Raw genomic sequence first — 104,143 nt, 5'->3', positions numbered from 1 at the left:
TAAACATCTTATAGTCCTTTAAGATTTCATAGTTCATTGTTTCTGTAGAACAATTTTTTGTTTTCTATTTTTTTAGATTTTTATTGGAAAGGCAGATTTACAGAGAGGAGAGAAAGATCTTCCATCTTCCAGTTCACTCCCCAAGTGCCTGCAATGGCTGATCAGGGGCCAGAGAAAGCTCAGCTCTGGCAGTTGTGGCCATTTGGGGAGTGAAACAAAAGATAGAAAATCTTTGTGTCTCCTCTCTGTAAATTTACCTTTCCAATAAAAATAAATATTTTTTAAAAATAACTTCTAACTGCCAGGCAAGTGCTAGACAAGAGAACTCTGGGGTGCTGGCTGAGACCGTCATCAGGCCTGAATTGTTTAATTTCTCCCTGTGCCTTCTCACCTTTCACGGTGCTAAGCCCATAGGCACACCAGAATCTGCTTTCTAAAACAAAAAAATCTAACTTACTGACTCCCTTGAAGCAGAAAAGACATGAGGCAGGGATGTCTGGGGCAACAAGAGGTTACACAACACCACGTGTTCGTATGTACACAGGAGGCAGTGTAGCCCTGACTTGAGTGTCATGTTGGGTTTGAATCTGTGCCACCCATTAGCTGTGTGACTTTGGGCATGTCTGTCTTTGGACCTCAGTTTTCTATCTGTGAAATGGGAATAGGAATAGTATGAATATTTGTCTACATGGTTGTAATGAATGAGGGAGAAATGAAACTGTGGACAAAGATATGCAGCACTTACTAAAGGTATGCACTCACTCACGAGGCCGATCCCACATGGTCAGGACAAGAGGGCTAGAACTCCTTCCCAGGCTTCAGGCATAGACATGACATAGGGCAGGGCATGTTGAAGCAGGAGTGTTAGCAGAGCAAGCAAGGCGAGCCCTGATGATGTCACGGGTATGTGTCTTGTGTGGGTGCAAGGCTGTGCCTCACAGACAGTGCAGCTGCAGGCAATGGCAGTAACACCCACACACCCAGATACAGGCCGAGCTGGGGGAAGCCCACACCAGCCACACCCTGTGTGTGTCCTGCTTTTCCTGAACTGCCTTTGATGGGAGGAGGCACCTGAGGCCTGGGATGCTGGCCCAGAAGTCCCCGGAGGAAATGGAGCCCTAGTCAGACTAAAAGCCTGGCAACAAACTGAAAATCCAAGCTCGTGTTGGCAGGGATTTCTCTGAGGCACAAGTAAAAGCACGGAAGCTCGGGGCCACAAGTTGGGAAACTCCCCAGAAAACAGACTTGAAAGCTGTGTCACAGCCTGTAGGGCACTGCAGTTGGCACAGGAAGCTCAACAAGAGCTACAGCACCTACGTGCTTCCTGGAAACACGGACAAGACCAGGCAGGCAGGGAGGGGCTCCAGTCAGCACCTGCCTACTTGGCTTCATCACCCCTCGCCCACATTCTCCACTGAAAAATCTCTAGCATTTACTGAACAACTTCTTGGCCCCCAAGCCTTTGTGAATGCCATTACCCGCACCTGGAAAGTAATTCTCTCCAACACCCTGAAACAACTCACCTGGTCTCGGCTAGCCACAGGGATGTCTCCTTACTGTTCTCACCCTGCTGAGAACTGGCACAGAGCAGCTCGGGGGCTGCAGACAGGGCAGGAGCACAATCAGCTTAGGCCAATGCAAGCCATACTCTAACCACTCGTGTTATGCCAGCTTTCCAATGCCAGTAGCCATCTAGCTTCATGCCCACTGAATGCTGACCACCAGGACTCATTTAAGGCAGTGGCCCTCTGGTGAGGCAGCAAACAGCCGGATGGGTTCAAATCCCCATTTGTGAGTCATGTGGCTTCTGAGTAAGCTATAGAACCACTCAACTATCTCATTAGTAAGCTGGAGGTCAGCGTCCCTGATTACAGGATAATTATGACGATCAGGTGCGAACATCCGAAGCCTTTCAGCACAGGGCCAGGCTCCACTTCAAAGACCAGTCACTAGGTGGCAGTCCATCTCAGTTACCCACTTCCCCTTAAGTAACAAGGCGATTAGCAATGGCACGCTGAATTCTGAGCTCCTTAGGGGCCACACTTGAGGGTCCTCCCACCCCCACACGTTACCTCCCTAGCAAGACAATGTCAGAGGCAGCCCCAGGTCACTGGTCACTGTCCACCTGGGTGGATTGTCTGAGCACACGTTCTTCTACACTCACCAACCCCAGCTCACCTGGATCCTTTTTGGGATGGGCTAGATGCTCTCTGGAGTTCTCATCTCTGAAATGCAGTAAGTGGTCCCGTACCCAGCAGCAGCCAACCAAACGCCGTGGCTCAACCGGTGTCAGACGTGGCGTGACCGCAGGTGTCCTCAATTTTGACAGCACTCAGGAAGACGAACAAGGTAAGTTATTCAAGACAGAGGCCTCCTGCTTGGAGATGGGAGGTGCAGTAAGGGAGCCAGGAGACAGGCAGGGGCCAGCTCAAACAGAGCCTGCTGTGCCACCCAGGGAGTGAGGACTGTGGGGCACAGGTAGGTGATGGTGGTCTAACTTCCTTTAAAAGATTAAAGCATAAAGAACAGATGCAGGCCAGACCACTGCGGGGAGACCGGCCAGGTGAAGGGAGGTGGGGCCTGATGGCCTTGCAGGGCGAGTGGACAGGCCTCAGTGGATTGACTTGGGGGCTGCCCCAGAAGAATCAAGGTTACCTGCCAGATTTTTGGCTCGTGCCATCTCGAGAATTTTGGTGCCACGTTCTGAGAGAACGAATGAGGGGTCGTGTGGGGTGAGACAGGCGTGTTAGGTGGTACCTGGTGCGGACAGTCGGATGTAAAGGCAGAGGGGAGAAGTCAAGTCGCCTTGGGCACTGGCCCAGGATCCAGTTCAGGGGAAGAGAAGCTTTGGCGGCCACAGAGCGGGGCCGGAGAGCACCTGCAGGCGGAGGTGGTCAGTGAGGCCGGCCTCTCGGGGGATCTGACCCTGCTCGTCCTGCTTGTCTCGTGGGGAACGAGCGCAAGACGGAGTGCGCAGCGCAGAAGCCAGGGACAGGGATAGAGCTGCGGGGGGCCGCACGCAGCCCAGGCCTCCAGACAATGCGGGCGCGGCTCCAACGGGGCCTGCGCCGGGATGCTCACGTCTGCAAGGCTTCTCTGAGAGAAGGGACCTACGCAGGGGCGACGATCGCGGGCTCCGTCTTCGCAAGAGGGGCCTGCGGGCCGGCCCTGCGCGGGCGGGGGACGGGGGGAAGGGATAGATATGCTGTCCATCAGATCCCGCCGGCCAATCCTCGGGAGGGCCCGCCCCCAGCCCGCCCCCAGCCCGCCCCCAGGCCTCCCCCGAGAGGGTGCGCCGAGGACCCGCCGCCGCCGCCGCGGGTGTGAGGCGGCCCGGCCTGGCTCGGTTCCCTCCGCCGGGCAATTCGCCCAGGTAATTGGGTTGGACTGCGCGGCCCCGAGGGGCGCGGCGCACCCCCCTCCAGCGCCGAGCCGATGCGCTGGAGGCGCTCGGGGCGTGGAGGCTGCGGCCGGGCCTGTGCGGGACAGCGGGCGCGCGATCGCCCGTGCGTGAGCGCCCGACTGACCGGCCGGTCGGCCGCGGGCCTGCAGCCTGTGGGCGGGGCCGCCGGAGGTCCCGCACCGTGCCGGGGGCCGCGTGAGGAGGCTCTGCGGGGCCGAGCGACGCGCCGACGGGCTGGCCGGGTGCGGGGCGTGCCACGGCGCCCCGCGCCCCCGCCTGCGGCCTGGCAGGGGGTCTCGGGGCGCAGGCGCGGCGGGCCGGGCGCGGGGGTCCTCCCCACGGGTGCGCGGGCGCCTTTGTTCCTGGCGCGCGGGCGGGGCGGGTCCTCGGGCCGGCCCGCCCCCGGTGCTGAGAGCCCGCCCCGTGTCCGCCCGCAGGAGCCACCGCCGGGTCCCGCTCGCCGGCCGCCTCAGCCGCCGCCTCCTGCTCCCGGTCTGCGCCGCCGTCGCCCCCGGCGTCGGAGCCATGGCGGGCGCCGGGTCCCCCTGCGCCAACGGCTGCGGTCCCGGCGCGCCCTCGGACGCCGAGGTGCTGCACCTCTGCCGCAGCCTCGAGGTGGGCACCGTCATGACTTTGTTCTACTCCAAGAAGTCGCAGCGGCCCGAGCGGAAGACCTTCCAGGTCAAGCTGGAGACGCGCCAGATCACGTGGAGCCGCGGCGCCGACAAGATCGAGGGGGCCAGTAAGTGCCGCCCCCCGGCCCCGCCGAGTGCGCGAGGCTGGCGGGGCTCCCGCGGCCCGCCCCGGCCACTTGGGCAAACTTCGGGCTCTCCCTGCCCCCCGCGGACCCGCCTCCGCTCGGGTGGTCACTGCGAGCGGGGGCATCCGGATCCTCGGTCACCTGACGGGACCCCCCCCCCCCGGGCTGCGAGGAGTGCCCCGGGCGCCTTGCCCTGAGGCCTAAAGCATCCCGGCAGGATCCTGGCGTCTTGGGGGAGGTGGAGAGCGAGGGGGGAGCCCAGGCAGCTGCACCCACCCAAGCCGCGAACCTGGAGCTGGACCCGAGGGTCGCCGCCTGCCCCCTCCGTGCAGGACGCCCTGGGCTCCGAGGCCGGGCTCTGCCTTGCCAGGGGACCTTTGAATCCCCTAAGTAAAAAACTTAGGCAGATGTTGGGGGCCGCTTTGGGAGCGGGGCTGGGCCTGCTGCACTCCTTGGGGGAGGAAGAAGAAGGGGGCACTGTCTGGTTTCAAGAAGCCTGAGACAAGGCCGCGTTTCCTTGCTGCTGCTTTTGTCCCAAAGCTGAGTTTTTGGAGGCCTGAGTGGGTGGGAAGGCGCCCTGGGCCGGCGCAGGGGCTCCTTGCTCGCCCAGGCACCCGCCTCAATTTGGGCTCTTGACAGGCCAGCCCCAGTGCCCAGGCGCCAGGGTCTCTGCCCAGCGCCTAGCCCGTTTGGGCTCCAGCCTTTTGTGTCCTGTGTCCGGTGGCTGCTCCCCCCTTGGTTTCCTGCCTCAGTGCCTTGGCTGCTTTGGCGCAGGTCTCTAGCGGGAGGAGGGAGTTTGGGGGATTTTGAAAAACCCCAGACCTTTCAGAGTGTTAGCGCAGCGCGTGCCCGAGTGTGGCCGGATGGGCACTGGGCTCTGCCCCCTGATCTGGGGCCTCCGGTGTGTGAACAGATGATGGTTCCACAGCCCCAGTTGGTGGGGTTGTTTCCTGCAGGGACCCCACAGAGACTGACGTTAGAACCCAGGCCACGTGGAGGAGGGGGGTCAGGAAGTGACACCCCAGGAGAGGGTCCCTCAGATCTTCTCGAGTCTGGTGTGCATGTGTGCAGATGAGCGAGGAGATGGGGAGGAAGGAAGGTTTTGTGGTGAGGCAGCCATTCTCACTACAAACTGCAGATCTGCTGCAGCTGCCATCCTAGTGCCCTGGCAGCGCCCCGGAGACCCTCCTGGTGACTCGAGAGATGCTGAATTACGAAGTGGGGCAAGGACAGACGGCAGAGAGCCGAGGCAGCCCTGGGAACATCGTGCAGACCTGCCGGCCCAGCCTCCCGTGGAGCTCCCTGAGTTGGTGGTGCTGACTGGAGGCTCCCAGATAGAAATCTCTTAGTAACAGGCAGCATTTTAAGCCACGCTCCTGCCCAGGGGGCAATAACTGTAGCACAGTGCTTGAAGACAAGTTTGGATTTGAAGCCTGTGTGTTGGCCTGTGGTCCTGGACTAGTCAGTTTTTTCTGAACCTTGTTTAGCCCATCTGTAAAATGAGGGTGATAATGCAGCAACCTGGTAGGGTTGCTCAAATCAAGTAATTGGTGTAAAACAACAACACCTAACACATTGTAAATGTGTCTGATACATTGTAGCTGTTCACTAAATGACCTGTTGTTAATTGTAACAATAATAGACTAAGGCTGCTCGACCTTGAACTGGGAATGCTGAGGAAGGCGAGTGTGAGTGGCTGTAGGAGAGGGTGAGGGTACACTGGAAGGGAGGAGGTTGGGGGGTCAAGTTCATGTTTCTCTTAGCTTGCTACTGGGAAAAAGAGAGGAAATGGTTTTTGTGTTGTTTTGGTTTTGGTCCCAGCCCGTCTTTCCACCTATCAGTCCGTCATGTTGAACAGCGTCGGGGCTGGAGTGTTGCACATTTGACTCCTGGCTGTGTTTTTCTTGTTTGTGAGTTGGAGCCTGAACGGAAGGAAGAATTGTGGAGAGGGCATGATCCAATCTTACAGGAGGTGAAGGCAGAGATAGGGGACCCCTAGGGCAGGTCACCTGCAAGTATTCAGACTTAGTAATTTCCTTGGTTAGCTTGGATTTGAGACACCTGGATGGAGGCAGAGGCTACTGAGGCATCCTGGTGCTTTCCTTTGTGAGCCCAGAGTGAAGGGGCCTGGGGCAGAAATGCTACTGGACACCTGTGTGGCGTTCAGACCCTGAAAACGGAGCCTCCCTCTGGAGGCCTGCCTTACTGCTGTCCGACACAGGCTCACTTTGTTGGTGGGTTCTGATCCTTGCAGCCACCTCCTGCACACTCCTGAGTTGCTCTGCCAGCTCAGTCTCCTGTCACTAGGCCTCTTGCCTGGGTGCCTGGCTTTGCCTACTGATCCTGCAAAGGTACGATACAGTGCCTGAAGCCTGCCCAAGAGGTGTTCTGCTATGCTCAAGGTGTCCACAGGCCTACGGGAGCGACTGTGACCTCCTAAAAGCGCAGTGTGATCTTGGGTAAGGCCTGGTTGTGTTCATTGTAACCCCTCTCGCTACCACGTGAAATGGGGCGTTTGGCTCAAAGAGGAAAGGAGGTGGGAAGTGCTTGGGTGCTGTCTGATTGTCTTGGTGGTGTGACAGAAACCAGATTGGTGTTCAGCTTTTTATGTTGCAGATACTGACATAAATATATAAAAAGCTATTAGAGACTTCCTGTTGAGTGCTATAAGAGCTTTTCATCCTATTTTATTGGCTAATGTGCACAAAGGCCTTGAAGGGGTGGGTGGTGGTCAGGAGTACCACTCCAGCTTATAAATGAGGAAATGAAAGTCTGTGCCGGGCTGGTCTGCAAGCATGTGAAGAGAAGCCCTCATGTTCTGTGACATTACAGGAAGGACCTCTTTCGCTTCTGCATCCCAGGACCACCTCGTCCTGTCTAAGCCTTGGCTCCACGCTTTTTCATTTAATTCTCCTCCAGGGTGCGACAGTTCAGCCTGTGTTTGGTGACGTTGTATGGTCAAGGGTCACTGTGGCCATGTGCCCACAGGTGGAGACAGTATGACCATGCTCTAAATGCTGGCTGAGCACACCTGTGCGGACTTGGAGTCTCTGGTTGGCTTGTCAGTAGGAAGCTTCTTAATGCCAGGGCATCTGAGAGATGGGAAGATCCTTGACTCCAAAGAAACTGAAACACAATGACAGTTCTGGGTGATGGTTTGATGAAGGGCAGGTAACCAACGACAAACAGGTGGCAGCGGCATTGGGACAAGCTGCCTGGAGCTCGACGCCTGCTGCTGTGCTGTTGGGCTGTTCTGAGGAGTAGACTAGGAAGCCCGTGGCAGGCTGGGCCAGGCAGGTGCCCTCAAGGCTTTCTTTGTCCAGGCTGGTTGGTCCTGGTGGGAGAGGGCAGGAGCACGTGTCCGGATCTCCAGAGCCAGCCATCCCTCCTGTGTGTTTCCTGTCTGACTGTAGTTTTTCCAGGGAAGTCGGGCCTCTCGGTGCTTCCTCAGCACCCTACACTTGCCCCAATGTGGGAGTTTCCAGACCAGCTGTGTCAGGTCCCCTGTCCAGCTGGGGCTGTTTCCTGTGAACCTAGGAGGAGGGTCTGCTTCAATAGATAATTGAGAGAAGCTAGACCTGCCCAGCGGCGGGAGAGAGAGAGAGTGTGTTGTGTTTGTGTGTGTGTTGTGTGTGTGTACACAGATGCACAGACTTTGAATCGGAGCTTAGGGATGTTGGCCACTGATTTTGCTTTAATTTCATTCATTTTGGAATGAAGGGTAATTTAGTCAATGAGTTTTTTTTTTTTTTTTTTTTTTTAATGCTGTCTGCCCAGTACTAGGGAGTAAAGGTTGAAAAGATGAGTGAGACATGGTTTGCACTGTAAGGAATTTTGGATAAGACAGACTTGGAAGTGTGTAATATGGGTGCCTTAATAAGTTCTATACATTAAAAAAAAAAAGTAAAAAAAAAAAAAGTTCTATACAGCGAGCTCTGTGAGTGCCTAGGAGAATGCCAAGCCAAGGATCTCACGGGAGAGAAGTCCTTTGGCGGGGCTCCAGGAGCCGGGTGGTTGCCGGTACTGTGTCTGAGGGACTGGGCACATGTTTGGCATGGTGGGGGTGAGGGTAGGAAATGCTGCCGTGCATTGTCCAGCGTGCTTTGTGGGCCACCCCCATCTTGTAGGCCAGGGGAGCCAGCTACAGTGGGACTGACGTGTAGCAGCGATCCGTCAGGGAGGTGCTGGGAGGGAGGCGAGCAGTGAGTGACTGATGCAGGACCAGGCCTCCTCCCCGAGACGGGCCGGGACAGCGGTGGTCACGGCAGACACTCAAGTTTAGCAGTTTTGTGTTGTGGCTCTGAACTTGGACGGTTGGGGTCATAATCCTGTCGTGCAGCTTGCTTGTTGTGACCTTGAGTGTGTCACTACCTCTCTGGTATTCTCATCTGTAAGAGGGAGATGATAATAATAATAAATAGGACTGACATGTTTCACTTGATCTTAGCCAAAAGGCCGAGAAGCGATAGATAGGACTGACATATTTCATAATGTTTTTGTGAAGATTCGGCGAGAATCTGGAGAGTGCTTGGCAAGGAGTTGGGCACAGCATACCTGATCAGTGAATGGGCGCTCTGACTACAGGGAGACAGGAGTCCCCAGCAAGACCTGCTAAGGAGGAACTAGGAGACAGGAGTCCCCAGGAAGTCCTGGAAGGAGGAACTAGGACGGATCTGTTGTGTTGAGGGCTGATGCCTCACCGTCAGGCTCTCTGAGGGCAGACAAGGAGACCTGCCCATCGCCCCATGCCCTCGTGCAGCCCTGGGCAGGGCCTCTCTTGAGGCTTTTATCTGGTGACAGGGTCATGGCTGGAAGCAGCTGTGTCACCCTGAGGGGTGAAAATGTCACATCAGCATCATCCCGAGGGTCCACCCCAGAGAAGTGCCATCTTCCGGGGGACTGTGACGGGGCTGCCTCTGCCACCGCTGTCTGCCAGCCTCTGTTAACTCCATCTCACTCTGGGGGACGTGGCTTCCTAGAGACCACAGACCTGAAGTCAGAGGAAGTGAAACCTGAGGTCGCAAAGCCTGGGACGCTGTTTGGTACTAAGACACTGTTTTGTTCTCCCCTAACCCCGTTCTGCATTTCCTCCCACCAAACTGGAAAAATCGGTGGCAGGTTTTGAGAGGAGTTATAGGAGAGCTGAGTGTGAGATAGGAGCTGGGGAGTCTTGTGGTGCTGCTTGGGCCAAGCTGTTCAGAGTCATGTGGCGCCCTGCTTCCCTGGGGGCGCTCTCAACGGGCGGCAGAGCCAAGGTCCCAGAGTGGCCATGGGCAGCTACCGTCCACCGAATGGTACCCATCAGATGGAAACAGTTGTAGGGACTGGAGGTTTGTCCTTAGAGCTACTCAGACTTGGGTTTGCGTCTCAGCCCCTCCTGTAACTTAGGTAATGTTGCTTGAATTTATCTGAAACTGATCTTAGCTGTTAAAAATAAATTCTTCACAGAATTATATATTAGTAATGAAATGAAATGAGATTGTGGAAACTTGAATTAAAAAATAAGTTTCTTTTTGATGCAAAAATTTCAGTTCCATGCCTGGTTTTCCATACTCTGTTTCCTACTTGTTTTCTTTTTTCCTTCCTTGATGTCTGTAGACAGAAGAATGGGGCATCAAAAAAAAAAATTTTTTTTTTAAGTAAAGCATTGGGAGTTACTGGAATATTTCCTCATCTATTTTATTGTTGAGTTTCGCAGCCATCCCGGAAGCCGAGAGAGGGTAGGAATTATTATCAGCCTTCCCCACCTCCCCCAGAGGCCACCAGAGGCCCCAAGGTGCTCACACAGTAAACTGATGGCCGAGACTAGAGTTTCTGAGACCTGCTACAGGCCGTGATGCTAGAGGAATTAGTACTCTGTGTCAGTTTATTCCTCCACTGTGGATAGAAGATGGACCACTCTGCAGAACCAAAAGCATTTCAGTTTTGTTTCAGTAGAGACACTGCGACATTTGACTCTGTTGTGCCTTGCAGCTACGTGTTTGAGTAGCACTGGCTTTCCTCCCTGAACTAGCTGGACTCATTGCCTCCATTTTAGAGCCTCGTCTGCCCTGATGCTTGCCGCACCTCACTGTGGATATGCTCGGCTTACCCAGATCCTTTCCACATAAGGTACGGCTGACTTGATGGTATGGTCAGAGGAACCTTCTCCTCCTGGTATGCTCTTCCCAGTTCATGGTGACAGTTCTGTTAACTCCTCTGCAGGAGATTTTTGGGAAACTGGGACTCTGTGCCCCGAATGCTGCAAGCTGAGCTCTTCCAGGATCCTCTCATGATAGACGCATGCACGCCTCCTTTCCAGTTCTCCCGGATTCACTACGGGCTCAGATGACGTGTCAGGCGCACCAAGATGGACAGGATGGCTGAAGCCTCTGGCTGGTGGGAAATCTTCAGCCTGGTTCACTTTCCATCTCGACAAAAGCCACTCTTTTCCTTAAAAACAACAATACCAGGGTTGGGTGGTGTAGTTGGGATGTGGGTACCTGCATCTCTCACTGAGTGATGGATTCAAGTACTGGCTCTATTTCTGTTTCAGCTTTTGGGAGACAGCAAGTAATGTTTGGGTCTCTGTCACCTACGCTGGAGACCTGGATTGGGTTCTTGGCTCCCAGCTGTGACCTGGCTCGCGCCCAACCAGTTGTGGGCATTTGGGAAAATGAACCAGTGGATGAGTGCACTCTGTCTCTCTCAAAAGTGAAAACAAAACCCAAAGAGACAAACCAGCTTCCTGGGGCCTAGTGGCTCACCGAAACAAGTGACATACTTCCCTGGCATTAGACTCTGGCACTTGCTAGTAGCTGTGCCAACCACTGTGTCGTCTAATAATGAAAAAATAGTAAATGCATGTGGCAAGGGCCATGAAGGAAATGAGCAAGAGACCTTATCAGGCAGGACAGGGGGAGTATGAACATCTGTCTCTAGACAGCAAAGGTTCACGGCCCCTGCGTGCATCATGTGCCACACCACTGTCGCTGCCCAGTGGCCACAGTGGCTCTGCGCAGGGCCCAGATGAGCTGTGCGGCTTGGGCTGCGGAGAGGGAGATGGGGAGATTACTTTCTGTGAAAGGGGGATGGGAGTGGCAGGAGTGACTGCTGTCGTGATGGAATAGGTGCAGCCCTGGCTTGGTTGTCATTTCCCTGCCTCGGCCCTAAATCCTTGCCCTGGTTTGAGCCGGCCCTGAGCCTTGTCTGTCGTGGCTGTAATATCCTGCCCTGACCCTCTGGAGAACGTCTCTGCCTCTCCTCACGCCTTCTCCCCAGAGTGCTTTTTCTGGCTATGCTGGAGCCTCCAGATCGAGTCGGAAGTCCAGATGCACGAGGCCTCCCAAGAGTAAGAGCAGAGTGAGAAGGCGGTGACTGCTCCCGCTGGGGGAAGAAGCAGTGGGGACAGTGGAGTTGGTGGCTTTGCTGGAGGGGAGGGGTTCAGAGGGACTCATCTCTGCTTGCATTCTAGTTTAGCTTGAATGTTCTCTCACCCTCCCCTCACAAGACTAGTCTTTTGAGGTGATGCTTGGCTTGCTCTTAGAGGCTGTAATGGCTCCGCGCCAGACACAAGCACTAACTCTCCCCACTCCTCACCTCCGAGGAGCCACGCCCATCCTGGAGGAAACGGGGAGGGGCTCCTTTTTATAGCGCACATGTAGGCTTTGTGTATGGGCTCTGCTGCTTCCTTCCGGCCCTGGCCCTTCCCGGTATTGGCTGGTGGCCCTGGCTTCAGCAATACTCAGGATGCAGAGTAAATGGGGTGGGGCCTTCTCTACAGAAGGTCGGCATTGCCTTACTGAGCCGAGGCCTGCCACAAAGGAGGACGGAATTAGGAAGCAAGAAAGGAGGCCGCCCAATCTTTCATCCTGGGAAGTTTGCACTCTGGAATGTGGAAGTGTGTGCGCACACACATACACACCAGAAACGTGAAAACCCAGGACTGGCAGGAGACCGAGGTGCCCAAAGTGCTGCAGGCGAAGCCTGAGGGGCCTGAGAAGGGAGAGCACAGTGGGCCCTGCAGAAGCAGGTAAAGGGGTGAGCGGACCTTCCATCTGATGATTCTGCTTTGGCAGTTAGAACATCTCCAACCTTATAGTTAAGGTTTGCTCTGTATTGGGAGTTGAAGAACTTGCTTGCACATGCCGCTGCCGGAGGAGGCAGTAACGGCGGCCGGAGAGGCGATGGGCTTTGGGCCACGTGGGACACTCTTCTCCCGTCTTTCTCACCGTGTTACCGCTAATCTGACACTCAGTCCCAGGTCCCTGTTATTTCCGTGTGGGAGGGAGACCTTGTGTTTTTCTTCTTTTTCCTAACCCGTTCTATTTCCTCTGCCCTGAGGGAAGGCTCTACAGGGACAGTGCAGCAAGAGTCCTGGCTTGTTAGAGCCTCCCTAGCTAGTGAGCACAAGACTGGGCACCATCAGCTGCATCATATTTTTCTCTCTCCACAAATACTTAACTGTGCTCCTGTGAGACACGGTGCAGCGAAGATGGCAGACGTGGCTCGTGCCTTCAGGTGGTTTGCCCTCTAGTGAACAAGATGGCCTCAAAAATCCCTGCGCAAACGACCGCTGTGATGAGTGCGGTAAAGCAGCAGCGCGGGCGGGACGCAGCCTGGAACCTGTCCCACTCTGCCCTCTTCTCTTGGCTGTACTTGGCTGCTTCCAACAGAACCCAAGGCAGTCCAGGGGACAGGCCTAGGGCACAGTCCTGGCTCTGAGATAATGGCTTTGGCACTTAATCCATTGCCTTAAAAAAAAAAAAAAAAAACAAAAAGCTTTTTATTTATTTGAAAGAACTACAGAGAGATGTCTTCCATTCACTGGTTCACTCTTCAAATGGCTGCAACATCTTGGGACTGTGCCATGCTGAAGCCAGGGACCAGGAGCTTGTTTCAGGTCTTCACGTGGGTGCAAGAGCCCAAACACTTGGGCCTTTAGCTGCTTTCCCAGGCATGTTAGTAGGGAGCTAGACTGGGAGTGGGGCAGCCAGAACTCAAACCGGCACCTTTATGGGATCCCAGTGCCGCGGGCAGTGGTTTACCCTGCTATGCCATAGCACTGACTTCTCCACTGTCGTTCTGAGTGCATTAATTATCCAGCCCGTGCTCATTTTTGTCCCTTGGGAAATGGGTCTGCTGCTACATATTTCGTGGTGTAAGGATGACATGAGGCAGTCTTGTCAGGAGCTTTACACTGTGCCTGAGCGAAGTGCACATGCAAGCAGTGAGTGACAGGGTGCCAGGTGCCCTCCCTTGCCAGCCAGCAGTTGACGGCTTCGTCGTCCGTGTATCTCGGCTTCTCACAGTGTTTGTCCACGGACTTCCATTTTACAGAATCTGTCTAACAGGAGGTGCATGTCTGATTCTTTCCGCCACATTCAAGCTCCATGAGATATTTGTATTCCAATTTTTAGCTTAGCAGAATACTTTCATAGAGGTCCCTAATCAACATGGTTAATTGTGAATGGTAAAGACACCAGGACTTTTTTGATAATTGGATTTGGGAAAGTAGTAATGGCAAAACAGGAAACGGTAAGGATGATTTAGAAATTCGTAGTTTATTCAGCTTTTTGAATAGAGATTCTGTTAGCTAACCTAAGAGGCATTGCAGCAAGCAATGATGAGAGAAGACAGTGTTTGATTTTGAAATGTTTTGAATGATGAATAGATATGAACGGCAAGTACCCAGTTGATTTAAGGGTTCTGAAGCTTAGTGGCTAGGATTAGGCTGGAAATGCGTGCTTGCTGCTTTCCAGTGGGCGTTTCCAGAGGCCATTAAAGCTGTGGGCATGGCTGTCATTGATTAGGCAGAAGGCCAGGCACCAGAGGGGACACCTTGGCCTGAGTCTTGTCTAACGGACTTACTTAATGGGGCCTAGACCCATAGCAGATAAAGAGGCAGGGAAGCCAGACAAGGTTGTCAGGAGAACCGGGGGCAGAGCTGCACGTGAGAGGGAGACATGGTCAGGAACGAGGGTAGTAGAAGTGATTTCTATCCAGAGCTCTGGTTCTAAAAGGGACCCAAATATCCTACAGAGGGCATCTTTGATGGGCCTTTTGAAATTTAGACAGTCCTGGGGGATCCAGCCCCGGGTGCTCCAGTGTCTCCTACAGCCATGTGACTAGGAGTCATCTTGGCTTGGGCAGCAAAGTTGGGGAAAGGCACCTTTCTCGGCTGCAGCTTCCTTAATGTGTCAGCCATGATGCTGTAACATGTTCTTGGTGCGTCAGACTCTCCTGTTGGCCTCCATGATCCCTTTGTGCAGCGTGTGCAGATTAGCACTGAGCCCTGACTTTGGCAGAGCTCGTGAGGCTTCCCCTGTACTCAGCACCACCGACCACCTCCCCAGGGCCCCCTCTTTTTGCTGACCTCACAGTTATCTACTTACCCATATGTTTCCCCAGGACCCAGCCCAGGGCCAAGCATGCAGTAGATAGAAGCCTAATAAATGATCAGATGATAGAATGAGAGAATAAAATGAACAGATGACTGCTGGGCTCTCTTCCAGCGTTGAGTTCTCTGGGTGGGGCCTCCTCTCCCTTCCTTCCTTCCTTTGGGGCCTTGCCATGCTGTTCCTACAGGTCCTAGCAAGAGGACATCTGCCTGTCTGGATGGTGGGAAGGCTTGCTCACTGTGACTGCCCCACGTTTTCTCTTGCATGCCCAATATCAGGGGTGGCAGCTGTTGTGGGACCCTGCAGAGGGCACCATTACAAGCCCATTTAGATTCCCCGTTTGCTCATTGTTCCAGAGAGAAGATTTGTCTAGAATTTATCATGTATGTGATTTATATATTGTCCAAGATACTGTACAGCTGGGACCTGAAATGACTCGTTTGTGGCAGTACAAGGTCCTGTGTAGGGGGATCCCATGGACCTCCATCCTGCTGTCTAAATGGGCTCCTCCTGTTGACCATGGTGGGAGAAGGCCAGGTGCCAGGCCAGGTCCAGCTGCTCATGGCCAGATGTTTTGGGGAACAGACTCTGAGCTCTTCTCTTATGGGTTAACTTGGACTCCTGGTGCATATTCCTGACAGGTACAGAGAGCCATGTATGTCTGGTTCCCTGTGAAGGGCGACCTGCAGTGCCTTGCCTGCCTATCCTGCCCCGACAGGGACTTGTAAAGGAAACTGGGGAAAGAGTAGCAGAGATACGGGGCCAAGAATGGTCCAGGAGAGTGCCATTAGCTGTTGCTTCCTCTTGGAACTGTCCATGTCCATATCTCAGCTCCCCTCATCCTTCCCTGTGCCCTAGCTCCATAGTTTTCTTTGCATGGGAAGTGGCATGTTAGGAAGGAAGGCCCATTGGTCTGAAGGTGATGGATCAAAGGTCTTTTTGCCTCCAAATCTTAACCCAGGAAGGTGTGGGTGCTCAGGAAGCCATGCTTCTCTTATAGTTCTGTGGTGGGTTTTTTGTTTGTTTGTTTCCCCCGAGGTCTTACTAGCATTTCATGGTTCCCAATGGCTGCAGAAACCTTTTTGTAGGAACTTGCTAGTGTTTTCCTCAGGGGTCACATTCTGTCCAAAATGTGATCCTTTTTCTGTCCTTGTAGCCCATCAACAACTGCACTGTGTCTTTGTGGTGGTTACTCAGCTTTTGTGGCCCTGCTGCACCACCTCTTCCAGGAAGTCATCCCTGATAACATCTTTGAACATCTGTAGCCTTTGGTGCCTTTTTAGAGAATTAGCTCTAAGTGCTCTGTGAACCCTGTTTTGTTTGTTTTTAAAGATTTATTTATTCATTTGAAAAAGCAGAGGGATTAATGGTGTGTGTCTGTGTGATCTTCCATTTGCTGGTTCACTCCCCAAATCTGTAGCAGCCAGATCTGCTAGAACAGGCCCAAGCCAGGCGCTAGGAACTCCACCGTGGTCCCCCACACGGGTGCCAGGGTCCAAGTACTCAATACTCTTCTACCTTCCCAGGCTCTTTAGCGGGAAGTGAGGTTGGAAACAGAGTAGCTGGGACTCAGCCAGCATTCTGATAGGGATGCTGGGGTCATAAGCTATGACATAACCTACAGCCTGTTAAACCTTTTAAGTCCTCTTTGGTGCCTGCATTTGTGTTTGATTGACAGTCAACGGAGAGAAGAGTCAAATTTGGTGTCTTCACTGAGGAAGTTGATGAGTCAGTGGCTTCGACACTGGAGGTACCAGCAGGTATGACATGCTGATGGACAAGAGGGGGTGTGCAGTGAGCCACTGGACTGGACCAGCTGGGGCCGAAGTGAGAAGAGCAGAGTGGCAGGTACTCTACCAGACATGATCCCTCCAGCCTTTTCTGTCAGAGCTATGAAGACCCTGCAGAACTGTGTAGTCCTGACAGGTGCAGAACCCCCTATGCATCTGGCTGCCCGTGAAAGGAGGTCTGCACTACAGTGCCTGCCTACCCTGCCCACCCCACTGGACTTGGACCTTCGTGAGGGCTGGGCTTCCCCCCACCTTCCTCCAGGAACACCAGTGGGCTGAGGAGATTTGGGTCCACAGCCCCTAGCCCACAGTCAAAGCCCCTAGGAAGGAAAGGATCTGATCAGATAATATTCACTTACCTCTTTCAAGCTCTTTGGAACTTAAAAGGTTTTTCATATTTATCATGGGTTGTAGTTTTTAAAAATTACAACAATTCTTTTATAAGTGCATTTTTAAGTGGATAGCTTTTACTGTAACTGACAGCAATCAACTAATGCACTTTATGAAGGGAAAGCCCTTTCGGAAAAGGTGTAGTTCATGCCCAGAAATGTGTGGAATGTGTCATTTCCTTCTGTTTTTATTGTGGTTTTCGTGGTCATCTTATTTTGGAGACATACTGTTGCATATGTCATCTTGGTCCTTTCTGATAAAATCGCTTTTGTGTCTCATTCTTGTCTGGCATCTCACTGTAGTCCAACAAAGGAGTGGGGGAAAGGAGTGAGAGCCCATTTTGCAGATGAAAAAAATGAGATTCTGAGCTTCTTGTCCACCTGCCAGGACCTTTGCCCATGGTACATCACACCCTTCCTAGCTGTTGGGTGATTGATGGGCCAGTAAACTTGGGGGACCTATCCCTGACCCTAACATATTGGGCTGTTGGGTAAGCTTTGTTGATGGCGGCGATACAATTTACATAATTCCCCACCAAGAAGATACTTGGATCTGATTTAGGGCCTTAGATTTGATGGGTTCCCCTACCTCTTTCTAGCACTCTTGTAATTCGGCCTCCTGGGATGGGATTATTGGCTATCAGAGACTGTACTCTGAGGAGCCCTGAAGAGAGCTAGCATCTACTGTTGCTGTCCTCTTTGTCCTTGCTGGGATTCTTGCGGTCCTGGAACCTGTTTGGGCTTCGGGAATACTGTTCTTTTTCACATCCTTACCGTGGTTGAATGAGATAGTTGTCTGTCCTGCACTGGACAGCAGGAGAGCTGACAGCAGTCCTGCAGCTTGGCCTGATGGGGTAGGGAGCAGAAGGAAGCCCTGCCTTCAGAAGAGCTAGATACATAGATGTTTCCTCATGGACATTATCTCCTTTCCCCAGCTCTAGACTGGCTGCTGCCATTTAGTTGACCCCCTGATAGCCCTGCCTGCTGTCCTGGGAGTGGGGGCTGCTCTTCTGCTGAGGCAGGTTCTCAGCCAGCCTTGAGAACTGCCTGGCTTCACAGCTCCCAAAGTGCTTGGGATGCATTTCTGTGGGGGCGGGAAGTAGCACAGGATGTGGCTTTCGAGAATCTAGTAAAAGTGGCTCAGCTTTTGCCAGATCCTCGTTGGCTTGACGGGGTTGGAGGACAACAGGACTAGGCTCATGCCTCCCTCCTGGAGGAAGTACAGGGACCAGATCTGGCAGGTGTGTGAGCTTGGGAGCATGGAGTGGTTGTCCTCAACCCTGCCGTGCCTACCTGGTTCCTGTCTCAGGCAGGTGCCTGTGTTGCTCTCGGTCTCAGTGGAAATGAGCACAGGGCAGGCTGGAAGTTCAGCCTAGGACTTGATGGCTGGCTCTTACAGATGTGTATTGCTTAGCAGTTGCCCCTGGACTGGCTGTCCGGCTGCCTGCCAAGTGAGGCCCACATCACTGGATTACTTCTAAAGCCTGGCAGGCAGCTGAGAGGAAGGGCTCCTGCTCTGGGCCACCCAGGCCCTGGCCTGTATGCGTTGCTGCGCATGTGTGGGCACGCACACGCCTTCGTGAAAAGGTGTAGGAGGGGGTGACAGTGACCTGCACCGGAAGCATGCTGGTTTCTGTTGCAAAGGACAGAGTTTGTGATTCTGCAGTGTTTGATCTGGGTATTTCCCTTGATGGAAGTTCTTCCTTCCACTCCTGGAACTGTGTCTTGGGCTGGTCTCTATGATCCAATTTGCCTCCCTTCTTTCTACCACAGCATAATGTGTCTTTTATTGGATAGGCAGATTTGCAGAGAAAAGGGGAGACAGAGAAAGTTTTTCCATCTGTTGGCTCACCCCCCAAATGGCCACAGCGGCTAGATCTGAAGCCAGGAGCTTCTTCTGGGTCTCCTACATTCTTGCAGGGTCCCAGGGCCTTGGGCCATCCTCCACTGCTTTCCCAGGCCACAAGCAGGGAGCTGGATGGGAAGTGGAGCAGCTGGGACAAGAAGCTGCACCCATATGGGATGTCAGTACTTATTGGAAGATGATTAACCTGTTGAGCCATCACTCCAGCCCCATAATGTGTCGTTTTAACTCCATCTCATTTCATTGCCCTTTCCCATACCGGTGTACTTGCTCTTTTCATTTGTTCATTGAATCACTCAGCAATCACTGGAGATGATCTGTCTGGCCTGGGAGAAGCGAGCAGCATGCATTCATGTAGTAGTCATCAAGAATGGGTTGACTACGCAAAGGAGCTTCTCGGTTGGCTCTTTGAGGGGAGAGGATGCCCCCTGGTAGGCATTCTTAGGCCAGGGACCAGGGTGAAATGGGGACAGGAAGGCTGTGTTTGTCGTTGCCCTAGGTCTGGCTTAGTATGGATGAAGCAGAGAAGATGGGAGGGTAAACGCTGGGGAGCCACCATTAGAAAGAACCGTAAAGAGCAGAAAAGGAGCATGTTCTCTTGAAGTTGGCATCGGGCAGTCTGGGGAGGTGGGAAGAGTGTGGAGGAATAAGAACAATGTTTCCTGAGGAGGATGGCTGGTTAGTGAGAATGCAGGGGCAGGAAAGGTGGGGCTCTCGGCAACAGCGGGTGGAGGTAGGCTGGATGCTCAGGGGATGCAGATTGGGCCTGAGTAGAACCAGGAATGCCATGGCAAGGGATCTGCCCTGCCCAGTGTTCCAGTTGGGATAGACAAGGCCTGTGCAACTGAGGCTAGAGGAACAGCACAGGAGGATAAAGAGCCTAGGAGGTTTGGACCCACAGGGCAGTTGACACAGGCTGGGTGTAGTTTGACCTGAGAGCTGCTGGGATTGGGACTGGCCAACTGGTGTTCCACATCTTCCAGACTAATCTGAGTTTACGGCACCGGAAGAGGCCCCAGAGCTGAGGCAGTGCCCAAGTGTGATGTCTGTTGGCCAAGCCGGGGATCCTCCGGTGCTGTTCTGTCTGTCGTCTTTTCTAGGGTCCCAGCCAGCCCTCCTCGGTGTTGGGTTTCTGCAGGTGTTCCGACACTGGGTCCCGGGCCACATGCAGTGCTGGTGCTTCTAGCTATGGTGACTGTGAGCTCACCCGCATTTCCTGAGGCTCTTGCCACACATGTGGCTGGGGGAGGGGAGGGCGGTGGCATGGCAGAAGCGTTATGCCCCTGCTGAGATCCCACACTGTGGACCTGAGTTAGCGTCAGGGTTCTGGTCCTGCTGGTCTCACCCTGGAGTTCACGCCTGTGTTTTCCCCTACCAAGCCTTCTAAAGAAATTCATTCAAGCGCTTTGCATTACACAAGACAGTAAAACTGAGACTGAATAAATTAGTTCCTTGGTATTATCTCTGGTTCTCTCTCCACTTAGTGGCTGTGGTACAACAGGTGGTGTGCTGCCCGGGGCTGGGGGAGTGCAGGGGCGGCAAGGAGTGCCCCCTGATAGCCGGTAGGGAAGTTTGAGCCCAGGACTTGCCGCACTTTTGAACAGTGTTGCCCCGGGAGTGGTTAAGCCTCTTGCTGATATTGTGTGAGGCTGTCCTTAGGAGGTGGGCCATCTCAGGAGTGTGCCAGTTCCCTGAGCCTGGGCCTGCTTTCTCCCTGGGATCCTGAGACCCATGTGGACTTGTCCATTGCAGCCCTGCCCCTGGTGGGGTGTGCTGTGTGTCAGGAAGTGATCCTCACAGAACAGCTCTGGTTCTGTTGTTCCTCTGGAGTCTAGTTCCTTTCCAGGTCACAGCGTCCACCTGTTCCCGGTGAGAGAGCACAGATGGGGGAGGTCTCCACAGGGAGCGCCCTACCCCCCAGGTGGCCTGCTCTGACCTGTCGGTCCTTAGCCAAGGCCTGTGCTTGGACTCGGCCCAGCTGTCTCTTCTCACCTAGGGTGACTGAGCGCTCTTGGCTCTATGCCTGGAGGTTGAGAACAGGACAGCGTCTTTGTGATCCTTTTCCTGAGGGAGAATATGCTAGAAAGTGAGGATGCTGGGCTGCCCTTGGTGGTGACCCTGGGCGATTCCAGCCTGACGTCAGCCTCCTCACTACCTTCCTAGTTGATATTCGTGAAATCAAGGAGATCCGTCCAGGCAAGACCTCACGGGACTTTGATCGCTATCAAGAGGACCCTGCTTTTCGACCAGACCAGTCGCACTGCTTTGTCATCCTCTATGGGATGGAATTCCGCCTGAAGACCCTGAGCTTGCAAGGTGGGGATCTGAGGGCTGGAGGAGGTGGGGTGGTTAAGAAGAGCACCTGCTGGTCCCTGGCCCTGTGCCAGATGTGCCCTCTGTTCAGCTGTTCTGTCTTGCTTATAGCAACGTCTGAAGATGAAGTGAACATGTGGATCAAGGGCTTAACTTGGCTGATGGAGGACACGTTGCAGGCGGCTACACCTCTGCAGATCGAGAGGTGAGAATCACTCCTGACAAGGTTGGGGACCTCGGGGCAGGACACAGACTGCAACCTTTGGATGCCCAGACACTGCATGCCCCTCTCCTTCCAGGCCTGGCCCTAGGTAGAGAAGTGGTCCTCACCCTGGCCTTCTCTCCCTCCAGGTGGCTTCGGAAGCAGTTCTATTCAGTGGATCGGAATCGTGAGGATCGGTAGGTACTGTGAATGGGGCAGCGGAGCAATAGCCATGCCTCTGAGCAGCTACCTGGAGAGCCAGGGCCCCCAAACCTGCTGGAATTGGGAGAGAGGAGGGCAGGGGGCTCTGGCACAGGTCAAGGCCTCTGATTGTCCAGAGGGACACAGGAAGCCAAGGGAGGCTCTGAGGAGAGGGGTGTGCTCTGCGCTATGGGGTGTCTGGGGTGGGGGAGCTTCTCCAGCACTCCAGGGAAAGATGAACAGGCTGGGATCAGGGGGTGACGGCAGGAAGTGGCTGAATCTGGCTGTGTTGTGGCTCAAAGATAGAGCCATAAAGATTTTCCTCGCAGATTGGTTTTAGGGTATGAGAGAGAATGGCGTCAAGGGTTAACAGTGCACTTTTGGCTTGAGGGCTAGAAAACAGTGTTGGCAATTCTGTGAGTGGAGCATGTTTAGGGGAAAACCTCAGGGATTTGGTTTGGGGTGTGTGCAGTTTTCTGATGTCCAGAGGTGCTGAGAAGGTAAGAGGGTGGAAAACAGGGGAGAAGTTGGGACCAGGCAGATGCTGTGGAAAGCCATGGTGCGGCTGCTGAGATCGTCTGGGGCAAGTGTGGAAGGGGGAAGCCAGCCACTCCGAGGTGGGAGTCGGGCGAGAAGTTGAGTTTTGGGGGAAGGCTGTGGTGTGACCCCTAGATTTCACCGTGGGAGAGCTGCAGCGGCAGAAGTGTGAGGCTCCGGGACGTGGCAGGGGGCTTCTCAGACTCGCTCCTGGAGTTTTGCGTCAGAAGGAGCAGGGAGAGGCAAGCAGAGCCAGGCCTGTCTTCGGGTGGGAGAAACAGCAAAATGTTGGTGTGCTGATTGAAGGAGCTTACAGGAAAGGCTGGTGATCCAGGCCTTAGATCTTACTGGAAACTGGGAACCCTCACGGCACCTTCCTCCTGGGTGGTTGAGTGAGTAAGGATCCTCGGGGAGAAGCCGAGTCCCCGAGAGGTTTTGGTGCTGCCTGCCAGGCTTTGGGGCTCTCTCCACCTTTCAGGGGAAAAATCCTTTCTCATCCCATCTCGTCTGTCCTGTTGCCAGCTCCAGCAGTCTTGCCTGCCTCTCCCCACGCTGCACAGGGCGTCCCCTGCCCTCTGAGTTCCCTTCCGGGAGAGCGCCCAGGCAGTTTGTCTGGGTCTGCCTGTCTCCTCCTCCCACATTCCTTGTGGCGCTGGTACCTGACAGGGACTGGGGATAACAGGTTCCAAGAAGCGAACTCCCAGCAAGTGAGGCATCCGTTGTCCCCTGCAGGGGCAGCGACCACTCGGAGGGCCTGGAGCGCAGGCTTTAGCAGTGCTGCAAGGAGGGGGGAGGCCTGGAATTTGATTTTTTCTTCTCTCAGGCCTGTCCTGTTTTTACTGAGCCTGGCCACTTCCTGTAAGAAACATGGCCTTCTCTTGGGTCAAATGAGGAAACTGAGGCCCAGAGAAGGAAAAGATTTCCCTGGACCGCCTTATGTTCTGAACCAGTCTCATGTTCAGGTTTCCTTGACAGTACTGTTGACCTGTCCAGCCCAGGTGGGCTTAGTCAGAGGCCATGGAAAGGGGAGGTGGCCGAGGGTGGTAAACCTGTTTCCTCAGAATATCAGCCAAAGATCTGAAGAACATGCTGTCCCAGGTCAACTACCGGGTCCCCAACATGCGCTTCCTCCGAGAGCGGCTGACGGTGAGGACCTCCCGGGGCTGTCTGCAAGTCGGGGGGCCGGGGCAGCCAGGAGCCTCTTGGCCGGGGGTCTGACTGGCCATCCTGCTCTCGGCTGCAGGACCTGGAGCAACGCAGCGGGGACATCACCTACGGGCAGTTTGCTCAGCTGTACCGCAGCCTCATGTACAGCGCCCAGAAGACGGTGCATGAGCCACCCGCCCTCCCCTGCCCTGCCCCGCCTCTCCTCCATCCTCAGCCCTGCTTGCCTCAGCCCTGCTGCCCTGCTTGGGGGCTTTTGGGTGCCATTTCTCTAGCCTTTCTTCTCCTGAGGTCTGTCCCTTGCTGCCCCCACCTCTTCCTGAGAGGCCCTTTCCTGCGTGGCCTCCAAGGACATGCACCTGACCAGGTTCTGTTTCCTGCAGATGGACCTCCCCTTCTTGGAAGCCAGTGCTGTGAGGTTTGTTTTGGAGCAGGGAGGCGGGGTTCTCCTGACCCATGGGGAGCCAGGGGGCCCCTTTCTGTTAGCAGTGCTGCCCAACTGGCTGCCAGGCACTTACCCTTTCTCTCTCTGCAGGACAGGGGAGCGACCAGATCTTTGCCGAGTGACCCTTCCTGAGTTTCAGCAGTTCCTTCTCGAGTTCCAGGGGGTATGGTGGGGCAGGAGCTGGGGCAGGGTCCAGGCTGAGCAGCGGTCCATCCCTGACCTGCGTCCTTCCCCTCCCCATCAGGAGCTCTGGGCCGTCGACCGGCTCCAGGTGCAGGAGTTCATGCTCAGCTTCCTCCGGGATCCCTTGCGAGAGATCGAGGAACCATACTTTTTCCTGGATGAGGTGAGTCCCACGCTTCTCCCCTTCAGTTAGAGAGGAGATGAGAGTGACCAGAATCTATAGTCAGAGGTACCTCCGTGTTACACCTGCTGTCTGCCTTGAGCACCCTCTTTCCCACTCCCGTCTGTCACCCCAGGGCCATGCAGGGGCTCACTTCTGCTTCCCTTCCACTTTGTTCTCAACAGTTTGTCACCTTCCTGTTCTCTAAAGAGAACAGCGTGTGGAACTCTCAGCTGGATGCAGTGTGTCCAGACACCATGAACAACCCTCTCTCCCACTACTGGATCTCATCCTCGCACAACACGTGAGTGTGGCTCCCTCAGCCCTACCTGGCCTGTTAGGAGGGAGAGGGGCTCCCCTGACCACACCTGCTTCTCCTCCCCTGTTCAGGTACCTGACTGGGGATCAGTTCTCCAGCGAGTCCTCCCTGGAAGCCTATGCTCGCTGCCTGCGGATGGGCTGCCGCTGCATTGAGTGTGCGTGGGGGCCGGGAACTGGGGGAGGGGAGGTGGGAGGCCTGCCGCCTTGACTGTAACCATGTTGCTCGCCAGTGGACTGCTGGGATGGCCCAGATGGGATGCCAGTCATTTACCATGGACACACCCTTACCACCAAGATCAAGTTCTCAGACGTCCTGCATACCATCAAGGAACATGCCTTTGTGGCCTCAGAGTGAGTGGAGAGGGAGAACCTCTGGGTGAACTTGGCCAAGATCTCACTCCTGGGGCCAAGGGACTCGCCCCCCACGCCCCTCTCCTTTCATCTTTGCCCTTCCTCCTGGCCTGTCCTCTCTCCTTCTCTGGTCTCCTAAGTGCTCCCTGTTTTCCTGCATCCTTGGCCCACACACTCTCTGGGTCCTTCTGTTTGACCTGCTGAACACATATTGGCTCTTCTCAATCTTAACCCTGGTGTCTTTCAGACACCGACCTGCCAGTTTCTCTCCTTCACCACCTAAACAATTGTCTACATTGACTGCATTTTTCCCTTGATTCCTAATGCCCAACCTGTGATCACTTGTCTTTGTCATCTTCCTTAGGGAATCACCCCAGTAGCTAAATGTGGAGGTTCTTCTCATCCTAAGTGACCTGCTCAGTGTGGCATATTTCTTGTGCTGCTGGGCTAACTAATGACTCCTTCCACAGCAATGGCTGTCCATTAGTTTTTGCTTCCCCCTGGAGAACCCCTCCACTCGGAAGTGGTCATGGCCTGCCTCTTCCATAGACCAGGTCTCCAGGCCCTTGGCGCCAGGATCTTAGTCTGCAAGGCGCTACTGGTGAGCCTTGGACCAGCAGAACTTCAGGGTCTGCGTCACTGTGCTAGTCACCTATCCTGCAGGTACCCGGTCATCCTGTCCATTGAGGACCACTGCAGCATTGCCCAGCAGAGGAACATGGCCCAGTACTTTAAGAAGGTGCTTGGGGACACACTCCTAACCAAGCCTGTGGACATTGCAGCCGATGGGCTGCCCTCACCCAACCAACTCAAGAGGAAGATCCTCATTAAGGTACGGTTGTGGGTGGTGGGGAGGCAGCTGGAGCCCCTCACTCGCAGCCCCTCTTCTAGACCGGGTTTCCAGCTTATGGTCTAGTTCTGGGTAGGGAGATGGCCAGGACTGGGACTGGCATTGCCTTGAGCTCATCTGTACCCCACAGCACAAGAAGCTGGCTGAGGGCAGCGCTTATGAGGAGGTGCCCACCTCTGCGGTGTACTCTGAGAATGACATCAGCAACTCCATCAAGAATGGCATCCTCTACTTGGAGGACCCTGTGAACCATGTGAGAGCCACATGGGCTGTGGATGGCGGGCCGTAGGGGATGAAGGGACCCTGGTTCACAATTTCCCCTTTGGTCTCTTTCAGGAATGGTATCCCCACTACTTTGTTCTGACCAGCAGCAAGATCTATTACTCTGAGGAAACCAGCAGCGACCAGGGCAACGAGGATGAGGAGGAACCCAAGGAGGTAAGGGGTTGGTCCAGGACTTGGGACTAGTGGACTGAGTCCGAATCACTGAGGGTTTTTGCCCTTCCCTTGCTCCTTGCAGGCCAGTGGCAGCACAGAGCTGCACTCCAATGAGAAATGGTTCCACGGAAAGCTCGGAGCAGGGCGGGACGGGAGGCACATCGCCGAGCGCCTGCTCACAGAGTACTGCATCGAGACTGGGGCCCCTGACGGCTCCTTCCTGGTTCGGGAGAGCGAGACCTTTGTGGGCGACTACACGTTGTCTTTCTGGTAATCTGTTGTTGGGGCAGAAGCGTGGGCTGAGTTGGTGTGTGTGTGCAGACTTGGAGTGCCGGAGATAACCACAGCAAACCCCTTGAGCCTGGTTGTCTAGGCTCTGGTGGAGATTTTCTGTGTGTGCGTGTGTGCACAGACACGATGCACGTTTTCCTGTAGGTCTACACCACTCCTGAACTCAGGAAACTACCCTCCTTGCGTGGGACTTGATGCCTCACTCAGGGAGTCACTTGGCTGTGGGATTCTGGTTTCTCACCACCTCCGCCCACTCTCCGTCTTCCTCCAGGCGGAATGGGAAAGTCCAGCACTGCCGTATCCACTCGAGACAGGACGCCGGGACCCCCAAGTTCTTCTTGACAGACAATCTTGTCTTCGATTCCCTCTATGATCTTATCACACACTACCAGCAAGTTCCCCTGCGTTGCAATGAGTTTGAGATGCGTCTGTCAGAGCCAGTTCCACAGACCAATGCCCACGAGAGCAAAGAGTAAGGGGAGGCGGGGGAGGCAGGGAGGGCTGAGGCTGTGGCTGGAGCTGCTGGGCCTGACTCTGCTTGCCCTCAGGTGGTACCACGCAAGTCTGACCAGGGCACAGGCTGAACATATGCTGATGCGCGTGCCCCGTGATGGAGCCTTCCTGGTGCGGAAACGGAGTGAGCCCAACTCCTATGCCATCTCCTTTCGGTGAGGGCATAGCCTGGGGTGCCAGAGGCAGGGCAGGGCCTCTCCTAGGGGCCTAAGCTGTGGGTACCCTGTGTGACTCTACTGTCTTCTGAAGGGCTGAGGGCAAGATCAAGCATTGCCGCGTCCAGCAGGAAGGCCAGACAGTGATGCTGGGGAACTCGGAGTTCGACAGCCTTGTGGACCTCATCAGCTATTATGAGAAGCACCCACTGTACCGTAAGATGAAGCTCCGCTATCCCATCAACGAGGAGGCACTGGAGAAGATTGGCACAGCTGTGAGCAGGGGTCGGGGTAGGGGGGGACGTGGCCAGGGTGCCAGGAGAGACTCAGAATCTGACTACGGGCGACCATCCAGGTGGGCCCTGTGTATGACTAGGGGCCACAGTTGAGTGTCAGGGGTGGCCTGGAGAGAGAGACTTCCAGGCCATGTCAGCGGGGAGTGGTGGACACTCAGCAGAAGGATCCCGTGAGCCACGGCTTGGGGTGAGGTGGTCCTGGTGCTCACAAGCACGGGAAGCTTACTCAGCCAGTCCTGGCTTAAGCTCTGTCCCAGGGCAGAGAACAGCAGGTTACACGGGCATGGTTGAACAGTCTGTCTCGGGCTGGTGTACAGGGTGTGGGGGAGGGAAAGGTGAGGGCCCTGGACTAAGGTCACGTCTTGGATAGGAGGAAGGCACCTAGCACAGGAGATGAGTGGAGTGTTGTCATCAGTGGACTTGGAGTGATGTGTCCACTGCTTAAGTCCACTGGTTCCATGGGCACTCAGGTTGTTTGTGAGGGGAGAGGCAGGAGGAATATGCTAGAATGGGGAAAGTTCTGTGTGACTGGACTCGGCAAAGAAAAGGCTGAGTTAAGTGGGGCCTGCTGGGGACCCACCTACAGAATCCAACCACAGAAGCAGTTGACATTTGGACCTTCAGGGGCCCATCGACAGGTTTTGCGGTCAGGGTAGGCATCGATGAGAATGTGGTGTTGGCCATCTTCCCTGAGGCTGGGGGACCATAGCGGGTCAGGTGCCACTGAGAGGGGCAGACTTAGTGACCTGGTGAGGGCTACATGGGGAGGTGGGCAGTGAGAACGTACAGCTGCTTTTCCTGTCGGGCCTGTCAGACACTAACGGGTACCATTGGTTTCCAGGAGCCCGACTACGGGGCCCTGTATGAGGGCCGGAACCCTGGCTTTTACGTGGAGGCAAACCCTATGCCGACTTTTAAGGTACAGGTCAGGCCTGTGGGCACAGGAAGCTGGGGGTGGGGTCCCCAGCTGCCTGGGGTTTGCATTTGTGTGTTCCGGGTCCATCTGTGGTCTTGGTAGGGAACTGGTGGTTGTGGTTTTCCGAGGCTCAAGAGGTTGTGAGAGACATGTGGTTGGTGAAGAACCGCAGTGCTCTCAGGCCCGCCCTACCCCTCAGCCCCCGTCTCTTGGTCAAACTGACCCTTCCAGTCGGCAAGGCCCCAGTTCCCCGGGAGTAGCGGGAGGTGGGAGGCACGCCAGCCGGTCATTCCCTGGCCTCATGGAACCCAGCAGGCGGAGTCCTCCTTTCTGCCCTGGGGTGAGGGAGCCTGTGCCCTGTTCTTCGGGGTTCTCAGAAGGGTCTTCCTCTTCTCAGAGGTGAGGAATGTAGAGTCCCAACTAACCTAAACTCTGTTTAGGTCTTAGGGAGGTGCCCAGGGCGGCCACAGAATCCCTCACATCCATTCAGGTTCCTCCAGTGGCCTGGGGTCGAGCTTGCAGGTTTTTGGTGGGCCCTGGAGCTTTCTTGGCAGAGGCCTTGCCTCTCCCAGGCCATATCTGCCTGCCTCCTTAGAGGGCAGTGGTGATAGCTCTGTCTAGGGCTCCTGACAGTGGCAGGAGCTGAACATACGTGTACCTGCCTGCGAGGCCCAGGGTCAGAAGCTGCTGGGCTCTCACATGGGGCTTCTCACTTTGCAGTGTGCAGTCAAAGCCCTCTTTGACTACAAGGCGCAGAGAGAGGATGAGCTGACTTTCACCAAGAGTGCAATCATCCAGAATGTAGAAAAGCAAGAGGGAGGCTGGTGAGTTTGGGCCTAGGATCGAGAGTTCTGGCAGGGCTGGCTTGGCTGGCACTAAGGGGTGGGGATGTCTGATGACATGCTTTGGGGAAACATCTGTCTCCTGTGGGCACCAGCAGCCTGGCTTAGGAGTGGGGTCACCCTGGTAAAGTATACGCTCCGTGTGGGGGCTGGGGGTGAGTGCTGGGGTTCAGCTCCGTGTGGCGGCTGGAGGTGAGTGCTGGGGTTCAGCTCCGTGTGGGGGCTGGGGGTGAGTGCTGGGGTTCAGCTCCGTGTGGCGGCTGGAGGTGAGTGCTGGGGTTCAGCTCCGTGTGGCGGCTGGAGGTGAGTGCTGGGGTTCAGCTCCGTGTGGGGGCTGGGGGTGAGTGCTGGGGTTCAGCTCCCTGTGGGAGCTGGGGGTGAGTGCTGGGGTTCAGCTCCGTGTGGGGACTGGAGGTGGGTGCTGGGGTTCAGCTCCCTGTGGCTCCCACAGGTGGCGAGGGGACTATGGCGGGAAGAAGCAACTATGGTTCCCTTCAAACTACGTGGAAGAGATGGTCAGTCCAGCAGCCCTGGAACCTGAAAGGGAGGTGAGGCCAGAGCCTTGTGGGATGGATTGTCTGCCTGCACCTGTCACAGTCCCAGGCATGCCTTCACGCAATCACAGCCTGTGTGGCCACGCTCATACTCTGCAGTAGGACCTGTCCGCACTTGGCTGATCCCAGGCTTAATCTAAGATGTAACTGTCACGTATACACAGTGCCTCGGGCGGGACACAGCAGCCACACTGACCATCCCGTGGGTTTTGCTTCCCACAGCACCTGGACGAGAACAGTCCCCTGGGGGACTTGCTGCGGGGGGTCTTGGATGTGCCAGCTTGTCAGATTGGTGAGCCCTGTCCCTGTGTGTGGCTTCCTGCTTGTCGATCCCCTGTGGTTCTTCCTGGTTGCTAAGGAGGGGGGCTGATGGCTAAACCCCCAGAGGCTGCCTGTTGAGCTCTTACCATGCTTTGGATACCACCTTGATGCCTAGGCCCCCTTGGTACCTCCAGACTTGATCCTTGCATGTCCACCCTGTGCCAGGCATCAGAGAGCAGAGCTTCTGGTGGTGGCTGGCATCCATCCCCACGGGCTGGGCCACAGGGGAGGGGCTACTCAGGAGGTGCTCAGGGGTCACGGCCAAGGAATTGGCCTGAATTAGGCAGAGCTGGGTTGGAGCACAGGCCTTCTCCATGCCTGGCAGTGACTGGTCTTGAGCTGCAGTGTCCCTGTTTATGAAATGAGTCTGTACCATGTCCCCCCTCCTCATGAGCCGGTGCCTAGGATGGGGTAGCAGTGGTAGATTCTCTCACTACCTTGTGTCTCCTCCCTCTCCCTCCCAGCCATCCGTCCTGAAGGCAAGAACAACCGGCTCTTCGTGTTCTCCATCAGCATGGCCTCGGTGGCCCACTGGTCTCTGGATGTTGCTGCTGATTCACAGGAAGAACTACAGGACTGGGTGAAAAAGATCCGTGAGGTGGCCCAGACTGCAGATGCCAGGGTGAGAATCATCTGGTGGGTGGCCACAGCCTCTAGCTCTCAGAACCAGCCCCTCGCAGGAGGTGGGGCAGCATTGCCACATTTCTGTATGAGATGTGGATCTAGAATAAATGGGCATTGTGTGGCCTACTCGGGAGGGCTTAATTAAAATCCCACAGGTGTCTGAGGGTTTGCTCAGTGGCCAGTTGCATAGGATGTGCAAGGCCAGAGCTACCCTGGGCTAGAAGCATGGACAGCCTCAGGAACCCTGCGCTGTGAGGGTGTGAGCCTAGGAAGGGCAGGCCAGAGATGCTGGAGGGTGTAGAGAGGACGGGCTGAGGGCTGTGCAGGTATAACCAGCTATAGTAAGAATCTGGAAGTGCCCACTAGATTTAATGGGAGCAAATAACCCTGGTGATGACACTGACATTCCACAGCCTGTGCAGGGCCTCCCTGTGAGAGACCGTGGGTTAGAGAGGGGGCCAGCTGTGGTTTGGAGGAAAGCCCCTTCCATTGAGAAGTTCTATCACAGGTAAGGAGACCCCTGTTGGCACCTGCTCCCCCAGCACATTAGTGACATACCCAGGAACCTAGCAGAGAAGGGATGCGTGCTTCCCTTTGCCAGGGTTGGTGTACCATGGAAGGACAAGCGATTGAAAGACTGGATTCCTGGGTCTGTGCAGGCAAGGAGGAGGGGCTGAGTCACTGGGAGAGAAAGACAGGCATGGGGCAACCTGCAGGAGTGAGGGCAGGGAACGAGGCATTGTGCGTGGGGGAATCTGGAGTGATGAGGATGATCCTTCCTGTGCAGATGAGGTCAAGCCAGGGGGCTGAATGCCCAGCAGTCCCGGGAAGCCAGGAGGTAGCACTTTGGCCCAGCAAAGAGGCTCGGAGTAAATGATCACAAAGCATTTGGGGAGTGCAGCCAACCTGGGTTCTCCAGAGGTCACTGGGACCTGGGTGGTGGTGAGGACTCTGCCCTGCAAGAGGGTTGGAGGGCAGGTGTATTCTCAGGGACAGAAAGAGGGTGGGTGGTTCAGGGCTGAGGATAGTGGAGAGTGAAGGGGCCCAGAGCACCTGCAGCAAGGCTGTGCCCGAAGCTGGCAGGGGCTTCCTTCTCCCGGGCAGGGCCCTGGCCTAGGGCTACAGGACCTCTTGTGTGTCCCTAGCTCACTGAGGGGAAGATGATGGAACGGAGGAAGAAGATTGCTCTGGAACTCTCTGAGCTCGTCGTCTACTGCCGACCCGTTCCCTTCGATGAAGAGAGTAAGGGTTGGGCCTGGGGTGGGCGGGCTTGTTTCCCAGGGTGCCTCTACAGGGCAACAAGAGGGTGTTTAGTGGTTGGGCAGGCCCTGTAAGTATTCTTCCTGTTTGACCCAGAGATTGGCACAGAGCGAGCTTGTTACCGGGACATGTCATCCTTCCCGGAAACCAAGGCTGAGAAGTATGTGAACAAGGCCAAAGGTAAGAAGTTCCTCCAGTACAATCGCCTGCAGCTCTCCCGCATCTACCCCAAGGGCCAGAGGCTGGACTCCTCCAATTATGACCCTTTGCCCATGTGGATCTGTGGCAGTCAGCTGGTGGCCCTCAACTTCCAGACCCCAGGTGAGGAAGCCCTGCGGGAGGATGGAGCCGGTGTTGGGGGGCAGCTGGGCTGCCAGGCACTGAGCCCCAATCCGGTTCTTGCAGATAAGCCTATGCAGATGAACCAGGCCCTCTTCATGGCAGGCGGGCACTGTGGCTACGTGCTGCAGCCCAGCACCATGCGGGATGAGGCCTTTGATCCATTTGACAAGAGCAGTCTCCGGGGGCTGGAGCCCTGTGCCATCTGCATCGAGGTGAGTGTGGCTTCCCAGATGTGTCTGTGCTGAGCTTGGGATGAATGAGGAAGAGCAGAGAGCCGACAGGGCACAGCACTGTCTTGTGTCGGGAGGGACACTGGAGCTGGGCTGGGCTTGCGCTGGAGCAAGACATGCCTGTCCCTTGAGGGGCAGTGTCAGCGACAGGCCCCTGCCAGTACTGGCTCTCCAGTGGCACAGGGCAGCAGAGGTTGGGTTAACTGGTCCCTTTAGGGCACCAAGAAAGTGTGTTGTACAGAGGCCCAGGCTAGCTAACAGAAAACTGGCAGGAACGGGGGCCACTGTTGAGCCGGAAATCTTTGTGTGGGAATAAGCTAGATCAGCAGCTCTCACTACCTCCTTGCTCGTTGGGAGCCAGCCCAGTCCTGAGGGGGCGAGGTCTGAGCCCAGTCTTACAGGAGCAACAGGGCTAACATGGGCTGTGTGTCCTGCTGCTGCTGAGATTTTTCCTTTGCTGAGAACGCATTTGAATTTCCATGTTCTAACATTACAAAACTCACATGAAATATTTGGCTAAAGCTAGGACAGCTTAGAATGAATTTCATGGGTAGCAGCTGCCCAGACCTCTTAGGGTGCTGATGCAGAGGGGCCTAACAGGCAACGCTTGTGGGGCCCAGCAGAGGGCGCACTACCTCCACTTCACAGATGAGCTCCCTGTGCCCGCCTCTGAGGACTTGGGGTAAAAGGAAGGACAAACCTGGCCTGAGTTTTGGCTGCCTCACAGGTGCTGGGGGCCCGGCATCTGCCGAAGAATGGCCGAGGCATCGTGTGTCCTTTTGTGGAGATTGAGGTGGCTGGAGCAGAGTATGACAGCACCAAGCAGAAGACAGAGTTTGTGGGTAGGTCTGCCTTCTCTGGGCACAGCCTCGTCCCCCTGGAGGCACTGAAGACCCTTCTTGCCATCTGCCCCATCCCCTCAGGGTAGGACTGAAGCCTTCTGCTTTGGTTTTGCAGTGGACAATGGACTGAACCCAATGTGGCCCTCCAAGCCCTTCCACTTCCAGATCAGCAACCCTGAGTTTGCCTTCCTGCGCTTTGTGGTGTATGAAGAAGACATGTTTAGTGACCAGAACTTCCTGGCTCAGGCCACCTTCCCGGTGAAAGGCCTGAAGACAGGTGAGGCCCCTCAGACACTGCTGCAGTGGGCGGGCAGCTGTGGTGGCCCTTGCTTTCTCGAAACCTCCTGGGCTGAGGACTGGGTGTTCCCCTCCCCAGGATACAGAGCCGTGCCTTTGAAGAACAACTACAGTGAGGACCTGGAGTTGGCGTCTCTGCTGATCAAGATCGATATTTTTCCTGCTAAGGTAGCGGCTGCAGGGGTGGCTGGCCTGGGCAACACCGCCCGAGGGCAGAGGGGGCGCTAATTTCTGTGCACTGGCCCTTGTTGAAGCAGGAGAATGGTGACCTCAGCCCCTTCGGTAGCACATCCCTGCGAGAACGGGGTTCAGAGGCCTCGGGCCAGCTGTTCCACAGCCGAGCCCGCGAAGGTTCCTTTGAAGCCCGCTACCAGCAGCCTTTTGAGGACTTCCGCATTTCCCAGGAGCATCTCGCAGACCACTTTGACAGTCGAGAACGAAGGTGAGGGAGGCAGAGGGGAAGCAGGCATTGGGCAGTGCACACGACAGGCACTGGAGCCAGGAAGACTACCCAGTTTGTTGTCTTGGGGTAGAAAAGCTGTCGCTGCAGTTGGGGCTGCAAATCCCCACTGCCAACAGGACATTCTCCCCTTCTGTCCAGGGCAAGGAGGACTCGGGTCAATGGAGACAACCGCCTCTAGTTGTTCTCTGCGTCGTTGGAGAGTGACAGGGGCTGTGCGCCGCACGGAGTGCCGTCAGCTGGTTCCATGGGAGCGGCCCGCTCTGGCAGCCTTTCTGGTCTTGCAGCCTGGAGCCTGGATTCCAGCAGGGAATGCTAGACAACCAAGCCATTAATGAGATGTACTGTTTGGGGCCTCCATGCCCAGCTCTGGGTGAAGGGGCTCACATTAAGCACACACACCTGGCCCTGACTTCTGGAGGTGGACCCTCCCTTGCGTGGGGCCAGGACCATGGCCAAAGCCCCATGGCGAGAGGGGCTGCTTCGGCTCGGGCACGGAGGCTCGGAGGAGCTACTGACGTTACTGAGGAACGGAGGAGGAGCAGCCTTGCTGGGCCAAGGAAACAAAGTTTACATTGTCCTGTAGCTTTAAAACCACAGCTGGGCAGGGGAGAAGGCAGCTGCCCCTGCAGTTGGGCCCTGGAGTCAGGACAGAGGAACGCAGGGCCCATGTGGAGGAAGGCTCTGCCCTGCCTGAGGAGGAGGACACAGCACAAGGGCACATTGCCCACGGCTGGGGATGCCACCTAGCCTGAAACAGGGGATCATGATAAAAATAGCAGTATTATTTTTTTCTTCTCAGTGGTATTGTAACTAAGTTATTCCTCCTTCTACTCCTCAGCCTTTTAAGGAAGCCTGATTCTTTGAGAGTGGCAGGTGGGCCCTGCCAGGCTGGGCGGGCTCAGGAGTGGAGGAACTGGTGGGAGGAGAGGACATAGCAAAGCCTCTTCTGGTGGGTATTTTTTAAGGCAGAAATGACTATGTACTCTCCCTGAGGGATGAGAAAAGGGTCTCAGGGGAGGTGTGGCGGCTGACAGGCAGGCCCGTGCAGAAGGGAGCTGCACATCACTGCAGCTTCGAACTGGCCACCAACATGGAGATGGAGAGGTTTAGAAAGGCAGCCCCACCTGAGGGCAGAAACTGGGGTCCAGGCCCGTGGGCGCCAAGGTGCCTCGTAGTGTAGCCAGCATCCAGCACACGCAAACCCACTGCCCATGTGTGGGCTCCGGGTTGGCCATTTGCTAATTCTCCTGCCCTGTTAAAATCTGACTGCCAAATAAATCATCCTCATGTCCCTTTTTCCTCTAACTTGTATTCTTTGGCAAGAACTCGGGTAAGAAGTTTCTGAACTTTTCGGATAGCAGATCTTCCGTCTTCTGGGCAACGCGAGGCCGCTCTTCTGCAGCATGTCTTCTGTTAGTCTGGCTGGGCAGTGAGCCCTTCCTAAGGCAGCCAGCTTTGGATGGTGAGCAGCAAGCAACCAGGGCACCTTTCTGGTTCCACAGCCACCTCTCGTCTGGAACCAGCGGCCTTCAGGGGTCAGTGGCCAGGTGCCACTCTCGTTGCCTCTGTCCAGAATACGGCTGGGAAGGCCTGCTTTCCTCAGCGTTCTGTTTGGTAGTGGTATCAACCAGGGTTGAACAGAAAGGATGCCACACCATTTCAGACATACATGACGCACTCAACCCGCCCTCATGGCCACAGCACGCTGCTTCTGGCTGGCCTGGGGCTTTTTCTCCTGCAGCTTCCAAGTCCCTGCTCAGACCGGGGGTGGGAGGGAACCTACTTTGGTTGCATTAATCTGTTTTCCTACCCCAGATTCTCCTGGGAGGGAAAGTGTTCCTAATGAGGAAGTCTGAGCCAGCCCATTGGGTGGGGCCCCTACCTGCGCTGTTACAGAGTATCTTTGGCATATTGGTGTTGATCCCATTGATTGATCAGTTACTGAGTAAGTGCCTGGATCATGGCCTGAGGAATCACAGCCTCGTCTTTCCTGAAGTGATTTCTCAGACCCCCAGCACACCTATCTTGGTCTTTTTACAATGCTGCCTTTGCCTCTTGATGGAAATGTTTGATCTTTCCTAGTGGAAAATAAGCCCATCCCCAGTCACACAAATTACAAGATCACTTCCTGTGGAGTGACACCTGCAGACTGCCCTAGCAGGTGAGCAGGCTACACTGTGTGCTGGTGGGCTTAGACCCTTTCCGGGCTCAAAGACTGTGGCATCCAGCACTTTTTCCACACATGCAGACAGTGCAGAGACTGGATAGGACTGCTGTCCATCCACAAGGCTGTGACCCGGGAGTCTGCCTTGGCAGCCCCATAAAACCACCTGGAGAACTTCAGAAAAATAGTACCTGGAGCTTTAGCTCCAAGGTAATATTGTCAAAGGAAACTAAAAGAACAGGGTTTGAGAGGCAAAATCAGTGATCCGAAGGGTGCTGCCAAAATGTGCTGGTTTCCTTGCAGGATCCGTGGCCTCCTGTCTGTACCGCTAAGATCTGTTCCTGATTGAAGACAGGAACAAGGAGCCTGCCAGACTCAGGGCAGTAGATCTTTGTCCCAAGGAGTGCGTGGGTGCACAGCACATCACCTTCAGGATCGGCAGGATCCTGCTTCCTGCCACAGGACCAAAGGCAGAGGCGGTTTGTAACCTCAGTTGAGGAAACTGCCACTGCCAAGTGCCTGTGGTCATGAGCAGAAAGGACAGGGGCCTTGCTCCTGACCAGACATCCTAGTCATCACTGGGCTAGCCCGCAGGTCAGAAACTCGCTTTTTTGTCTAACTTGAGACCATTATCTCTCACGGTGTGACTTCTCTTGGAGGGTTGGGGTGCGCACACACACACGTACCATCATGTTATACCACCAGACTAGCTTGGTGAGCAAATGAAGGCATGTCTACCTCACCCTTGTGGATCAGGCTCCGTGGACTTGTCCGTGTGGGCATGCCGCTCCCTGTCTTGAGGCCACATCGACTTCTTCGGGGGCCTGCCCCATGTGGAGTTCAGCAGTGGGGTGAAGGGGGTCACAACAGTCAGCTGTGGCTCCTAAGGACCTGGCTGGTCAGCCTCAACACATAGCTGCTTCCCCAAGACTGGCTGGCCAGTGAGGAGCAGAGCAGAGTCTGCCCAGGTGTTTATCTCGGGGCCACCTCCTTGGCTCTCCTGCACGCCCTTGGGACCACCCCAACAAAGCTTGTTTCAGTCACCTTCCTTTAGGAGGCCTCGGTGGTAGTCGGCACTTCTCTCAAAGGGAAAACCACCTTACCTACATCTCAGGAGCTCTCTTGGGACTCCAGCCTGCCTTTCTTAGCAGAGTTTCTGAAACAAAAGTTCATAGAGAAATCATGACAAAAACTTGAGCAATAGAAGCAGTGAACTGGAACTTCGATGAAGTGAGCGGAGGGGAACTGGCACACTTGTCCATCAGTTTAAGGTCAGTTTCGCCTGCATAGCAAGTCAGAACGTTTTAGCTTGTTTCCCGTAACTCCCACACAGAATAAGGCAGCAGATATAAAATTATCTACATTTTTATTCAGGAACAGTCAAAAAGATTTGAAGTACCATTGAGGCCCATCATAAACTATACAAGCAATTTGTCCCTGTTCCCTCCCTCATCCAAATCCACAGATACAAAATCTAGGAAATGTGCAATTTGCATCTTAGAAATAGCAGCATCCCCACAGGGGACCTTGTGAGCCTGGGGACTGAGCCCAAGGAGGGCAACCCCACTCGACACAGCCAGAGTCCGAACCAAAGGCACACTGCATCCTTCCTGTTAAACACTGACCCCGTGGCCAGAATCCCCTCCTCCACCAATCTAAATGTTAGGAGTGTGCCATTTGCTTGGTTTGGTCTCAGGCTTGGCCACAGCAGGGGATGGGGCCCTCGCACTGTCAGTTAAAGTTTCAATTTGCTTTTCACTTAGCACCAAGATGATCACGTCTTCAGCAACCCGTGGGAGGTGAGACCGACCTATCCGCAGTCTGCCCACGGGGAACAAATGCATTTGTGTAGACCAGAATGCAGTAGGGGCTAGAGCACAGGGATCGGGACTCTGTAGGGAGGGATTCTGCAAGCCTTTGCAACCTCCCTGACTGCCAGACAGGCCATGCTCTGTGAAACGCAATGACCAGTGGTCAGCAAAGGGGACACGTGGTACGATCCTTTACTAATTACGGCCACAGTCTGACCTCCCTGCCGTACATGAGTACAGTGGCTGCTCAGGGGTGTGACCACTTCTGCCCTCACCTGGTTTTGTGAGGAGCAGATGCATGGTTGTGCCAGGTCCCTGCCATGGGAGAGTGACATCAAGACCCGACCCCATGCCAAGCAGGCAACGGGACAGCAGGGTGGCCGCACATCAGGCATGAATGAGAAGCACAAGTCACAAGACTAATGGGTACCACGTGGTGGATTTTAACTCACAGTGATTCTACTCTGGGATTCACTCCCAGGAAAGACTAAGCACTAGGAGCTCCCAGATTCAGTGACCGAAAACCTGTGTCCTAGATAATTCAATCTTCCACTCCAGTCACAATGAGTAATTCTTAATTGTCCCTGTGTAAACAAACAAGACAGTAATAACCACGAAACCCACATATGCCATTGCTCCCACGTGCATACACATCACCACCACCTGTGCCCTGGGCCAGTCTTCTGAAAGAGGCATAACAGCAGGTGAACTTGCAGTCCCTTCCACACTCCCTGGCCCCCCATTTGCCCACAGGATAACAGAAGGAGAGCACCAGGTATCCCCTCCAGAACATTACCCGGCCACTACTGGAGCCAGGTGCTGATAGTTCCAACAAGCCAGTGGCTGTGCATCCACTCGAGTAACTCCTTGCACTCCTGCCAACTGAGACGAGTGAAGTGGGTGCTTGCTTGTGACCTTGTCAACGTAAGCAGATCCTGCCTAGTGTTGCCCCTAGGCTCCAGAGGGTCCTCCCCTGCTCCAGACTACAGGCACATCCCTGCAGGAGCCAGGACTAAGTGCTCTGTCCTGCCTCTGATATAGTGGGGAACTAGGCCCCAGATCTGTGGCCAGGCCAGCTGGCTTGCCTTGAAAAGTGAGCTCAGGACTGCTAAGCCAGTCGCAGGATCTCAGGTGTGTTAGAGCTGCACACTTGGGGTCTGCCCCTTTCACTTCACAACAGCTAGATGGCCAGTCAGAGAATGCGGACGGGTTTCCCCATCACAACCTTTCCAGGCTGAGTTGCCATTGGGAGCACACAGACTCCAGCAGCAAGGACTTCCTAGACCTGTCTGTTCCATTGGGACTGAGAACTCGGCTACGTAGGAAACCAAGGAGACCTCTTGGTCTCCACTTCTACCTGATCACAGCCAAAGTCGACGCTGAGGTGGCCCATAGCCTGTACAGCCCTGCTGCTGCCTGGCTCAGTCTTTCTCCCCCATATTAAGTGACCAGAGTGAATCACACAGTGAGCACCTCAGCTTGATCCCAGGTTCAGATGGGCACCTGCGTTCAGGAGAGACCTGAGCCCACAACTTCCTGCTTGTTCAAGTGCTGGAACTTTTCTGGGAAAGGGCAGGAGGACTAGGGAAGGCCCGTGCTTATGTGCAAAGGGAGAGGAGGGAGTCAGGAGACCCTGAAGAGAAGCTCCGTGTCTGGAAAGAGGAGAACAAGCTCTGGCAAGCCTTTGGCCTTGAACAGGTGACTGTGTAGATCTTCATGTGTCTAGCAGGTTCTCCGGCTTTGAAAATGATTGATACGTGTAAATAACAAGAGATGTGTTCAACTCCTCCAGATAAACTGAGCAAGCAAAGGAAGGCAGTGATGGCTTTAGGAAGATCTCAAACTCCATGTTTGGTTTTGCCTAAAGATTTTCTTTGCCAGTTCTCTCCTGCAAATGCCTTTTCCCAAGTGAGCTGTGATGTCTCAGCTGACAAACCTCCAATCTGAGGGTTTTGGTCCAAGGAAAGACAAGTAAGAGGCAGCAGGATCTACGACAGGGAGAGCAGAGGCAAGGAGCGGCAGGACAGAAGGTGCATAGACATGCCAACGCCCACGCTCCACACAAGGCAGTCATAGCACAGATGTCCCAGAGCAGAAGGGAGGGGACACAGGACCTGCCACTGGGTGCCAAGCAGGGCAAAGCTTACAGGAGCTGCATATCAGCCTAGAAAACAGAAACTTCCTAGAGGGACAGCCTCCCAAAGCCAGCTGGGGATGAAGCCAGTAGTACAAGCTCACAGGGTGCCACTTAACTCTGTCCAGCTCCCATCTTTTCTGGCAGGGTGCAGGGTCCTTGAGTTGTGGCGCTTTGGTCCACCAGAATAGCCACCCATCAACTTGGCCAAGAAAAAGGAGCTCAACATACAGTCACTACTACACCCAGAGTGCTGGCACACCACAGGCCAAAGCATTCTTATTCAGGAACCCAACTCCCCCAAATGATACTCCTCTCTCCTCCCAAAATAAAAGTTCTACTACTGTCAAAAATTAAAACAAGTACTCAAAATATGCAAAGTATATGTATCATAAATTCAAAGTTCCTTGATCAGAATGGTGATCTGGTTTCACCTATTAAAACTAGATCTACAACCCCATGTAAAAAAAAAAAAGCATAATATAAAACAGCTACAAGACATTGAGACAAGAAGCATTACAAGATGATTGTACTGCCTCTGATGAGTCCAAGTGCACAGAAGAGACTCATTAGTCACCTCAGAAAGTGCTTTTTCTTCTTGAGAGTAACCGCACTCCACCTCTCAACTCTGGAGCCTGCAGACCACACCTCTTCTGAAGACCATAACAGAATTCAGCCCCTTAGCAGTGTGCAAAATCACAGCAGTCTGTGCTGTGGTGGGCTCACAGGCCTGGCTGCGGCCATCCATGATTCCACCAGTCAGTGCAGTTAGCTCAGGGTGGGGGAAGGCAGGGATATGTGTCTGTATCTGTCTAGCTGGCCACATGCAGGGCTTCCTGCCCAAGCCCTGGGCACCCACTGCCACATCTGCTTAAGTACCTGCTTGGTAGTGTCTCCCTGATCATGCTCTTTCAAGAATAAGATTCAAACCATACTTGGTCACCCCTTCCAGAAGCACAGGGAGGAGGGCCTGTGCAGCCTACGGACTCCTTACTGGGTGCTCCTGCCTCTGTGGCTGTGGCTACTGGGCAGAGCCAACACCTGCAAGAAAAAGGGGCCAGGACAGGCAGCACAAGAACCCTTTCAGCTAAAGATGATCTGCAAGTTGCTCTGTGTATCCTCCATGGCCTTCTCCATCATGCAACCTTTGCTGGAGTTGTAAATGTCAGTACTAACAAAATAACCAAGAAAATCCTTGTAGACACGCAGCCCTTCCACCAGTACATGCAGGGCTCTGGAGGTAAAGCGCTGGGTGGTTTCTCAGATGCTTAGATGGCTTCATATGGGGTCACCCTGGCTGCCCTGTGCATCCACATCCTTCCAGTACGTTTCCTTCAACACCCACATGCCATGAAGTTCCTTGATCACACACAGCAGGTGGACGTTAATGAGAAAGTCTTGCCTGTGTGCATGTATATAAATCAAGCTGCATGTATATGAATACAAAAGGGAAAGTTTCACATGTCTGTTCCCTAACGGAAGGTAATCCCTCAAAGGCTTTTGAAAGCAACAGTCTTTAGACCCCAGATGGGAAGGGCACAAAACTAAGCTGGAATATCCCAGATACCCACAAGTCCCCCTGTTTGGGACACATGTGCCTTGTTGGAACAGGGAGGGCAGGAGAGTATTTTAGAAGAGCAATGGTTTCCATGGGAAACTCCTTCCAGGGAGGCAAAGATGCTGCCCCTGTAGGTACCCTGGGTGGGCTGGGAAATTGGACAATGCTGCTGGTGGGTGTGTTCCCAAGGCCCTGCTGTCTCTGCTGGGTGTCGCTAAGAGATGACTGAGGCTGCAGGGGACAGAGCTGAGGCAGACCTTCTACCTGATGCTGTCAGAGCAGCCAGTCTTGAAGAAATGGAAGCTTGCCACGTAGTACTCCTCCGTAGGCAAGTTCAATATCTCGAAGGCACCTTTTCTGATTTTTCTGCATTCACAAAAAGGGTAGGAAAGTTAGGCTACAGTGAAAAAACTTGTTTGCAATTTGGGAGATATATAAGACACTTTACACGGAACTCTCCAGTGGTGTCCACCACCCAGTGGGGGTCAGCTAGGAGCCTGCCACACCCTTGGGTGGCAGGGCATTTTGGGTTGTCCATTCAGGATCCCTTATGCAGGTCTTTGTGCAGAAAATCAGCCCAGCTCCACTAGTTCCAGAAAGTCTCCAAATTCTTTCAGCTTGCACTTCTGCTACGGGGCCAGTGCGCTCTACCCTGGGTTGCAGAAGGGCCCTAAGGACCTCAGGGCCAGAGCTACAGGCCAACCCAACCCCTTCCTTCACTTTCCTCTCTAAACGTGGCTGGGTCGGCTGAACAACAGATGCTTAAGTTGACAAGTGGGAAGCTATAGTCCATGACGAAGCTGGAAAATGGCAGGACTGTGGAAACAGCTGACGAGAAGAGAAGCATCCAGCACTGATCCCAGAGCCAGGCCAGCTCTAGAACTAAAGGTGGTAGTGGGTCCTGCCCTGGTGGATCTAGCAGGTCTGGCTGCCCCAGGCTGGTTGGTGCTAATATGGCAGAGATCACCTCAGAGTTCTTGCTTCCCTGGGGAACGCAAAGGTGGCACCAGGGCACTCTGGCCCCTGCTCGGTGGGGACCGGTGAGGGGCAGCCACAGCCCCACACGTCCCAGAGAACGGGCACAGGTAACGGACTGCTTTGCTAACCAAAGCTGCTATGTAATGACAGTATTTGTAATCCGACGTTTTATTAACTATATATAAGCGGATGTGTATGTTAAAAACTTGATTCTATGCATATAAAATCTAAATGATTTTATCCACTGGAAGGCAAAGGGAAGGTCCTACATTATGGGAGAAAGAGCTGTCGAGAACCCCATTTCCTCCACTGGCTCGGTGGTGGGCAGGGCAGGGCGGTGGCGGCGGGCTCTGGGCTGTCTGCAAGGCCTTCAGAGGCTCTCTGGAACAGCGTGTGGCAGCAGAGAGTCGGGTCTGGCCCTTCCTTGTGGCAGGCAGCATCCAGACTGGCCAGTCTTTCACAGTGCTCCAATCAGTCAGTCTGTTTCTGAGGAGAGAGCACAAGTGTGTCACCCACAGCAGCTCCACACACATCACGCCCACAGGAACCGAGTGCTCAGCAGGCTGGTGGCATTGCTGCCTCTGGAGACCTCAGTTCCACGTGCAGTACCTTTCTGTCAGCCAGTCCCCCTCTCTCCAGCTAGAGAAATGCAGAGTAGAGCTTGTGGGTTAAGCACAGGATGCTGGCTGAAGCTGGCAAGCCCTGCAGATGCCCTCGGGGACTAGTGCCAACCCCAGCCTAGCAGCTGGAGCAGCTGTGCGGCCTCTCCAGGGTGGCTAGCCCTGGCTCCCCTCAGCCCATTGGGCCATGGCCACCACCTCGCGAATCCTGTCCTGGAAGCTCCATCCTGCCCACTGTTGCCTGGCTCACCAGCACACTGTTCTGATAGAACAGCAGCCCGGTCTCATTTTTTACTGATGTCTTTCAGCCCTGTAGTCAAGCAGGCTGACTAGAGCAGTCTGTTCTGTGGCAGAACTCCAGTACGTGGGTCGCCATCTCCTGTTCCAAGGTGTGTTAGTAGGGAGGTGGATCTGAAGTCCAGCAGTCCAAAGACCTGAAGCAGCTCTCTGATTTGGGGTGTGGATATCCCATGTGGTGGCTTAATGTGCTGTGCCATATCTACTCCATGATTTTAATTTTTCATGTAGTGTTAACTATTTTGTGCTTTTGTTGCCAGCATTTTTATTATCATATTTAAGAAACAATCGCCTAGCCCAAGGTCTGGGAAGTTTTCCTCTGTGTTTTCTTCTAAATATTTTGTAGTCTTATCCCTTTTTTTCCTAGAACTTTGATCCACTCTGAGTAACTCTGGTATCTGGTAAGAGGGACTATCTTCATTCTTTTGCATGGGCAGATCCAGTTTTATAAGCACTTCTGTTGAGAAGGTTGTCTGAAGTTCCCCCACTGAAGAGTCTTTGCTCTCATGTTGAAAATCAACTGACCATCAAAGCGAGCATCTGGTTGCTCCGAATTCCTTTTCATTGGTCTAAATGTCCTTCCTCCTCCAGGGCCACATTGTTTTGATTATCATAACTTTGTAGTAAATTTGGAAGTCAGGAAGTTAGTGGGAATCCTCCAACTTTGTATATTTTTCTTAATTTGTTTCAGCTACTTGGGGGTTCCCAGGAATTTTGGGAATGATTTTCTCTATTCCTGCAGAAATACCACTATGATTGTGGTATGTCTGATAGTGAATCTGTCGACAACTCTGAGTGGCGTTGTCATCCTAATAATTTCAGATCTTCCCCCATAAACAGTTTTGGAGTGATCCTTTTTTTTTTTTTGAGCAATGTTTCAGAGTTTTCATTGTACACATATTTTACTTCCTTGGCTAAATTTGTTCCCAAGCATATATATTTTTAAAATGTTTATTTTTAAGCCTGAGAGAGGGGAAGTGATCTTCCATCCACTAGTTCAGTCCTCAAGTGGCTGCTGGGCCAGGCTAAAGCGAGGAACCTGGAACTCCATGTGCGTGGCAAGGGCTCAAAGATTCAGGCCATCGTTGGTTGCTTTCCCAGGTACATCAGGCAGGCAGCTAAATCAGAATTGGCCCTTCAATATGAGGTGCCAGCAGCACAGGCAATGCCTTAACTTGCTATGCCAAAACACTAGGTCCTTAAGCATTTATTTTTTTTTAATGCTATTATAATTAAATTTTTTCTTCAGTTTTCCCTTTCAAGACAGCTTGCTGCAAAAATACAGCATTACAACTGATTTTGTATCCTGAAGCTTTTTTTCAAAATTATCAGCTCTACAAATATTTTTGTGGATTTCAGGAGTTTTCTCCGTCTAAGATCATGTCAGTTGTGAAGGGATCATTTTACTTCTTCATTACCAGTTCAGATGCTTTCACAAGTTTCTTTTTTATTGTCTGATTGCTTTGACTAGAACATCCAATACTATGTTGAATAGAAGTGGCAAAAGTGGGCATCTTGCTTTTGTGCCTGATCTTACAAGAAAAGCTTTCAGTCTTTCAACATTGAGTCTGATGTTAGTTGTGGCTTTTTAAGATTATTTATTTGAAAGGCAGAATGAGAGAGGGAAAAAAATGAGAGGGAAAACGAGGGAAGGAAGGAGGGAAGGGGGTAAAGAGAAAGCTCTTCATCTCATTCTGTTTCTTTTGGAGTCATTTTTGGTTCTGTGTTTCCAGGAACATACCTGTTTCATCTAAATCATCCCACTTATTGACATATAACTGCTGATAACATTCTTCTATAATCCTTTATTGTTACTCAAGAATGGTAGTAATATCACCACTTTCACTTCTGATTTAATTGAATGTATTCCTTTCCTTGGGAGGGGAGGGTGGTGGGGAAAGCCGGGGGCCAGTGCAGCAGGACCCCGCGGACGACAGTCAGTGAGCGCAGCATCTTCACCAGTGTTCCCAGTGCTGGCCACAGTCTCTGATCTCAATATTTTAAGTTTTTTTTTCCCCTTTTGCTTAGTCAGTCTAGCTAAAGGTGCGCCAACTTTTGTGATCTTTTAAAAAGCAACTTTCTGCTAGTTTTGGGCTTAGTTCTTACTTCTCAGTTCCTTAAATTGTATAGTTAAGCTACTGATTTTGAGCTTTTTAAAAATATTTGCATTTATAGTTATATATTTCTCTTTAGAGTATTTTCACTGCAGCCCATAAGATCACTTAATACTTCATAGCAGCAGAGCTGGCCCAGGCTGAAGTCAGGAGCCAAGAACTCCATTTGGTTCTTCCACATGGGAGACAGGAATTCAAGTTCTTGAGCTTTTGTGTGTGTGTGTGGTTTTTTTTTTTTTTTTCCTTTGAGAATTTTTAAATATTTATCTGAAAGAGATTTTTAAAAAGGGAGAGACAGAGATCAAGAGACTTATTTTATCCACTGGTTCACTCTCAAATGGCCACAAGCGCAGGGGCGGGCCAGTCCAAAGGCAGAACCCCATCTGCATCTCCCACACGGGTGACACGGGTGGCAAGGCCCAAGCACTCAGGCCATTTCCTGCTGCTTCCCCAGGCATATTTAAGGGAGCTAGATTAGGAGTGGAGCATCTGGAACTGGAACCAGTGCCCATATGAGATGCTGGCTTCGCAGGTGGCAGCTTAACATGCTGCACCATAATTCTGGCCGGGGATTATAATTAACTTCTTAAATTTACAACACGCTAGTCTGAGTAACACCAACTTAGCTGACCAGTCCGAAGACAGGAGCCTGGAGCTTCGTCTGTGTCTCCCATGCGGGTACAGGGCCCCAAGCACTTGGGCCATCTTTTGTTGCTTTTCCAGGTGCATTAGCAGGGAACTGTAGCAGAAGTGGAGCAGGTGGAAGCTCAATCTACTACACCTTGGGACCAGCTCTAATTCTGCCTTTCAAGTAAAAAATCTTAATTCTTTCAGGCCTGGAACTAAATCCTCACCTTGCACGCTCCAGGATCCCACCTGGGCACTGGTTTCAGTCCCAGTTGCTCCATTTCCCATTCAGCTCCCTGCTTGTGGCCTGGAAAAGCAGTTGAGGATGGCCCAAAGCCTAGGGACCCTGCACTTGCATGGGAGAACTGGAAGAGGCTCAAGGATCCTGGCTCCTGGCTTAACGTACGCTCAGCTCCAGCTGATGTGGCCATTTGGGGAGTGAAACAGCAGACAGAAGATTCCTCTAATATCTCCTTCTCTTTGCAAATTTGCCTTCTCAATGAAAAAAACATAAATCTCTAAAATATTTTTAAAGATTTATTTTTTTATTTTTATCGCAAAGTCAGATACAGAGAGGAGGAGAAACAGAGAGGAAGAGCTTCCATTCAATGATTCACTCCCCCAGTGAGTGCAACGGCCAGAGCTGTGCCGATCCGAAGCTAGGAGCCAGGAACTTCTTCCAGGTCTCCCACGTGGGTGCAGGGTCCCAAAGCTTTGGGCCGTCCTCAACTGCTTTCCCAGGCCACAAGCAGGGAGCTGGATGGGAAGCAGGGCTGCCAGAATTAGAACCGGCACCAATATGGGATTCCAGTGTGCTCAAGGCGAGGACTTTAGTCGCTAGGCCACCACTCTGGGCCCTAAAATATTTTTTTAATTTTTAATCTTATTGCTACTTTTTAATTTTATGGTGCAGTTGCATAGGGTCTGAGATTTCCTTCTCCCCAACTGTTTTTCCCCGTGCTGTTACAATAGTGTAGTCCTTCATAAGCAGTCACAAGTCCATCAGTCTGTCGTTTAACTGTGCCCTGACACTGCTGGTACAGACAATGGCAGAAAGTCCAGCATCCTATTGTCAAGATATATCCAACAGTTTCATTTGCAGTCCATCTTTGATTTGAAGTAGAGATGCATACTGCATTGTGTCTTCACACCTGGCTATGATCGTCTCCATTATGCCGTCATCATGCTTTCCCTCAAACAAGAAGCCATGAAACAAATTCAACAATAGGAATGAAGTTAAAAGAAAAAATGTACAACACATGAAGTTAAACAACATGCTACTGAATAACCAACACATTGATGAAGAAATGAAAAGAAAAGCACACACACAAAGGCTTCTTGGGCAAAACTACATTCCTGTGTTATCTGTTAGTCACTGAAGAATTTGTTAAGAGAAAAGAAACTATTTGGAAGAAATGATAAAAATATAAAAACACCTGGGTTGCAGCAAAAACAGTATGGAAAGGGTCACTGATCTTACAATTTGCATGAACGCTGCCTTATATCAGAGAGAACACGTGGTATTTGTCCTTTGGGGATTGACTTATTTCCCTGAGCTTATTACAATGGTCTCTTTGGGACCATCTAGTTGCAAATGGTATGCTCTCACTCTTTTTCTGGCTGAGCAGCATCCCATGGACCCTTGCTCTTTTATGAAATTTGCAAAAAAATAGTTTTAAATATATCTACTTACATTCATTTAAGAGGCAGACAGGTAGGAAGAAATCTTCCATATCTCTCATTTCTTCCCCAAATGCTTGTAATAACCAGGGATGGGCCAGGAGCCAGCGGGGAACTGGAACCCCCTCCGAGTATCCCACAGAGAGGACAGGGGCTAGTGGCTGCTGTAGAGGTTATGGACTAGTAGCAGGACCCGGACTCAGATCCGGGCACTGTAACAGGGGATGTAGGTTTCCCAAGCAGCACTGCTGAAACTGCGAAGCCAAACACCTGCTCTCCTTAGAGTCTTAGAATCATACGTGAGTATGTCTGATGGTGTGAAATGGGCCCCTCAGACTCTACTGCTTTTCCTTTTTTTTTTTCTACTTTGGAAATTTCTACTGTCTTCAAATTCATTGATTCCGTCTTAGATTTTTTTATTCCAATGATTATAATTTTCAGCTCTATAATTTGGTTCTTTTAACTAAATTTGGTTTCATTTTATTCAAAAGGCATAGAGTCGGAGACAAAGAGAGATCTTCCCTCTGCTGGTTCTCTCCTGAAATGCTCACAAGACTCAGGGCTGCAGCCCGGCGCGGTGGCGTAGTGGTTAAGGTCCTCGCCTTGCACACCCGGGATCCCATATGGGCGCCGGTTCCCTTCCAGCTCCCTGCCTGTGGCCCGGGAAAGCAGTCGACGGTAGCCCAAAGCTTTGGGACCCTGCACCTGCGTGGGAGACCCGGAAAAGGCTCCTGGCTTCAGATCGGCATAGTATCGGCCGTTGCGCTCACTTGAGGAGTGAATCATCGTACAGAAGATCTTCCTCTCTGTCTCTCCTCTCTGTATATCTGCCTTTCCAATAAAAAAAAAATAAAAATAAATCTTTAAAAAAAATTTTAAAAAGAGACTCAGGGCAAGGTCAGACTGACGTCAGGAGCCCATCACGCAACCCAGGTCTCCTGGACAAGCTGTGGGGGTCTAAGCACGTCACACGCACCTTGTAAGGTGCCATCCGTCGGAAGCTGGATCAGAAGCAGAGATACTGAAAGCTAATGTTGATACAGGATGTGGGCCTTCCAAGCAGTGTCTTAAGCACTGCACAAATCCCCCTTTATATAATTTCCACGTTTATATTAACATTCTCATTTTGTTTATACATAGCTTCCCTGATTTCCTTTCAGTCCTTTGTTCATGGTTTTCTTTGGCTTACTGAATATACTTCATCAGTGAATTAATGTCTTTGAACAATATTGCTAATGCCTGAACTTCCTCAAGGATGATGTCTGTGAAATTCTTTTCTTCCTGTGAAAAGGACAAAGTTTCCTGTTTCAATTATAATTCTTTGCTGAAAACTCAACGTTCTGAGTATTAGGATGTGGTATCTGGAAACCTAATTTTCTCAGGCCTTGCTGACCATGTCATCCACTTGTGACTTTCCAAAACTCCCTGTGCAAAGTACACATTCCTCGTGATGTGCAGTCCCTGGAGTGTCTAGCCTCGTCTCTGTGGTCAGCCTGTCACCTAGGACTTCCTGAAACGTTACCGAAAAGGTGGGCAGGAGGGTAGCAGAGAAAAGGGTCCGTGTCTATCCTGGTGACAGGCAGTTCCCTCACCACAGAGGGGCTGAAATACTGCCAGCCCCTGTGTCGCCTCCCCAGTGACCAGCAATCTAAACACAAGACCCTGGTTTTCATTTAAGCACCCAGGACCTCAAAAGGCAACACCAGAAGCCTGGGCCTTAGTCAGTGCAGCTGTCCGTTGCAGCTCTAGGGAGAGGGATATTACCACATTAAACACAGAAATTCACCAAAATGTATCAGCCCCTTCATCAAGTCTCCTGTGAATGTTACAAGTGGCCAGTTAGGGCCCAGCGCCATAGCATAGTGTTAAGGTCCTCGCCTTGAACACGCCACGATCCCATATGGGTGCCGGTTCTAATCCCAGAAGCTCCACTTCCCATCCAGCTCCCTGCTTGTGGTCTGGGAAAGCAGTCGAGGACGGCCCAAAGCCTTGGGACCCTGCACCTGCGTGGGAGACTCAGAAAGAAGTTCCTGGCTCCTTGGCTTCAGATTGGTTCAGCTCCAGTCATTGCGGCCACTTGGGGAGTGAACCATCGGATGGAAGCTCTTCCTCTCTGGCTCTCCTCTCTGTACATCTGCCTTTCCAGTCAAACAAATAAATCTTAAAAAAAAAAGTTTCAGTTCATCTCCAGAGTTCCACAAATAGTTGCTCCTGGCAGCAGCTCTCTGTTCAGCAGCTGCTTTGGTGAAGGAATGGATTCTTGGTACTTGCTGCTCTACTGTCCTCTGTGCCACATCACTCCCGCTAGTGTAACTTTTGGGACAAATGTATTCACATATGCTCACATATCTAGGGCCTGATACCTTGGCCTACTATTACAAGAAGAGCGAGATGTGTGCAAGACTAGGACAGTTGCAGCGACCTGGACAAAGCCTCCCAGGACCGAGGGAGGGAGGACACGCTCCACACTGACCCAGTATCACCCCACCCACCGCCCGCGGGATGGGCCACCAGCCACTTGAGAAGCAGTCAGTGAGCTGTGAGATGTGAGGGGGTGTCTTCCCTCTCCACCAGCCTCAGCGAAAATAGTTGGAGAAGCCAGTGAGAGGCCAAGGGTCCTGTGTGCTCCCCCTAGCTGCCGACCAGTGACTGTGGGTTCTATCCAGTGTTTGCTCCTCGTAGATCTGAGTTTCGTCTTAGTACACAAGCACAAAAAGAACAGGGTTTCTGCAAATGCTAAACAGATGGAAAACATGGCAACCCCCACTGAAGAATATGGGTGAATCTGGAAGTCTCCCTTTCCATAGTTGTGAAGAAACAATGGCATAACCATGTCTCAAAATGATGGTGTCCAATGAATTTAAATCAGAAAATAACATTTTGTCCTTTTTAGCTGTCTTAAGTAGAAAGCAGCTGGGCAGAGGAGCTGGGATTTGCTAGGCCCAAACCAGCCAGCAGTACTGCTCACTACTGTATGAAAACCATGTCCCTCGGGAGACACTGCAGGTCTCCAAGGGGCAGAACATGCGGCCTGGCCCTGTGTCGGGGGTAAAATATGTGGTTCCTCACTGAAGTGGATCATGAACAAATCCCCAGAGGCCGTCCAGTCCCAAAGCCGGTTCCGCTGCCAGAGCCACCATTCTGGAGCCCCCATCCCTTCAGCTTTTTACTGCGGCTTTCAGCTTTCCCAAGATGGAACCTCTCAGGGTGGTGAGCAAAGGAAGATGCTGGGACCTGAGACACCAAGGACCCAGAACAATACAACAATGTGACTTTTCTGTGGCTTTAAAATTGTGTCAGGAGAGATCCTCAAACATTTACTTTTAAGTACTAAAATACTCAATCTGGAGGGACTGAGAAGCATGAATCAGCATGTGGTCTATGAGACCCACATGCGAGGGTGAGGTTCCTCTAGCGTGAACGCTTGACATCAGCAAGAACACCAGGAACACACGCGGGGATTTCTATCCCAGAACAGAGAGATCTCCCGTTTTGCATGATAATCAAGTGGTCTCTTTCCTCTCCTTCACCAGCCTGTGACAATTCCTCCTCTCACACCCAGGGTCTGCAGAGCCACCGGAGATAACCTGAAGTCATTCTCCCAGTGATTAACACGTAGCTGGGAAAACTCTCATCACTTCAGGTACATCATGATCTTTCCCCTCCACAGATTTTACAAAAAACATGAGCCGAAACACCACCGCTCTTACCACCGCTTTACCAAACAGTGCTACCGGGGCGCCTGCTGCCAGAGGTCCCAAAACAGCCAAGTAGCTCTCCTGTGCAGCATCCTTCAAGGTGGCAGAGGCACTTTCTGCAATCAACACAGTGCCCACCCGGGAAGATGCCCTCCTCTCACCCAGCGCTCCCATGGACTCCTTACCTAGCTGAGGCCCAGGTCGGGGACTCGAGGCGTCAAAGGGCTCCGAGCTGGCCTCAGGGACGCGCGGCTCCCACAGCTCACTGCTCTCTGTTGCTTCTGAGCAGGTGTCACCAATCCCTTTGTGAATGGCTGCAGGCTCACCCGTGCCAGGGCCCTGGTCCTCGGTGCCTGTATCCACCACAGCCCGGGTCTCCTCACCCATCTTCTCAGCAAACCACTGCTTCACTTGTTGGGAGCTCATCTGGGTCTTGTCACAGAGGTCCTGCAGGTCCTCCTCACGCAGCATCTTGTGTGTCACGTAGTAGTCTTGCAGCAAATCCCGGTTGCCAGGAGCGATGACCAGCAGCCCTGGGGGGAAGTTGCCGCGCTTGTAGTCTTCGTACCACTTGAGTTGGCCATTCTTCAGGGCGTACCTGCTGTCCCCAAACCAGCGCACCACCTCTGGCCGAGGCAGACCCGTCTGGGCCATGATGGAGTCGTAGTCCTGGTTGCTCGGCCACTGTGTTTGCACAAAGAGTTGCCGCAGCAAGTGCCTCTGCTGGGCCGTCTTTTTGTAGCTCACCCTGCCGAGGGGCTGCTCCACCAGCTTGCTGGCTCCGTCTTCCTCGGGCTCACAGGCACCCAGGCCCGGAAGCGCACTCCTGCTGTTGGCTTCTGTGACCCGCAAGTTCTTGAGGTTGATTTTGATGGGACTGACTTTGCGCTCTGCTGAGGAGTGGCCGCTGGGCACTTCTGGGGAGCCGTCTTCACCAAGCACCCTCAGCTCACTGGCCAATTCTTCTCCCCCCTCATCCTCGGCAGCCTCCACTTCCTCCTGGCAAGCACTCTCATCAGTCTTCCTGGGCTCCTCGGCGTTCACCTTTCTCCGCCTCTCGGAAAACCAGCTGTCAATTTCCCTTCGGGTCATTTTAGTTTCACTTCTCAGGCGGTCCAGTTCTTCATCCAGAGGAAGAGGGTTCTGTGCAAAACTGCTCTCCAGGGCTCTGAGCTGCTCAGGGGCTCGCTCCTTGTATTTGGTAGGTGTGAAGTCAGGAGTCTGGTGCCAGGACTGTCGCTTGGTGGCAGGGTGGCCTGCCAGTGTGGCTGCCGAGGGGACACAGGTTACCTCTGGGACCTTGGCCGATGGGGGGAAGGGCACGTCGGGCACCGAGTCCAGGAGGACAGACCCTGGCTCCCCGGGCATCGTGGCCCTGGAGCCCTTCAGGTTGCGGCAGTGATACCTCCGGTCACTGAACCACTTCCGTACTTCCCTGGTACTCAGGCCGGTCACCTTGGTCAGATGCTCAACTTCACTCTGCCCAGGGAACTGGTTCCGACAAAAGCTCCCTTTCAGGGCTGACAGCTGCTCATGAGATTTCTTATTTTTGTAGATGCTAGCATCCAGGAGGGCTTGGGAAGTTATGCTGGGGCATGCCGTGAGGAGCGTCTGGGCTGCATTGACCACCTTCACGGCCGAGGCTGCACTGGAGCACACGGTGTTAATGGGTGCCACCGCTGGCTGCTTAGGGACAGATGTTGCAGCCAAGGGGAGAGATGAGCTTGGTGCTTGCAGTCCATTGGCCATCAGTGGCTGAGTGACCAGAAGTCCCCCCGCCGTGCCCTCTGGCTGCCCCACCACATGGCCTGGGAGAGCGGCCTGGACGAGATGCTGGACGTTACCAGCACTGGCGACCAGAGGGGTGTTGAGGACCGTGATTGTGGGCTGGGGTACAGACTGGATCACTGTGTTGAACATCTTTTTCCGGGCATCCTCGATCTCCTCGGGAGACCAGCTGATGCCTTGTTTCAGCCTCTGGGCTGTGAACCAGATCTTGAGCTGTTCTTCCGGGTACTTGGTCACCACAGTCAGATAGCAGAGCTCAGCTTTGGTTGGGTAGGGGAACTTGTGGAAGGAGTTCTTCAGGAAGCTGTTGGAGTCCATGGCCGCGTTGTACGTTGGAATGCTGCTCAGGGGAATCATCACTTTGGGAAGGGCCTTGGACGTGGGCAAGGGCTGGTGGGTGTGGTGCTGAGCATGCAGTGGGGGCTGCTGCTGGAGGGAGAGGAACTGGGCTATCCCAGCTGGCAAAACTGGCACTGTTCCAATCAGGGGCCCATTAGTGGCATGGGGGGGCTTAGTGGAGCTGGCAGATGGCTGGCTGACTGGAGTTGCTCCATTGACAAAGGAGTGGTCCCCCTCTTTCACCTCTGGTTCTCCAGCCAATGGCCTGGGCAAGGCCTCAGCCACAGGTTGGCCGGGGGTGTTCTCCTTGAGTGTATGAATTTTTTTGGCTTCAACTTTACCTTTCATTATCTTCATGATTGGGGTTTTGGTAATAATGATTTCTGCCTGTCCATCAGTCCCTTCAACACTGGGCTCACCTACTAGGTCAGAAGTACCTGTGCTCTCGGGGATGCTCTGCTCCACGACTACATGATTGTCTGGCTTGGCCACATTCCACACAAAGCTGGCTTCCCCCAAGTGACACTTGGCATTGTGCAGGGAAAGCCCCTCGGGGGTTTTTGCCAAAAAACTGCACTTGGTGCATACAAAAGTTGGGTCTTTGTTGAAGTCTGTGTGCTCTGAGTTCATGTGTCCCACAAATTGGGCCATATCCTGGGATCTGAAGTCACAGTATTTACAGGAATATAAATAGCCATCCAAAGTGCTGCGATGCCCATTGGCCAGTGCAGAGCTGTCGGGGCCGCTGGAGCTCTGGGCTGCCTCACTGCTGGGGGCAGGTGCTTCTGGAGGCAGGTCCTGCTGGGGTCCGTCAGGCCCGGGCTCCACGGGTTGGGGCTCCACGCCAGCATCCTGCAGCACCACGGTCTTCACTGGGATCATGCATGGGGTGGTGGATTTCCTCTTGCTGGCCATGGTGACAGTCACCCTGGAGGATCAGCAGGCAAGAGCTCGTCCCATCAAGGGCCTCACAGTACAAGTTCCAGCCACTTCATGGAGACCCAGAGGGCAGCCTTTTCAGGTATTTGCAGAAGACGGGTTTACTTTATCAAACCTAAGGATGAAGAGGGGAAAAATGATTGAGCCCTCTTAAGTTCGGTACAGTTGTTATTTCCCAGACACCTAGTCACACTTCACTGCTCGTCTTCCAGCACATGGCTCATCTAACAAGACACTCATCACAAAGTTGGGCAGTACCCTGAAAAATGACCTGGGGTGGTGTTCCAATACCACTGGGTAAGACTTAAACCATATTTTCTTTCTTTTTTTCCCCCCATTTATCCCTGCATTAAGTAACTCAGATTAAAAACAAAAAATGAAAACACGCTCTTTTAGACTGCCAAATTAATTCTGACTCTGCCAGGATGAGAACAAATGATCCCAGTGTAATTCTTGTTTAAATGTTTGGGCCAAGAAGGGTTTTTCTTTTCTTAGCCTTCCCACACATGAGAACAAGATGATGCCTCTGTCTTGCCCATGCCAGGCTTAGCTCGAGTCAGCAGCAGTCTGTGACTCGCAGGGGTGGGTGGGAATGCTGGCTGCTGGAAGAGCCAGACTCCCTCCGTGGCCTTTCTCTGCTTGCTGCCTGGCCATACTGCTTTAGGGGTCCAGAAAGCAATCACGGCGCAGTTACTGGCCACGGCCTGGACAGTTACCCAGGCGAGGCCAGAGGCTGCAGCATGATGGGATCCACAGAGCAGTGTGTGGCCCTGCAGGCCTAACGCTTCTCCCTGGGGGCACTGCCCTGCTTCAGGTGCGCATGCCACACATGATCTTGTTTTGCTCTGCTTTTTTCCTTTAAAATTTTCTTCTAATGTCTCTATTGCTTTAAAAAAAATAAATCTTTTGTTTAAAACTTGTTTCAAAGGTTGAGTGACTGATTTACTTATATATATACTTGTAATGATATCATGAGAAAAGTGATTCTGTGATCCATGATATCAATGTGTTACCATAATCAACATTATCTTTTTCAACCAAACTGTGCTATAATAACTAAAGTAACAGTAATTTTAATACTGAAACCAAATTATAATCAGTGTTTGGATTTGATCTAAAAATGGAGAAAACTAAAATATATCTAAATTCTTAGCAAGTAAATATAACAATGTTATTTTGTTTGTCTATAAACCAAATCCAGATGTGAACATGATGATGATAAAAATAATTACTATGGGGCATGCATTTGGCCTAGTGGGTAAGATACTGCTTGGGCAAATGACCCAATTTAAAAATAGGCAAAGGATTTTAACAATCAGTCCTCCGAAAATGACACACCAATGGTTAATACACACATTACCAAATATTCAATGTGGCCAGTCTTTAGTGTAGCTGTCAGGTTATCACTTGGGACTCCCCATACCTGAATACCTAGATTTGAGTCACGGTTGTGTTTCTGATTCTGGATTCCTGCCAGTGTGTAGCCTGGGAAACAGAGGCAGTAGCTCAAATCCTCGGGTCCCTGCGACTACCAGCGAGTCCCGGATCGAGTTCCGGGCCCCCCGCTTTGGCCTGGTCCACAGTACCGCTGGCTGTGGTAGGCATCTGGGGAGCGAAGCCGTAGATGGGAGTTTTTTGTCTCCCTGATTCTCAAATAAGCAGGATAACTATTTTTTTTTAGAAATCTGCTTAACATTATTAGTTAGATAAAAATCACAACGAGATAACACTTCACATCCATCAGGATGCTAGAATTTAAATGACATAATAACAAGAGTAGGTGAAGATGCAGAGTAGTTGGAGCCTCCACACATCGCTGAGGGGAACATAAAACAGTTTTTAAAAATAGTTTGAGGGGCTGACATGATGGCTCTGCTCACTAATCCTCTGCCTACAAACACTGGCATCCCATTTGGGTGCCAGTTCGTGTCCTGGCTGTTCCACTTCCCATCCAACTCTCTGCTTGTGGCCTGGGAGGGCAGCAGAGGATGGCCCAAAGCCTTGGGACCCTGCACCTACGTGGAAGGTCCAGAGGAAGCTCCTGACTTTAACTCTGTCCATTGAAGTTGTTTGGGGAGTGAACCAATAGATGAAAGAGCTTTCTTTTTGTCTCCCCTCTCTGTAAATGCCTTTCCAATAAATATAAGTTTTTTTAAAAAATAAAAATGAAAAAAGAATTTGAAAACCACTTAAAGTGGTGAATACTGAGTTGCCATAAGACCTAACAATCCTATAAAGAAAAATCACGGGCCCGGCGCGGTGGCGCAAGTGGTTAAAGGTCCTCGCCTTGCATGCCCGGGATCCCATATGGGCGCCAGTTCTAATCCCGGCAGCCCCACTTCCCTTCCAGCTCCCTGCCTGTGGCCTGGGAAAGCAGTCGAGGACGGCCCAAAAGCTTTGGGAACCTGTACCCGTGTGGGAGACCCGGAAGAGGCTCCTGGCTTCGGATTGGCATAGTGTCGGCCCGTTGCGCTCACTTGGGGAGTGAATCATCGGATGGAAGATCTTCCTCTCTGTCTCTCCTCTCTGTATATCCGCCTTTCCAATAAAAAAAATAATAATAAAAATAAAATCTTTAAAAAAAAAAAAAAAGAAAAGAAAAATCACAATGTGAGGTTCCATCTCACCCCAGTGAGAACGGCTGTCACACAAAAATCAGAAAACAATGCTGGTGAGGATGTGTGGAAAAGATGCCCAGCCCACCACCGCTGGGGACGTGAACCAGTGTAACCATAATGGAAGACAGTATGGAGATGCCGTAGATATCTGGAAATGGCGCCACCAGATGACTCACTCCTGAGAATATATTAAATGAAATGAAATTTGCAAGTCGCAGTTATCTGTACCCCATATTTACAGTAGCTCAATCCACAATAGCTAAGACATGGAAACAACCCACATGCCCATCAACTGATGACTGGATAAAGAAAATAAAGAAAATACAGTACATACACTATGGAACACTGCTCAGCTATAAAAAAGAGTGAAATCTGGAGCTGGCACAGTGGTGTAATGAGCTAAACTTCTGCCTCAAGTGCTGGCTTCCCAAATGGGTATTGGTTTGTGGCCCAGGTCCTCCACTTCTACTCCAGCTCCCTGCTTATAATCTGGGAAGGCAGTGGGGGATGGTCCAAGTCCCTAGGACTCTCCATCCACACAGGAAACAAAAAGAAGCTCCTGGCTCTGGGCTTTAGATTGGTTCAACTCTGGCCATTGTGACCATTCAGAAGATCTCTCTCTCTCTCTGCCTCTCTTGCTTGTTCTTTAAAAGTAATAAATATCTTTTAAAAAAATCTATGTGTACAGATTGTAAACACTCATAAGACACATTTAAGCAGCAAAAAACATGCTGCATAATAAAGTATATATGGGCCCGGCACGATGGCGCAGTAGTTAAGGTCCTCGCCTTGCACGCCCGGGATCCCATATGGGCGCCGGTTCTGATGCTGGTGGCCCCGCTTCCCAGCCAGCTCCCTGCCTGTGGCCCAGGAAAGCAGTCCAGGATGGCCCAAGCCTTTGGGACCCTGCACCTGCATGGGAGACCCAGAAGAGGCTCCTGGCTTTGGATTGGCTCAGCTCCAGCCGTTGCGGCTGCCTGGGGAGTGAATCATTGGACAGAAGATCTTCCTCTCTGTCTCTCCTCTCTGTATATCCACCTTTCCAATAAAAATAAGATAAATCTTAAAAAAATAAAGTATATATGTCATTATTTAAGGAAAAATTAATTTATGGAGTTTTTATTTAAATACAAAATTTAGGGCCCAGAGCAGTGGCCTAGTGGCTAAAGTCCTCGCCTTGAACGCCCCAGGATCCCATATCGGCGCCGGTTCTAATCCCGGAAGCTCCACTTCCCATTCAGCTCCCTGCTTGTGGCCTGGGAAAGCAGTTGAGGACGGCCCAAAGCCTTGGGACCAGGCACCCCTGTGGGATACCCGGAAGAAGTTCCTGGCTCCTGGCTTTAGATCAGCATAGCATTGGCAGTTGCGCTCACTTGGGGAGTGAAGCATTGGACGGAAGATCTTCCTCTATGTCTTCCTCCTCCTCTCTGTATATCTGACTTTCCAATAAAATAAATAAATCTTTAAAAAAAAAAAAGATAAAAGTGAATGCACTTATTTTTTTAAAATGACAGATAATGCTGATCTTGAAACTCCAGAATACTTGCTCTCACTCACTGACCTTTGGGCTTTCTTCTATGAAAATTGGCACATATAGAAATAAATTATCCTCTTCATGATATCATGCTTCTGTTTTACCAAGTAATTTAAGTGATGTCCTCAAAAAAATGGACATTTCTTTCTGTACCATACTTAGCATATTCATTGTAACAACTTAAGTTCAATTTTTTCTATACAAGAACTAATGCATATTGAAAAAGGATTTCATCACTGTGTCTTAACAGTTCACCCTGGAATTGGCGGTGTCTCTTTTAACATACTCTGCTGCTCAAAATGAATTACGGTTCAGTATCAGTTGAAGAGGGAAGGAATCAGGCTCTACAGAAGGCCCCTGCGGGGAGGACAGCAACAGGTGGCAGCCACTTTGGGGAGCCCATCTACCGCAACTGCGTATTAAACGACATAAAGGAATTACTGCTAACGTTAAGTGTGATGCTGGCATTTTAGTTATGTTTTTTTTAAAGTCCCAATATAGCAGTGCTATACACTTCAGTATGTACTTAAAAATTACATGGGCTTACTGGAAAAACAAAGTAAAAGCCTTGCCCATCAGAAAAAATACATGCTGGGAAGTAATAAAAGAAAAAAAATATCTGACCGTGAACCGACAACTGTCCAAGCTTGGCTACGTGTGCTTCTCCGTCTCTACTTCCGAGTATACTGAACGTTTTCATAATAAAAATAAGAAACTCAAGACTCTTGTAAAAGAGTGAAAGCTTTACATTAGTATTTTTGAAAAGCATTTTCTCTTAAATATTTCTCGCCTTTCTTTGGAAAACATTGACTTTGGCCACAAAAACCAAATTCAGCCACCCACCTCAGCACTGCCTGAGCCAACCCTAAAGTAAATTGACCGGCTTTCTGGGAAGTTTCCATGATCAAACAGAAAACCAAATTCATTTCAATCCTGTCACTCAGAGTGCACTGTGATCCAAAGGCACCTGCACATCCCCTTCCGGGGCTGGCCCCGGCCCCTCCACATGCCATCTCAGCAACCAGGGACTCGTGGGCAGGAGCGGGGGGTGACAGGACCAGTCACACAGCTGATTCCTGCATACCCACATTCCTGACTCCATAGTTCAGGCTCTCTCCCAGGTTACATTCACTCTGAATACTAACCATACATTCATCCCCTTAATTATTTTACATTAATTTTCTTATAGAAAAAAATCTTTTCTCAAAGATTTTACAAGATGAATTATTCCAGTATTCTTTCACTTTTTAAAATATAAATTTTAAAAAGCTTGACAGAGGGCCTAGCATGTAGCCTAGTAGCTAAAGAGCTCACCTTCATGCACTGGGATCCCATATGGGCATTGGTTCTAACCCCGGCTGCCCCGCTTCCCATCCAGCTCCCTGCCTGTGACCTGGGAAAGCAGTCAAGGATGGCCCAAAGCCTTGGGACCCTGCACCCACATGGGAAACCCGGAAGAGGCTCCTGGCTTCGGATCGGTGCAGCTCTGGGCATTGTGGTGCTTGGGGAGTGAATCTTCAGATGGAAGATCTTCCTGTCTCTCCTCCTCTCTGTATATCTGACTTTCCAATGAAAATAAAATAAATCTTTAAAAAAAAAAAGCTTGACAGGACTATTATGATCCTTAATATTTAGAACATTTTACTTTATCCAAAGAGGCACTATATTTTTCACTCATCCATATGAATAGAAAACTGTGTTAGAGTGGGACTGAGTGATTAGACCAAGGTTAGGCAGTAGGAATCTATAACAAAAAGAACACATGGGCAACCACCCACCCTGAGGAATGTGCGTGGGCAGGACCTTGGCAGTTTAATGGATCTGCTGGTTGGAGTAGATTTCTGCTGAAAACAAAAGAATCCCCGTCTGTTTCCAACCCCAAATCCTCCGGTGTCAAAGCAATATCGAGGCCAGAGTTGGCCTGGCTTGGCTCTCCGCACACTGAAGGGTCACAACACTTCCTGCATTTGGTAATCACCATCCCGCTGAGGGCTCAGGCTTAGAGCACTCCACTTGTTTCCCCTCCAACAATCCTCCTTTCTGTCAAGCCACCAACAGAAACAGCCTGCTGCAGTCAGATACTATCACTTCTAAAGTGAACACTAATTTATTCTTTCTTAAGCTCAGAAAGGTGCTTGTGGTATAAATACAGAGGTCCCAGAATCAAAAGGGCACTCACAACCTTAAATTTCAACCACCCACCCTTGAGAGTATCACTGACCTACACTTGAACCTCGCCAGAGACAGACTAATCTCGGGAAGATGTTTGAAAAAATGTTGCTTGTAGTCAACACACAAACCGTCCAACAATCTATATTTACTATTTCTTTCTCATTCAGAAAGACCTGAAGATTTACTGTGTGCTGGGTACTGCATATACAAAGATTTTAAAGCAATGCCATCCCTGTATTCAACAAACTTTTTAAAGAGTACTCATTTGAGAGGCAGAGCTACAGAAAAAGGAGCGAGTGCGCATGCGAGTGAGAGAGAGAGGTCTCATTCAGTGGCTCACTCCAAAAATGGCAAGGCTGGGCTAAGCTAAAACCAGGAACCAAGAACTCCATCTGGGTCTATCACAAGAATGGCAGGGTCCCAAGTGTTTGGGCCATCTTCTGCTGTCTTCCCATGCACATTAACAGGAAAAGCTAGTTTTCTATTGTAGCTATTTGCCTCCAAAGTCAGGTGTAACCACTGAAATGTGTACAAATGTGTCACCTAAAGGAGAAAGTTCTAGAAGAAAAGTATATACTCTGCATCACTGTTGACTCTCTGGCGCAGCTAGTGGCAATGTTTCTGAGAGCAGCTGTTCTGTTAGCTGACACCTGTGTATACAGAGTGTGAGCAAGAAACAGGCCTGTCACTACAGCCCATCCTGAGGGATAACACAGTCCAAAGGAAGTGAGACACAGGTGTCAAGAGCCATCAAAGAAGCCACCATGTGACTCAGGAGACATGCACAAAATTCAGTGAAGGGCTAAAAAAGACCTATCTTAGTCTTAGGACTTGAGGAAGGCCTCACAGAGGGGCAGCCTTTGAATTAGAGCTAGATATTGCCAAATAGTTGGGAAGAAGGTATGCTAGACAAAGGGAACACTTCATGTATGGCAAGTCCATCACACTGCTGTTCAAAGACCGAGTGTGGCGGATTCACAACGAAGCTGAAGAGGTGGGCACCTTCCAAAGCTTGCATCTCAAGTTCCAGTTTCTTAACTTACACTTAGGTTATGCGTAATTATTTTTTTCTTTAGCAGCGTCTCTCACTAACGTCCCACACAAGTGGGGTCTGCTTTTGATGGGTTGGAGGGAATACACTGTAGGTCTGAGAGGACACTGGAGTTTCTGGATGACACCTTTGGCAACACTGGGAAAAAGGAATCATTCTCTTCTCCCACCCAATACCATCAGTTCCTGAGTTGGTAAGACAGGGTTTGTGGGTGCCGGCACTGTTATGTGTCCCGGCTGCTCCAGCTCCCATCCCGCTCCCTGCTTGTGGCCTGGGAAACCAGTGGAAGATGGCACAAAGCCTTGGGACCCTGCACCCATGCTGGAGACCTGAAGATGTGTCTGGTTCCTGGCTTTGGATTGGCTCAGCTCTGGCTGCTGTGGCCATTTGGGGAGAGAGCCAGTGGATGGAGATCTTTTGCTTGCCTCCCCTTCTATCTATGAATGTCTTTCCAATAAAAACAAATGTTTTTTTCAAACAAGACTGCAATTGTGACTCCCACACCATGCTCCTATAGGCTTTTGCTTTCACGGGCTCCATTCTGTCCACTCCGCCCCAAAGTGGCACACTGATCCAAATCTTCCACTCTAGGTATGCCCGCAGTATATGCCCCACCTGTGCTGGTGGGATTCCTGTGTCTCTGTCATCTTGCATAGAAGTTGCTGCTCAAAGAGTGCCAAGTTATTTATAATATAAGATTTCCTCCTAAAAGGATGGATTAATGTTCTTGGATTTAATTTACAGTGCTAGTAATGTACCACAATATAACACCTGCTCTTTTCAATTTAGCTTTGGCAGAATATGAGGGAGTAGAGAAAAGAAAATAATTCATTTAACAAACATTTACTAAGTCTATCTTGTGGCCATGCGCCATTCTGGTATCTCTGCCTTCCTGGAATTTACATTCTAGTCTGGGGAAAGACAGATTGTAACCAAAATAAATAAGTAAATGAAAGCATGTGTACAGAGTAATGCATGAAACGGGCAGAATAACACAGGGAGGGGTGGAAGGAGTGTGTTGAGAGGGGAGGGCACTTAGCTGCAGTGTCGGACAGGTGTTAGGAGAGGCCTCACTGAGAACAGAGGCTGGGGAAGGACTTTATCCCAGTCTGTGGAGAAGAACAGGGATTCCGGGGTGGGGAATGTGCCAGGTGTGTGCAGAGGAGGTAAGGAAGCCAGTACAGCGGGGTGGCGATGCAGAGAGGGGTTAGCAGGAGTTAAGGCTGAAGGGGGAGAGGTATGCAGGACCACTGTGATGACTTGGGTTTCTCTGAGACCCACAGAGCCAAACAATGGTTTTGAGCAGGACTTACATAATCCAGTTCCTGTTCTGCAGCCTGGATCTGCTGGCTGTGTCGGGGGGTGGGGTGGGGGGGGGGTGGATCAGTGGGGAAGCAGAGAAGCCCAGCATGGGTTAATCGGGTTATAGCAGCAATCCAAGGAAGAAAGTGACCCAGCGTGGAGTGGGATGGGAGAGGAGGCAGGTTTCTGGATGCATTCCAAAAGCAGAGTCAACAGGACTTCCTACGGGCCTGAACCCACCTTACAGAACAACTCCAACATTTTTGATGTAGCAAATGAAAAGATTGTGTTTAAAGCAAGACAGCTTTGAACCTGATAAGCTTTGTGCAAACAGCAAAAGCAAATCCATACTAAGAACAGGTCTTTTTCTAGGGGAAATACTGGACTCAGCTGGTTTGTCACAAGTGTTTCAGGGAATTAATGGGGCAATCTGCTAATGAACAGGCAGGCTGCTAAATGCCAATAAGACGACTCTGGCCTTTGCCACAACCTACCCAAACCCAAAGAGAGAGCACAGAAAACAGACGGCTGGGGGAAAGCCTGGGCTGCTACGAGATAAAAGCTTAGAACCTTTCAGCTTTGAACATGTGAGATAGTTCTTCCAAATTGAAACATAATTAATTGACATCCAGAATTTTGTCCTAAGTACAAAAATAAATTACTTTGTAAAAATTATTTGAAAGGCAGTTACACACACACACACACACACACACACACACACAGAGAGAGAGAGAGAGAGAAAGATTTTCCATCCTCTGATTCACTTTCTACAATAGTTTCCAAAACAGCTGGAGCTAGACAATGTCTGAAGCCAGGATCCAGGAGCTTCTTCTGTGTCTCCCATGTGGGTGTGGGCACCTTAGCACTTGCATAATCTTCCATTGCTTTCCCAGGCACATTAACAGGGAATTGGATCGAAAGTGGAGCAGCCAGGACACAAACAGTTGCCTGTGGAGGAAGTTGGCGTCACCGGCAGTACCTTCATCTGCTACACCACCAATGCCTGCACCAGAAGTGAATGACTCGAGGGCAGGTGTTTGGCCTGGCAGTTAAGATACCCACAGCCCTTGTTGCAGTCCCTCAGTTCAACTCCTGGTTCCAGCATCCTGCTAACGGAGATCCTGGAAAGCAGCAGTCATGGTTGAAGCCATGGTTTCCTGTCACCCACATTCCCAGATCCAGGGCTCAGTCCAGGCCCAGCTGCTGCAGGCAGTGGGGCAGACGACCAGAGGATGGAGATTTTCTCTTTCTCTCTCCCTTCCTTTCTCCCTCCTTCTCATAGAAATAAACACATTTTTAAAAATATCTTATTAAATTTAAAACTTAAAAATTTAAAGAGCAATATAACTGGTTTATTATGAAAGTGGCTTTGCTGATTAAATTACATTTGTTCTGTTTTAACTGAGTTTTTCCAGTGTTGGACACATTGTTTACAGGCCAAATAGCTTGCCTGCTAGTAAGCTTGCCCGAAGCTCTCCAAAACAATTAAAAATCAACTAAGCAAACACACCAAAAACTCAACTCCAGGTTCACTCCTGTAGATGCTGTGCTCCACATCCCTCCTGCAGGCTGAGGAATCTGCACTCAGGATTTTCTTCAATGGCCTCACTACAGGGTCCAGCATCGTCTTACCCATAAAATAACAGATTCCACTCACAGTAAGAGAAACACGAACCAGAACTACTGTGATTGCCTTATTTTGGAAAAGCTTAAAACATCTAATTATACACTAAGTTCGCAAAGGTTGCAGAAACAGGGACTCACAAATGCTTGTGGGAATGAGAACTGGTAAGACTTTTGCTGAGAGCTACTTAACAATATCAAAATTACAAATACTTCTTCCCTTTGACTCAGCAATCCTCCCTCCAGTAATGAATCATGCATATACAGTACACATGTGCTGAATAATATAAGACAATCAACCATCAACATTGTAATAGCAGACTTGAAAATTACTCAATCAAATCAATTGTGGCTTATCTACATAGTGGAAAAGTATTAATTCATCAAAAAGATCAAGGAGAGTACTTTTTATACTATTTGGATTAATCTCCAAGACATCTCAATATGTTGTTTTTAAAAAACAGAATACAGAAGAAGTAATCATACACATGCTTCGCTGTGTGTGCACAGAACAATGCATGAGGGACCAGTTCATAGTGTTAGCCCTGGGAAAGGGAGGAGGTAAGATTAAGAGAACTACATCCTTGTGGACTCTAAATTCCTGGCGATGCAAATGTGTTATATACCCAAAATTAAAAGCCTGAACCTATAATAAATATACAGATGATAGAAATGTTAGTACATTTTCCAAAGAGTGAAGGTTGTTGCAAATGACAAGTGAGACAGTGAGAGATATTGTATGTAACAGGGTTAAAGCAGAGGCCCTTACACAATATGTAGCTGACAGGTTGAATTCCTTTATCTTTTAAATATTTTTAAATTTAAGATTTATTTATTCAATTACTTACTTAATCTTCCATCTATTGGTTCACTCTCCAACGTGGGCTAAGCCAAAGCCAGGAGCCAATGACTCCATGCAGGCCTCGTATGGGTGGCTAGAGCCCAAGTGTTTATTCCATCTTTTGCTACTTCTCCAGGAGCATTAGCAGGGAGCTGATGGGAAGTGCAGAGCAGCCAGGACTCAGAGCCACACACTTGTATGAGATGTGGATGTCCAACGAGGTGGCTGCTTAACCTGCAGCACCACAGCTCCCAATGCAAACCTCTTTTTAAAGAGTTTCAGGGGAGCCCATGTGTGGCTGAGCAGGCGAGGCTATAGCCTACAGCACTGGCATCTCATATGGGCACCAGTGTGAATACTGGCTGCTCCACTTCCAATCCCACTCCCTGTTAATATGCCTGGGAAGGTGGCAGAGGACAATCCTCTGGGAGATCCACAAAAGGCTCCTGATTTTGGCCTGGCCCAATCCTAGTCATTGCAGTGCTGGGCTTTATTTCTGTGCTTTTCATTCTATTCCATTAGTCTATATGTATTCTTTAATAAATACGGAATACACATGGAAATTATGTTTTGGGTATACTGCATTAAATACATTCTTGAGATTAATTCTGCATGTTTCTTTTTACTTTTTCAATGTGCCTCCTAGAGCATTTAAAAATCCAACATGTGGATCCCATTACATTTCTGTACTGCCCTACATGTTCCAAACTGGAGCTTCAGACAGTGTGGAAACAGCTCAGCCCACAGGATTCCACAATCACCTGAAAGCTCCCTTTCTGCCACTTGTTATGACAGCGTCCACTGCCTGCAAGACCACTGCGATTGGGAATAGTGGCATTTTAACCTTTATTATTTTCCACAATACAGTTTTATTGAATCAGGCAAGCCCAGGTATTAAGACTTGCCTTGTGCCACAAAGAAAGCTTCACCATGGGCCTGGCGCGGTGGCGCAAGTGGTTAAGGTCCTCGCCTTGCATGCCCGGGATCCCATATGGGCGCCGGTTCTATCTCAGAAGCCCCACTTCCCTTCCAGCTCCCTGCCTGTGGCCCGGGAAAGCAGTCAAGGACAGCCCAAGGCTTTGGGACCCCGCACCCGTGTGGGAGACCAGGAAGAGGCTCCTGTCTTCAGACCGGCATAGCATCGGCCGTTGCGCTCACTTGGGGAGTGAATCATGGGACAGAAGATCTTCCTCTCTGTCTCTCCTCTCTGTATATCTGCCTTTCCAATAAAAAATAATAAAAATAAATCTTTAAAAAAAAAAAAGAAACCTTCACCATAGATACTCACTTGCCTACTGATTATTTAAAATGTGGCTAGTGCAAATGAAGATGTTCTATGATTATAAAATACAAGGAAACCAGATTTTAAAGACAACATAAGAAAAAAAGTAAAATATCTCATTAATAACTTTTTATCAATTACATGGTTAAATCTTAATATTTTGGCAGAGTGGATTAAAAAATATACTATTAGTAAAATTAATCTGACTCTTTATTATCCAACCAACTTTATTTTAGAGTAGTTTTAGGTTCACAATAAAACTAAGTAGAAGGTACAGATTTTTTCCCGTATTCTCCCTGCCAGACACATGTCTAACACATTTATTACCACTGACAAATTTTCACTGACACTTCTCAAGTTTATAGTTTACTTCAGGGTTCATTCTTGATTTTATACATTTTATGTGTGTGGGCATTTACAATGATATATCCACTGTGTTACCTAGAATACTCTCACTGCCTTAAAAATGATCTGCGCTCCACCTGTCCATGCCGTTCTGATTCTCCAGTCCCAGACTCTGGTCTCATTGCTGTTTCACAGGTTTGCCTTTTCCAGAAACTCACAGTTGGAATCAGACAGTACATAGTCTTTTGGGACTGGCTTCTGTTATTCAGTAATATTCACTTACATTCCCTCCATTTCTTTTCACATCTTGTTGGTTCAGGTTCATTTTGTGGCTTGTTTATATTTGTTTTTTTAAATGTGGCTCCTAGGACATTTTAAACAACATGCAGCACACATCATGTTGCCGTTGGACACATCTTAGTCTGGCATCTGCTTGCTTCTCTGCTCACACTTCGTTCTCTGCACTCTCACCACACCAGCATCCTTGCTCTCACAATGCACCAGAGTCCTTTACTGACCATCTCCCTTAACTCCTTCATCATCTGAAAAGTAATCTAAAGTAAGAAAACGTTCAAATGTGATGTCCTCAATGAAACCTTTCTACACTGTGACTGCACTTAAAGGAACTTTTACAACACATTCCATCTTCTGAGCTTTAGAGTGTATGTCTGACTCACACTTCAGGTGGTAAGCTCCTTGTCATGCTTTGTTCATCTTTGGGTAACACAGAGTAGGCACTCAAAAATACTGAGTTAATAAATTAATGAGTAAAATTTAAAAATTCAGATTATCCTTGATAAAAGATAACACAGAGAGTTACAATCAGCTCAGAAAAGGATCTCAGAGACAAAAACCAGGCTGTGTAAGTCTATCAACCAACAGCTAGAATTCACAAGCTGAAATGTGTGTTCTAGTCAAACCAACATCTTAGTAATATTTATCAAGTGTGTCAGAATGAAGAGATGATAAAGAGGCTCCTAACGGTTAGTGGATTGGAAGTGAGTTGGAAATGTGAGGACAGTCATGGAGACTGGATGGTTAAAACAACCACATTCCGGATCTATTAAACGCTGAGGACCCAGACCCCACCAGAAGAGAGGCAGTAAAGCTGAGCCTTTGATGTAGCTTCCAAAGAAAGCCACCATGATGATTAAAGGGTTGGGAAATGAAATTTATGGAGAATGGCCACAGGAACAGAGACAATTTTGCCTAGACAAGAGAAAAGGCTGACGGGTGACTTAATAGCCACTTTCAATCATTGTTATTATACAGATGACAATGACCAGATGGTCTCCATTTCCACCAAAGAAAGAATATTGGAAATGGTCTTAAGCTGCAGGGGAAAAAAAAACAGTGGTCTAGTTTTAAACAAAGACCTTAATGCTTAAGAGCTAGTACACAACAAAACAGACCTAGGCAGGGCATGGTGTGGCCATTTCTGAACTCTTATTTTGCTAGAAGGGAACGGATGGGTGGGGTGTTTTCCAGCCTTCAAGAATCCTGTGTCAAGGACAAATTCTGAAATGGATGGCTCTCAAATGAATGGCATAACATATGACCAGAGGAATATAAAAGAAATACAGACACAAAGACTGAATCACAGCACCCTCTGTTGTGTTTAGCTATTTTTCAATTGAGAGGAGGATTCTTGACATGCAAAATGTTATGTCTAACCATGACCAACTTGAGAGGCAAAAAGTACGAAACTGGTTTCCCTTGTTACTTTTCTATTCATCCATTTGTAAATCAGAGCGACAAAGAAGACACAGACAGAGATAGCTTCTTCACCTGCTGGTTCACTCGCCAGATGTTCATCAGAGGAAGGGCTGGGTCATGCCAAAGCCAGGGGACAGGCTCTCCAGCCAGGTCTCCCATGGGGGTGTGAGGAATTCAAGCACTTGAACTGTCAGTTGCTGTCTCTCAGGCCTATCAGAGGGAAGCTGGGTCACAGTGGAGGCAGAACTCAGTGCCAGGCACTCCAGTAGGGGCATGCAGGTGTTTTAAGCACCAACCTAACCTGCTGTACCACATCTGCCACTAAAGCTGGTCTTAATGTTTGTTTGTTACATCCACCTTTATCGAGCATCTACTACACACTTTCAGGAAGGTTATTTGCAGGCAAGATAGAGGTCAGTGGACAGTAAGGATGGATACTTTGCAATCAGCTCCTGACTACTGGCCTATCAGTTTGGCAGATGAAGCGGCTAAGGCATGACCATGCTGTCTGCTGGATAATGTGAACTCTGTCCTTTATTAATCAGTACAATGGTATTATATAAAAAAGTCAGGGAATACCTGAACATAGATGGCTCAAAAATCACAATCAAAAATCTTCTGCAGACTTCTCTGCATATTTAGCCATCTCAGTGCTGGACAGGAACATCACTTATATGACATCCACACTTCATTTTTCATAACTCACTGTTGCTAAGCAGCTGGTATGTCCCAAATGAATAAAATACAGGTTCTTGTGTGAGAGTGTCAGTTCAGTGGGGGACATAGACATAGTTATAGCCAGAAAAGTTAAAGCTCAAGGCTCTGGGTACGAATGAGAAAGAAAAAAAGGGCATCAGAAACACCAGAGAACTGTCGGAGTGGTCACATATGAGAACATAGCCACAACCTGTAAGAGAAAGCCTCACATGTCACATGAGTCTTGTATGTGCAAAGGCTTCAAGGACTAGGCCTAAACACAACAAAACAGTCACTGCCTCCAGGTACGTCACATCTGGAAGATGGGGACCACACAGCATGTTTCCTTCCTGTCCCAAAGTTCTCCTTGAGAAAACACGAGAAATTCATTGGAAAAACATGGCTCCTGCTGGTTATGCACGGTACACGCCAAACCAACAACAAACAACAAAACACAAACTTTGACACAGGACTGGGCACTGGCTTGATGGAGGCAAGACAGGCTGGAGTGCAGAGAACGAAGCTGCAGCAGTCTGGCTGAAGTCAGCATGGATTCCTCCAAGACCCTTCTCAGACTCTCCTTGCCAGCAACATCTAGGCGTTTTGTTCTGGGCCCATCTCCCTTTTCCAACTAGCAACATGGCACACTAGTGTGGCTACAAGATTACTCTCCCAAATGCTTTAGACTGGGGCAAGAGCTGTATTCCTATTTTAAGATTTATTTGTATGTGAAAGGCAGATATACAGAAGAGAGAGACAGATCTCTAATCTGCTGGTTCACTCCCCAGTGGCTGCAATGGCTGGAGCTAAACTGATCCAAAACCAGGAGCCAGGAGCTTCTTCTAGATCTCCCACATGGGTGCAGGATCCCAAGCACTTGGGTTATCCCTCTAAAGCTTTCCCAGGCTATCAGCAAGGGGCTGGATTTGAAATGGAGCCACTAGAACTTGAATCACCACCCATATGGGATGTCAGCTCCACAGATGGCACCAGTTCCAGAGCTGTACCTTAGTAAATTATGCTTCTAGCACCCAGCATATATGCAGCTCTAGCAAACTTTACTAGCTAAGTATTTGGTTGATATGCATGGGTTGAAAAAGCAGAACACTGGACTATCTCGTTCAACTGGGTGTGTTCTTTCTCTATCCTCACTTGGTCCACACTCTCCCACCCCATTTTTTCAATTTTAATTTTATTTTTAATATTGTTAACATAGCTGAGAGGGAATCACACTCCATTTTGTAGATTTAGATGAACCACACCATTCAGCTGGGGAAAGGAGAGAGATATTCATATCCTTCGTTCAGAGTGACCTACATCAAACTGAAAAACAAATGAGCCAAAGAAGTAAAGGAACTGCATTTGTAAGATTATGGCCTTGAGGCAAAACCCACACACAGTGCATAAACAGGTCACTACCTGAATGCAGTCCTTTAGGTTACTGGCAGTAAGCCCCCTTTATTCTGACACGAGTTCCCAAATAAAGTGGCAGCAAACTTAGAATAAGACTTGCCTTGCAGCTGGTATTCTAGAAGCAGCCACAGGGCCAGGATACTAGTGGAGAGCTCAGTGAGTTTTTGTCACTGCCAACACCAAATAACAAAGTTGGTAAGTTCTGTTTTGAACAAATTGGGAGACAGTTCAAGGTTATCTATGTAAGTCATCACATTGGATTCTGCTGGGTTTTTTTTTCCCCACTGCACCCTCAGCTGTATTTTTTTCAACAAAAGATTTTTATACCTTTGAAAGGCAGAGTCACAGAGAAAGAGGGAGGGAGAGACAGGAAGAAAAGGGAGAGAGGGTGAGAAGAGGGTTAGAGAAAGGGGGGAGATTGAGGGAGTAGGAGAGAGCAGGAGGGAGGAAAGGGGAGAGAGGAAGAGAGAGGGGAAGGGAGGGGCACCGAGTGGAGAAGAGAGAGGGAGAGAGAAGGGGAAGGAAAGAAGGGGAAGTGAGATGAAGAGAGAGAGAGAGAGAGAGAAAGGAAGCAAGCTTCCATTTGCTGCTTCACTCCCCAAATGGCCACAATGCCCAGGGCTGGGCTAGGACAAAACCAGGAACCAAGAACTCCATTTAGGTCTCCCATCGTGTAGCAGGAGCCCAAGTACCTAAGGTTCACTGCTTTCCCAGGTGTATCAGCAGGGAGCTGGATCACAAGTGGAGCAGCCAGGACTTGAACTGGTTCTCATATGGGATATCAGCTAGCAGTTAACTCACATTGATACATGAGCCCCTCAACTATACTTTATATAGTAGTAGCAAAGAAATAAATATTATTCAGCTACTTTGTTCCTACTTAGGCAGACCCAGCAGGCCACCTCTTTTCCATGAGAGACAATCACAGTTTTTAAATTATTGTAATATTTTATTTCGAGCAAATTCAATGTGTGTGTATGTGCATTCATAGGTACACAAATGTACACAGATGTATCTGACTGGAGAGTGTTAAAACCTTCATTCTATGGAAAAAGCTTCAGTTTTTGGCTTTGGCCTTGGATCACTTAGCTACACCAGTGGTGATATGCACACAATGGGAAGCATGAAACACTTCAGTTACTGGATTTTATCTACAGCTCCTTGCTTACTAGGAAAAAAAAAAACCCAGTTAATAATTGTACCCAACATTTCTCTTCAACCCAAACTTTGTTACACAGGAACTCAGCCTCAATGGGGGTCCTTGGGTCTACAGCGCTCAATATTCAATATTTGTTGGCATGTAGATAGAATTCACAGGTGCAGGCTCTGAGAAATTAAACAATAATGTAAAGTAAAATTAAAATGTATACCTCATTTAAGTTTGGTTGAGTTTGATTTAGTTTCTCTGATGAAAATAAAGACCTGTTTCCTTTCTATCAGCCACATTCTTTGCCTCCCCTATCGTGGCCAGATGGCTGCAACAGTTCAAGCTTCTGATAGGTAGGAAACCTCAGAAGACTGAGTCACCTTCCCCAAGTCCTCAGCAAACATTCTGATAGTCCGAATTGAGTTCTGAGCCTAACTCTGATCTAAGCGACTTAACCCAATACTGCCAATGACTGCGGCAGCATGCGTGCAATTACCAATTTGATTTAACTCAGGACCCGTTTTGGAGTATGGAGTAGCAGCTCCAGTCCCTCCCCCATCATGACAAAAGCAAACAATGTTTGCTAGGGAAAGCATCAGGAAAGTAATTGAGGCCTACATGGAAGGGGACAATTAGAAGGTATTTCATCCTTCACCCTGCATTGCATTTGACTCTGGGGTTTCCAGTAGCAACAGCAATGCATCTTTTATGACATTATTTTTATCATTAAGTGAAGAAGTATTTATGCTTATACAGAGACAAATTATCTTGGGGAGAAACTCAAGGAGAGAAATGTCCCGGGACTGTAAATGAGGGAAACTGGGAAGAGCGAGCCTAACAGCTGTACTTTGGAAAAGATACTGTGAAACACTCAATATGCCCCCCCCCTTTTTTTTTGCAATATGTCATTTTTACACAAATTCTTCAGAAGGCATAGGACATGACAATAAATCAGAATCAAATGAAGTGATTCAAGTGACAATTTAGGAGAAGAGTAGAGACTGGTTTTTTGATTTTATTACTTATCAAGTTTCCAAAAATGAGCTCAAGTATTTTAAAAAAATACAACATCTAGAGTTTTAACATCATTGTATTGGATTATTCAAGTATGCATCTGTGTGCGCATGTGGGTATCCGTCACTTATTTCAGATAAAAAATATTCGAGTGTTACTAGATACCTAACTTTCTGCTAAGAGATACAGTGGGAAGAGGAATAATTCAAAGCTACAGTCTCTCTGCCTTCAAAGAGTACAACCATAACTACCATCAGTGAATCAATTAAATTACTGTCAGACTCTGTGCCAACTATATTATACTTATTTTCTCATTTAACTTGATCCTCACAATAGCCCCATGAGCTAAATGTTAAACCTAATTTTCCAAAGAGGGAAACCAAAACTTAAATAGCCAAATAACTTGACTCAGGTGACACAAACAACAAGCCACAGCTAGGTTTCAAAGCCAGGTATCACTGTTCTAAATCCTATATTGTAAAACCACAGCACATCTGACAGGTAAGAAACAGATCCAAACATTCTGGAAGGATGAAGCATAAAAGAGTATGTTAAAAAGCCACGACTCCAAGGAGACATGAAAGGCCAGCGTAAGGACACAGCTGCACACATACTGCTGGGCGAGCACTGTCCACACCGGCACCCAGCTTCTCCACTATCTGCCCACTGGTCTCTGACCCGCCACCTGCTCATGTACTATGTCTTCCTTCTTTGGCTGTGGATAAAAATGAAATCTAACATTTCTTCGGGCCTTAGGACCTTTCAAAGATACTTCCAAAGATGCAATCAGCTATTTCTCTGATGTACAGTCCTCTCTCTTCTCAAGACAAGAGAATAAGTCAGAAACTTTCTAGACATACTAGGTGGGACCTCCACTGTTGAATATTTTTATTTTTATGACCCTTGCTTTAAATACAAAACGACTTCACCTAAGGGCTCCTAATTGTTCTCCTGAAGGTAAAGGCACCTATCTGGAATGAAACCTGTACCTATCATTTCCTTGGGAAATGGTTCTGTTTTCTCCATAAGCTGCCTACCTATTTATCAGGGTCTCATCTGGAACCATGGCTCTATTTTTCACATTCAACCCACATTTGAATAATCACTATGTATCAGATTCTGTGCTAACATTTCTTCACAGACTCAATCTTAGGAAGTGGACATTATCATCTCTGCCTTACCTACACAGAAACTAAAGTCAGGGAAGTTGTGTCTATTGTGTCCTGAACTCACTCTTCTATGTGCTGCTGACTCTCTTAGTGCCAAGTCTTGGGTGGTGATCTCATTATAGTCAAGCTCTTATTCTGCTCTCAAAATATAAAGAAAAAGGTCATGCTAATGAAACTATCAAGGCAAATGGAGGAAAGTACAGCAGTGAATGGACACAGTGGACTGGAAACCATAGCAGAAGGCTCAACTCTGAGGAGAGCATGACAGAGAGGAGAAGCCAGCTATTGGGAAAGGGTCTTCTGAGGTCAGTAAACGCTCCTCAGCATCGACACAGAGGCAGGTCATCAATACAAAGGGCCCAAGTTGGTACCTCTTTCAGGTCAGGGTTTCTCCAACTGACATCTGAGATCAATTGTTTCTGTGCCCTAGAGGCTGCCCTGTCCACTGCGGGATTGTTAGTGGTACCCCTGACCTTTACCCATTCAATGCCAGCAGCACACTCCTCCCCGAGTGTTCAAGTTAGTAACAATCTAAAGTCTCTTTACACTGCCAGACAACTTCAATCTGCTATGATTAACCACAGGAGATCCAATGCCTTAAGTGAAGATGTGCCACAAACTGGGAACTGCCTGACTCTAGAAGCTAGGGAGGAGAACAGGAAGAAGGCAAGGCCAAGAATCAGACAAGACAGGAGAGATGGAGCACTGAGAGTCTTCTCATCATATCAAGACAAACATGGTCAAACATGGTCATGACACAGGGCCCTTTGAGAGTGCCCAGCGTGCCCTCCGTGGGACAGAACATCAAGGGAGGACAGAGTGGATTCCAAGCCTAAGCAACCTGGAAAGGGTGAAGTCTTTATCCTCCCTTTTCCTTTCAGGAACCCAAAGCAAGAAAAGAAGGCCTGGGCGGTGTTCCAGGGGAATCAAGAGCTGGGAATTCTCAAACCTATTTGGAGGATTTGAGGGGATGTGAATTCCTGATCTGTGATATGTCTTTAACCACAACACCATCCTTACATCCTCAGGACATCTCTCATTCCCTTGCCTTTCACCTGTGGGTTGTACTGTCTGGGAGAAGCAGCAAGGTGCTGGCAGAGTTGTTTTGGGGAAGCAGAAAGGAAAGAGATGGTAGATGAAGACTAGATACAGTTGAGGTTCACGACAGATCTACTGGCAGAGTTCACTAAAGCTCCACCATATTTCTCAGTGAAAAGAGAGCAAAGTAAGTTGGAGACTGAGGTTTGGGAGAGGGAAAAAGGCAGAGAAACGAGTATTTACACAACACCTTCCAAAGTACCCATTTCTAGACCTCTTATATTGCACGAGTTACCACATTAAATTTTTACAGTCCCACATAAAAATTGCGGATGGAGTGGGCACTAGAGGAGAGTAGGGTTCGAGGAGGCAAGGTCACCTTGGTGGGCCGGTTCCTCCTCACAGCTCTGCCATCCCTAGACCCTTAACTCCCTGAGCGCTGCAGCTGCTTCCTCGTCTGTTCTGCTTCACTGGGCTGTCAGGGGCTGTGTTTTGGGTTCCATATCTCCAACATTTCCTCATATGCCAATCAAAGACCCAGTACTACCGAGGAAGCAAGCAAGAGTTAACTTTGAGGTTAACCAAGAACCCGAGAGGCCACGCTGGGTGAATTTACAGCAGAACTAATGAGCACACACAGTTATGTAACTGCTTCTCCCACTGGCTCGGCAACCACTAGAGGAAGGCAGAGCCATCTTTCTTCCTGTGCTATATATAAAAATCTGCCTCACTCTGTTTTGGTAAGGGAGTGTTCAACAGCTCCACAGCTTGGACACATTTTATATTAACTTAGGAGTTCAGCAAATTTTTATCAGTAAGCTATAAAATAATAACATTTAAGATTTACATAAATTTTCCATATTTCCCATATCAAAAACATTTTTCCCAGTTCAAAATAATCAGTTATTCCTGGATCTACTTGGAGAAAGGAAGAAAGAAAAGGAGGTGTTGAAGATGTTGCTTGCAACATTTTACAGTGTAGGTCAGATCTCCAGGCTCCAACCTCAAACGGGGCAGTGTCTCCTGGTAACTCAGCTGATCCTTTAACCAGATGCACTTCTGACACAGCGGAAGCCAGGTTTGCCTTCTGTTCTTTCCCATCTGTCTCCTAGTCCCTAGCCCTGGAATCTATGACCTCATGCCTGAAAAATGAACACTGCACAGAAACAACCATTCATTTGTCAATTTAGCAAGTTTTTCCTCCAAAGCACTCCTTCTCAAATGGTGAGATTTTAAGAAATGAAATCACGCATCTGATGTTTTCACAGGATAACAGGTAAAAAAGAAAAAACAGTGTTTTGAAATATGTATTATATTAACTAAATGTTAGTACTATTATTTAAAGGCATGAGCACTTAAGTTTATATACCTCTTGAGACTGAACACTGGGCCATTCAGTGACTTTAGTGCTATTTAAGGGTGGCATGTCACTATGTTTGGAACTAGATTCCAAACCTGACTTAGAAATTTTTAAATATAGGTCACTTGTGTCTTGGGGAAAATATTGCACCACTCAAGCCTGAACTCTCTTTTGTACAGTAGCAATCATTTGTATGCAGATGGGTAGGGTTCACTGTGAAAATTAAATAACTCTATACATGAAAGTACCCTTCACAGTCATGTTGGGAGCTGAGAAACCTTGGGCTGCTGGCCGCCTTCTTTCTCTGCATCTTCAGTCCCCAAGGTGGCCTACACCCTGGCCCTCTCCTCTTACGGACTGCGGCAGTGACTTCCAGTGACTGACACTGCCAGCAGCGTGGGATCCGCACACTCACAGCCGTATTTGCCTTTCCAGAATACACACCATTCTCTTCAATGACTTCATGCAAAAAAAAAAAATTCTGCCCATTTCAACCCAGTGTCATCATTCTTAGTCTGATTCAACTTGCCCTTTTGAAGTTCACAATTCCTTGAAAACCCACTTACCTCCACCCCAACACTGTCCAGGCTATTCTGTTTCACATTCCTACAGAGATCCTGGGCCTATAACAGAATTCCCAAAGGGTTCACATGATATTTGAGGATACATGGTTTGTGGTTCCTGAACTGCCTGAGTTAAATAATCTGTTACTGTCTTCCTTCCTCATACTTCATAGCCAAGCCTGCTTTCATTTATAGGAATCAAAATCCCACGTCTTCATTCTTCAACTTCACATATGCTCTTCTATTTTCCCAGAATACCTTTTCCTCCACTTGGAAAACTCCTTGACAGTCTCCACATCTGACTCTCTCAGGAACTGTGTTTTGTATATTTTTCTTTAAAAAAAAGTTTAAAATTTATTTAGCAGGCAGAGTATGGTCAGAGCGTAGAGACACACAGAGAGCTCTTCCACATGCTGATTCTGTCGCCAAATGACCAAAACCAGCCAGGGCTGGACCAGGCCAGCACCAGGCCAAAACCAGGAAATTCATTCACATCTCCAAAGCAGATGGCAGGGGCCCATTTACTTGGATTATTATTCTCTATTTTCTCTCTCTCTCTTTTTTTAGATTTATTTTATTTTTATCGCAAGGTCAGATATACAGAGGGGAGGAGAGTCAGAGAGGAAGAGCTTCCATCAGATGATTCACTCACCAAGTGACTGCAACAGCTGGTACTGAGCCAATCCAAAGCCAGGAACCAGGAACTTCCTCCAGGTCTCCCACATGGGTGCCTGGTCCCAAGGCTTTGGGCCATCCTCGACTGCTTTCCCAGACAACAAGCAGGGAACTGGATGGGAAGTGGAGTTGCCGGGATTAGAATCGGCACCCATATGGGATCCTGGCACATTCAAGGCAAGGACTTTAGCCGTTAGGCTACTGTGCTGGGCCCCATCCCCTACTTTCCCAGGCACATTAGCAGGGAGCTGGATCAGAAGTAGAGCAGCTAGACTCCAATCAGCACTGAGATATGGGATCGCAGAACCGTAACTGGTAGCTTAACTCACTGCTCTGGGCCTACATCTGTCTATTGTTGTACCTACCACACTCTCACGTAATGATTTTTCATGCATTTATGTAACTCACTGACCACTTAAAGTATCTTCTTTGGGGGATGCACCAACACAGCCATGCACAGAATAGCTCATTAGGAAATATTTACAATGTTGGAAAGAAGCAGCTTGCAGCCCAGTGGGAAACTCAGGTGAAATTCAAGGGTTACATGTTCCAACACTGAGAGGGCGAGGAGAGCAAGCAGAGGGAGAAGTCTCTCATATTCCCGTTTAAATGTTAAAAGTGTTGGTTACTGCCAGAGCTTGGGAAAAGAAACCCTTACAATGTGGTTACAACTCGCTCTAATGGGTTGATTACATTTATCTAAAGATTGTGGAGCTCAAAACTGTAATTCCCTTCCCAAAAGCTTCATTCTATTATACAGTTTGTGGAATGAACACAGGCGACTGCTTCTGCAGCTTTTGGCAGTGCCAGTTTATGGCTATGTTTTTCTGTTCACTGGACTGGCTCATTTCTTCAGGAGAACAAACTGTTCTGCACTGAAGCAGGAATTGGCTGAGTTCTAACAAAAAGATTTTCCCCCCGACAGTGTTTTTGCAAAAGACCCAAGTCAATTTATAGCCAAGTAACAAAAGGTCAGAAAGGTTAGTCAAGCAATGGGCGTAATTCCTGTGTGTCACAGCCAATAAAGGAAATGGGTGGGAATAAATGCTATGCAATTTTAACCTGAAATTATTTGTGCAAAACTATTATTGTAAACTATGCAAAATGTCCCCTGGCTTTCAATATAAAGGATTTTTCTCCCTGGTTTTTTATGGAGCATTTACTGTGGAAGAACTGAGATGATCTTAAATTACTCATTCACATGCGGCAAATGTCAAAAACTTTATTCACACTAATTTGTTAAAACACACACACACACACATACACACACACAACTTGGTGATTGCTTTGCAGTTCTAAAACAGAAATGACCACATAAAATCAGCTATCTTATAATTACATTGCAATTAAATAAATTTGCATGGCTAACTGTAAAATCCTTACCACCAGGGGCAATATTGACCAAATGCCCAGGCTAAGAAAAGGCTTCACAAAGGTGACAGCTCAATTGTTTTAACCATGCTTAAAGTATGAAAAACTATTGCATTATTCAATGAGCACAGGAACAAGAAAAGCCTGCCTTTAAAGCAGACACGAAGGACTGACATCACCAGCCAAGCAAGCGGAAGACAGATGAATAACAGCCTGCACTGGGCAGCTAACCAGGCCCAGGCCCATGGGTCTGTGCAGTACCAAAAAAAAAAAAAAAAATCCTTTCAGATTTTAACACTGTTGGAATGGTTCCTCCCCTACTCGCCACCCTTTCACGATGTCTAAAGTACTTAGCACTTAAAACAATAGTATCCAAAAGATGAATGGTGAAATAAACCAGTCACAGTTCAGAAAAGATGGTGTAAACCCACTGGTTCCTCACCTCCCGGTATTTACCCTACGATATACAGCAGAGAAAAACATGAGGGAAATCTGAGAGCTGGAAAGGAAGAACGGGTTGGGACCCGAGCATTAGGGCTCTGTACGATCTGCTCCTCCACCCCCGCCCCCATTCCAGAGAAGGTAGTCAGGACTAAACGAACAGGAATCCCACTGACAACACTCGGCAGGCGGCCAGCCGTGGAGCAGCTCAGGACCCTGCTGGCAGCGAAGCAGTCTAGGAAACTCTCTCCCTCACTGAAGCTCTACCACAAAGTACTTGCTCTCTATTTCAACTGGACAATGCCCCCTCTAACCTAGAGGAACCAGGCAGCCTGGCCTGGGAAAGCTCCTTAACCACCACAAAGCAGCATCAACAGGCCCAAGAAGGGAGCCTCAGCAGCACCAGATGAACCAAGATCAAAATCATACTGCAGAGACTCTGTCATGAGAATCACAAAAACAGATTCCCAACCTGTGTGCTACAACAGGACACTGCCTACTGAAACAGAACCCAGCATGTCCAGGCATAGCAGACAAAATATCTGAAACAGAATAAAATTATCACTTAACATTCAAAGGATCAGGAAAATCAAAATTTCAGTGAGAAAGCACAATAAACTGATGATGATACCAAGATAAATCCTATCTTAGAAACAGCTTGCAAGAATTTTAAAGTAGCCAATCATAGAAATGCTTCAACAATTACAAGTTATGTTGACACAAATGAAAAAATATACAAAACCTGATCAAAGAAATCGAAATTAAAAATAAGAAACAAATGGAATTTATAGAGTTGAAAGACAACAATGAAGCATTCAAAGCTTGCCAGTTGGCAAGTTCAATAACAGAGTGGAAATGACAGGGAACAGAAACAGTGCACAGAAGGCTTGATCAATAGAACTTATCCAATATGGACAGAAAGAGAGAGGAAATATAGAGTACTCAACAAGAGAACAAGGGACAGGTGGCGGGTGAGTCACTGCTTAGACTGCTGCGTTCCATATCAGAGTGCCTAGATTTTTTTTTTTCGTTACTTTATTTTTATTTGAAAGACAGTTACAAAGAAAAGAGACAAAAATCTTTCATCCAATGGCTCACCCCACAGATGGGTGCAATAGGCACAGCTGGGCTGGTCTAAAGACCAGAAGCTTCTTCTTCATCTCCCAAGTGGGTGCACTTTGGCCATCTGCTGCTTTCCCAGACCATTAGCCGCGAACTGGATCAGAAGTGAGGCAGCTGGGACTCGAACCAACAACCATACGGAATGCTGGTGCCACATGCAGAAGCTTATGCTGCTACACCATAGCACTTGACCCTCAGAGTCCAGTCTGGATGCAGCACCTGATTTCATCTTTTCGCTAGAACAGACCATGGCAGGCAGTGGTGATGGTTCAGGCAGTCAGATGCCTGCCATCCACACCAGCGAGCTGGATTGAGTTCTGTTCTCCATTTCTGTGGTTCCTTTGCTATTGCTAGTACTTGAGGAGTGAACCAGTGGATGGGAACTCACTGGCATTCAAAAAATGCATAAAAATGTTTGTTTTCTTCTTCTGGTATATTTTTAATTTTATATTACAATCCCATAGGGTCTGGGATTTCCCTTACCTCCTTCCCAGGTTCCCTCAATCTAACTGATTTTCCCCATATTATTATAATAGTATAGTCCTTCATAAGCAGCTGTAAGTCCATCCTTCTGTTATTTAAGTGCATCTCGACATTGCAGGTACAGACAATGGCAGACAATCCAGCATCCTATCGTCAAGATTTATCCAACAATTTCATTGGGAGTCTGTCTTTGCTTTGGAAGTAGATGTGCATACTGCATTGTGTCTTCTCATCTGGATATGATCGTCTGTGTTACAGTTCCTATGTTTTCCCTTAAGTGAAAAGCCATAACAAAATCAACAAGAGGAACAATGTGAAAATGTACAACACCACGGAGTTAAGGAACATGCTACTGAATAATCAATGTGTCACTGAAGGAATGAAAAACAAAAATCTTTCTTTGGGAAAATGATGCTATCGTATGATCTACGAGTAGTAAAGAATTTGACAAAAGAAACTATTTTGAATAAGTGAAAATAAAAATAAAAATATCAAATCCCCTGAGATGTAGCAAATAGTATTGGAAGAGCTATTGATCTTATAATTTGCATGAAGGTTGCCTTATATCAGAGAGAACATATGATATTTGGTTTTTTGAGGGGGAGAACTGACATTTTCATTGAGCATAATGGTCTCTAGTTGGGACCATTTGGTTGCAAATGTTACACTTTCATTACTTTTCATGGCTGAGTAGTATTCCATGAAGTAGGTATACTGCAGTACCAGACTCTTTAAGATTTATTTATTTTTATTACAAAGTCAGATATAGAGAGAGGAGGAGAGACAAAGAGGAAGATCTTCTGTCTGATGATTCACTCCCCAAGTGACCGCAACGGCCTATGCTGTGCTGTTCCAAAGCCAGAAGCCAGGAGCCAGGGGGCCTCTTCCATGTCTCCCACGTGGGTGCAGGGTCCCAAAGCTTTGGGCCGTCCTTGCTTGCTTTCCCAGGCCACAAGCAAGGAGTTGGATGGGAAGCGGGGCTGTCGGGATTAGAACCGGTGCCCATATGGGATCCCGGCACATTCAAGGCGAGGACTCTAGCCACTAAGCCACCACACTGGGCCCTTACCAGATTCTTTTTAACCACTGCTCTGTAGTTTGTCTTGAGGTCTGGAATTGTGATTCCTCCAGCTTGATTTTTATTCTTAAGGATAGCTTGGCTATTCATGGTCTCTTATATTTCCAGATTAACTTTTTTTTCATTTTTTAAATTATATTTTGACAATCTTTACATAGTTAACAGATTAACTTTTATCTTATTTCTGACAAGAATGTTGTTGGGATTTTTATCAGGATTGCATTGAATTTGTATATTACTTGGATAATATGGACATTTTGATCATGTTAATCATGTCAATCCAGAAACAAATTGTTTCTCCAATATTCAATGTCTTCTATTTTTTTTAATGTTTTCTACTTTTCATCATAGAAGTCTTCAATATATTTGCTTAGATTAGTTCCTAGGTATTTAACATACGTCTCCACTATTTAAGGGAACCTACACTTAAATTTCTTTCTCAGAATTATTTGTGTGCACTAGTGCCATCGACTTGTGTTCACTAACCTGGTGTCCTGCTCCCCTACCAAAGTCTCATATGAGTTCCAGCATTCGCCTGACTGAGCCTTGTGTTTCTCCTTAAGAATCATGTCACTTGCAAACAGGGATAATTTCAATTCCTCTGTTTCAATTTTAATTCCTTTAATCGGTTTTCTTATCTAATAGCTCTGGCAAGGATTTCCAATACTATATTGAATAGCAGTGGTAAAAGTGGACATCCTTGTCTAGTTCCAGATCTTAGTGGAAAAGCTTCCAGTCTTTCCCCATTTGGTCTGACGCTGGCATTGGGTTTTTCATACATTTCTTTGTGTTATAGAATGTTCCTTTGATGCCTACCTTGCTTAAGGTTTTTAGCATGAAGTGGTGTTGGATTTTGTCAGATGCCTTCTCTGCATCTATTGAGAGGATCAGCAGGTTTTTATTTTTCAGTTTGTCGATGTGGTGAACCACATGTTAAACCATCCCTGCATGCGCTAAATCTCTGCTCCGGGTGAAAGATCTGTCTGATGTGTTGTTGGATCCTGTTGGCTAATATTTTATTGAGGATCTTCACATCTGTGTTCATCAAGAATATCGCTCTGTAGTTCTCGTTTCCTGTTGTGCCTCTATCTGGATTTGCATTAAGGGGATATTGGCTTCATAGAATTTGGAAGGACTGCCTGTCTTTGTATGTTTGGAATAGTTTGTAGGTAAGTTCTTTTTGAAACATTGGGTAGAATTCAGCAGGAAGCCATCTGGTCCAGGGCTTTTTGTTGTTGTTTGGAGGAGGGATTTAATTCCTGGGTCAATCTCAATCCTTGTTAAAAATCCATTTGGGGCCTGGCGCGGTGGCGCAAGTGGTTAAGGTCCTCGCCCTGCACACCCGGGAGCCCATATGGGTGCCGGTTCTATCCCAGCAGCCCCGCTTCCCATCCAGCTCCCTGCCTGTGGCCCGGGAAAGCAGTCGAGGACGGCCCAAAGCTTTGGGAACCTGCACTTGTGTGGGAGACCTGGAAGAGGCTCCTGGCTTCGGACCAGCATAGCATCGGCCGTTGCGCTCACTTGGGGAGTGAATCATGGGACAGAAGATCTTCCTCTCTGTCTCTCCTCTCTGTATATCCGCCTTTCCAATAAAAAAATAATAAAAATAAATCTTTTTTTAAAAAAAAAATCCATTTGGATTTTTAATTGCTCTGTCCATTGTGGTCATTTGGGGAGTGAACCAATGGGCTTAAGATCTGTTTCTCCCTCTCTCTGTAGATCTAACTTTTGAAGAAAAATAAATAAATCTTTAAAAAAAAAATACACGGAGCCACTTAGTGTGTTAAGACTTCAGGTTGGTGTTATGATATAGTTCAAGTGTCAGTGTCAGTTCCAGTTCCAGCGCTCCACTTCCAATCTAACAAGCCGGAGAAAACCATGGAGGATCGTCTAAATAACTGGATCACTGCCATCCACACAGGAGAATTGCTGCCTCCTGGCTTTGGCCTGGCCCAGCCCTGGCTCCTAAGGCAATTTGGGTAGTAAAACAGTGTGTGGAAGATAATTTCTCTTACTGTCGAATTCCACCAAACTTTCCAAAAAAGAATTAATATCAATGTTTCCTAAATTTAAAAAATAGAAAAGGAAGAACTTCTTTCAAACTCATTCTATGAGTTCAACAATACCCTGATACAAACTGAACAAGACCTAACAACAAAGCCGTAAGCCAATATCCTTGATAAAAACATATGCAAAAATTTGCAACAAAATACTAGCAAAACAAATCCAACAGCATATTAAAAGTATCATTCACCATAACCAAATAGAATTCAGCACAGGAATGCAAGGATGGTTCAGCATATACAAATCACAAAACTCATAAAACCATCTCAACAGTTGCAGAAAAGGCATTTGAAAAATTCTACATTCCTTTATGATGTAAATTCCAGCCAAATCAGTTATAGAAAGAACATAACTAATATAATAAGGACCATTTATAACAAGCCAATAGCTAACACAATATTAAATGGGAAAAAGCTGAAGGTTTTAAACTTGGAACAACACAAGGATGATCACTTTCACTGCTTTTGTTCAGCACGTTCCTAGAAAATCTGGCTACAGCAATTAGGTAAAAGAAATGAAGGACATCTAAATTAGAAAAGAGGAAGTCAGACTGGCACAGTTTCCAGATGACACGATCTTACATGACAAAACCTCAAAGACTACACAAAAGATCATTTGAACTAATAAAGACAAATTCAGCCAGTTTTCAGACTACAAAGTCAACACAGATAGGCAGCACTGTTACATACCAATAGCAAATCCTCAGAAAAAGAAATCAAGAAAGCTACCCCAATTCCAACAGCTACAGTCTTGGAAGAAATATAACCAAAGCAGTGGAAAATCTCTATAATAACAATTATAAATCAATGAGGAAAGAAACTGAAGACACAAATGGGAACATATCCCATGTTCATGAATTGGATGAATATCATCATTGAAATATTCACACATTCCAAGAGATTTACAAATGCAATTACTATCAAAACTTCAGTAACATTTTCATGGAACTAGAAAAACATACTGAAATTTGTACAGATCCATAAAAGACCACAAATAGTCAAAGTGGTTTTGGGTCAAAAGAACAAATCAGGAGGCATTACATTACCCGACTTCAAAAAATTACAAAATTATACGAACTACAATAGTATGGAATTGACATAAAAACATAGTCTAGTGGAACAAAATAATGACAACAGTATAAACCTGCACATCCATAGCCAAACTAATATTTGGCAAAGTTGCTAAGAACCTGTATTAGAAAAAGGATGGCCTATTAAATGGTGCTGGGAAAAGTGGACATCCACAAGCTGATGAACGAAACTAGACCCCTCTTCTCTCTCATCATGTACAACAATAAAATTTTATGGATTACAGACAAATAGAAGATCTGAAACTTTGAAATTAGAAGAAAACACTTTAAGACATTGGAAAGGGCAAAGATTTTCTAGATTAGAACCTAAAACTGCAGGAAATAAAAGCAAAACACAGACAAATGTAATTTCATCAAACTAGTGAGGAGGAAAGAGACAACTGAGTGATGAAACAACCTATATGATGGGAGGAATAATTATAACCTATACATCTGACAAGGGATTACTGTGCTAAATGCATAAGGAATACAGCTCCATGGCAAAACAAAACAAAAACAAAAAAAGCAAAATGAAAACAGGCAGATCTAAACAGATATTTTATATATATATATATTTAATTTTGATAATCTTACATAGTTGATTAGGGTACAAAAAGGTCAAGGGTTACAGGAAAGTGGGTCAGGCCATTGTTTCCACACTAATATCATTTTTTTCCCTGTATCTGGGGTCAGGGGAGAAACAAAGGGAAAAGCCCCACCCAGCCTCCCACCCATCCCAGGTCCCTGATGTGGGGCATGCTCTGAGGGTCCCACTCATGCAGTTTTGATAGTTCAACAGTTCTGAATTGCTGCCAATCTCGCCATTCCAAACATGATGAAATCTATTCAGAATCCACTGACATAGTCTCTTCATGGTTGGGGTTCTGAGATTAGCAGTTCAGTTGGAGGAATCCCCAAAGAAACTTCGTCTGAGATGATCCCAGACCTGATTCTTGTGTGTGAATGCCAGTACAGAGTCCAACGCAGTCCATCGCCCCAATCAGCTTATGCACATGCTGGTAGTTGCAATTGCTGGGTCAGTTCTGTTTCCAGCTCTGTCTTCCACTGGAACCAATCGGTGTTGCAGTCCAGCCCGATCCTGCCCACTTCATACTTGGCCCTCTTGCAAACCGGTGGGAGCTGCAGCCTAGTCGGGGTGACTCCCAATAACCCCCACCAGGCCTGCCCCTTACCCTGATTCCCATGCTTGTCAGTATGTACCACAGACTTGTTCAGTCTGTCCCACATTCAATTTAGCTCTCATACATGTCAATGGGCATTGAAGCCTAGTGCAACCCAAGCAGCCCTATTATCCAGTCTACACACATACTGGCGGGTGCTTTCTGTCTAGCCACCCCCTGCCCCTGGTTTTCATGCTCTCCAGTGGCAGTTGTAACCCAAGAGGGAGGTGCCCACTATTTCCCTACTAGGCCACTCCCACTCCCAGATTATGCACTCTCCTGGTGGTTACACAGATATTTCTTAAGGGGAGAAATGCAAATGGCTGGCAGGGACATAAACACTGCTTAACATCACTAATCAATATGAAAATGCAAATCAAAACTAAAATGAGCTGTCACTGCACTCCAGCAAGACAGGCTTTTATTGAAGAGGAAGAAGATAACAGTGACACTAAGGGTATAGAGAAAAGTGAAACCTGTGCTGCCGGTGGCAATGTAAATTAATAAAGCCATTATGGAAATAATTTGGAGCTTCCCCCAAAACTAAAATAGGATCCAGCAATCCTGTTTCTGGGTATGTATCCATGAAATTCTCTGTCAAGAAGAGGAACACACATCTGCATGTTCACATCTCTTGCAACAATATTTAGAAACAGCCAATACACAGAAGCAAGGTGCCCATCAACTGCTGAACTAAGACAATGTAATACATACACACAACGGAATATTAGCCATAGAAAAGGATGAAATCTTGTCATGTGTAATGAGAACAGCATAGTGGAGAAAGCTGCTGCCTGTTACTCCAGCATCTCATCTAGTCACTGGTTCAAGTCCAGGCTGCTCCACTTCTGATCCAGCTCCCTGCTAATGCACCTGGGAAAGCAGTACAAGATGGCCCAAAAAAGCTTCTGGCTCCAGGTTTTAGTCTGGCTCAGCCCTGGCCAGTGCAACCATTTGGGGAGTGAATCAGAATCTAAAAGATCTGTGTGTGTATCCTTTTTCTCTCTGTAACTCTATTTTTCAAATAAATTACTTTTAAAAAGAAACTGGAGGTTATGTAAAGTGACATAAGTTAAGCATAGAAACACAAATATCACACAATCTCTCTTTTATCTGTAGCTTTAAAAAGTTTTCTTCAAGAACTTAAAATGTAACAGCAATTACAATTTTCTGGGGAGGGTCTTGAAAGTAGAGAAGTAAGAGGTGGGCAAAGTTTGAATGATGGGTACCAGGCTAGGGTCAGGAATAAAATTCTGGGGTTCTGTTGGATAGCAGGATGATCTTAGGTAAGGTTAATGTACTACATGTTTCTTAAAAACAACAACAAAAAACTTGGGCCTGATGTGGTAGCCTAGCGGTTAAAGTCCTCAACTTGCACATGCCGGGATCCCATATGGGCACCTGTTTGTGTCCTGGTGGCCCCACTTCCCATCCTGTGGCCTGGGAAAGCAAGCAAAAACAGGCCAAAGCATTGGAAACCTGCAACCACTTAGGAAACACGGAAGAAGCTCCTGGCTTCTACTTTCCAAACGATTCAGATCCAGCCATTCAAGCCACTTGGGGAGTGAACTAGCAGACAGAAGATCTTCCTCTGTCTCTCTCTATCTGTATATCTGACTTTCCTATTAAAATAAATAAAATTTGAAGGATTTTTGTATGCTTTCACCATAAAGAATGTTAAATACTTGAAAATATATTTTCCTTGATTGAATATTATACAAATATTTGCATTAAATGGCATGCACTTTTCATACTAACAAAAAATTTAAAAGAAAAATTTCAAATAACAGGACTAAGTCAATATTCAGAAATAATAATCTTGATGTAAATAGACTAAGTTACTCAATTAAGACAGACAGGGCCCGACCCGGCTGCTCCCAGCTTTTGGTCTAGGAAAGCAGTAAAGGATGCTTGGGACCCTGCACCTATGTAGGAGACCCGGAAGAAGCGCCTGGCTTCAGATTGGCTCAGCTCCAGCCACTGTGGCCACTTGGGGAGTGAACTAACAGATGGAAGATCTTTGTGTCTCCTCTCTGTGAATCTGTCTTTCCAATAAAAACAAATCATTAAACAAAAGATGCTTCCTTAACGCTGCTGTGGCCATATTCACCAGTCAACAGGATTATTTCAAGACTTCTCTCTCGTAATTACCACCAGACCTTAAAAAGGCACCGTTTCATCTCATTGCAGATACAGAATCCATCTCTAGGGCCAAAGCAGGACAATTTAAAGTCAACACTGCCATTAGGTGCCTTGCAAGGAGTGCAGCACTAAAGCAGTGCTCCATCCTTGCCAACTCCCATGGCCAAATGGCCAGTGAGATGAAGGCAACAGAATGTGACAAGACGTTTGAGCATATTTTATTATCTAAACTTATACTCACACACTAAAAATGAGCTTTAGTTTTATCTGTTGGCTTTTTTTGTGTGTGTGGATAAGTGAAAAGAGTATGGACTGTGTCTATTACTTATTAGACACATAACTTTGTAGTCTCCATCTCTAAAATGGAAATAATTCTGTGTATTTCCTATGAAGAATGAGCAATATGTTACTCATAAATGTTCCTGAAATATCACTGATATGTTCTTGGCCCCATTCAATATTACCACCTCGATTTCTTTCTTTAACCCCCTTCTCATTTATGTTTTCTTACTGTATTTCACGGACCTGAATGAATCACCACAAATTCTTTTATAATAGATAGCACAATAAAAAAAGTTGATTAGGGGTGGGCCATAATCAAGAAGGGCATGAGGTAACTTCATGGGGGAGGGCAGTATCTCGTAGGAGTTGGGTTACACATGCCAATGCATCTGTCAAAACCAGGCAAATATTCAGCTACAATTTAACTGCAATATATAAATATTAACCATAAAAAAATAACAAACTTCTACTCTCTGATTTGCATGCTGAAAGACTAACAGGAAATATGACAATAAATAAAGAGGCCAGATGTCTGGCCAGGGGAACAAGAAGCACACAGTAAAATATTAACAGTCCACACCTAGTGGTGGGTGTATGGCTGCTCTCTGAGATCCCATCAACTTTTTAGTATATTTGAAACTTTTCATAAGATGTTAGAAAAAAAAAATTTCTTGCTGAAAAAAATAAAGCACTCAATATGTATTACTTGCATGAACTTTCCTTTCGAAGCCTTCCTTTCATCTTTATTCATGAGTTCTCTCATTCACTTGTGAATATTTACAAGGTCCACACCGTAGTGCTGTGTACTACAAGCTGCTTAACCTGAACCCCTTGGTAGCTCAGTTTCCGTCTCATTCCAGTTTTGGTATATGTGCTGCCAAAGCAGGCACACAGTTTCCTTCTCTATGGAACAACAACTGCATGTGTTCCATGGGACTTTGTAAGGACTAAATGAGGTAATATACATATTGCACTTACTCCTGTTTCTGACATGCAGTCAGTATTATAAACACTAGTTTTTATTATGTAACAATAGCATATGGTGAGGAATCTGGGCAATACTGCATATTATTCTAACATCAAGTAGTGGATATAAACTCTCCTAACAAATTGCCTGGCTTCAAATCTCAACTTCATTACTTATTACCTTGACTCCTCTGGGCAAAATCCTTAATCTTTCTGTGCTTCAGATTACTCAGCTGTGAAACAGGAATGGAAAGTGTCATTCTCATAAGGCTTTTCTCTCTCTGTTTCCCTCCCTCTCTATATATTTATTCCTAGTGGCTAAATCCTCGCCTTACAGGCATGCTTGCTGGAATCTCATACGGGCACCGTTTCATGTTTCAACTGCCCCACTTCCCATCCGGCTCCCTGACTGTGGCTTGGGAAGGCCATAAAGGACATACAGAAGACATAAAGGAATAAATCTCTAACACCGAGACGCTCATAACCCAACAGAGTAACTAGCAGAGAGATGATTTCTTTCTCAGTCTTACAAGTAAAGCAACCAGCAATCAACCTTAAAAAATAACCTGAAGCTTGTGGCTCATTTATCTTACAATAAAAAAAAAAACCTTTAAACCCAAAATTCCTTTATCTAATCTCAGCTTCAGTCTTCCAGAGAACAATGTACTGGCTGCTACAGCCTCAGGATGCTGACCGCCATCCTGTCTCACCAACACCCGGTGCTATAAGCAGTGATGTTCAGCTGTCACAACACCTTCACCACTTGTCAAATGTCACTCTCTTGCTGCTATGTCTCTAACACATTTGACACATTACGTGCTGATGTATCTGTAAATGCCATTTCCAGAACCAGAAAAGGGGCCTTGAAGGCAGCGGCAGAACTTCCTTGATCTTTATCTTCTGTCCCGAGCTCCACGCTTATTGAGGTCTCAGTGGTCACTGACTAAATCAAAAACAGTGAAATACTGACAGAATTAATACATCTCAAAGAACAAATATAAAATGCAAAAAGAAAAAAAAAAAAACAACTGACCAAGGAAGATAAGAAATAGTACGAAGATGCCAAAAAAGGGAGAAACTGGATCTCCTTCTATGGCAAGAAAGGAGTTTCTTTTTCTTTGATCACAGTAAACAAACATAGAAACAAATGTTATTTTTAGCACCAAGAGGATTTAAAAGATTATTCCCTTTTAGAATTTGTCTAAAAGCTAAAAGAAATCTAGTAATACTCCATAAAACAAAAACACAAAATAACAAGTAAAACATAGGAAATGTAACAAACACAGTAGCAACCATACATGAAAAGATATCAATTCCCACATAAAATACAGAATCTTCAAGATATGTTGAAAAACAAAACCCAACAAAATTCTGCTGGCAAAAAATAAGCTCTGAAACAACACTGATAAAGCTAGAAAATATAGTAAAACAACAGCTAAGGAAATCTATGAACCATTTTTTAAAAGAACAGAAAGTACTGCTTCAAGTATGAAAACACAAAAATAAAAACTAAATATGCAACCAGGAACCTTGGGAAATGAAAAAAAACAATCCAGGAGTGTTCCTTTAAAAAACAATTATTTTGAAATCAAAACCAAAATACTTCGGAAAGATTCATCAGAAACTGGCAGGAGCTGCTGCTTGTGGGGAGTGAGCAGTTTGTTTAAGGATAGGAAGTGAATAAGAAAATTTGTACCACACCATTTTGCTTTTTCTATTTTATATTTCAACTGAAAGTTTCTAAGAACAGATTTTAAAAGTAGTAAGTACTGGTAAATGTCATTTCAAATACAAGAAACCCACATACAAGTAGAAAAATAGGACACAAGAAATAAAAATTGCAAGCAAATACTATGTATGTGTTAATAAACTTGGCTGAAATAGATGGATTTTGGAGACCCGGCACCATGGCTCAGTGGCTAAATCCTTGGTCATTGCTGGGCTACCATCTGGGCTCCTGTTCATGCCCAGCTGCTCCACTTCCCATCCACCTCCCTGCTGGTAGCCCGGGAAAGCAATAGCAGATGGTCCAAAGCCTTGGCAGCCTGCACCCACATGGGAGACCTGGAAGAGGGCTCTAGGCTCTTGGCTTTGGATCAGCTCAGCTCCAGCCTTTGCGGCCACTTGGGGAATGAATCAGCAGATAGAAGATCTTTCTTTTTTTTTTTTTTAAAGATTTATTTGTATTATTTTTTCATTGGAAAGGCGGATATACAGAGAGGAGAGACAAAGAGGAAGATCTTCCGTCCGATGAGTCACTCCCCAAGTGAGCGCAACGGCAGATGCTGATGCTATGCCGATCCGAAGCCAGGAGCCTCTTCTGGGTCTCCCACGCAAGTGCAGGTTCCCAAGGCTTTGGGCCGTCCTCGACTGCTTTCCCAGGCCACAGGCAGGGAGCTGGAAGGGAAGCGGGGCTGCCGGGATTAGAACCGGCACCCATATGGGATCCCGGGCGTGCAAAGCGAGGACCTTTAACCACTTGCGCCACCGCGCCGGGCCCTAGAAGATCTTTCTTTCTGTCTTTCCTCTCTCTGTAAAATCTGCCTTTCCAATAAAAATAAATAAAACTTTTTAAAAAGTAATATATGGATTTAAATCAAATGTACAATTCTAACACTAACAAAAATAAAAGATTTAACTTTTAAAAAGAGTAATATCTTAAAAAAGATAGTTACATAACCAAAAGCAGTTAGTCTCTAATGGCTCATTGGGGAATCTGTTCAAACTCTCCAAAAACAATTTGCAAGTGTTGCAGCCTGGCTCAGCTGAGCTCATCCCCAGTCCCAGCTTTGCTGTAAGTGCAGCAGCCCAGCCCCATTTAGCCCAATCCCAGCCCCGGCCCCCATGTGAACCAGTAGGTGTTATTACATGGGATACCAAGAGGAGGTTCCCAGCTCCTGGCTTCAGATCGGCTCAGCTCTGGCCGCTCTGGCCGCTGTGGCCACTTGGGGAGTGCATCAGCAGATGGAAGAGCTTTGTCCCTCCTCTCTGTATATCTGCCTTTCCAATAAAAATAAATAAATCTTAAAAAAAAATACACTTAGAGCTGGTGTTGTGGAGAAGCATGTCACTCCAGCATCTGTGATGCCAGCATCTCATAGGAACACTGGTTTATGTCCCTGCTACTCCACTTCTGACTTGGCTTCTTGGAAATGTCTTGGGAAAGCAGCACAGCATGAGTCACTGCCACTCACACAGGAGACCTGGATGAAGCTCTGGACTCCTGTCTTCAGCCTGGCCCATTCCCGGCTGCTGCAGACACCTGGCAACTGAACTAACAGAAGGAAGAGCTTTCTCTCTCTCTCTGCCTCTCCCTCTCTCTGTAACTTTGACTTCCAAATAAACAAATAAATCTTTAAATCTAAAAAAAAAAAAAACAACAAAAACATATGCTACGACGCCAGCACCTATTGGCCTATATAATGTTGTTTTTCTATTACCTAATGGTAAACCTGAGGTTTAAGAGGCTCCAACCAAATGATTTAAAGTATCACTTAAGTATACATTCAATAGAAATTTTTTTTAGATTAATCAAGAACCAAAAAAACCATTTGGCCAAAAACTTGGCAATAAAAAGGGAATTTTTTAAAAAAGGAGATGTGACATCAATACAAAAACAAACACAGCTATAAACACCTAAGATTATAAAGTTACAACAACTGAGGGAACAAGAAACTTGTTTAAATTCAGAAGCATTCTATTTACCTGCGAAACATGCTTTTTCTTGACCTGACTTTCTCCAGCTTTCTTCTCCACTTCACAGGAACGACTTCCTCTGCATCTTTAAAGGATCACTTGTTGCCATTCAGTCCTAGAGAGAAACAACATTTCATCATGCCATGAGCAGAAAACACATAGGAATCTCATCAATCTCCTTTTTAAATCAATTTTCACTGAAAATACATATAAATAGGGTAGAAGAAAATAAAAGTTCAGAAAAATTACAACTATTAGAAAATGCTAGAACTAATAGAAGCACATAAATGCAAGAAAAGCAATTCAATCATCTCTGATGACAGAGCAATATGGTTCACGTTGTCCATCCCTCTCTCCTAGCTCAGTTTGGGACGGCTTGGCAGAAATAACAACTTTCGCTGATGTGAAGTTGTAAGGTTCCAAGGACGCACGCCCCAAAGGATGCACTATTTCTTGATGCTCTTCCATTTAAGCCCTGAGATTTTGCCGGTATGAATTACAGCGGCACAAGAAGCAATGACCTCTTCATGTTTATCTCTCATCCCCACCTCCATGTTGCCCCATTCTGCTGATCACTAATGTTGAGCTCATAGGAACTCCTAGTGAATGAGCCAAAAAAAAAAAAGCTTCATGGAATCTTAGAATGACTTGGAAAACTGCTTAAAACACCACTTCTTTTGAGTTCTTTATCAGCTCACTCTTTTGAGTTGGGATTCCCTTAGCAGTGTGTCTCCCAAGTAATGACACCACAAGGTTTCAGAGCTTCAAGTCCATACCATACAGTAACAAACGTGTGACAGAAGCAGGTTTGTTGTTCGAAAGCAGCATCCCTCAGGAAAGCAGCTCCTAGTTAACACTAGCACTCACATCTTTCACTTACACTTATTTCAGTTCCACACTGTCCTAGGCAGCAAGACCTCCAACTACTTTAACAACTCATTCCTAATAGAAAGTGTCTATCATTCTTACCACCCAGCAGAGAAAACCAAAACACAGAAAGGTGAAACACCACCCAATGCACAGTATGCTCTGTGAAATTACCAGTTTATGGTAAGTTACAGTGCCATTCACCCTTTTCACTTTCTTAACACATTTTTTAAATATTTATTTTCTTTTTATTGGAAAGTAAGATAAACAGAGAGGAAGAGAGGTAGAAAGGAAGATGTTCCGTCTGTTGATTCACTCCTCAAGTGACCACAACAGCTGGAGCTGCGCCAATCTGAAGCCAGGAGCCAGGAGCCTCCTCTGGGTCTCCCACACCGGCACAGGGTCCCAAAACCCTGCATTATCCTCAACTGCTTTCCAGGGCCACAAGCAGGGAGCTGGATGGGAAGTGGGGCCTGCCAGGATTAGAACCAGCGCCCATATGGGATCCCAACAAGTGCAAAGCGAGGACCCCAGCTGCTAGGCTGCCATGCCGGCCCCCTTTACTCTTTCTTTTATGATTATTCTGGTATGTCTAGTTAAAGCAGCTCAATGTGTATTTAAATTAGCTAGTTAAAATGCTTTTCTAACTGATAATTTCTTGAGAAAGCATAATTTCTAATGTCCCATGACTTAAAAGCTTACGTTTTCTTATATAATAATTATCCATGAGGATTAAAAATGGAAATCTTCCTAACTTTTGCAAGTCAAAATCAATAACTATCTTAAGGCAAACAGGCATATCCATCTACTCCTTCAGATTATCACGTTTATTCAGATTCTTTTCTATGCTTTACAGCTCATATCTGGCCATAAAATCCCAAAACCCTTATTCAAGCAAAGCATTTCTCTTTTTTACTATCTTTCACATGGTGCTACCCCAGCTGTAGGAAACCGCTTAGGTTGCCTTGTAGTTAGGCAAGTGTTCTACTGCTAGGAGAGAAGCAGCCAGTAGGTGACAGGCATTCTGGGCCCAGGTAATGTCAAATCCGTGTTAACTATATCAGTATGCAAGCATAGTTACCTATTCCATTTTTTTAAAAGGATATGTGGGAAGGTGGGGAGCGCAGGTCACTGTGGTACCCAGGTGGGTGGGGGGTGCTGCAGATGGCCCCAAAGAAGGGGTCTGGGAACATACTGGAGTAGCAACAGCAGAGGGCATGTTTGACAGGGAAGGTATGATTTCTGGAGTCTTTCATGGACTGGGCCACTGCACTCTGAGACAGGTGAGGGAACTGAGGTGAAATGGTTTGGAAGAGGACAACTAGAGAACATGTATGGGTCAGGCCAAGGCACCCTCCCATGTAGGAGACCTGGGTTGGGATAAATAGTACTGCCCACAGCCCACTGGTACATTTGAAAGCTGAACTGTTGGGCATACCTGGCCAGGCTAGCCTGCAGTGCTTGGCCATGAGTGTTGCAATATGGGATGGGCCATATCAGGCTGGGCTGCAGCACACACCAGAATACAAAAGAACTGGATTTGGGGACAGATTCTGTAGGGGACATGTAGGCCACTTCTATGGGACTGCAGTACTCTCTGGTTTATGTGGAGAACTAGAGGTGATGATGGGCCGAGCCACATTGGACCACAGAACTCAGGTGACAGGAATCCACCTGACAGCTGCAGGAGCTAGGGCTAGGAGGCAACCAGGTTGAGACAGGCTGCAGCACCTGTCCACATATGAAAAGTCCAGGACTGAGGGCAGATCATGCAGACCAGGACCACTGCACCAGACAGTATGTGTGAGACCTGGGCCTGGGAGCTGGCCTGAAAGGCAAACTTGGGGAACTCTACTACAGCTCCCACTGGGGAACATAGGAATTGAGTCTGGGGACAGGCAGAATTGGGTCACGGCACAGCATCCATTAATACATGCGAAAGCCAGGACAAGATGTGGGCCATGCTCAACATTGGTTTGACTACAACACGTGCCAGTAAGACCTGAGACTGCAGGCAGGCCATGTCAGGCTGAGTCCAGGCACCTGCCAGTACACGCAAAACCCAGGGCTAGGCCCCAGAGCAGTGGCCTAGCAGCTAAAATCCTCACCTTGAACACCCCGGGATCCCATATGGGCACCGGTTCTAATCCCGGCAGCTCCACTTCCCATCCAGCTCCCTGCTTGTGGCCTGGGAAAGCAGTTGAGGATGGCCCAAAGCTTTGGGTCCCTGCACCCGTGTGGGAGACCTGGACAAAGTTCCTGGTTCCTGGCTTCAGATCGGCACAGCACTGGCCATTGTGCTCACTTGGGGAGTGAATCATCGGACAGAAGATCTTCCTCTCTGTCTCTCCTCCTTTCTGTATATCTGACTTTGTAATAAAAATAAATAAATCTTAAAAAAAAAAAAAAAACAGGGCTAGAAATGGGCCTGGCACAGCCCTGAGAACTCCCTGCTGGGCTGCAGCTTCCACTGGCAAATGTGGGAGTCAGGGCAGTGGGCAGATCTGGCTGGGTGAGGCTGTAGGACCCACCAGCATGAATGATCCACCAAGCTAGGTCTAGGGGTGGGCTAAACTGAGCTAGGCTCCAGCACCTTCTGACACTCACAAGAGCCAGAAAGGGTATAGAAAAAGCCAGGCTAGGCCATGGCACCTACTGGTTCACATGATAGCAAGATCTGGGAGTGGGGCCGGGCTGGGTTAGGCTGTAGTACCCATCACTGACAGCTGGAACAGATGTGGACTAGCCTGGCTAGGCTGCAGTACCCATCAGTGAGTGCCAGGACTAGGGGCTGGCCATGACAGTCTGGGCAGCAGCACCCACCAGCATATATAAGATCCATTGCTAGGAGCTGGCCTGGCAGGGAAACTTGAACTCCCCTGCTGCGTTGCAGCTCTCACTGGTTAGCATGAGAGCTGGAGCTGGGAGCAGGACAGACCAGGCTGGGCTGTAGTACGCATTGACAGGAAGCACATACTAGCTCAAGTGAAAAGCAGGACAGGGTGCAGGCGAGGCCAACTTGGTCCACACACCCACAAGATCACATGAGGGCTGAGGATGGGCCAGGCTTGTCTATGCTGCTGCATCTGCTGGCAAGAGTTGGAACTAGGAGTGGGCTGGGCTGAGCCAGGCCATAGCATCTGCTGGCAAATGCTAAGACTGGGGGTGGGCTATCTCAGACTGGGTTGCAGCACCTGCTGGCACACAGAAGACCTGGAGCTAGGAGTGGATCTGGTAGGAAAACCTGGGCACTTCTTTGCTGGGCTGCTGGTTCTACTGGTAAGTGTGATAGCTGGGACTAGAGGAGGGCCAGGTTGGGCTTGGCTGCTACACCCACTGATACACATGGGAGACATAATGGGTTCAGGTCAGCAGCTAGGCTGCAGCACCACCCAGTGCCAGGACTGGGTGGGAGTCATGTCAAGTTCAACTGCAGTACCTCCTGCTAGGTACAAGAATCCAGTGCAAGGAGCACACTTGGCAGGGGAACTGTGGGTATTCCTCTGCTGGGCTGTACCTGCGGTTGGTGAACATGAGAACCAGGGCTGAGGTTGGACAATGAGGTGGCACCTGTCAGCATACATGAGGGCCAGGTCTGGGGTAGGTCTGCTGAACTAAACTGCAGCACCCAAGGGTGTGCACAAGGGCCACATGGGATATGGGCTGGGCCAGACCAGGATACAAGAGCCTGGCATGTGCAAAAACTAGGGCTGGGGGCAGGCCTGGTGGCAGGTAATGGAGGCTGCCCCAACTAGGCCATGGCACATGTTGGAATGCGGGAAGATCAGGTTTGTGTGTTCATCGGTTGTTGTAAGTGACAGACAGAACCTAACCCTGCACTGGCTGGCACACATGAGTCAAGTCTGAGGTCACCCCAGGTGGGGTTTCTTCGGGGACTCCCCAGTTGGACCACAGGACTCAGACCCTGGCCATAGGAAAAAAAAAATCACAGGATGTGTTGTCTGAACTTGAAGTGCATATATTGGGGCTGGGCCTTCTCAGTCACTGATACCTGTGCAGTGGACAGCATGCCCAGATGCATACTAGGGACATTAACAGCCATCTCATTTAGGCCACCAAGGGACAACTGCCTTGTCAGAGGATAGAAAGCAGAACAGGCTGAACGATTCTGCTGAGCAAGCTCTGCAGGATGTTCTTGGGTCTGTGGATGCAGTAAGGTGAACTTTGTCAGCCGATAGACCTTGGAAAGATTTCCCCAACCCTGGAGCAACGAAACCAGTAACTTCTCAGAACTGTCAAAACTACCCCCAGTGACATCTTCAGAACACTCTTTGCCACACTGGGGTCCCTAAGCTGTCATCAAATGACCGTCCCCATCCCTGGGTGCTGATGTGGGTTGATATCAAGCAGCAGCATCCCCTCGCCCTGCTTCCTTGCAGACACAAGAGGGAAAAAAACCCTGAAACATTTGTCCCACTCAACTTCCTCGATCCCTGACCCCCCCACACCCTAATCAGAGCCCAGAGTGGGGTGTACATCCCTCTCAGCCATGGAAACAATATTACAAAGAAAACATTTTTTTAAAAAAATAACATGATGCTAATAACTCCACAAGCTGTGAGTTCAATCCATTACACACCAGGTAGCTTTGCTTCATCTGCAGACACTAAGAACCAGTGGGAGTACGCACAACTATAGCATAAATACATTTGCTGCAGTCCTCCATAAACACAGCACTGATGGTGGGCCAGAAGCATCAGTTCTCATAAAGAAAGGCTTCATTCATGACCAACAAAATAAAGCAGTTTGATCTGTCTAGGGGAACAAGCACTTTTCAGTGTCAGATCTCTTCCCAGAGCATATCATGTGAAAGTCTTCCTTCAAAGAACATGTATAAGATAAAAACAAGAAAGTTACAGTTTCAGTTTTGCACACCTGCTTAATCGATCTGAAAATACAACCTTCTTATACCTTAAACCAATTCCACGGACAATACAAAAAGCTCTGTCATGGTTTGGGACAGTGTCACAAAAATTTCTAGCAGTGTAGTACAGAAAATCACCAGAAAAATCTGTCTGCAATCCCACAAGAATTTCTCAGAAAAATTCCTTAAAGATTACTCAAAAATTTTCAGACCCAAAATTGTTCATCTCCAAAATATATGAAGTTATTTCAAACATGCTTTTCAAATTACAAACAGATCACATCACATTTTAAGACAACCTTGAGCCCACTCAAGGCAGAAGTTTTATCAGTTTCAACAAACAAAAATGAAAGAGAGAAACTACGTTCCTGTTATTGCAGGGAGAAACTTACTTGGAATCGTCGGTCTTGGAGATTTCCTGCCCACAGCTGGAAAGAACTTCTCCAAGTACCAGTGTTACAAAGGACACGGGTTCCGGCAGTCACAGGTAACTATGACTGCAAAGCCTTAGTTACTTGTGAGATCACAGAAACTGTATGATGTAATTTTTTAAATTGAGGTAAAATTCACATAATGTGATTTTAATCATTTGAAATGTACCATTTAGTATGAAACTCTGCAGGCATTAAATAGTCACTCAAATTCTTCCTTCTCTGACCCTGACCGTCACTAATGTGGGCTGGTTGGACTGGCCACAGCAACCATCATCTCTTCTGGATATGTCGTACAGTTGTAATCATGTAACATGTGGTACCTTACATCTGCCTTTTCCCTCTTAGCTGAATGAAGTTTCAAGGTTCATCTACACTATAGCATACATCAGTATTTCATTTCTTTGTATTACTAAAAATATTCAATTGTATGGGATATATATTTTGTCCATCCATAAATCCACTGATGGACACTGTCCAGTTTCCACCTTGTAAGTGCTATATTCCCAGAGTTTTTGTGGATAATTTATATGCAAGTATTTCTTCAAATGCATGTTTTCAACTATTTTGGGTACATACCTAGCAGAGGAATTGCTAGGTCGTATATTAATTATATTTAGCTTTTTGAGAAACTGCCAAACTGTTTTCCACAGCAGCCACACCATTTTATATTTCCACTAGCAAAGTATAAGGGTTTACAATTTTCCCATATCCTCTCCGTCGCCTGTAACTTTTGTGTTTTAAGTTATAACCATCCTGCAGATCCTACATCATTGTGGATCTTTTCTGCATTTTAATAACCAGTGATGCTGAATACATTTTAACATGTTTGTTGGTCATCTGCATATCTTCTTTGGAGAAATGTCTATTCAAGGCTTTGCCCATTTAATTGTTGCTGAGTTGCAAGAGTTTTAAAAACATTATGGATATTAGATCCTTATCAGGTTTTATCCTACCTATTGCTTTCCTACTTGCTTGATAAATTGCTCTGATGCACAAAGTTTTAAATTGTGATTTAACCATTTATATCTTGCTTTGGTGGTTGTGCTTTTGGTGTCATTTTTAAGAATCCATTATCAAAGTCACAGTTACAATGATTTATTATGTTTTCTTCTATGAGTTTTTACAAGTTTTTATACTTTTAACTGTTATGGTTGTCTTTGTTCCACTTACAGTGAATTAATTTTTAGCTTATTTGTGATGTAGAGAAGCAGATGGTAAGAGAGAGCCCTTATCTTCTAGTTTACTCCTTAAAAGACCACAAGAGCTGGGCCAAAGCTGGGAGTGGGAAATTTAATCCACATGGGAGGCAGGGGTCTAACCCTGTGAGCCAGAGCCAGCACTGGCTGGAAACTGAACTCAGAAACCTTAGCCAGGACTCAAAACCAGGTGATGTAGCAAGAGGGTGCCATAACTGCCAGGCTAAATACCTATTCCCTCAGTTTATTTTATGACATGAGGACTGCCACCATGGTACAAGTAGGTAAACTCACCACTTGCAAGCCAGCATCCCATATGAGTTCCAGCTCATGTCTCAGTCGGTTCACTTCCAACCCAGTTTGTTGCTTATAGACTGGGAAAAGCACAAGTACTTAAGCCTCCGCACCCATGTGGGAGACCCTGGAAGAAATCCCTGGCTCCAGCCTGACCCAGGGCTGGCCATTACAGTAGCAAGGCAGTCAATAGAAAATCTCTCTGACACTCTAAGTCTCAGGAAAAATGCAGTAAAACATGGAATGAAACTGAGGCCCAACTTTTTTTTTTTTTTGCATGTGCATATCCAATTGTTTCTGCATCATTTACTGAGGAGATCGTTCTTTTCTTCAAATACTTTTGGTGCGCTTCTCCAAAATTACTTGACTATGGATTTATTTCTGGACTATGTGCTTACTTCTGGAACCTCAATTTAAAAGCAGGAATTATCCAACATTTTAAGATTGCTTTGACTATTCAAAGATCTTTGCAATTTGATACAAATTTTAGGATCATCTGCCCCATTTTTACCACCAGAATTCTGACAGTGATTGCTTTGGGGAATATTGTCACCTTTAACTATATCAAGTTTTCCAATCCATGAACATAAGGTTACTCTTCATGCTAATATGTAATCTTAACATAATATTAAAACAATTGTGATAATACATTAATGCTACTCAGTTGTATCTCTATGGCAATTTACTAACAGCCTTGAGAAATTCACAACTATGAAAATTATACTTGCCAGAGAGTATTCAATATTTTTACTCCTGAAAATATGAGGAATTATTCGGTGTTGTTGCTTGCCTTTTGTTAGAAACTTAAGGAGTTCAATTTCCTTGATTTATAATTTTCTGTGTATGCTTAAGAATACATTTATTTCTTTTGAAAGTCAGAGTTGGGACCTGTCACAATAGCTCAGTGACTAAATCCTTGCCTTTCACGCTCTGGGATTCCATATGGGTGCTGGTTCATGCCCTGATTCCCATCCAGCTCCCTGCTTGTGGCCTGGGAAAGCAATAGAGGATGGCCCAAGGCCTTAGCACCCTGCACCCACGTGGAAGACCAGAAGAGGCTCCTGGCTCCTGGCTTCAGATTGGCTCGCCTCCAGCCATTGGAACCACTTGGGGAATAAACCAGCAGAAGGAAAAATCTTTGTTTTCCTTTTCTGTAAATCTGCCTTTCCAATAAAAATAAATTTTAAAAAGAGTTACATAGGGAGATTTTTCATCCACTGCTTCAATCCTCAGATGGCTGAAACAGCAAGGTCTGAGTTAGGCCAAAGTTAGATACCAGAAGCTTCTTCTGGGTCTCCCACATGGGTGTTAAGAGCTCAAGCACTTGGGATGTTCTCTATTATTTTTCTCAGGCATTAGCGGGTGCTAGAATAGAACCGGAGCAGCTACAACACAAACCAGTGTCTACCTGGATGCCAACACTGCGGGCAACCACTCTACCTGCTAACCATAACTTCAGCCCACTAGACTCGGGGGTTTCAACACCTTCGGCTTCTACTGGAAGAGTTGATCCACATGAAATTTATACATTTACTGATAAGATTAAGTTGCTTAACAGACTCCACAGAGTGGTATCAGGAATTCTTTCCGTTCAAATCCAACCCTCTGCCAAAATTGATTATGAAACATTAGCTAACTAGGCCAAAGATTTTACTCAATTTAGATTGGGCAGACAGGGCATAAAGTGTTGACTATAATTGGGTGAGGTAGGAAATGAGGAGAAAGACTTCTAAAAAGTCTTTTCTCTGTAACTTTTGTTACAAGTCTGTGGGAGAACAATTGTTCAAAGCTAAACTTTTAGCTGGATCCCAGCTGTTCTTTGCTTTCACATCAAAATTAGAACTGAAAACGATGTAGTAACCCAGGAAAAATAACTGTGAAGTTCACGAAGACTAGTAATTTGAAGAAAGCTGTGTATTTCCCAAAAGTCAAAGTCCTATTTGAGACCAGCAGATTGTGTGAGCCGGAGGCAGTCACTGCTTCAGCCATCATGTCTGACATCAGCTTTTCAGTTTCATTTTGCGCCTCCTCTCAACATGTAAGCCATGAGACACTTATGGTCTGAGGTGATCCAATGGTGTCAAAGAGCTTTAAGACTCAAAGTGCCTATAAATAACTTCAATCAGAAAACAGTACGTGCTGTTGGAAATCAGAAAATAGGATCTGCTGTTGGAATAAACAAGCAGCAAGCAATCCCGGGAAAAAGAAATCCAATTCTACGTATTTTGTCATCTATAATGAAACTAACGGCCACAAAAATATCTTCTGGCAGGTGCTCAGGGTCAGTGCCTTGGCAGGGGATGTTGGCTAATGCAAAGTTAAGAATTCTTAGTCAAGGTTTAGTTTGCTGTAGTTGCTGTTACCACAAAGTTCAGATTGAAGGAGGCAAGTTTTAAAAATAGGCCTTGAGGAAAAAAAAAAAAAAGAAAAGAAAAGAAAAGAAATGGGTGCGAGACAGACCAGGTAGACCTGATGCAGTGAAGCATCAACCAGAAAACAGCCCAACAAGGGAAGAGCTCAACAGGACAGCCATGAAGCGCAGCACTTGCAGGCCGAGTCTAACACCAGTC

The 104,143-nt window shown here is 48.3% G+C and overlaps 2 protein-coding genes across 4 annotated transcripts; one reads left to right on the top strand and one right to left on the bottom strand.

Moving 5' to 3' along the window:
* Positions 1 to 3,566: 3,566 nt before the first annotated feature.
* On the top strand, positions 3,567 to 35,001 carry PLCG1 (phospholipase C gamma 1). 3 transcript variants are annotated; one of them, XM_040981464.1, is made up of 32 exons: positions 3,567 to 4,145; positions 20,749 to 20,901; positions 21,010 to 21,103; positions 21,250 to 21,297; positions 22,900 to 22,984; positions 23,082 to 23,165; positions 23,386 to 23,420; positions 23,538 to 23,610; positions 23,692 to 23,793; positions 23,976 to 24,094; positions 24,181 to 24,266; positions 24,342 to 24,462; positions 25,126 to 25,294; positions 25,443 to 25,565; positions 25,649 to 25,750; positions 25,833 to 26,020; positions 26,313 to 26,513; positions 26,590 to 26,709; positions 26,804 to 26,984; positions 27,847 to 27,924; positions 28,642 to 28,745; positions 29,215 to 29,311; positions 29,540 to 29,609; positions 30,103 to 30,260; positions 31,408 to 31,504; positions 31,619 to 31,843; positions 31,928 to 32,076; positions 32,822 to 32,936; positions 33,052 to 33,213; positions 33,313 to 33,401; positions 33,491 to 33,675; positions 33,835 to 35,001. In XM_040981464.1, the coding sequence occupies exons 1-32, from the start codon at positions 3,929 to 3,931 to the stop codon at positions 33,872 to 33,874; spliced, it is 3,870 nt and encodes a 1,289-aa protein (XP_040837398.1). In that variant the 5' UTR covers positions 3,567 to 3,928; the 3' UTR covers positions 33,875 to 35,001. The 3 variants fall into 3 exon arrangements, with proteins under 3 accessions (XP_040837398.1, XP_040837400.1, XP_040837399.1); XM_040981466.1 differs by having other exon boundaries at positions 3,854 to 4,145; positions 33,488 to 33,675; XM_040981465.1 differs by lacking the exon at positions 3,567 to 4,145 and adding an exon at positions 11,105 to 12,174 and having other exon boundaries at positions 33,488 to 33,675.
* A 6,542-nt stretch (positions 35,002 to 41,543) lies between these two features.
* ZHX3 (zinc fingers and homeoboxes 3) lies at positions 41,544 to 94,014 on the bottom strand. Its single transcript, XM_040981463.1, has 3 exons — positions 93,907 to 94,014; positions 51,563 to 54,558; positions 41,544 to 42,827 (listed from the first exon to the last, which is right to left on the bottom strand). The coding sequence occupies exons 2-3, from the start codon at positions 54,417 to 54,419 to the stop codon at positions 42,817 to 42,819; spliced, it is 2,868 nt and encodes a 955-aa protein (XP_040837397.1). The 5' UTR covers positions 54,420 to 54,558; positions 93,907 to 94,014; the 3' UTR covers positions 41,544 to 42,816.
* Between the last annotated feature and the right edge of the window lie 10,129 nt (positions 94,015 to 104,143).

Source organism: Ochotona curzoniae, unplaced genomic scaffold, assembly GCF_017591425.1.
Source record: "Ochotona curzoniae isolate NIBS_2020 unplaced genomic scaffold, NIBS_Ocur_1.0 contig_3520, whole genome shotgun sequence".
Taxonomy (NCBI): domain Eukaryota; kingdom Metazoa; phylum Chordata; class Mammalia; order Lagomorpha; family Ochotonidae; genus Ochotona; species Ochotona curzoniae.
The sequence above is the reverse complement of the archived record's forward strand: the minus strand, read 5'-3'. Positions and strand labels throughout refer to the sequence as shown.

Coding starts and splice junctions, on each gene's coding strand:
- PLCG1 (XM_040981466.1), top strand. CDS start 3,929: ATGGCGGGCGCCGGGTCCCCCTGCGCCAACGGCTGCGGTCCCGGCGCG. Junction 24,267..24,341: donor GGGCTGCCGCTGCATTGAGT/GTGCGTGGGGGC, acceptor GTTGCTCGCCAG/TGGACTGCTGGGATGGCCCA. Junction 32,937..33,051: donor GCAGAAGACAGAGTTTGTGG/GTAGGTCTGCCT, acceptor TTGGTTTTGCAG/TGGACAATGGACTGAACCCA.
- ZHX3 (XM_040981463.1), bottom strand. CDS start 54,419: ATGGCCAGCAAGAGGAAATCCACCACCCCATGCATGATCCCAGTGAAG.